At 39.5% G+C, this 144,179-nt stretch overlaps 1 protein-coding gene across 2 annotated transcripts; it reads right to left on the minus strand.

Moving 5' to 3' along the window:
* Positions 1-2,244: 2,244 nt before the first annotated feature.
* Positions 2,245-115,081, minus strand: Stk32a (serine/threonine kinase 32A). 2 transcript variants are annotated; one of them, XM_034518221.2, is made up of 13 exons: positions 114,865-115,081; positions 110,783-110,930; positions 78,581-78,636; positions 77,464-77,615; positions 58,852-59,025; positions 32,850-32,887; positions 24,707-24,796; positions 16,190-16,287; positions 10,182-10,298; positions 8,706-8,831; positions 7,174-7,302; positions 6,107-6,171; positions 2,245-5,579 (listed from the first exon to the last, which is right to left on the minus strand). In XM_034518221.2, the coding sequence occupies exons 2-13, from the start codon at positions 110,832-110,834 to the stop codon at positions 5,483-5,485; spliced, it is 1,194 nt and encodes a 397-aa protein (XP_034374112.1). In that variant the 5' UTR covers positions 110,835-110,930; positions 114,865-115,081; the 3' UTR covers positions 2,245-5,482. The 2 variants fall into 2 exon arrangements, with proteins under 2 accessions (XP_034374112.1, XP_076768836.1); XM_076912721.1 differs by lacking the exon at positions 114,865-115,081 and adding an exon at positions 114,325-114,536.
* Positions 115,082-144,179: the final 29,098 nt, after the last annotated feature.

A 144,179-nucleotide genomic window follows, 5' to 3' on the forward strand; every position in this document is an offset into this window, starting at 1 on the left:
GGAGGATAGCTGGGTTTACTGGCTTCAAGTTCAGGGAGAGACCTTGGTTCAATGGAAGAAAGTGTTAAATCAGGACATCTGATGTCCTTGCCTGGTCCCCAGGATCATGCACATGGATGTAAAGCCACATATAAATGTTCAACACACACACACACACACACACACACACACACACACATGCGCACACACATACACACACCATACAAGACAAAAGAAGAAACCTAAATAATGTGGTTAGTAGGTAAATAAATATCAGATCTGATAACAGCAGAGGTTTTAGACAGTTGCCCTTCACTGAGATTGAGCTGTGGGCTACTAACCCCACAATGGAAGTTGAAATCTTAGAGATCGTTTAAGATTTTCTAATAAATAATCACATTTATTATTAGTGTAAAGACATTTATTGGGGATAAGTCTAGCTGATTATGAGACAGAACTTTAAGAAGTTTTTGTTGTTGTTGTACTTTTGTGTGTTTGTGTCTTCTGCCAACCCTTGTTATCATGCCCTTCTGTAAACACCATCTACTTATTTCCAAAAGACACAGAGGGAAAGCCCTCACATAAATACACATCAAATGTTTACTTCAGCAATCTGATCTCAAAGAGTTAGTGAGTGTCTGACAAAAACTGCTCACTGTTTCCACTCCTCTGGGAGCTTCACTGTGCACATTAGAAAGTTGGACGTTCTGGTTTGTGTAATGAGTTTTTTATGTTGTCCAGCCTTGCGGATGTAGCTTGTAGGTACAGCATTTATTTATCTAGCAGGCAGAAGGCCCCAGGTTAAGAGCCCTAGCACTGTAAAAAAAAAAAAAAAAAAAAAAAAACAAAACAAAAAAAAAAAAAAAAAAAAAAAAAAAAAAAAAAAAACCAAACATAAAAATCCCCACAGACAAGGAGAAAACAGTTCAATTCAGGACTCTTGGATCATTTTGGCTATGAACCTCCATTATGTCTCTTTTTGTGTTGGGAAACATTCCTGAATCCAGTCCCCATTTGAGTAGGGCAGTCAATGGTGAAGTGTACACTGGTACATGGGCAGGTCTGGAAGTGGGGTCTTAGGATGTCTGAAGAGAGGGCCAATTTGACCTTGCTGAATGTTAGTGATGAACCCAGGCAGTTTCCATCTTTGTCCAGCCTTCCCAAGAAAGTGTTTCCACCCCACTAAAGCTCGTTCCTGGTCAAGGCAAAAACTAGTCATTGGCATTTCTAGGCTTTCATTTTTCATTTTATCTGCCTAGGGAACCCAGGAGGCAAGAGATTCCCTCAATATTCTCATCCAAAGAGATTACGTTTGGCCACCTTCAGGACTGGTGAACTGTATCTCTCATCTCATGACCAAAGAACAGCTATCTAAGCCTATTAAAGATTCGGGTGGCTTTAAAAGGGGCTGCGGGCATTTAAAATGATCTTCTTTGGGGTGGAGCATATGGGAAGGTTTAAACAGCTCTTTTAAATATTGATGCATTGGCTAATTTTCATACCTATGGAGCCTCAAGTATTTGACAGTCACACTTGACCAGGTCGGGAGTGAGAACACTGAACAGGGTTAAGAATAACAAAAGCATTTTGGCTCCAAAGAACTTTTGAGAATCTGCTCCTCTTATACCAAGCCATCATAGAGGAAACACATCTGAGAAGAAGATAGAGAATAAAGGGGCCAGTGTAGCCTGCAAAATAAGTGTATGACTAAGGCTGGTGCTCTTCAGAACCTAGAGTGCTGAACCCTGACCTTTGCACAGCTGGGTAATGGCAACTGCATTCAGGACACTTTATGTGGCTTGAGCTACAAGGCGCTACAAGACACTACAAGACACTACAAGGCACTACAAGGCAGTTGATAAGCAAGAGCCTACTAACTCCAGGACAAGCCTAGGAGCTTGCAGCTTGCTGGCTGTTGAGCTGTTGAAAGCCTACAAGTTAGTTGAAAGTTCCCAAAGTCTCTGTTGTCCTTCTATCTCAGATCATGGGCCCTGGAATATCCACCTTTGGCTATGGCATATGAAAAGAAACGGGACCCTAATGGGCAGAGAACAGCACAAAGGGGTCATATATGGAGTATCTATAAACCTGAGGTCACAGTGAAAAGCAGAAGCCAGGATGCTGGCTGCAATCCTTAAGTGCATCCACTAAAATGTGCAGCTACAGATCTCCAACACTATCCATGCTAAAGGGTCATTCTTAATGGACACGGAAGCAGGAATAGATGACCCAGGACAACCAGACACACAGTTGACAAAGGAAGTCTGAGGACATATTGTTACATTAGACATTTTAATCTATGCAGGCACATTTATATCACATACACTATGGCTCAACAGAAGCATATATATATATATATATATATATATATATATATATATAAAATTATTTTAGTCTCGGGGCTTTTAAGTCAGCCACCAGTTCAGAACAGCACATAGAATGAAACGTGGAGTCTCAGGGTTTCACATTGAGCAGGCACACTGAATTCACAGTGAGTAGCAATCACGGGTGAACAGAAATAGGAGACAGATATTGTTTGGACAGAACACAGGAGCACGGAGGAGCTGAGCAAAGCATTGGCCATGCCTAGTCACTGATCGTGAGAAAAGCTTCAGCCCAGTATCCCGTCAACTTCAAACAGCAACACGGGTGTCAACAGCCACAGCAACAATCTTTCTTCCTAGTTACTTATTCATGAATCACCAAGAAAGTCATAACAATAGGAAATCCAGTCATTTCTGGACTTCCCCTAATTAATTAGATCACTGGCATTGATCTAGAAATGCTCTGTGCTGCTCGAGACTCACGCCTGCCCTAGAGATGACCTCAGTCAACACCAGGGCTGCCGTAGGATGACCGGCTCTTAGCAAGACATATCCTTCTAGGGAGTGAGGATCTTAGCCAGGGTTGCCCCATAGGTAGCTGCCCCACCTCTCCACTCTGAGTCACTGGAAATGCCCTGGAGATTTTCAACTGCAGTGTACACAGTGGTATCATATCTGCGGCACTCTGGTTTTCAAACCCTGTTCAGGTCTTACAGATGCTCTGTAGAGTAAGGGAGGGAGGAAACTGCTTGGAGAGATTCAACGAGTAACAGGAGGAAGGATAAAACAGTCCCACTGTTTTCTGAAGTTCTTGGTCCTAATCCTTCTCATAAATATGGTTATTTCTTCTGATGGGTGCTTTTAGCCCAAATTAGGGAATAAAACCAAGAAGCAATTACCAGGAGCTCTTGGGAAAGTGTTGTTGTTTGTTTGTTTGTTTGTGTATTTGTTTTTTAAAACTGGCCACACACTGTGTGCCAGTCATTTACCCAACTCCCACCCTGCACTGTAACCAGGATATCCCCAGGTCTGAAAGCAACAGTACTCAGAAAGTTGCCCAATGGGAATAAAAACTAGAGTTTTGGACTTCTGAGATCGCAAAAGCTCCTACCCCCACCTTAATGTTCAAAGACACAGAACAGTCCGCATCCCGTGGAGACTTGCTGGCCCTGCTGGGCTTTAGAAAGTGTGTCTAAAAGCTGCTGTTTTGGAGGATGCAGATAAGGTCCAGGAGAAGGAGGAACCAAGTGAGGGAAGGTAAATCCATAACACATCTAACACACTGGGATTTCAATATAGAACAAAAGGTAGAAACTGGAGCATGTGTGTGGTCCCTGACACTTGTAGGCGTGCCAGCCTGGAGCAGAATCCAGTCATCTCTGGGTTGCTATGTTTGACCCATTTACCCCTCTGAAAGTCAGGGCAACTGCTTTGAGTTAAACAGTGATGGAATATAACCAAAATGTCACAAATAACATGTGAGAACTTCAGAGACAGGAGTTGAAGAAAAGAAGTGGTTTTTGATTCTTTATATGGGCATGTGTATATGTGTGTCTGTGTGTCTGTGTGTGTGTTTGCTCATAGTAGAGAGGTACTATGTCCCAGCCACACCAGAATCTGGAGAACTGTAAATGTCAGTCTCACCATCAGCTCTTATTTTTCTACACAAACTTTCTGGCCTACGTGTCTACCATCTACTTCTGCCTGTCTGCCTTTTCCAAATGACATCAATTAATCCCTAGGACCAGCTTGCTGTCACGGTGCATACACCTGTGCTCTCCCTAAGAAACACCATTAGATGGCCTCTGTTTCCCAAGAGTTGAAAACAAGGTTTGGATTCTATCCAGCGTCACAGCGGACACCCGAAGAAGCTCTTCAAAGATGTCTTATACAGGAGGACAGTGGACTTACAACACAGTGAGGTGAATGACACTTTGCACATGAGTGAAATACACAGACAGGAAAGAGTCAGACCTCATCAATATTTTAAGTAGCAAGGCAATTCTGCCAGCTGTCTCACAGTGCTTATATAATGTGGGGGCATCAGTCTCCCTGAATTTGACCTCTGGGATCTATAAGCCATCCTTCTGCTTTAAAAGTAATTCTAGACAGTAGACATGTAGGTGTGTGTAAACTTGTTTCATATTTTAGTTCATCTATATGAAAAAGGGCCAAGCAATACAAAAAAATGTGATGTTTCTTGACAGAAAAGCAAGTGACTTTTCCCCTTCACTTTGGAGAGTTAGGAATTTCTCAAGAGAAAGTTTGCAGGCTTCCAAATTTAACATGCAAAACTCTCCTGTAAGGTATAACTTCACTGAACAGTTCCAAGTAACCCTGCCTTTAGTTCAGCTGTAGTCTCTGATCCTCTGCAGAAGCAGGTCTCTGCTAATCTTGAGGAAAATTAGCCCTCTAGGGAGAAGCATACCAGAGTCTGATATTTTACAACTGCCATGCTGAAAAAAAAAAAAGTGTCCCAACTCACAGCATTTGCTAAACTTCTGTGTGTGACTCCTGTCATCGGAATCAAGTTCAATTGATCAAGGCCACCTCACAGACAGGTAAGAAGCTACAAGCACAGGAGACACTTGCAAATAGATTCCTTGCTGATGCCCCACTGCAAGGTCCCATGTGTCACTGCTACTTCTAATCTGACCTATGTATGTATTCCTGACAGAACATCTTTATTCCTACCCAATCAAGCTTTGGCATGCTGCCCCCTGTGTGATATTCTCTAGCCTCAAAGAGGCTCACTGTATACAGTGTCCATGTTTCACAGTGTCATCAAAAAGAATAAAAAATAAATCTACATTCAAATATTCATTTAAAAATAAGAATAAAGGCTGTTTAGAGCGATCTTAGCATTAACAGAGAAAAGGCTAGCTCTTCTGAAATAACCCTCTACCTTTCGAGCGGTGAACTAAAACAGAGGAAGCAGTTAAATGGTTTGCTTAAGGTCACAGAGTCAGTGAGTGCTGAAGCTGGAACTGAGGACTCAGAACCAGGCTCTCCTTCTCGACTGTGGCTGCAGAGTGTGGCCACTTCTGAAGATTATCAATCACATTCTCTAAGTCAGGAGGTGTGGGAGCGGCAAAGACTGCTGTCAGCTCTTCTGTGTGTGGTGATCAGGAGTTTCAGGCCAGGTGCCAAGCACTGTCCCCAGAAGGCTCAGAAGCATGTTATAGGTTGTTATTCTGGCCATCCTCCTCTTCTGTGTTGTTTTTGGTTTGTTCCAAGGCTAGATTTGCTTGTCTTTGATTAAAGTCTCTTTTTACTCTTAATGGAAGAAGGATGGAGAGAGCAAAGGAGGGAGAGAAGGGAGGAGAGAGGGAGGGAGGGAGAGAATGTCATTCATTAAAAGAAAAATGAATTTAAACTTTTGAAATGATAACATGTAATTCAATATTTTTCATTTCTTTAAAACCTAATTAAAATATAATTACATCATTTCTCCTTCCCTTTCCTCCCTTTCACCCTTCTCATGTCTGACCCAGCCCCTTCCAAATCCACTGCCTTCTCCTCTTTAAACATTGTTATTACAAAAACAAATGAATAAATCTATGAATACACCATGTTTACATTCCAATTCACAAAACATACAGCACTGGGGTAATTTATCAATTAAAACCACCAACCCCCCCCCCAAAAAAAAAAGGCTCCTGAAATTTCAAAATCTTTATCCTGGATTTGGATCTTTTTTATCATCAGAAAAATACAAACTTAAAAATATATAAAGTCTCTGCAAATAAAATCTGCTTAAATGATATCACTTTAAGCCGATGGTCTCCACCTGAGTTACTTACTTTTCTCTGTTGAAAATTATAAATTCCTTCTGAACAGCGTCAAGATGCTCTTGAAGAAGGCACGTCTTCAGCGGGAACATAACAAAGAAACAGAAGTATACTTAGCTGGCACATGGGGACCATGAACAGCCAATAACCCATAGCGTATTCAGTGAGTAACATGGATTGAGGAAGTCCTGTTTCCAGATGCACAAAGATACTGAGAGGATGACAGGAGAGGAATCCCGCTCCTTAGCCCCTGTGATGGTTTGTATATGCTCGGACCAGGGAGTGGCACTACTAGAAGGTGTGGCCCTGTTGGAGTAGGTGTGTCACTGTGGGTGTGGGCTATAAGACCCTCATCCTAGCTGCCTGGAAGCAGTATTCTGCTAGCTGCCTTCAGATGAAGATGCAGAACTCTCAGCTCCTCCTGCACCATGCCTGCCTGAACAGTGCCATGTTTCCACCTTGATGATAATGGGCTGAACCTCTGAACCTGTAAGCCAGCCCCAATTAAATGCTGTTCTTATAAGAGTTGCCTTGGTCATGGTGTCTGTTCACAGCAGTAAAACCCTAACTAAGACAGCCCCCAACTCTGGACCATTGCTCTATCATAATTAGGTACAACGCTTTTGGAACTCTGGAAAAAATATATATGCATAAACACACACACACAGAGAGAGAGAGAGAGAGAGAGAGAGAGAGAGAGAGAGAGAGAGAGAGAGAACACTCTCAGCTTCCATAAGAAAGTGCAAGTTAATTATAATTTCACTGCTAACACAGTAGAGGGTAACCTACCCCTGAGTCTCTGACAGGAGTCCTGCACATGCTCCTTTAGCAACCTGTACCACACCTTGTAGAAGACCAGATGGGAAATTATGACAATATCTTTCAAATCCTGGGAACCTGTGGCTTCTTGCTGCTATATCACAGGCATGAAGCCAAAGAACACAATAGCCATTGTAGCCGTGCCTCCCTTATTATTATAAGCCCCCAGCAGCAGGCAGAGGCAGGCTTCTGAGATGTCCTCCCTCCAGCAGCTCTGAAATGCACTGTACTCCCCTGAACTTGGTGGGCAGTCTACCTACCTGAGAGGAGTCACTTTTCCTCATTTCCTTCTCCTTTTTAGCCAGGCGCTTCTTTTTCTTGTGAAGAGGTTTGGACTCCAAAATCATTTCTTCGAGTTCAAAAGTGGGGTCACAATTGAGCCTGCCTTTCTGTAAAGACAAAAGCAGGGCTCAGCCCTCAGATCCCCATATCATTCCTAAGACATAGAAGCCTAACACAGACTACTCAATAGTCCTGCCCAAGAACAATAACTTGGGCTCCCTCTGAGGATTTATAGCATTTAATGCCAACATTATCTTTTATAGTCTTTGATTGTTTAGTTTAGTTATTCTTACAAACCTTTAACTATCCTTCAATGAGTAATGAAGTAGACCATATTAAAATAATATTTCTAAGGTTTGGAATTCTGGGTTTCTCGGTAGATCGGAAACATGGCCATTGCTTGGTCATCTTCTAAGGTCAACAACCAGATTTCAATATTAGGGTTTCTGAATGTGAGGCCAAGAATTTTCTGCTTGATAAATTTTACAAATGAATCAGATTTACAGAAAGACCCAAGATGTATCAAGTGAAGCTTCTTATAGGGAGTCATGAGTAGCTAAAAGAAGGAAGGTGGTGTCTGTAGCAGGTGGTATCCAGCCCCCCACCCCCCCATAGTCATGCATCAGGGATACATCCAATTACAAACCTCACCTAACTTTCCTGTTACTCACTAAAGTAGACACTGGCGCACCTGCATGCCACCACACTGTTCTACCTTCTACCAAGCGTTCACCTGACACACTAACTGGGTACCTTATCCAGCTGTTCATTGAAACAGCCATATTCCCATGTCCCCAGAACAAGTGCCTCACTTGGACCTGAACAGAAATCCCAGATTTCTTTCTACCAGCCTCTGCAGGAGCATATCACTCTTGCCAATGTTCCTATATCCTGTAGCATAATTCAAATACCAGGAAAGAGAAGGAGAGAGGAACTCCAGCCTAAGGTTTATCTAGCAATATGCCGTGGGATACAATATCTCTTGTTTAAGTAGTCAACCAATGGAAACTATTTCTCTGTAACTATTAGTTCTTTTATTTATTTATTTATTTATTTATTTATTTATTTATTTTACTATTAGTTCTGAAAACTATAGATCAGTACAATAAAACTAACAAAATAAGAGGAGTGGTCCTAGAATTTTCCCATTAGCCAACTCATAGATCTCAATGGACATGGAAGATTACCTCTTTGCAAGAAGAAAGAAAGTTCTTTTCAATGAGCATATTTCAGAAAATGACTATTAGGAAGGCTAGAACCACTTACAGAACAATGTGTGCTTAAAACCTAGAAGCCCAGATGTTGACATCCTGCTTAGCTCCTTGCCAGTCATGTGACTATGGGTGTTCAACTTACCCCATCTATGCCTCCATTTTCTCCTCTGTAAAGTTAGTATCAGGGTGCTTTTATGTTACTGGTGTGATTATCAAGTGAGACCTTGGGTGGATACGTACACAGAGCATTGTGAACAGAGTGTGGGAACTATTAGGGCTTGTGAAGCTTGACTCACGGTTGGAACGAAACCTGGAATGAGCCTCTTCTGCAGGACTGCGTCCCAGTTCATGTCACTCATGTAAGGGAAATTCTGAATGTCAGTCAAGTGAGAAAAGCGTTGGTCTGGATTAGGTTCAAGCAGCTGCCAATGAAATACAAACACCTTTATTACTAGGAAGGCCAGACAGGTGGACCAAGAAAAAAAAATCCCCACTAAGTGTTCTAAACTGAGTATCTGATGGGAGTCCCTTGTAGCAGAAATTGAGCCAGTGGTTTGCCAAGACTATGATCCCTTTTCCTACCCACATGCAAATCAGGTAGAGAATGTATGATTTGCAATAACACTAGAATGTTTGCAATATGATGAGTACAAATGGCTTGTACCAGGAATTAAAAAGAACGGCCCGACTGGGCGAGCCTGGTTTCTAAACCTCCACTTACCAAGCTCAAATCATGAAGAAACAGTTTGAAGTGAACATTGCCTTGTATAGCTAAGACCTGAAGCTGTGCTTTTCAAATGACATAAAATGGTCAGTGATTCTTTTTTCTTTCTATTTTTCTTCCATTTATGACCCGTTCAAGCCAATATGTGGTCTTGCCTGTCTCACATGCAGCTCCAGACCCTGTACAACACACCACTTCAGTTTAACAGCAGCCAAACAAACACATTCCCTACCCAAGGAGACACATCCGTTAACCATGTGGCAATGTAGTATTGACAGAGCAGTGTCAAATTCCCATTTGTTTCAAAGTGCTTTTCTCAATTTCTATACTTACAATGAAACTGCACAAAATACTGTATGGACCACAGACATTGAATCACATTAAGTTGTGCTGACCTCTGGGAAGGTGCTAGAAGTACATAAAGCAGGAAGCAGTGATCCAAGAGGAGAGAGTAGCATGTGCAAAGCCTCGTGGTTATATGGTGGTGAGGAATGGGAGGAAAAGGTAAAACAGAACCAAACCAGCAAAAGGGTGACCAAAATTCACAAGGCTCCAAGGGCAGCTTATAGCCATTATAACACACAATTTAGTTTGATCTTTATTCGGAGACCAATGAGAAGATGCTGACATATGGAGAGATGTGAGGCAGATGCATGCAACAAACCAGAAAAGGCGTGATGGCAGCTGGATCAGGGCGACAGCAAGGGGGATGACTAACAGTGACAGAGGCAATGGCTACTGAAAGTGTAAATCTAAGACCTGGTAATGAACTAGATACAGAAATGACAAGTGAACCCTGGTCTCTGGCTTGCATTGGTAGGTGAAGAGACTAGTCATTGGCAGAGAAACCAGTGGAAGAAGCCCAAGAAATACAAAGAAATTGAGAATTACAATCTGGACACAATGAGTTTGAGAAGGCCTTGAGACATCCAAGAGATTTTTTTTTTTTTTTTTTGGTTGAGTTAAGAAAGCCATGTATTTGAGTTTGAATGGGGGTGGGTTATCAGGTTTTCTGAACTTCCTCCTAGCCTGCTTTCTTCTGTCTCACCTTTTTAAGAAGGGATACCATCTCTTGTGACCAGGCAGAAGGGTAAGTTACAATTGCTGTCTCAAACATGTTCACAATTTCCTTGCTGGAAGTACTGGAGCGGATGTGATATGGTCTCTTAAGGGAGAAAAAGAGAAAGAGCCTTTATTTTTACAGGTCAAAGTGGGAAAAAAATGCAGGTATTTACAAGGTTAACTTTAAAACAACAAAACCTCAATAAGGACCCCTTCAAACTGATTGACAGGAAGCCATGTGGACCACTACAGAATTTTAAAGAAATGTCTCGGACCTATAGTTTTTCATCAAAATATCCTAGGTTTTAAGAACTTGTTATTTTACAGATCCAAACAAAAATATTTCAGTGGATTGAGCCAGTTTCTGACACACTGATTTCAAACTGTTTTGTATATAACTTTAGGTGTGTCTATATAAAAAGTAAATAATGAATAGAACCTTAAATTATTATATAAAGTTGATTATAAATTACAGATTTACAAATTTTACAAATTACAAAATTACAGATCCGTAATTGAAAGCTAGGTGTTGTGGCACGTGCTTGTAATTCCAGCACTCAGGAGGGGGATGTAGGAAGACCAGGAGTTTAAGACTTGCCTCAGCTACATAACAAAGTTCAAAATCAGCCTGGGATACCCAAGAGCTATGCTTTAAAACACACACACACACACACACACACCAAAATCAAAAAACCATAAAACAAAACAAAAACACATAAAAACTAAAAACATAATGAGAAACTTAAGGATAGAAAATTGCTCAGAAAATATCAACTCCAGTGTTTAATACTCTAATCCAATAAAGTATGTAGTGGAGAATTTTAAAAATCAACAATACTTTTCTAGAATAATCAGGGCCATCTAGGGCTGCCAAGGGCCAATCTTGGCTTAGAGAGGGCTTCTGAGAGAAGAGGTGTCTGGGGAGCGACGACTTGAAGTCCAATTATGGGTCCAAGCTGAGGACCTGTTTTGTTCCAGGCAGCTTTCTAGATTGCTGTTTTTAAGTTTTGCACTCTCTGGAGATCTAAGATAGCTCTTCTTCTTCTTCTTCTTCTTCTTCTTCTTCTTCTTCTTCTTCTTCTTCTTCTTCTTCTTCTTCTTCTTCTTCTTCTTCTTCTCCTTCTCCTTCTCCTTCTCCTTCTCCTTCTCCTTCTTCTTCTTCTTCTACTACTACTACTATTTAAAAAAAAAAATGGGTAGCTCATTTCTTGCAAATCATGAGCCCAGTCTTTTATTTTACATGTCAGTTCAGTCACCAACTCCAGGTTTCCTTTTGATTATCCTATGAATAAGCATCTGGTGACCTTAATTCTTAGAAGACAGCAAACACTCATTTCCTTTTGACATGGCAAACAGACTTAGAGATCTGCCTGCCTCTGTTCAGTACAGATGATGAACAAGTTGTTGGGACCCCATCCTGCAATTACCATTTCCACCACACCTGCATCTAACTTGGCTCCATCCCAGGCCAACCCTGAACTCAGGAATCTGTCTGCCTTTGTAAGCATTAACGAAAAACTTATCTCGGTGGGATCTCCTATGACCTCCACTCTCTAAAGCTCTCAATCTCCTTGCTTAGTATCTTTCTGACAAGTTGGCTCCCAGCGTAGCTGCTTTTGTTCCTTTAGATTCGTGGAGCCTCTCGTAGAATTAATATTGCGTCCTTATTTTTTGAGAAATTAGATATTTTTGAATTCATGCTTTTAGACTTATTTTCCACAGTCTGAAGGGCTGTCCTGAGGGTCTCAGCCAGTGTTTACCATTTTGCTAAGACATTAGCTACCTTCGCATCCCAGACTCATATAGTTTCTTACTATCATAGAGTCATTAATGTTAACATTCCTTAAAGGATATTCCTTGAAAGAGGAACATAAAATATGTACATTATTATACAAATAAGCCTTAAGCCCGCAGCAGCCATCAACACTTTTAGAGGCCCATACCTGTTTGCCCTGTTCCAGGGACAGAAACCATGTCATTCTGTCCCTAACAAGGCCATGAGGCATATGGCTGTAGTTTGAATAGTAAAAAGGAAAAAGAAAAAGAATTAAAAGCTAAAATGAAATACATATGAAAATCTCATTTGGAAACTTGTTACTTTTTACCCTACTCCAAAAATTTAAAAAAAAATAAAATAAAATGTGTGTGTGTGTGTGTTTTGTTGTTGATTTTGTTTGTTTATTTGTTTTTTTATAAAAAGCAAGCTAGTGATGATGTTACATCTGTCCACTGGAGGGCAGCCATTATAAATAGTAATTTCTCTACTGGGATTTCCTGTGTTCTAGGGAAACTGTGAGCAACTTAAAGCCAGAGTAGATACTATATGCAAAGGGACAGACTTCCACATTAGATTAATCACAGGACTGTTAATGTGTGTGTACACATTTATCACATGACTGCCCTTTTCCAGATGTTTAAGTAATGGATGATGGATGAACTAAACTGGAGGAAGGGGAAGTGTTTGTTTTTCCCAGTGGTCAGTTAAAAGGTTTTACTGTGCTAGAGCTCTGAGGTCAGAAGGATTTGGATGCTAACCCAGCTCATTCATTCTCTGACCTTCAGTTCCTTCATGTGCAAGATGAAGCTAGTTCCTCAGCACAAAGAACCACTGCCAAAGGTTGCTGGAAAAACAAGTGAAGATGATCATAATCCAGGGAGAATTCTCTATTGTGTGGCTTGTGGCTAGACAACATGATGGTGTCTATCAAAGAACCTTAAAATGTGCTGCCAATCAAGAGGGGGAATATACCAGGAATGAGTGTGTGAAAGGTAAAGTGTGAGATGGGAGTAAATGGGGCCTCGAAATGGTGTTGCAAGAACAGAATGAAATGGTGGGTATTTGGCACAAGCCTGCCATCACATCCCAGAGCTGAGAAAGCAGAGGCAGGAGGATGATGGGCTTGAGGTTAACCTGGGCTACACAGAGCCTCCATCTCCCTAATTGAACAAAAAGAATTGCAGCATTGCTGCAGGACTGCATGAGGTCAATACAGAATGGAAGGGAAAGAGCAGCTGACTTTGCCTTTCAGTAGAGGAGACAAAGATGACACACAGGTTAGTGTTTAAGGTCAGAGCCATCCAGAGGACAGCTAAGCTCAGAGGACTTGTCAGGCACAGTTTCACTAATGCATCGATGATACTTGTAACGAAATGTTGCTGTTTCCTTTTCTTCTGATTAACTGTGTTTTGCAACTCGAGCCTGTTCCATCTTTTAGTGATTCCTTCCTAAAATGTGTCAAAACTGATGTATTGCTCCTCCAAAGATTTAATGTTGTGAATTAGTATTGATCAAAAGTTACAGAATGGATGATATTAAACTATGTGATAGATATATCCTATTTTTTCCATTTTTAATGAATCAGTAATCTGATCCATGGGATAGAAACCAAAAATTGATATGCCTGAAAATATTTGTAAGGTGTGGTATTTACAAAATGGATTTAATTACAAAAGTAAAATGCACTTAAGTGTTATCATATAGAAAGTTATTTATTTGTATATATATCATATATTATATATAACAAATGTATATATAATTAATATATACATATATTTATAAACACACATAGATATATGTAATTGTCTCAATAGGAAGCTAAAGCATCAGTTATGTTTTGAAATTGCTAACTATTTCTACATGTAAATTTCTGAAGATGCTTTACCCTTATGAAAATAGAAAGATTTGGGAGGTAGTACAACAAACTGCCAGGGGTTTTTTGTTTTTGTTTTGTCTGTTTGCTGGTGCAGATTTTATTTTTGTTTGTTTTAATTTTCTATTTTTCAATTCTTCTGAGTTACATGATTTCCCCCTTCCCTTTCACCCTCTAAGCCCACCCATACACACCCCACTGCCAGCACAGTCCCATAAATATTTATTTTCATACCTACAGCTAAGTATAATTTTCTCATCCCTCATTAAGGACATTTTTCTCTGCAAGAGATGGAGACCATTACAGAAAACCACAACCAATCAGAATGCAGAGTTGTGGAGCCAGGTTCCAACTGATGTATCTACCATACAAATTCTGTACCCAAGGACAAGGGGTCACTATGCAAGAAGTGTGGCTGCTCCTGGCTACTTATAGGAAAATGACAAAGAAGAGAGATGGAGTACAGTTAAAAATTACTGAGCAACAAAGAAACAGAAAAGTTGCAAGTTTAGATTCTATTCATAAAGGCCAAGAAGACAAAACAACAACAACAAAAAAACAGAAGTAAAAAAATTTTTAAAGGACAAAATACAAGCTCACAGAGGTATCTTATTTTGAAAAGAACATGAAAGATAAGGCTGGACAAGCCATTGATAAGGAAATGCTGCTTGTGAGCCATGAATTTACAAGAAGAATCAGAGATGGAGGTGGGATTGCACCAGCAGAGTCTGAGCTAAAGGTTACAGACAGTGGGCTGCAATGAAGAAAAGGTGTCACCCAGTTAAATGTTTTCTGTTCCATCTTTATGGCCAAAGAGAACTAGTTGGACTTTGTTGTTTTGAACTTAGTGCCCCTTCCTGCTTTCTTATTTGTCTCCTCTTGGGTGGCACCTTCTAACCTATGTCTGTGCCCATCATTTTGGAAGCACATGATTTGTCTGGCTTTACAGGGTCCCTGCTGGATGGGAGTGCTGCCTCTGCCTTGGGAAGAATCATGGTCTGAGTCCCATCCATACCGAGGTTGTATAATATTCAGATGACTCTTGAGACTCTAGAGATGATGTTGGAAGGAAAAAATGTTATTGCTACTGTAATATAGTGAGTATTTTATATGTGTTTTTTTTTTTTTTTTTTTTTTTTTTTTGGAGAACCAAGAAAGAAAAGCTATGGTCTGAATGTGTCTCTCACACAGAGTCCTCTGTTGGAGCTCTAATGCTGAGTGAGACAGGAACTTGGGCAGACAGTTTAAGACAGATTATCTCCTAGTGGTACATTCTGACCAACTAAAAAGATTAGATAATCTCTTTCCCCTTTGCCTTCGTGTCCTCTCTCCCTCCTTACCTTCTTCTCCCCCCTACTCCCCTCCCCTTTCTTTCTCTGTCTTCTGAGGACACAAGAACCCAACATCTGACTTGGCCTTCCAGACTCTACAGCTATGAGAAAATAAATATTGCTAATAAATTTATTGCTAAATAAATAAGTTACCCACTTACAGTATGCTATTTTGGTAGGCTGGGCTAAGATTAAAACCCTGGGTATGGGAGAGGGATGGTATCTGAATTCTGTATTAGTTTGTAAAATTTGTATACAATATAATTGTTATTATATTTCTTTGATATTCTTTTTTTCTAGAGAAGAGATTCTTGTTTGAGAAATGCTTCTATTGACAAGGACACTATTCCAGTTTCCAGAAAACTCATACACAGCAGACACATAAGACAAGAGGCCATCAAGACAGAGCACAAGTTGTCTGGTGCCTACGATTCACACTTATTTGAATACATGTATCTGAAATGGGGCTCCATCCAGTGACTGCAAAATGATTTTCTTTAAACAGACAGGTTTATTTACCCAAGATAGTGAGGTATATTGATTTTCCTTCACCAGGAGTTTTTTATATCCATATCATTAACTTACTTATGTAATTAATATTAAGTGACAGATTTGGTGACACATATGGATTAACTTGTGCAGAGATCTCAAGGGGGTATTATTAACACCAGACAGTGTAAGTGTTTTCTGATTTCAAACTGGTTTTAGCAAACAATGCATTCTTTCATTCTGAATAGAACATGAAGGGGCTGCAGAGATAGATGGCTTAGTCATTAAAAGCACTTGCTGTACTTACAGAGGGCCTGGGTATGGTTCCCAGCATCTGCTCACAGACACCTGTCAGTCCAGTTTCAGGGGATCTAGTGCCCTCTCCTGGCCGCAGTGGGTTCTGCATGCATGCATGTGGGGTTCATTCATATACTTAGGGCACACATACATACACACAAACAAGCAGATTTTAAAAATACTTTTCCTAGAATAATAAGAGATGAGAGGGTGTGATTGTACTGTACCCGGCCTCTCAGCAGTTCATAAGCCGTCACCCCGAGGGACCACCAGTCCACAGCAAAGGAGTAACCTGTTTCCTTCCTGGAGCTGAACATCTCCGGTGCTGCAGCGAGACACAGAAAAGGTCAGTTCCACTCCCCATGATTCCAATCAATCTATTTTCCCAACACATTCCTCCAAAGGAGAATTAGCAGCCTGAAAGGTGTAAACACTTTCCTGGATGTTTATTATCCTTTAGTAGATTGCGCACAGCAGGCAGCATTTTCTAATTTTTTTCTCTCTCAGCAGCACCATTCATCAGTTAACATAAACAGCCACACACAGGCCTTAGTGGACAAATTCGTCTCTTATTTAGATCGTGAGCCTCTTACATTGTAGGTCCTCTTGGGCCTCAAATGAGCCACTAACTCTGAAACAAAGAGAGCTGAGGGGGGCTTGCTGTCTTTCTCTGGGAAGTCGACACTAAAGGAGCTGAATGTATTGAACAATCTCAAACAATGTTCATATTTGTATGAGACACATAATAGCTTGGCTCTCTGTTTTGGGGATACCGGGACACATTGAAGGGGACAAATGTAGCTTCCTGTTATGTGTGAGGGCAGGAGAAACGGGCGCAAAGGCAGGAAGTTTAACGCTTTGACTATCCATGGGACATTTATACTTTGTGAGTATAGCCTCTGAATTGACTCTCCTAGAAAGTACAGCCACCATCAACTGAACCTTCAGAGATGACCCCCCTCAGGCCTCCTCTAAGCACTTTGCCATACCTTTCTAAACACTTAGGTCCTAAATGTTAGAACAGGGGAAACAAAAGCCCGATCAAGGATGGGTTTGGGGCTGTTGCTCACTGGGGCACACATAGTGTCTAGTTCAAAGCCTAACACTCAGAGTCAGTAGACAAATGTTTATCGCACAGATGAATGGACACTGAGCCAGGCTTGTGGTCATTATCTCTGCAGCTGTGCTGGGTTCAAATGTTGCCTCCACCACCTGCTCTGCCTATGCACAAATAAGTTGGCACAAGCAGGATCAGAATACGAGAACAAGAAAACCTCCTCATCAGGTTAGAAATGAAATAAATGAATGCATGCCCAAATGGCAACATAGTGCCTGCCATTTGCAAAGTACTAAAAAACAAAAAACAAAACAAACAAACAACAAAAAAAACAGAAGTGAATGTTCATAGTAACAGAAGAATTGGCCTAGTTCAAAGGTACACAGGGTTGATGCCAAGCCTCCTGTGGTAAGGTACTGATCCTGGGCCAAGGAAATGTTGAGGATATGAAATCTGTATACTCTAGCCTGCTTGCCTGAGCATTTGAATTCTGACTAAATTTCTGTGGACAGCTTCCGTTACAAGTGTAGACCATGGACATCCTTATTCTCAGGACTGACTCTGAGAGCTTCATGCTGAAGGACTAAGTGGGTCTCACACCCTGGTGAATTCATGTTTCACACATCACTGTGTTCTTTCGTCCAGTCCCAAGTCCTAGTGCAACTGGGGAGATAAGGGCCCTGACCCCACTCTGCTCCCACTCCCAGCTAGAAATTCCCAGGTAGAACTGACTGCATGTTTGTGTTCCTTTTTTCAGTATTGTACCTCAAATCATCTCCAAGGAGACAGGTGCCAAGCATTGCACTTAGGAGACATCCAGACAATTTGGAGGCATGGCAGAGGCATTGCTCTTATAAAAATGCCAAATGAAATAAGCATTACTCTATAAAAATAGCATACTCAGTCATATCAGGTCATCCTGGGAAGAGATGTGACTATTTGTTGTTATGGTTGTTGTTGTTATTTTCCACTGCAAGTGGGTATCTATCTTTTTGTCTCCTATTTGCTCTGTTTTCAAACATGGAGGCATTTGTATATGCATTCCCTTACTAAGTAAATATTCATGGTGTGCTAGGCACTGAGCAAATTATGTTGGGAGTTTAAGAGCAAAAACTGCAAGGCCACACAAAAGTACCACGACACATTAAACCCTCAAAGATGCAGAGGGAGATACTGAAGGGTTTTCTCTGATTCTTTGAGAGCATACTCTGCTCCTGAGAGGAGCCAACCAGAACTGGACAGACACTCTTTTTCCTCCAAATAGACTGGGAGGCTTTTGTGTGAAACTTTTTTCTTTTTCTTTTTTTAAGAGTCTTTCAACATATACATTCAGAAAGTATCTGAAACATATGAGAATTGGGAAAGGATTCAGAAGCCAGCATCCCTGTAACTATCACACCCATTGAGAAGCACAATCTTGTGCCCACCACCTCACTCTGTCCTGTCCACCCTGCCTGGAACTCACCATCTGGAATTATAATTGAGTAATTGCTTACAATAATATATGAATTTCTAAATAGCAGTTTAATTTTGCCTATATTATATATACCTTCCTGGGACCCATAAATTAGTGGGCAGAGGAAGTGGCTAGCCGCATAGCTATTTACAAAAGTTGTTTCAAGCAAGAGGGAAACAGTAATAAAGCAAAATGGGGGAAAAAGGAAGGAAAACATCCTTGAGTTCTATCAAGTCAAATGCTTGGCTCTGTAGTCATTGCTGTCTTGCTTTTATTTGTGCAGTATTTGTTTGTGATTTATCCAAATTGCCAGGCATGTTTAGTTTGAATTTAATGCTACATAAATACCAGGTAACATACATACCTGTTCCATTGTAGATAGCTGTTGGGGTTATTTTCAATTTGGGATTGTTACAAACAGTGCTGTCTTGACCATTCCTGGGCCAGAATGATCTTGTATCTTTGCTGATGTTATCAGCATGAGGTATGCTGAGTGTGCATTTCACACACCCAGACAAGGCCAAGCTACTCACCAAAGCGCTGAGTGTTCACACCAAGACCAGGGGCCAAAGTTCCTTTTGTTTGACAAACTTTTCCACACTTGCACTGATTTGTTGCAGGTGCCATTTTCTTTCATTACAATTTAAAAATGAATCTCCACTAATTGCTAATATGCTTGAGATATTTTAGATGTTTCATTGGGTGTATTTTATATGTGTTATATATAAAATATGAGATATTTTATATGTTTCATTGATCATCATTATCTGATGTCTTCAGAGTTTAAAAAAAATGTAGACATTGGGTTTTTGCCAGGATATAAGGAAAGACCCCCACCTCGATAATTCTATAATATAATGAAAACAACTCACAAGATTTTACAGAAATGATCTAAAATCTCATCCATGAGAAAAATGTGCAAATGATCAGTTTTGGGGGAAAAAAACAGAAAACAAAATCTCTTATATCCCACATGTTAACTTAACATTATAAAGATATGGTAAACCAGTAGCTAACTGAGACAGAAACAGATACTTACACCAAACCATTGGACTGAAGTCGGGGGCCCCTATGATTAAATTAGGGGAAGGACTGAAGAAGCTGAAGGGAAGAGTGACCAATTCCACAGGAAGACCAGCAGTCTCAATTAACTCAGACCCTTGGAAGCTCTCAGAGACTGAGCCACCAACCAGGAGCATACACAGGCTGGTCCAAGGCCCCTGGCACATATGTAGTAGAGTTCTACCATTCAATGGGATGCACTTAATCCCCAAGAAAGACCTGAGGCCCCAGGGAAGGGGGAGGTTTGGGGAGGACCCTATCAGAGGCAAGGGGGAAGAAAATGGGATGAAGAACTGTAGGAGGGGGCACTGAGGTGGGGGGCAAAGACTGGAATGTAAATTAATATAATTAATTAATTAAAATAACCTATGGTAATTAATACTGAAAGCCCCAGAGTACAAATGCTAGTATAAGACGTTATTTAAATGATGATAAATAATTTTTAAATCAGCTCAGGAGGAGTGTGAGTTTTACATAGAATTTCCAAATAATTACTTAATAACCTAACAAAAATTAAGGTCCTTAGTTAAATATATGTTCAGAGTAGTGTAGAATTGGTATTAAGTAAAAATGAATAGAATAATATCTAGGATCTAGGAATAAGTGAATCTAGGTAGAAATAATAGCATCCATAACAGAAACCCTGAAGCAAATCCACAGGCATACCTGAGAGACAGGGCATAGACTACATGTGCCAGGCCTTGGGCAAGAGTTCTAGCCCTCTACACAAATGTGAACAATTTGATGATATTATCAAGAAGTTCAAAGTTCATGCTGGCAAACCAGCAGTCAGCGGACAAAAATAAGGAGATTGCTGCATGCTCAAAGTCTGAGCTACATAGTACGTTCCAGGCCAGTCAGAGCAACATGGAGGGACTCTGCCTCAAAACAATAAATTTCAAAACTAACAAATCAAGGAGACAGGGCACTTCTGTACCAATAAAACAACTGCCACCTGCTAGGATCTAGGCTTTAATATCCCAAATACATAAAGGTGGGAATTACTCCCATAATCACTAAGAAGCACAAGACAAAGGAAGAAAAGCAAGCCCAACAAGAACACGAGCAGATTCTGTGAGCAGGAAATTTATGAAAGGTCACAGAGATGGATTCCAATATCGCAATGTGTCCTCACTTCTACTGATCATTTTTGGAAACGTTAAGGTCCTGTTGATCAGGCGGGGGTAAAGATGCAGGGAAGCTTGTGTGTTAAGTAAGTTCTTCCAGTGCAAGTAGAAATCAATATGGATCTTCTGGGAGAGGCACTGACAAGTCCTGTGACTAGGAACTTTTTCCTCGCAATATAAATTTTAGTTAATAAATATATATATATATAAATAAATATATATATGTGTGTATATATATGTATATATACACATATATGTATATATACATGTATATATATATTTTAAAATATGAATATAGTGTGAATGAATAAATTGGGGCCACTATAAATTACAACACATATTTACCATTAATCTTTTTGATATTGTGTGTGTGTGTGCACTTGCACATGTACACATGTAAATACATATGCCATGATGTGAATGTGAAGGTCAGAGGACAGCTTGTAGGAGTCCCTTCTCTCTTTCTACTGTGTTGGCTCTAAGGATCTAACTTAAATCTTCATGCTTGGCAAGAAGCACCTTTATCTGCTCAGCCATCTTGTTGGCTGCTGACTGCTTCTTACATAGAAAAATACCAAAGTTACTCTGAAGGATCCTCAAGAGTAGAAGACCATTATTTTATGACAGAATTTATCACAAGAAATAATGAAGTTGATGGAAATGATCCAGCTAACACGATTTCTATTGTGAAATTATATTTTAGAATGAGAAGCGACCTAGTATTCAACAATGGAGGAAGTGACACACGTTGTTGTCGCACACTCTGATTACAACCCATGCCAAGAACATTAATTCTATTCACTGACATGGGAAAATGAACAGCATTAGTTGTCAGACAAGACTCAGGCTCTGTGGGCAGAGGGAAGAAGGCATCATTTTCAGTAGAGGTGTGTTGACTGACTTGAACCGAGGACATCAGATGGCTTAAACCAGTGCTTCTCAGCCTTCCTAATGTTGTGACTCTTTATACAGCTCCTCGGGTTGTATGGACCCCAACCAAAAAAAATTATTATCATTGCCATTTCATAATTGTCATTTTAGGCTGTTTTGAACCATAATGTAAATATCTGATATGCAGGATACCTGATATATGAAAAGGTCATTTCACTCCTAAAGGGGTCTCAACCCACAGGTGGAGAGCCACTGGATTAGGCCATGTCCCTAGTTCCTCGTTGGACCTGTTTCCTAACTGATGAGACTGGCAACCTCTGAAGTGGGAAGAGCAACAGTTACTGACATACAGAATTGTTTTTCGAGTCAGTGACCCAAGCCTTGTTCCCAGAATGTACCCAGCTTGCTAGTGAATGTCAGTCATTATACCATTATCACTGCCATCCCCCCAAATGTTTCAGGCTAAATGTTTCTAGATTCAGGTTTAATTTCATGCTCTGTCAATCACTTGCTCTCTGGTTATCATCAAATCATTTTTCTCTCTGGGTTGGATGTTTTTAATGTATGAATAAAAATAATAGTAATATCTACCTCACAGGATTGTTTTCATGATGCAATAAATATTAAAGACTTAAGGCATCTGGGACATTGTAAGTGCTCACTACATGATAGCAATTGTTGTAACCTTTATTTATATTAAAGAAGCTTAGTCTAATCTAGCTTCTAAAAAATGTAAAGATAAATATGTTTGTCCACAGAAAGTGTTTGATAAATATCACAATTGCCCATTAAAAACGTGAAACTGGGGCAGTGCCTGACCTCTCGCCTAGATTCCAATTTACCAGTTTTACTCTATGAAATGCTAGAAATGATAACTGTGAAAAAATTAATACAGATACACACTTAAAAATGACTGGGGAGAAGAGAGAAAAGTGTCCCCCCTGTTACTTCTATCACCATGGAAATCATCCCTAGAAACCCCAGATGCACTCTTTTCTGATTTGGCACCAAGAAAATAGCCTATAATGTAGAAACCCAGAAATCCTTGGAACAAACTGGACAGACCAGCGGGCCTGGCTATTCCCTTTTATCACTAGATTGCCGTGAGTTTTAGGAAGAAAAATGGTCTGAATTCTATGTGCCGAGTATTTTAGAAGTGACAAAAGAGATTTATTCCCCCCACCGATCATTGAAAGCCATGAAATCTGCAGTTGTTCAAATGTTACATAAAATAAGGCTCACTTTTATTTTTCTGGAGACAATCTTGTGGTGGCCTTTTATGTAAGAGTCCCCCTCCCCCTTTCTCTCATCACAGGGAGAAAAGAGACTAAACTGAAAGGGGAATTGAAAGTAGCATTGTTCTTCTCCATTTTTCAACTTCAGACATTTTTCTATGAAATTCTCTGAGCAAATCTAGCTTGTACCATTCATTCTACCCTTTACAGAACCCCTTCTATTTCAGCAGCTTTGAGATCATAACTAATTAAGAGAGATGCAAGAGTAGAAGGTGGATTTCCTTCTTCTATCATCTGGTAGCAATCCTGCATTGTTTAATATCTTGTTTCATCTGGTTGGTATCCCACCCACACCCCACTGATAGCTTGTCAGCCATCAAGACCTAATACATTTTAATCCCTTTGACTATTATTATGTTTCAAATATCTTAAAACCCAGTACGGTCAATTTTGAAAATGGTCTCTGAGAGTTCACTCACCCACCTCACCAGGCTGGATATTTTTATACCCCAATGTGGAGATCTTGGATTGTGCTGGTTTATACATTTCTCCATCTCTTGTTTCCTGGCAAGCACTTATGTTTCTACATGTAAAAGGGACCATGGAATCCTCCCACAAGTATGGCAGGTCTGTCCCATGGCTGGCAGAGCTTGCCAATTCAGCTTACACAGTAGTACCCTAATGACTTTCTAAGTCTGATGACTTCAGAGGACTCACCTTGAGAAAGTCTGATGCAGTTAGTCTGTACTGCAGCTGTTGGCATCTCCAGTAAGCCATACAGATGTGAGTCTCTCTTTTAAACTCTAACCCCTGCAGTGGAGGTACATCATGAAGCTAGACCACTGGTTCAACCTAGTTTCACCAAACACAGTTGAGTTCCATCTCCACTGCTAAGGCTTGACTCTACAGTCAACAAACCCTCAGGAACAACTAGGGTCTGTTAACTCAGGAATCAGCTTGCCCAGCGTACACACAGACATCTAACCCAAATCCTAATCTTAGGATCCTGCTATTGCTGCCAACCCAATAATTGATGGGTAATTATGAGTATTAAGTCACGTCTTTAGGAACAATATGGGACAGAGATGCATACCATGACTGTGAGAACCACATGCCTCCTGATAAATAGTCCTATATATTTTCCAGAGTTGAGACAGGGTTCAGCAAGTTCTACTGACATAGTGTCTCTCTCTCTGCAGACAAAAGCACTAGCATCTGAAGCCGGAATTTGTAGCTTATTTGTTGCTACAATTACATGTGGATTATGTGGGCTGTTTGACTCCTAGCCCTACATTGTTAATCACCCCTTTGTGGGTTCTTAATCACCCAGGGAAAAAACCAGTTCCATAAATCACTGTTAAAAAAAAAAAAAAGAAAAGAAAAGAAAACTTTACTGCATTGCGCATGTGTCTAGTATTTAAAAAACACTGAAGGTAATAATCTTGTCATATGTTATGACTCTACTTACTTCTGATTCTTTCTGTTCAATTTGTTTTGTACCCTCTCCCACTGACATGTAAGTTGCATGAGGCACGAGGTAGAGACATTATGCGTGTTGCTAGTTAATGGGTCACTGTCATCTCAAAACCCTTCCACAGGTAATTAGTCATTGACTAAATTCATACTGTTTCTCAGAAACAGATGTACAAGGTCATATAATAGCATTTGCAGAATGTGACTGGTGTCCCTGGTAAATCAAGATTGCCCCCATGTAGCTTGCTAATGCAGAAGCTTCAGCCTCACTTCAGACCCATTAAATCAATAGTCCCCACGTAAAGCCAACCAGAAAGGAGCTTGTCAGCTCCAGGTCCACATCCTTATGAATTTAACCAGCAGTGTGTGGTATCTAGAAGAATCAGAAACGAGAGGTCTGTTCTTACAAAGAGAAAAACACTTGTGAAGCTGCTCGTACCTACCCATGTAAGGCTTGGTGCCAGCTACTGTGGTGATCCGAGTCTCCTTGGGCAGCATAGCAGCAATGTTGAAGTCTGTGATGTGCACATGCCCTATGGGAAGAGGAAGACCAGGAGAATGTTAAATCCCTTCAACCAAGAAGAACAGCCATACATCTAATTGAAAAGATCTGGATGCTTACTTAGCCTGTTAGTTCTGGTATGCTAACCTCCACCAAGTACAGGCAATAAAAACTCTCTTATTCCAGCCTCAAGGCCAATGAAGTCTTAAACCAGTGGGTCTGCAGCAGCCAGAACATGATATGCAGCCATTAGTCTCTGACTATAAACTTGTAGTTCAACCTGAGACTATTTGAAATTTGGTGGCTGAGTTCATGTTCCAGGAACTCTTCTGCGTATTACTGTCTGCTGGCACTGGTCTAGACTGTTCATTCTGTGCATACCACACAGGATATAGCCTTAATCTTGTTCACAAAGCATCCTAATTCTCATGATCTCTTATGGAATATTTTTAGAAATACAAGTAAGATTACTATATGCTAGCCCGGTACAGATATACATTTTTCTGTTTTTGCTTTTCTTGGTTTCTTGAGGCACCATCTGCATGGAGGAGCCAGACATGGCAGGTTGCAGTCAGTGACCTCTAACAAAATAAATTCTATCAAGGGTCAACAGGCAAAATTCGGACTGTTCTTTAAAAGGATTGGGGTCTAGGAGACATGGTCTGTATCCAGACCTCTGTCCCTCTGTGACAGGTAGTAGACATGTTTTTTTTTTTTTTTTTTCTACATTAAGCCTAAAGTTTTCTATAATAAAAAAAAATAAAGAATGGAAGCTGGAGGAAGGATTGAAGGAGCCTGAAGTATCAAGGACACCACAAGGAGACCTACAAAGACAATTAACTTAGGCCCATGAGTGCTCACAGAGACTGAACCACTAGCCAAAGAGCATGCATGGCTGGACCTAGGACACTAACACATTTGTAGCAGATGTGCAGCTTGGTCTTCATGTGGGTCCCCTAACAATTGGAATGGGGCTGTCTCTGACTCCATTGACTGCCTTTGGATCCCTTTCCCCTAGCTAGGCTGTTTTTTCTGACCTTGCTGAGAGAGGATGCATCTAGTCCTGGTTAGACTTTATATGCCAGGGTGGGTTGGAGCCCAGGGGTGGGTCTCCCCTTCTCTAAGGAGAGTCTCTAAAGAGAAGGGGAGGAGTGAATGGGAGAGGGGTGTGTGGGAGGTTGGAATTGGGAGGAAAGGAAGGAGAGGGCCTGTGATCAGAAAGTAAAATGAATAAACAGACTAATAAAAAATTAAAAATGGGAAGGTTAGATGATATCTAGGACCTCTGTAAGTTATGACACACAGCACTAAAATGGGTCTTTTGAGGTTGTAACACGCAGCAATAAAATATAAGTGTAGCACTTAAGTTTTGTAGGAAATACACCTTACATAAATAGTGTTCCAGGGTTCCTCCATTTATATCTGGAAAGAAGAAAAAGGCAGCGTAGGAAACTCAGGCCAACAAACCTGAGATGTTAGCTGTTGGCACAACAGTTATCTGCCTTCCTAGGAGTGTGAAGTGTTGGCGTTTCCATTTACATGTGGCTGCCGTTTTGATGAGATGGCATCACAAAGGGAATAGCACCTGATTCTCCTTCCAGAGTTGCTAGTCCAAACTCCTCTCAACAAACCCCATGGTCTGCTTCTGGTAGCATCTAGCCTATGGCTAAGGAAAACTCTATCTCCATGAATATGGTTCTGTTTTGTGCAGAAAACACTTCCTTTTGTTTGGATAATATTTTCGTAAGGTAAAATCAGCATTAGTCAAATTGAAAGTTTAAAGTATTCTTGCCCAAGTGGTACCAGTGAATGACATCAGTACCTCGCCTTAACATAGTGGAGGTTGTCTCAGTTTCTTTTACATTTACTTCTCTATAGTTTATGTTCCAAATATTGGACACTTTTGGAACTCTATACAAATTAAGTGGCCCTGAAATTGTCACTATCATGAGCCTCTTCTCTGCAGTCAGAATGCATGGCATTAAGTCTAGTCTCCTCCCTTAACAAGCTATGTCACCTTGGACAAGCCCACTGTGCTCTATGACTATAGTTTTCTTATTTCATAAGATTATAGGAACCTAAAAGCTAGCAGTGACCTTGGAAGACTTAGCCCAGTACTCATCAGGGCACCAGAGTTGTTGAAATTCACTATCAGAAACCAAGGTATACTTTTTACAGAACACATATGCCTGTGTCTCATTCCCCTGAAACTACAACTGGATTGACAGGAAAGCCTGGCGCCTGCATTAGAAACAGCAAACTCCAGAAGGATGATCAGGAGCATCCAGGCATTGGTCCCTTTCCTGAAACCTGAAGCTGTTTTCCATTCTCAGTTCAAAGGTTACCTAAATTTGTGTTGAAGTGGAATGTAAAGGATGCTTTGGATATGCCCAGTTCCCGGAGTCTGTTCTTGAATGAGAATCATCAGTGTCACTCAGGAACTTGGAAGAAATGCAAAACTAAATGTCTCTCCTAATTTATGGATCAGAAACACTAAGGTGCATGGCCCAGCACTTATGCACACCCTTTAGATGACTCTGATAACAGAGGGAATTTGACATCATTGCTTTGAAAGAGGTCCTGGTTCAGTGGAATAGTGAGATTGATTGTTTCAGGCAAACAAGCAAACCAACAAAAACAAACATACAAACAAAACCACCTAGTCATCACTGATAATTTTCTGTAGCTTGGCTGAATGAATGCTACTTATTTTTTCCCATTAATATTTGCATGTATCCTTCAGGATTTAAAATGCTGACCCAGTTTGTCCAAGAGAAGTGGTCCTGTTGTATAGGTGACTGACTGACTGGCTTATGGCAAAGTTCCTAGGATCCTAGAAGTGGTAGAATTGTAGTTAAGATCTAGAGGATTGAGACCTTGCTCTAGTGACACTTTGGCTCCAATTTTGAATCTCCCAAAATGCTGTGTGTTCTGTCACAAAACCATAGGACTAAGTAACTTGGAGCAAGTTCCTTTTGATTAACTTAGACATTTCCCTCTTCATGAATTGATAAAGAATGGGAAAGAATTATCTGAGGCCTAGGATTTATGAGAGCTCTGCGAGATTTCCATTAACAACTTTCCGGTGCTATCCACAATGCTGAGCCTCTGTTCTCAAGGTTGCTTCTCTGCTGAGCTCTTGCTTTCCCTGCCAGGCTCTCTCTTGTGCTAGGAGGGTGACATCTAAGGGTGAGCTCACTGTGATAGGATTGAAGGAACGAGGACTTTCCTTGAGACGGAGGGGATTGTATGCCTTCTTCTACAATCCAGGCCTCCAAGCAACTCCTGGAATAAAGTTTAACACCAGGGCTATAGAGATACTAGAGTTATTAATGCTTTGCTATGGGGCTGACCTTGGCATTGTAAGATGTTTGGTATAAGGTTCTCTGGTAAAGGACTAAGAATTTCCTGATCTAGATACCTGGGGGGAGGGTTCTGCCTGAGGGCTGCTGAGGTCAACAACCACTGTTGTCTCTAGCTATATTCTTCCCCACTGTGGCTTTGCTTTGTCTGAGGTACTTTCCACCAACACATTTCTCTAGGACATCATATTTAATTAGCTGATACTGGCCATAACTATTAAAATACTCCTGTATGTGGGTGCTTACAGGATGTCCAATGCACTTTCCTATGGTGTTATTTACAACATTAGCTAAGACATGGTCATCATTATTTAGGGTCACATTTATTTATCTTCAATAAAGTATCTTCTTGACTTTTTTAGCACCTGTTGGACTCCTCGTGGAGGAAGTTGATAAGATATAAAGCTCTTTTCTTTCTCACTCTCAGGACTGAACTGTAACCACCTCTTTTATGACTACAGATGATATTAAGACACTAAATTGTGGCTAAGTTCATACCTACCAAAGTCTTTGATATGCCAGGCAGGCATTATTATTCCTCTGGATGTTACATTTATTTCCTGAATAACTTAAGAAAACCATAAATTTTTTCGATATTATATTGCAGAAGTAATAGAATTGGATTGGCCACATCAACTGGCAGGAAATAAAAAAAATATGTTTCAAGACAGTGAGCTGTGATTCATCCGAGACCTGCTGCCATATTGGTTCTGAAGTAGTATAAGTGAGGTATCTGTGGGGAGCAGTAACTTCCATGTTCAAAATGAAAAACATTTTTTATATCAAATGCTGCACTGTAGAAAGAATCTCCATCTTGGGTGATCTCACATAAATGCCACTATTAGCTGGTGAATATGAACAATATGAATCATCAGAATAAAACAAAGGTTCAGCTTGTTACTGAGCTCAGGTAAATTAAGATAGCTGCTGAATGATATCAACAACACCCGTTTGAAAGGAGACGCACAGGGGATGTATGTAAGAAAAATTACACAGCTGCCCTTCACAGCTGCTAAACTCTCTAGGCCAGGGGTGAAATACTGAAAATGTGGTGGTAGGGATGATTGAAGTGTCATCTCTAAGAGGTACGTGGAAAATCAGAGCAGCTGCTGCTCCAAAGGGCAGACATCCATTCCACTGGTTCTCATAGAAACGAGCACATCAGGAGCTGGGGAATTCAATCACTTATGAACAATGAACTTTGGTTCAGGAACAATGTTGCAGTCCTGGGTTTTTTTGTAACCTAAATGAAATTTACTTCAAAACAATTATTTTCTCTAGAAAAAAAGATCCTGGGGATAGAGTTTACAGAATGTATCCCAGGTTTTCTCTTTGTCTGCTCCTGTTTTACTCATTTTCAGATAACTTTTTTTTTTCTTTTATTAAAGCAACAATTTTGAAGGGGTGTTGAGAGTGGGAATATGACATAGTTGTTGTTGTTCACGCTTAAATCTTGAAGCCATGAGATTGAAAAGGAGCATTGGAGTTTACCCATCATCTGAGATACTGGAACTTCCCCCCAGGAAGACTGGGAAGATGTGGGGCAGTGGGCTGTGAGAGGCAGCTGGGTACCAGGTTGAGCACAGGCCTTGAACCCTGGAGACCCTTAAGGGACAGTAGATATTCAGCCTTGCTCCTGGTTGCTCTCACTTAGCTTCAGCCCTCCACAGCCCCTCCCAAAGAGAGGTTTGTGGTCATCGGTCACATAGCACAGGTAGACGACATGACTACAGACCACAGAGCCTCAAGAGATCTCCATATTAATGAGATACCTAAAGGCCAGAGGGCATAGCCAATTAAACATTCCTGCCCAGACCCTCCTCCTACTTGCAAAAGGCATTTAACCTCAGGCCTGCCCTGAGAACATGGGGTACAGCTTCATCTACTTTCTGCCATGACAATAAATGTTTTGAGACCATCGACCACCTCTCATCTTTGGGGCCCGCCATGAAGAACCGTGGAGAAGGCCTTCAACTACCGAGCGCCTAACCTCCCGCCAAAGACCTCTCTACATTCTAGCCATGGAAGCTGCCAACCCCAGAGAGCTAGCCAAGCCAGCCATGACCCAGCCAAGCTAACCGGCCTGACCAAGAACCCCCTTCCCTTCTGGGAACTGCTGGAGCTTGTCTTCATCCCCTCCCGTCTTCTGCTGCGGATCAATCCAGCAATCCAGCCTGTATGCCCCATCTCGGTCCTTCTGCAGCCTCAGTGGTGCCTGAGAGCCCAAGGGCTTGAGACTAGTCAGTCCCTGGCTGACTCCTGGCTCTCTGTGGGTTTAAACTAGATTAATGGGCTCACTCACTTTCTTCCTCATCTATAATCACCAATTTCCAAGGAAAAATAATGAAAAGGAGGAAGTAAAATGAAGGACAACAGGATGAATCGTATTCTAACAACCAAGATTAAAACCGGCATACAGAATGCCTCTCTGGGTAAGGTCTACAAGTCTCAGAGCCTTTACAAATGATGAAGTGACAGGAATTCTTGCCTAAGGGCAGCTGTCTGTCAAGAAAGGTAAGAAATAACCAACACCTGGTTCTGCTTGGCCAGCCATGTTTTCCAGAAAACTTGCTTTTTGTTAAAATTACCAAAAAAAAAAAAAAAAAAAAAAAAAAAGTGGCCTCTATAAGCTGCCTTTCTCCTCAGGTATGAAGGTGCACAGAGTGTATTTAAAGCAAACATGGGAGGATCATGTCTCCCATAGAAGGCTGGAAGAGCTGGTGCTCTCATGAAGGTCACCTTCATGCTAAGTCTCAACATTGCTCACATTTCTGAGGCTCAGAAATGTGTTCCAAAATGTCAGAAGCTATAAAGTTAAAGAAATAAGACATTGGAAGGAAGTGGGGGGGAAAAATCCCTTCAGACAGACCATAAATAAGTAATGACTTTGTCCTTGAAGATCAGGGGCCATGCACAAAGGTGTTTCTTAGTTCTCTGAGCTAGGATGGGTCTGGGAAAAAATCAAGTTTCAATTCAAGTAGGCAAATAAACGATAAGGAATAAATAATACTTGGAGTTTTGTTTCCTAATTGTGAATCCTGCTTATTGGATAAGTGAAATAAATAAGGATCTTCACAAGTTTAGCTTTGCTTTGCAGAAGATTTCCGACAAAGAACAAGGATAAAGCCGCCGCTGTTGAATCAGGTGAGGGGGATGAGCAACCTGGGACTCTACATGGTTTGAGCCACACAGACTACATCTCTAACAGTGCACCTAGTAACTCAGGACCCCACCTGCATCCCTGCATCCGTCTGCATGTACACCTGCTTCAAACAATAAAGTGGGTTGCTCCTTGATGGTCATGTAGCAATACTCACTTCTATTTGAATATGTTTTAAGATATAGTAAGAAATGAAGAAGGCAGAAACATTGGCTATCTACCCCAAACTGGTTTGGAATTCACCTACATTATGGTAAATATATCCTCCGAGTGAGCTTTTAGATAAAATCTTCTATTTACTATCTTATGCTTTGCAAAATTGGGCCTGCATGTTATTAAAATCAGATGCATTGTAGGAAAGGACATTCACAACAAACAAGGTCTTACATCACTCAAGCCTATCAAACAAAACAGAAAGATCCTACTCCTAGCAACCCACTCTTTCTCCTGGGGCCCATAACAAAAAGACACAAACAATAGGTGGGGCTCTTGAACATTCTAACTCCAAATGATCATTTCTCCTTTGCAGTGTATCCTCTACTGTTTTGAAATAAAGATGCTTTACCATCTGTGCACACTTCTTCAATTATCTTAATAAGTTGCCCAGGACCTGGAAACACTTATGCTAAAGGTGCCCGTCAGAAGCGCTCTCCCATTGACACCATGAAAGCCATACACCATACAGTATTCCTTGATGTAGTACAAATAAATTCAAACAGACATTGTAAAGCATTGGAAAGTGAGCTGGGGAGATGTATCCATAATTAAGAGCAATTGCTGCTCGTCCGGAGGACCCAGGTTTAACCAGCAACACCCACAAAAGGATCATAGCAATCTGCAACTCCAGTCCCAGCCAATTCTACACCTTCTTATGACCTGGCAGTATACATACATGGTACACAGACATAACATGTAGGCAAAACACTAATACATATAAAATAAACATGTTTTAAACATGCTATGTTGATAAAAGCTTGATCTAACGCAGCTCTTGAACTCTAGGTGTCCTCAACCCCCTTCGTGATTATTGCCACTTTTCTTCTATCATTTTATATCTGGGTCCCACAATACCATTTTTGCATAATTACACTATATCTTTTCTTTAAGCTCATTTATCTTCATAACTGGAAAAAATTGAATGTAAGACTCGATAGCTCTTAAGTAAATGCAGAAGGGATTTGCCATCATAAAGTGCAAAGCATAAAAGGATACACTGACAAAATCATCTCAGTCACCATTACCTGGCAAATGCTCTATGTTTGGACAGACAATATCTTTCCATGAAATATTTTTAAGAAAAACTAGTAAACACTTTTTCTAGAAGAAATGTAATACTGGAAGGAAATGACTTTCTCATTGTGTCAATTCAATGTTATTCAAGAGTCTCTTATCAGATTAGTCCATTGTCATAAAGTTTCCCTGTCTCATCTCTCTACACACAGATGGAAGTCTGTATACAGAAATATGTGTGCATATACATATATATGTCAAATGAATCAAGCTAGGATAATCATGTGTATATACCTGTCATAGAGATGATTATAGGCAAATAATTTACTTACCATGTTCATCAAGTAAAATATTGTCAGGTTTCATATCCCTGGGGGAAGAAATAAGGAAAAGAGAAAGTTGTTCATAATAAGACAAACAGAGACAAATGAATATGGTAAAAGCAAAAATGCTCAATGCATCCTATTTTGGGTCAACATTGCTACATTGTGCTAGCATCACTTCTCATTATCATAGAGTCTATGAGACAGTTAACATTAACCGTGGAGGGTAGAAACTAAGGACTCAACCATCAATAAAGAGGAAAACTGGGCTCTGAACCTGGGCTTATCTCATTCACAAAGACTCTTAGTTGCTATAGCATGAAAGTATTGGTCCACAGGGATTTATGAAACATTTACATCGACATAAAGTAGCATGAGTAATAGTAGACATTGTCTTCCTGGGAAATCCCTGCTACACCTGGTTTAATGCCTTTAATTGCATAATTATTGTACTCGGGGTAGTAAAAGGGACCAATCACCTATGTGTTAGTGTTTAACATGATGGCTGATTAATATGCATTACATTGTGCATTGGAAATTTGCTAAGATGGTCAATTTCTGACTTTATCAACTCAAAGCTAAAACGGTAACTGCATGAGAAGGTAATGATAATTCGCTTGATAGTAATACTCACTTCATTATGCATATTTATTTCAATTTGCATATTTATTTCAATTTCAATTCATTTCCACATGTATATTTATCAAAGCCTCATATTGTGTACCTTTAAAATATATATACCTTTAAATTTGCTTTGTTTTTAGAATAAAATATAAAACAAAAAAGACAGGAAGGGTAAGTTAAAAACCACTCTCTTCCAATAAAAGGTGTTTTCTAATAACAAATATGAAGACTGATGGTCAGCAGTGTGTTCAATGTGCTCATGAAATGATTGCACTGGGCAGTCCTCCCCAGTCAGTGACTAGCTCTGTAATTTATAAGAACCCACAATTCTCTATGCTCAGACTTTCACTACCCTTCCCTAATGTGCCATTAAAATGCTTCAGTCTAGATTCACAAAAGCCATTAGGAAAGAAATTCAGAAACAGGTTTGGGAACACATTATGAGCTTGGTCAAGTGGCTTTTATGTTGTCAGAATAAAAAGTGACCTTAGCTTTTGACAAACCAAGGCTGGACATTTTTTCTTGTCGAAATTAATAAGCTTAAGAAAACTTACTTATAAACAGAGGTCAGGACATGCTATATCCAGCATTCAGGTGGCATGGCTTAACTTGTGAATCTTGAAATTTTCCTTATATGCATTAGGCTGTTAAATTTATTCTGTGTCATAGAGGGATTACCTGTCTCTGTGGCAGGATTTTCTATACTACAGGGTACAATTTACCAAAAAGATAGTGTAGCTGGACCTCAAATTGCAGGTTTCTGTGGCTAAGCACTCTTGTAATATCAAAGACCTGCCTCCAAATTCTTTGTTTGAAGAATTAGCAAGTCCAAACTCACACACGTTATAGAAGCCATTGCATTATCTGATTCTCTGTTCCAGCCATGTGCACACATGTAGGAAGGACCCTCTAACATATTCCCTGCCAACTCTTGCCTGCTCATTACTACATTTGTTGCTCTTTCATGGCAGATTCACCCTGGGAATCAAGACAGTTCATGTTCTGCAAAAAACCTTCAGTGACTTTCCAATGATATACAAAATGTATATGACTTTGACTCCCCTGTAATATGTGCCACACTTATGTGCAACTCCTCATTACGCTTAGGCTCAAGACCTCCTTGATGCCTGATATCGTTTCTTGGATAGCACATAGAGTCACGATTTGTGGTGGTCACTACAGGAGACTCAGGAAAATTCTAGCTCCTAGGGAAGTGTATCCAACAGCACAGGCCAGGCACTACTGCACACAATCAAAACTCTGTGTAGTGGGAAGCTGGAGGTAAACCAGGCATCAGGTGCTTTCCAACTGTTTTCAGATTGTATCCAGTTGACATCAGTGTTTTCCAGAAAAGTAGGAGGCCAGGAAGGAAAAAGTTGGGTGTGACAAGACCAGTATCAATGTCTCATTGCCTGTATTTATGAGGGTTTGTGGTAGAAATGAATCCCACAGATTTCACATTTCGTTTATTTACTATTAAGTCCTGGAGTATCTTAGTTGATTCTCTTTGGAGTTTCTCATCTTTTTGTCCACCAAATTTCCAGAACCTATCTTGAAACTCAGAAAATAATAGAGAAAAATCTGAGATGAACAATTGGGTGGACATTTTTATCTTAATTTTATGTTTATTTCCTCTCTAGGTATTTACTCAGAGTGAGCCACTGTGCTCAGAAAACAGGGAGAAAATGAAATCTTTTTCCCTCAGGGAGGATGAAAAAAACACCCAAAGGAACTGGACCAGAAAGGTGTGAAATGGTGTAGGGGCATGTTCATCACAGCATCAAAGATGGACTATGAGGAAATCTAATAAAATGTGGAATTTTAAACATTAAAATGAATTACATAAGCTTAGAATTTAACTACACAGTTTTTCAAACTCTAATGAGGTAACTTCTAAGTCAGAACTGGGAAAATTGCAGTATGATAAAATGGTTTATTTGTGTATGAGAAGAAACTTGGAGAGTTATATTAAAATTCCAGCTAGAACAAGTTGAGTCTTCCAGTTCTGAATTTCAACTCTATTTCCTTTCTTTAGCAACACTTTGGTACCCTAAAGTAAATCAGAATAAGAAACCACTTTTCCTAAGGTGATTGTTTCACTATAGCTGTCTGTAAGGTGCTTTAACTTAGTAGTTAACAGACCTGGATATGTTTGAGGTTCCCTTCAAAAAACGTTTTTAGTACTGAGGACTCTCTGCCACAACATTCTGAAGAATGACCATATTTAGAAGGCTCTTCAAAAAACCCAACAGCCACCAATGGGCACTGTGGAGATGTGAAGGAACCTTGCACACTATTGAGAGAACCTATGTGAAGTCTGGCCACTGTAGAGACCAGCAGTGAGGTTATTCAAAAGACTTGAGACTAAAACGATACAGTTATGCTCTCCTGAAGGAACCTAGCTCAGGATGAAAATAATACTGAGCTCATTTCCAACTAAGTGTCAGTGTGCCAGGAAATGCTGCCACTCTTGCCTACTCTAAGGTCACTTCACATTTTGATTATTCCTCAAAACCCTCACATCCCAGCCTCTTGCTCCCTCTCAGTAGGTGACTGTAGCTTGTCACTCAGAAACACATGATAACCCTCTGGACTGGCTTGTCTTTTGATTTGCCATTGTCTTCCCTCTGGCTTTGGCACAGCAGCTCTTCTGTGGGACTTAGAGTCCCGTCTTCTGCCCTTTTATGCTTTCCCTCGGAAAATATCCCTGCATTGCTCACGGACTCCTCCTTCTACTCTATAGAAATATGTTACCAGACAAGCCGTCACCCCCCATTTTTTGATGACACTTCTGGATTGAATGGTGGCAGGTGGAATTGGGAACAGCAGCTGCTACTTTAGTCTCAGATCACTAACCAGACTTCCATCTCCTCAGGTCCTTGAAATTACTCTTGTCAGGTACATCGATTCCCCTCACTGTGCCAAATGCAATCATCACACAGTTGCTACATTACGCTCCTTGGGGAAGTAACCACTCCTTCCCACACAACACACTTGGTTTTCATGTCTTAGAAAAACCCATAGTTTACTGGGTTTCTTATACTAGAGTTCCTGCCTCATTCTCCTTTGCTAGAACCTTCTTGGTCAGATCTCTAAATGTTGGGCTCTATGCAGAACTACATCCCACTAAATGACTGCATTTAGTCTTATGATTTTAAATATTATTTACATGCCAAATGATAATGCACAAGAAGCACATTTCTAGTCCTTACCCTGGAATTACAGATAAGTGCATAAAATTGCTTGTCTGATGATATCATCTGTTTAGGAGCCATGAAAAATACAGAATTCTTTGAACAGAACCTTCACTATTTCTCCATAATCCTCACCCACACAACATCAAAGTGCTTCCAGGATTCCTTAGCCCAGTAAATGGCCCCATAGTTCTCCCATTTCCAGTGAAATTTTTGAAGCAACTCTTCAGCTTTCTTTTTGAACTACTAACATCGAATGCTTAGCAAGTCCTGATGAGTCTACCTTTAGAACAGAATTGCTGGAAATAGCATGGGAATCTCCCAGAACATAACATATGAAAACACCACATGATACGGCAACTTCAGTTCTTAAGTATTTATTCCAAAGCTTCTAATGAGAATTCGCACAAGGATTTGTGTGCCCATGTGCACAGCAATGCTGTTATTCACAATAGCTAAAAAGCGAAAGCAACCCAGGTAACCATTGATACATAAATGAAAACCAGAATATAGACTATCCTTTCAATGGACTGCAGTTCTTTTAGAAAACAACGGAATTCTTATAAACGCTACAGCATTAACGAACACATTAATGTCTAGAAGACATTGTGTTAAGTGAAACAAACCAGGCACAAAAGGGCCATCATTGCCTGGTTCTAATTATATGGGATATGTGTATCAGTCCAATGCATATAAATGAAGGACATGAGAGAGGTCCCTGTAAACTGAGTAGGCAGGGAATGATGGTTTATCTCTTAAGGGTACAGAGCTCCATTTCAAGTCAATGGGAAAGTTCTGAAGCTGTTAGGTGGCTGTGGTGTCAACATGTTCAAGTATTCACTGTCTTGCCACTTAAGGTAATGAAGCTTCATGTCTAGTACATTTTCTACATCAGTAGATAAACTAGTTAACAGAATTTAACAATCTGAGGCTCACAGAAGTTTCCAGAACACAGTAAAGCGTTTATGTAGGTGTTCATCATAAAAATTATGTGTGAGTCCTGGTACTACACTCTGTATCACCAAACAGAAACACAAAAGCTCCCAATAGGTTTTTGATGCCAGCTACACTGCATTCACTGTCTGCCAACTGCAAAGCTGACCCCTTTTAGTAATTGTATGAGCATGTATCAGAGAGAAGATATGCTGGGCTCTGTGCACTGAGAGGGTGTGAGGACTTTAGACAGGGGCTCTCAATTTGACAAGTAGTAAAGCACAAGTCTAGGGATATATATATTCTATGGAATCCATTATATTTCTGTTTGACAAAACAAGCAAAGAAACAAACAAAAGCTGGGTCTTGCTGAGCCAGCTGCTCCTACCTTCAGGGTCTATAAATAGCAGGGAAGAAACACAATGCTCCCTGTAGCAGGGTCCAAGTGGAACTGATATATCTGCCCTTCTCACTTGAGTGACTTTACAAGACATTAGCAGAGTTTAATAGGCTAATTACATCCCTTCACTGCACCTACTCTGGAGTCAAGTTGCTCACCCTGCAATCCCACACAGGGTGTGTGAAAAGTGGGAACAAGAAACTCATTGTAGCCAAACCCAATCAACATTTTCAGCACCCCACAATTTCTAGGCAACAGGTTTGGTTTGGATTCATTTTTTGTTTGTTTGTTTGTTTGTTTTTAAATGTTGTTTAGCACACATTTCAGCTGAGGTTACCTCCAAAGTCTAGAAATGTAGTAATAATAATAATAATAATAATAATAATAATAATAATAATAATTTAATTGATATGTCATATATAATACACATGTATGTATAATTTGTAAGATTTAGGGAGTGACACAAAGGCTAGTGGTCCCCAAATAAGACCTATACTAGAAGCATGAGGTAGGAGAATGAGAGAAGAACTTATAAACACACTTTATGTTGAAATAGGAAGTAGAGTATAAAGTTTCCTGGACCAGACTGTGTCCCAGACCACATACTCTGCTCTAAGATTTCCCTTAGTAAGCTTTACTTCCAATCCCAGCTCTCTTTCTTGCTTCTTGCATACTCTCAGTCCTACAATGTAAGCTCTCTAAGATACCTTTCCCTTCATTATCTGCACACATGGCCTAATCTCTGTAACAGAGCCTTGGGAAGGAATAACGGTGGAGTTCTGCTAAGTACTAAACTCTACCCTGCCTGGCAAGTGCCTGCACTTCATCTTTATCTTACCAACTGTCTGCTGCATCTGCTCACCTCCAGTATCTCCTATTGTTTGCTCCAGGGAAGATGAGTTACAAAAATTATCAGCAGAGTATTGGATGAGGGAATTGTGAGCTTTCAGCACCACAGCAAATATTTCCAATTTTCAGTAAGTGTGTTGGACATATTTAATATTCCTTTAAGGTACAGTGAATGTGTTGAACATATTTAATATTTCTTTTAGGTACAAATGACTATTTGAGGTTCACAATACTTTGTAATTTTCATCCCAGCATTCCAACAAACACATTCATGCTATGCTAAGAAAACAGTATCTATTCATTGCAAGGATCCATGCAAGTGCCAGTCTGCATGCCTGAAGCAACTTGAGCTTCTTTTCCCATCATGTCACCCATCCTCCCAAACCTTCCCTTTCTCACATGGCTTCTCCTATAGTCTCTGAATGTGCGATTCAGTAGGCTATACTGCTCAATTGCTCCTAGCAATTTAACTTACATACCCTCAATAGCAAACAAAGCCTACATCAGTAGCCACCTACCCCAGAAACCCTGCTTCTCCAGGTCCCCACCACCTAAGCTGTCTTCACCGAAGAAAGATATATTTCCTCAGTAGAGTGGGAGGAGGGCAGGAGGGAGCAGATGCTAAAGGACCCTCTGTGGAAAACAGATTAAACTTCAGTGGAGATTGTTTGGGAAATTAGTGAAAGCATTAAGTCAAGGAAAAGAGAAGAGCCACTTCACTCTCACATTTCCAGTGACAGTGAGAGGCACGATGAAAGTGTAGGCTGTGACACAGCTGTCACAAAGGCTTGAAAGGACCTGGCTCAAAGCTACATTTAAGTGCAGAGCAGAGCAAAGAGGCCGGCCTGACCTCCAAAGTCTTTGCATCCTGATCTTTCCTGATTCACCCAGTCTTGCTCCCAACAGTTAGTTCTTATTCCTGACTCATCCCTTAAATAAATCAGCAAAGCAAAGATGATCACCAATCAATAATCTATAAATATTCTCACAACCACCCACTCTATAAATGTCAGAAGAAGGGCTTAAATCATACCCCAACCCCCCAATGACTACCTTAGCTATTTTAAGAAGGATAGTAGCTAGGCTTCCTTGAGATTAGCTGAGTTGGTAGTTTCTGCCTGTGTTAATGAGGTAGGCTTCCATGGACAAAGAGAATAAGGGTCATGATAAATTAGCAGTTTCTGATATAAACACAGAAGGGATGCTTGGAGGCAATCACCAAAACTTTCTGGAGCTGTCCTACCTTCCAAGCAATGACACGGCTTCCAGCTGTTGTCCTTACTGTCTCTGCCAGGGCAGCTGTGTAACAAACACCTGATAAACACATACCTTGCATGCTTCCGAACAGCTCTGTGCTATAGGTGCCATTTGAAAAGCAATATCGTTCAGAGAACGATATTGCTTATCCAAGATTACCAGAAGAGACTGGACAGAGCTGGAACCACCACCACAAGGTGAAGCAAATCTGATTTACATTTGTGATCTTTATTCTTTACTCTCAATAAGGTAAGAGAGGGGTGGGGTGCCATTCAAGTTGGCCTACCCTAAGTATAATTGTTATCGCATTTTCCTACTGTACACTTGTAGGTCATACATATTACTTTTTATGATGCATTGCTAAAGACCTGATGTGTGAATGCAGTTTAAGCTATGTTGATCTTGAAAAGACAGAGCCTAGTGAAAAGCTAACTGTGCTTAGCTCCAGTCTCCCATGTCACCATGTGATTTCTCCCACTCTGTGCATTCTTGCCATGAGATATCTGCCCTAAGCCTCAGGGCTATGGTGTTTGGACTTTCAGTCCCTACGAGTATAAAATAAATAAAACCCATTTCTTTATTTTATTTAAGTACACAGCTACAAATATTTTGTTATAGCAATGAAAAAAATAGACCAATATATACATCTGGGTCTATTTTATTTTTCTAAAACATTTTCAATTTCTTCTGTAGAGAAAACTCTGTTCTCCATGAAGATAAGATACATTCATCGTATCTTATGATGACCCAGGTTGGCAGCAGTGGGGAGGGCAGTCACCCCAGCTTGAGATGTTTGTTATCACACAGTGATACCAATGATGAGACTTTTAAGAATTACAATCTCTGGAAATACTTGCCCAGGGAAGCTTCTCCTGTAGGGCTTAGCATGGGTCAACACCCACTTGTTACCGTTAGCACCTTCAATTCAGATCCACTCTGATAGAAACCCATAATCATCAGCCAACAGATCATCAGGAACCTGGCCAACTCACATAGCCACTGAGACCACAATGGACTCTCAACTCCATAGGGTTAAAAAAATGCCCAGCCTGGGGGAAGGAACTATGCCTAGAAGTAAAGGGAAATCAAAGGGAACAAGGCCTATTAATAATAGAGAAACCAGTCTAAAACAATCAGGTATTGGAGAAGGGCATTCAGTTAGAAAGAAAAAGTAATTTGCTATACTGCAAACTCCAGAACCGAAGGCACCCTCTCCAGCAGAAGGAAGAATAAACTTGTCGTTTGAAAAAGGAAGCAAATTAACTCTCCAGATGCCAAGAGAATTAAGAAGAAGACAAAGCTTGAAAAACATCTGTCTTTCCAGAGCAGACTGACTCCACCAGCCTGGGGACTGCAGGATTTGTATGTCAAGCACATGCCTTGTTTGGGAAACAAGTCACAGAATACAGCCAGCTGGTCCATGCCCTAAGCTGTTTTGTTTTACTGTCCTATAAAGCATACAAGGTTATAATGAAATGTCTGTATCAATTATGTATCATTTGCCTGAAATCATGCTAAGTGTTTTATGCATATTATTTCAATTACTTCCTCCCCTGTTCCACCAAATACCTGATGGTAAACAGCATTTTCATTTTGACCTTTAAAGACAGTGATATTGAATTCAGGAAAGACAGGGAAATGCTCTAGGTCCCATCGCTACTGAAGGGTGGAGTAGAGCCAGGGTTCACACACCGGCTGTGGAAACCCAGACTCCCGTCTTGAGTGGATGCAATGTTAGAACTGCATACAGGTAAATGATGTGGCCACAGGAGGAAAGAACCAGACATAGGAACTCCACTGGGGTGATAGATAGAAGTGCTTGTAGGATAGTAAGCATCAGAGGCTGAGGCCAACTGTCTGGGCAGATGCTGTGTCAAGGAGAAGCACACTGATGGGAATTGCTTAAACAGGCAAAACTGCAGTTCAGGCTGGGTTGTCAGGTCCTGCATTAATGGCTGCCTTGGTGTGGGGTTTTGTTTGTTTGTTTGTTTGTTTGTTTGTTTGTTTTTTGCATGTTTTTGATGCAACTGACAATACACTTACCTCTCTGGCTTATGCAGGGAATGTGAGGGTGCACACAGGAGCTTCCAGAGGTGTGCTCTGTGCAATGAGCTGGGTTTTGTGCTCTGCTTTTGATCACTGACCTGAAAGGCTGCTCTCTGACCACAGCAAAGCAAGGAAGACAGCCCTGTAACCATGCCATCATGTCTGAGCATGAAAGAAAGGTACCAGACAAACCACAAAGCTGACCAACTGTGGAATGATGGCTGTGTCTTTACCTGGACCACTCTTCCCCCCGCCCCCTACTTCCTAGATAAAAACTCTCAGTCCATGCACTATTTTCTGACAAGACCCAATTCTAAGAAATACAATGCTTACTCAGAACTCACAAAAGCACTCTGAACAGCCCCAACCCTCCCGAAGCCCTTCCTCACACTTTCTGAGATTCTCCAGTCCCCAGCATCCACAGCTTTTTCTTTTGGAACAAATACCTACAAACATAATGGGTTTTAGACTACAGATGTGCTTGATGTGTCCTGCTGATCTGAGCAGGTAAGAGTATCAGTGAGAAACAGTTAGGAAGGAATGATGTGTCTGGGCTTTTGTGTTGACCCCACACTGTCTACAAAAACACAACTCCCAAGTCTGTCTTCCCATTCTGTCCCAGTAGCAATTTGATTTGCTGCTTTCTAATCTCGGGATGTTTGCTCCAGCATTAGATATCACTTATAGCTCCAGGATAGAAAGAAGCTGAATCCAGTCAGCAGCACTAACTGGCTTTCTCCTCTTTTATTAGGGACACCTAATGAGTGGAGATGAGGACATCATCGTTGTGACTGACTCAAACCAAGCATTGAACACTCACCTGCTTCCTTGCTACTGAGTTGGAATTATCTTGCCAAGGAAGAAGGGAGGTGTTTCTATATAGCCAGGCAGTTTGGAATGCCACTGATGACAAACGGCATGAGGGTTAACACAATACCAGCCTGGTTATAGATGATTCTACAAAATTAACAACTCTCCCTTTGTCTGTTTTCTCATCTGCCATACAGGGATGATTACAGAACTATTCGCCTCAGAAGGTTTCTATGATGATGAAATATGTTGGTTCTGTTAAGTCTTTACAAAAGAGCCTGGTATACAGAAACCACTGAATGAGCTATGGAGAGTTCTAGAAACATTAAGTTGTACATAAGAACAGTGAAATAGATTGTAAGTGAGTAGGTATATAAGTGTTCTATGTAAGTAGATGAATTTGCAAATATTTAATGATTACAATGAGACGAGTTGTGGGGAAGGCTCAGATCTAGAACTCTGACAGATCTCTTCTGGGACAGGTGTTGGCCCTAGATTGCTGCATCTAGGAGTTTTAGGCAAGCACGCTGCAGCTCTTTTAAAACTAGTGTAAGACAAAGAAAACTCCACCCTAAATGTTCTTGACTGATGTCACTAGGTGATATTAGACAGAGTTCCTTGAGAAAGACATCAAATCTTTGCTGTAAACACTCTGTAATGTTTTCCTTTAAGTTATCAAAGTTGTTACCAACACACTGCTTGATGGACAGCTCTCACACCTGTCTCTTGTGCCCAGCTGCTTTGAGTGAGGAGCTGTCAACCATGATGGCCCTTGTATGACAATCAGCAGGCTTATGATCATGGCAGCTTGGTTCCTTTGTACACACCCTGGAGCTTCTGAGCAAATTCCACTCCAGCTGTAAGGACCACAGCAACTGTGAACATCCACACTGCCCATCACACACACGCACACGCACAAACTCAAGAAATGAAATGAATCTGTGCTTTATTCAGAGAGCTGCAATCTGGGAGTCAGAATGAAATCTGCCTTCCCCCAATCTTTCTCTCATTAGCATTTTCATACAGAACCAGAACAAAGGCAGCAAAAAATCAATTCAAAATCACTCCTGCCCAGGTGGGTCTTGTCTCTGAAACTGCCTCCACTCTGAGTTGCAGGGGGAAGGGTTGACATATAGCAAGCCACTGACTCTTGCACCCATACTGAGCCATCTGGATGGCATCTAGTTTTAAGATAACTCACAGAAAACAGATCGCTGGCTGTATGAATGTGCCGACTCTGTCCTTCTTCACACTAAAGCACAAGTGCGCTGATTACAGAGTGACCCACTGCAACCAAACGACAGCAAATACACTAACTTCCACTCTTTTCTCCAGTCACAACTGCCTCAGACAGCTGGCCGTAGCTCTGGGAGATGTCACTCAGTGACCCTCAGTGACCTCTAGATGAACCTGCCTGCAGTCATTCCCAATGGTCCTTCCAGTCTTGCTATTTCCACCCAAGCCAGGTAGGGAGCACTTCCCAGACTAACTCACCATAAAGCCTCTGATGGATAAGCTGTTGACTGTGCTGCAGAACTAGGATCTGTGCTCGTCTGTCCCTCCCCTGTTCTGACTACATAAGCATCCTATGTCAGCCTTCCTGAGTCAGACAGGAAAGCTTGCCAGTGCATCAATGGCCTCCTTGTGCTGTGACACTAGGCCCCAATAAAACCTCTCTAGAGTGATCATTCTGTTCTTTTTATTTTGAATTTTTTATGATCTTTATATGGATAAAGTGGGCTGAACTGGTTACACTAAGAACAGATAAAATCTTCAGGCTTCCAGTGTCTATATGATAGCAACGGCTATAAGGCATCTTGAGAAGGACTTATGGGATCATAAGCCCTGGAAACTGATTGGGCAGAAAGCTTTCAGACCATTCGGCAGCTAAGATACAGCTGAGGAATTTTAGACAGCTGCCAAAAGCAAAGACTTTAGGGACTATGAAGCCACTGACAGTGGGGCCTGTCAGGGTGAAAGGGTATGAAGAACTGGATAAAAGAACTGCAGATCCAGCCTCTAGAAGAGTCCCAGATGTATCAAAGGCTAAGAGCTTAGGGCCAGACACTGACAGCTTGAAAGCTATAATGGTATTGGCTGTTACGGGGCCACTGTAAGTCAATGCATGGAGCAATAAGCCTTTACTTGGGTACCTACAGCCACTTGCTGGCTTTGAAAGCAGGGAGCCCTAAGCCTTCTTTCTGGGGGCACAGAGCCATAACCTTCTGGTTTTGAAAGCACAATTGACTTTTGAGTTGTGTATCTACAGCTTTAAGTGTCTGGCATTGAAAGCTGTAGCTATAGGCCTGTACGTCTCAGGATTTGAGGCTCCGAGATGAAATGCCATTCTGTAAGCCCCAGGTTCTGAAAAGTGCTGGGCTTCCAATGCTGGCAGAAGCTGTTTTTTGCTTGTTCATTGTTTCCACCTGACTGGAGTAAAAGTACACTTTTGCATTAGGGACAGGATGCTGAAGCACTATGTGCAGACTAAGCCCAAGCCTTATATAGGCTTTACATTATTTCATAGTGTTTGAATACATATATATACATATATTTTATGAAAATAAAAGCATGTGCAACAATATAACAGTCTTTACATCATAGACATATATTTTAGTAATATACTCATGCAATCTAAAATTAAATACACAGATATGTTAATACATAAAGGCACATAATGGCAACAGTCTCAGTTACAAATGGTTAAGTCTAGACCCAAGGGTTGCCAGTTTCACTTGAGGTAGATGTTAGGAATATGGGCTTTGTAGTCAGATGACCCACGTTCAAATCTCAAATTTACAATGTCCTAGTTCTGGAACTGTGGGTAAATGTGATCACTTTCCTAATAATATGCATTCTTAATAATATATGTATCTCTTAATAGTTATTGTGATTTCCAGTTGGCTATTTAAATAGATACGATCCCATGTTCTTTGAGGGTACCTGCTCTACATTGACTCTTAAGCATAAGCTAAGAAATGTCTTGCCCCATAATTCCAGTTGCTGGATCTGGGATGGATTGATGATCCAGTTTGAGCCAAGAGTGGGAGGGAAGGTGATGGAAGGCTGAAAATGAAGCTCCCTTGGTGTCTCCGAGGAAGCTTTTAGAAGGACTGATTCCTTGGGTTCAGAAGAGTTAGCATAGAGTGTGAAAGCATCCTTAGTATTACATGGAAGAGCAAGCTAGGGATGGAAACTCCACAGAAATAGCAGACAAGAGACTAAAAGAAGCTGGCTGGTTGATACTGCTCGTATACTGTTATATAAGTAACCTACAGATAGGTTTACATCTGGATTTTTTAGTTTTATAGGATAATTAATTCATTTTATTATGGGAACCAATGCAAGTTTAGGGTTTCTATTATTTGATCACTAAGCTTATGTAATAGAATTCTTAGACTCTACATGTATAATGAAAGACAGTGGTCTCTACTTCATAAAGCTGTGGTGATTTAATTAAAATGATGCAAATAAATTGCTGACTACAGGACCTGGCATGAAGTACCTGCTCATTTAAATTTCATTAAGAAAATGAACAAATAATTGTCCCAGTATAGGAACAGCTAGGTCATGAAACACTGAAGATAAACTGAGAACATGGAGATGAACAAGTGTTTTCAATGTTCATTCAACCATTGTGGCATCACAATGGTGATAGGTTTCAATTGTTACACCTGGCAACTCAGGCTACGCTCTTTTATATACGGAAGTCTAACCAGTCAGTAGAGGCACACATCCTTAATGGCTGGCACTCAGAAGGCAGAGGCAGGCAGATCTTTGATTTTTGAGGCCACCCTGGTCTACAGAGCTAGTTACAGGACATCCAGGGCTACACAGGGAAACCCTGTTTTGAAAAACCAAAATAAATGAATCAATACAATATACTTAAATCTATATCATCCTCCAGAACTCATATAGTATCCATGACAAAGTTTGGTGGTATACAGTCATGCTCATTTTTTTACAAGCTGCCTGTGACTTCTGTCACTCAACGTGACAGAGGTGATGTGTTGTGGAATTGCTAAGGTCCTTAAAGTTTAACGCATTTGCTAGTTGGACTCTGTAGAAAGTATGTCTGTCTTGTGTCTTCAGGGTGAGAAGGTGAGTGGGTCAGCCCAAACATTCTTTTTCCCTATGCTACAGCAGCTAGTGCAGACCTTACTAATCAAATCCCATTCTTACTTACTGACCACACACTACAAAAAGAAAGAACAAGTTTAATTGCATGCCTTTACCTGCTTGCTCTGCCATTTCCTGAAGCACAAATAGGGTGTCTGGCTATGTCAAGCACACTTGTTTGAATGTGGTCGTGGTCATGATCTAGACTCTGCTCACAGTTGTTGCCCCACTCATAATTCCACATCCCCTCTGCTCTGCACCAAACACTCCTCAGACCTGTTTGCCTTTCTATTCCTGCCACCAACTCGGCCAACTTATTCAGGTCACCTGTGATCACAGTGTTCCAGAAGTCTGCCTCCTCAAATCTTTATTGCTATAAAGCACTAAACACAACTCTTTAAGTGTTTTATGCCCTTGTTGCTTGTATTATCTTATTAGCTCTTACGTAAGAAGATCAAAGAAGAAGAAAGAGAGAGGGAAGAAGCCTCCTCCACCCCCAAAAGTCTACTTAGAGCCACGAGCCTGACATGTTCATAAGTAAGCAATATTATTTAGCATTAAACAACTAAACCTAAAAGGGTGAAGCCTGTGCTTCATATTGCAAAGTATGCTAGACCAAGGAAAGCTTTATTTAATACATCTTACAGGTTACATATTATGGAAACTTTTAAAAATGCAGCTCAGCACAGTTAAATGCTAACGTGTAAACAAGCATTTCCTTGCCCTTTCCATGGTGGTTCTACCCAGGTAGGTGGTACATTTGAAAGGGTCTTTGTAGCCGTGTGACACACACCAAGAGGGCAGGTCCTCCTGTTTTCACAGTGTGTTACTCATCTTCATTCATTATTTGCTAGCATGGGACCAGGTGCTGAGCAGAGCAGAGCAGAGCAGAGCAACATAATACCCTTATTACTGCTCTGCGTTTGGTTCCTAGGGCTCAAGTAGCCCCTTTGCTACAGCAGTTAGGAAAAGGGAGCATTTGCAAGGCCTCCTGATCTATTTAAGATAAGATTTAATAAGACAAAAAGGAGGGGCCTTTTCTTAAGCACTCCACAGAAGATATTAGCCTGAAACCCAAATCTAATATTTCAATGCAATAAACAACAGATGCTGTCAATGTACTAAAAGCAAGAAAGACAAACCTCAAGCAGAATGCACATCCTGGGAGTAATAACTAATAACATCATCTATGATTACTTTTAGGCATATCATTTTCTCAGACTAAACATACACTATGGTAAATGACGAAAAACAAGCAAACAAAAAACCCCATAACCTCCTTTACAGATACATGAAAGCCAAAGGAGACGCTCCCAATCAGAGAAACCAGATAATAATGCTATAGATAATAAACATATTTCACCAAACTTAGAAGATAATAGCAGGCCCTGCACGTCTTCCGGGCAGCACAATAGAGCTGGCACTGGGGACAGAGGGTTAGATGAGCTGGTCTGAAGAAATGTGAGCAAGAGAGCTGACCCTGCTTTTGTTGGCTGCTGCATTGGATGAGCTAGCCAGGGCAGTGCTGGAGAGCTTGCCCTGTTAGGGTGCAGGTAAGCTGGCAGGCTGACCAACTCAACTACCTCCCAGGCCCAGATTCAAGGCTTTGGGTTGGCTCACCCCAACATCTACCCTATCTACGATCTGCTGGGGTACATAAAAGGGCCAATCCCCCAGATCCAAAGCAGCAAGATCCCCATGACATAGGGCAACAACATCCTGAAAGGATACCGCCATAAGGATCTCCATGAGGATCCAGTATAGATAGTGTAGCAGAAGCCAGAGGCCCTGAAACAGAGCAATGCCTCCTTGCAATGAATATTTGCAAGTAAAGAGGTATGAACAAACGGTATACAGTGTAACACACTGTGATACACTATAGCTCTCAGGGCAAGTGGAGATAACAAAAGAAAAAAAAAAAAAAAAAAAAAACAGGTTGAACAAGCCAGAAGGAGCCAACCACTAAGCAACACTTCCTCCATGGGCTCAGCTTTAGTGCCTGTCTCTAGGTTCCTGCCTTGGCTTTCTGTCTTAACTTTTGTTGACCTGAATGTTGCTAGATGAAATAAACCTCATCCTCCTTTAGTTTGATTTGGTCATGGAGTTTATCATAACAATAGAAATCAAACCAGGGCAGGGAGAATACAAAGTAACACAGAATACATACCAAGCAAAATTGTCCTGCAATTGGCTAAGTAACACTACACAGCTCATGGAACTTTGAGCATGTATGTCAGTTATTTTCATGGGGATGCAACTAAGGAAGCCAATATTTAGAACAGTAATATTTTGGTAATTTAGTCTTGTTTGTTCATTTCAATACTGGGGGTTAAAGACAGCTTCTCATGAGTAGAGCAAGATCCCTGCTAGTCTTTGCTCAGTCAGGACCTTTAGTTAGATAATCTTCATTTGACCTTAGTCTCCGTACACTAGCTGCACATGACCAAGTTAGTCAACACTGCCATGGTATTGTTGATCATCAAATGGGGCACTGTGCACAGCATGCTTAGTACTGTAGGGCAAGGTCTTGTTATATGTATAATAAGTAACACTTGTTAAGTCAATTAAGCAATGAAATGTGTATTTTGTGGTATAAATTAATTGGATAAAAGGGCTGGTGAGATAAAAGAAGTAAATACATTCAGGAATGATAAGAACATCTCGCCAGGTGACTCATTCCTAAAAGCTTCAAAGCTGAGCTGTCACTGGGTTAACATATTCATTCATTGAACTCATGTGCCACTTGAATGATTAGTACCAAAAATATCTCATTTTTGCCTATGAATTATCACCTTAAGAACATAAACAATGTCTGCTAAGATATTACAGGGTGTGTTAATTAGATGTGAAGGTGACCTCAAGCCTAGATCTCTGCTGCAATACACTAAAGACCTCGATGAAAACAAGTATGGTTTTGGTTCACAGTTGGATTGCAAACAAGAGCTTGTCTAGTAAATGTGCTAGCAGCTGTTTGGTACATTTTAGTGCCACATGTTCTTCAGGCAGTTCATTTCAGTCACATAGTCTTCTCGGAGGGAAAGGTATGTGTGGTAGAGAGCAGAGAGATGACATGCTCTCTCACTTAAAGACCATCCAGCTGAGGCAAAGAGGAAGCCATCTTAGAGTCTTGGGTATGAGGGAATCACTTCTGATCCCCAATCAACTCTTTCTCTTCTTCCTCCACAGAAAAGTGCAGGACTATGTTTCAGGTTATAGAGGAAACTGGTATTTAAATGAGACATATTTTAATGACACTTTTCTTCAGGAGAAAAGTGGCAAACAGACATTATGGGGACACACCCCCATGGATTTCCACCTCTTGTGTATGTCCTTGAGTAACTCACAGTCTCTTGCTGTAAACAAGTCCTATCTTTTGCTTCTTACAAACATTGTATTGGATTACTGGGACTACTGGGGTTAGGTTATAGAATACTATATATTGTTATTTAAATGCTATCCTGCTAGTCAGCTCACTCTAGAGCAGTGGTTCTCAACCTGTGGGTCTCAACTTCTTTGGTGCTTGAATGACCCTTTCACAGAGGTCACCTGAGCCTATAGGAAAACACAGATATTTATACTATGATTCTTAACAGTAGCAAAATTACAATTCTGAAGCAGCAACAAAAATAATTTTGTGGTTGGGGGTCATCACAACATGAGGACTGTATTAAAGGGTCTCAGAATTGGGAAGATTGAGAACCATTGGTCTAAGGCTTTGGTGTTTTGCTCTTGTTAAATTTGGCAAAGCAAACTGTCATGAATCCTGAAGCTTCAAGGGGAAATGAATTCTCCTAATTTCCTGTCTGAACTTGTTGGACCTAATCTTAAAAGAGAATCCAATTCTTTGCCAATGAGATGGCAGCTTTGAAGAAACTTCAGTCATGCTATACCCACATTTCAAGCCAAAGTGGGAGCTAATAGATGTAGGTTAAATCAACGGTTCATTTCTTACACAGGATATCAAACAAAAGTATATCACAGAATGTCTTCTTCCATAGCCAAACAATGGGAATTTGTGGAGCCAATTAAGATTTGGGTCAGACAACACCATCCATTGTAGATTTACCGAAGAGAGAGATAACCATCCAATGAGATAGCACACACTCTTCTCATTCATATGTTTACGTTAAATTATCTAGTGACCATCTACCTTAATTACTGTGCTGAGTGTTGGTGACTAAACACAGGTAAAACACTCTCTATCCATAAGGAGGTTGCATTTAGGAGCAAGCGAAAGCAATCTATGAATAGCATCATGGTTCTGAAGGCACCATTAAAAGCATAACCATGACCACTGGGAAGATGTAACTGAGTGTGAGTGATGGTGGCCATTTGTGTGTGCCTAGTCCACGAGAGAGTCACAACAGCTTATAGTCTTTATAATGTATGCTCCCAAATTTAAAAGCCTTTCTTATTTATGTTGATGTGCCCTCTGAACCATTTTTTTATGATCAACTATTATCAATGCTGCAACAACAGAGTTCATCTTGCTGACCACTGGAGACTCAGTTCTGCATCATTTTCTGGTAACCACATACTTTAAGTGAATATTTACATGAATAGATACATTATTCCCAGGGTGGTTTTTTGTTTTGTTTTGTTTGGGTTTTTGGCCATTGTCAAGGAATGCCTTTGAAAAAGGATGAAGGATGATAGATACTTTTTAAAACTTGCTACACTAGGCTGAAAGGTTGATAAGTAAAGATTAATTCTTTATTTTTTAATGTATCAATATATAGGAAGAATACCTTTATTAGGTTTGTCTATCATCATTCTTGCTTTCTAATGGAGGTATGTATTTTAAGGTTTTATTTTCAGTGTATCAAGAACCAATAAATTTGTTGCAGAATTAACCTGTGCATGGCAAAATACATAAAATACACATATCTTTGCTTCATAATAAATAAACCTGAAGCACAATAAAAAATAGTGCAAACTACTTTTGGAAAAATTGCATAAATAAAACAACTAGTAATATGTCAGGAATACCTTGTTCTAACAGGTTTTTACAGGACATAATTTATCCCACCAAAGTTCATACATTATCTTTTCTATTTGAAAGGACTTTGAAAGTGAATACCAGGAAAAAAAACGCAAAGAAATCTTTTAAAATATATGATTATTTTATATTCAAGCTGTGGGTCTTTTTGTAAAGAATGGTCTGTATGTTTCATATTTACTGTAACAATCTAAAGACAACATTGAAGGTGTCTATGTAACAGCACCATGCATGCACTATACTAGTAATATATGTATAAACTACACAATTTCATCAACACAAGGCAAAAAGATGTGCAGGAAGAGTCTCGAGTTTTTATATTACCTAGTCTACTTAAGTAAGCTTAAAGCTGAGGCAGACAACTGGAAAACTGTGCTCTTTTATAAACTAGAAGTAATTCAAGTGCTTTCTTTTTTCCTCTGCTGGGTCATGTTGCTTTGATTTTAAATTGGGAATTTCAGATGCTACATCCTTGCTGTGTCCAAACTTGTTGGGTAATAAAAAGTTATGTTTTTTCCCATAAGTTCTTTGGGATGCCAACACGCACAGTGAAATCTGAGGAAGTATTAGGATTGAATCCTATCCATTTTTAAAGCTTTAGAAAAAAAAGAATAAATTCCTCTTTTATATTACTATATCAACCTTTTTTTTTAAAAAAAAAAAAAAAGAAAGTCTTTATTTTTAATGTATTTTCTTTCATCTGTACCATGAGGACTGAATTTTCTTCCATTTGCAATGACAGTGTGAAGTGTATGGCTTATACCACCAAACACTGATGAATATGTGACCTTTGCCAGAGCTGTCAAGCCAGGATACAAAGGGACAGGGACCTAGGCCAATAACTTAATCAGTTTATGTTCACTTGGTACAATGCATCTTCAGTGCAAACTGTAGCCCACTGAAAACATGGTATCCCTATACTCAAGGTAATAATTTATTCTCAGAGACTCTGAAGACAAACTCCTTCCCTGTGATTTTAGAAATTTGTTTTGTGTGCTGTGAGCAGTTGATGTAGTCTTGTCATTGTTAATAGCTTGTCTGTGATTATTTTTATTTGTACAGTTTTTAATTAATTTAATTATTAATTTAGATTAATTTAGATCAAAATTAATTTAATTAATTAATTTAGAGATCCTTTTCTTCTTCTGGAGGAGTTCAAAGCACACCTAAGGAATACATTATACATTTTGGTGAAAGACTGTCATTTATTTATTTATTTATTCATGGTTTACTTAAGAAAAAAAGAAAAGCAAAGAAAGTGGGAAATTACTATATCTCCAATCTTAAGGATTAATTCTTATTTTCATCTTGCTTCAAAATGAATCTGGCTGACCTTGTGGGTCCCTCTGCCCCTCTCACCGTAACAAAGTAGACAAGGGTAGTAAATGAAAACACAATATCCCATGTTCTTCTTGATAATGAATACCCTGTTATTATTCCCTTTTTAATATTTTCACTATCAATAGGAGGTAAAATTTTGCAACTGTTTCTGTTGTGCTCTGATTATTTACATGAATTGCCTAATAGGGCTTTGTCTCCTTACGATAGGGATTTGGAAAACTATGAGTTATAACTTCATTACTGAGAGTTTATTTTTTATTAGATGAAAAATACAATCAAATGTCTACTGTAATCTAAGATGACTTACTGTTAACTGTCTTAAACAGTTCATCTCCATGGCCTAAATTCATAATTGAGTCTTCTACATCTGACAGGAGAATGAGGACCAAGTCGTTTTTGAACTACAATAACTAGTCTCCATCTGATTATTAGCTGGAGAGACTGTGGCATTCTAATCAAGCTCTGCTCTCCTCACGGGAATTATAATGAATTTGGGCTTTCTTTTTCTTTTCTTTTTTTTTTTTTAATAAAAGCAAACAATCACTTTGTCCATAATTTAAAGCCTACCTTCCTGGTTTAATGTAAATAAGGGAGTACTCAAATAGGGTCTGCCACACTTTGAAAACTAAAGCCAGTTTGTTTTCAATCTGAGGGCACCAGGAAATGTTTGAATTTCTTGACTAATAAAAACTTGTTTAGCTATAGAAATCAAAATTAAAGTCACTGTGCAACTCTGTAACATGATCAACTGTATGGAAGTAAGCTCCCGAAACGAGCTCAATATTTTGCTTATAAAAAAGTTTAAAAATTCAAGTCTATAGATAAAATATTTCTATCAATAAAGAAATACAGAGCCCCCTTTATATCTGACATGGAGTTTATGGCAGAAACAAGACATGCAGTGTTTTAGAAAAATAAGGTGCATATTGCTGGCAGGGATGTCAATGTAAGAAAAAAAAATTAAAGCAGAGCCCATTCTGTATTTCTTCAGGGAACAGATTCTCTCTCTCTCTCTCTCTCTGTGTGTGTGTGTGTGTGGTGTGTGTGTGTGTGTGTGTGTGTGTGTGTGTGTGTATGGTGTGTGTGTTCATGTAGGGGAAAGTAGGGGAAAGATTATGCACTCGTGTACATGCATGTACTTGTTGAGGCAATAGGTGAGAATTAAACATCCTCAATCATTCTTTTCTGATGTTTTGAGACAAGGTCTCCCACTGAACCTGGAGTTGAACAATTCAGTTAGAATGGCTGGTCAATGATTTCCAGAGATCACCCAGCACTGAGATTCTAGTGTGCACTTTTTGTGTGAATCCTGTTGATCCAGCCTTAGGTCATCATTCTTGTTCAGTAAGTATCCTACTGACTGAGCCATCTCTCCAGCCCCTGAGTAAAGACTCCCACTTACGCTTTCACTTACGTGGTCTAGGTTCAATTGCGGCTTTGGTTGTTCAAACTTCTTGTAAAACCTGAGTTGTTACAAAACTGTTTCCTTACCTAATGTCTCTTCTTCTCTAATGTATGCCAGTCCTTTTCATAACAGGTTAGCGTCTGGTTTTAGAGTATCTTCTTACCAGGTGGTTTCAATGTATTATTTTTGTCTGTGCAGTTGGAGTCTGAATGCTTGCAGGCTTAAGATGGCCATTCTTACCTTATCCCTGCTTTCCTCAGACTCCAGCAGCGCTCAGCCTCATAGAACATACTGTGGTCCAGAGCTCTGCATTTTCTCTAGCTGATGCTTTGCTTACATTCTGACAATGTAATTTGGAGTGAGATCCTGAATTCTCAAAATTGGAGTTTCAACTGTGAATTGGGGATGGTAATGCCATAATTCTTCTGGAACTGGGGGAAGTCTGAGTGAAGTAATTTACAAGTACTTAGAAGAGTCCCCTGGACTGGAAGCTAGTGGTAAATGGTGGGTTGATGCTACTCTTGTTCCATGCATATTCACTGGGTACTTAAGTTCATTTTGAATCATCTACCATGTCTGGAGGCGAAACGAGGTTTGACTCTGAACATAGAAGTTCTGTATTTCATATTTCATATTTCATATTTCATATTTCATATTTCATCTGCTGTTCTGTGTAATTGGTTCTTCTCACGTGGGCAAATCTATAATGATGCAAGGATTCTTTTTCATTCACATATTTTATGTCTTGGAATTCAGAATATGAGTTTTCAGTCTAGTAGTCTAAGTAGCAGAAAGATGATTTATTCTGTCATCTTCACATCAGTCAAATCGAGCATTTAGTTTGCTGATTCTTTTGAAGGAAGATTTATATTTTTAATTTAAATTTATTCCATGAAAAACCCCAGGCTATATATCACTGAACATCCTGGGAAATAACTGAACCACCAAGATGAATAAGAATTTGTTGGGATAAATGAAGAAAGAGGTTTTACAAAAAGATTCCTAGCACTCAGAAGCCCATAATGTTTCTGAATTGATTTCTCAGCTTCACGCCCCACATGAACTCCAGTTTCAGAACATTATTGCTCTCATTTAAATTCCTTAGACAGAGAAATACCCCTTAGTTCACCAGTTTTTAAAGCCATTTGACACCATTTCGAGATGATAACACATTGAATTGATGTCTAGCATTTTAATAGTAAAAATCCCAGTTGTTAGACAATTAAAGTGTCTATTTGGTCCACTGTCATGGAAGAATCTCAATGCTGGTGATATGCCTTTAATTTACCAGAACACGTAAGAGTTTGGACTTATCATCTCAGCATTATTATTTATATTTTGAAATTAAAAAATAATTGCATTATTTTCCCTTCTTTTTTTCTCCCTCCTACCTTTCTCATATACCCCAACTTGCTACCCCATTCATGGCTTCCTTTTGTTTAATTGCTGGTACATATGTATCTAGTTATATCTGTGAATATTTCTAAATACACAGATAAGGCCTGCTGTGTGTGCATGATATTACTTCTATGTATATGACTTAAAGACTGGCCACTTGGTTTTGGATAACCAAAACCAAGAGTTTGGGAACTCTTCTGTGGGCAAGCCTATTTCTCCTCCTCTTAGCATTTCTTAGCAGTTCTTTGCCTAGGGTTGAAGCCCTATGGGATTTCCCTTCTTCCATGCTGGCATGTCAGTTGGTGCCATCTGTTCAGGGCCTGTGTAGAAAACTATGTTATATTATTATTATTGATAATACCCTACTAGCTCTCAGAAGTATGCTGTTCTAATGTTAAATTATGTTACTCAACATAAGGGCCATGAAATGTTAAAATATTTGGCTTTATATGTGCCATATATATTTTTAACATTTATTTTGTTAATCATGTGTATGTGCATGTTTGTGTGAAGGTACATGTGAGAGAGTACAGTGTTTTTGAAGTCAAAGGTACCAAACCTTCCTGGAGCTATAGCTAAATGCCGTTGTGAGATTTCTGACTTGGGTTCAGGGAATCAATCTCAGGGTCTCTGCTGAGTGCACTTACACACAAAGGAACTTCTCCAGCTCTAAAGTTTCATATTTTAAATTTGCAATTATTATTCGCTCCCAGTCAGTCATTGACACGGCTCAGCCTGCATTTATTACTTCATCTTTTTGACAAATAATGGGGAAGCAAAGGGAAGCTAGGCAGTCATGGCTTTACTCCTGGAATAGAGGACACAAATGAAATAAGCAATTGGATATCAAAACGTGTCAGAGCTTTGCAGAAGTGCAAAATTCTCTGACAGCTTATAAAGTTCAATACACAGGAGGTGAGTGGGCCCTACAGGCAGCAGAAACACAGTCGAATTGCTCTTTGACCCCAGAAGAATGGCATCTCAGTTTGTTTCAATGCCTCCTTTGGGATTTCTATCTGTCCTCAGAATGTCATTGCTGGCTTTCTTTCATTCTATGTGAGAAGACCTTTCCCCACCACATTTGCTGAGGCTTCTTTTGTGCTGGATACTGGGAGGCACTTTATAGATATTGCTGTCTTCAATGCTTCAGCATCAACAAGAACTCTTCATTTGATCGGTACAGTGTGCCCGCTGTACTGTATGAAAGTAGACAAGGAGTAAAGACTATGGGAGTATAAAAAGCTAGAACCAGGAAGTTCACCCCTCATGTGCCCCATGATTTGATGAGAAGAGTGAGGAGGGAGAGAGGGAAAGATAGAACAATTGTCATGAGGTACAAGTGAGATCCTTCTAGGTTCAGGGTGAATTTCCTTCTGAATTCCTCTCAGAATAAAGCTCTTCCCAGAAAGAGCTGTCAAGAGCCAGAAAGGCTGGTCTTCAAAACAAGATCTCCAATTACCCGCAAAACAGCAGGTGTGTAAATTCCCTTCTGAAGTCCTGTGTGATTAACTGGTCAACTTTCCATTTCACTACTACTTAAAGAGCACTTTCCAATGCAAACAGATGGTGCAAAGATGGAAAATTAAACAGTCACTGAAGTCTACCTGCTTAGAACCAGAAAGAAAAAAGAGGATTGGTTCATAGTACCTACAAATTGTGCCTACTAAATATGTCAAAACTATACTAAAATCTTAGCCAGTTCTTCAAAGATTAGAGAGGATGGCATCGAGATGATCCATTGTAATTGATGCATGTATTTTATGTATATAATCTGCAGTCAGTATAACATAGCTCTTTCCCACTTAGGTTGGAGTGATTCAGTTTTAGATCCCAACAGGACCAACTGTTAGCAAATCTTTGACCCACTTTCTTCTTCAGTACAATAAGGACACTAAAATAAAATGGGAAGTCCTTGTTGGTGCCTCCCAGTGCCTAGCAGAGGAAACCTCAGTGAAAGTAGTGAATTCGATGGTGATTTGCTTACTAATAAACCTAGGTGATAAGTTCATATTTACAAATCATGGGTTCCTCATATTTACTCCTGGTCTAACAGTATCTCCTCTGATCTTTTATCACAGGCTGTTTTAAAGATACTGTTTTAGAATAAGTGAGATATAGTATATGAGAAAATCATTAAAGCTAGTCATTTGGTTACAATTGTAACATATCCCTTTCTGTCTACTGCCTTTATAATTTTGTATTTATTTTCTTAAAGCAAGTTTGCTAAGTTCAGGAGAGACTTTAATTTCATTGTTCCCATTAGCAGTGAACAGTTGACAGAACAGGATCACATTATACCAAGTTTTCTTTCTCATCTTGCCCTCTTGTGTGCTTGTACTTCTATTTGAATTAATTAATTTAATATTCAAGTTCTTAGCCATTACCATTCATTCTCTTTATATAGGCAGGGTCATTAACTAAGGACAAATAGTTATTGACAGTGACTTTCAGTCTTGTCATTTACTGTGACCTTGGGAAAATTAACTTTATATGCCAACCACCTACATGAATAACCTCAAATGGCTGCTGTAATGACTAAATGAACATTAAATCCCATGATGAACAAGAACTTGTTCCACGCAGTAGGTTACAGGTTTCTTTCTAACCCATGAGTTGTCTCCTTGGGCATGACTGACCTGTGAATGATGCGCTGGCTCTGCAGGTAATCCAGGGCCATGGCCAGCTCACAGATGAAGAGCTTCACTGTGTCCTCCTGGAAGTGAACATTCTGCTGCAGATGATAACGCAGGTCCCCACCAAGGAGCAGGTCCACCACCATGAACATGTCTTCCTCATCTTGGAAGGAATACCTAGAACAGCATTAGAAAATACATATCAGGGCTGAAGAGATGGCTCAATGGACAGAGTGCTTGCGTGTAAGTACCAGGACCTGAGTCCAGATCCTCAGCACCCAGAGAAAATGGTGGTTAGTGTGATATAAGCCCTGTGTTGGGGACCAGGCATAGGCAGATCCAGGAACCTCTCTGGCCAGCCTAGCTAGCCAAAATAGGAGCTTAAGATTTGTTAAAAACAACCTGAAGAGAAGTAATTGGAAAAGATATTTGGATGTCAACATTTCCACAAAGTAAAAATCCTAACAAATGCTTGAGCCAAGGGTTCTTCAGGGACAAAATGAAATGTGAAAGAAAACACTATCACATCCTTAAGTACAGACAAGAGGGAGAGCCCCATGAATGGGTTACAGTTTAGACTGTTGGAACATAAGGTATGACATGGAAGCCCAAGTTTGGAAGAAAATGCATGGGCCAATTTTATGATAGAAACTTAATCACAAATTTATAGGCATTGGAGAGTCCCTGACAGGTGTGATGTCAGCTGTAGGACCAGATACTAGCTCTTCACTTGAAAGATCAGGAAGCTGAGGAGTGGGAGATGAAACAGAACACAGACAGCCCCAGGTGAGCCCCTGTTGTATACACAGACCCTCCAGCAAAGATGTGGTGGATGTGTTTATACATACAACACCTTGGTAAAGACATTCTTCTCCTGTGAGGACTTGTTTTGTTGTGCCCATGGCTCAGACATGATTTCTTGTCACAACAAAGTCATCTAAATCAATACTGCTTTAATGTGTTTTTGTTTTCCTAATGTTGCTGAAATCATATTTTGAAGTTTCATTTGCATTAAAGAAGTAAGTGTCGATAAGGCATACCCAAGGAAGCATGTAATTCTGTGATGAATTCTCTGCTCAGAAGGAACTGTAAGAACACCAGTGATGGAGCAAGTACTAAAGTTGTGGGAGGACTGATTTTTGATAAGGAATGAGAATATCAACAAAGCATTATTAATCTGAGGGAGGTGATGGGCTAATGAAGACCCACAGTTCCTGCTGTTCATTGGTTCAACAGGCAAAATTTCAGATCCACACAGAAGATGTTAGAAATTATGCTCTTAGCGAAATTAAAACAAAGTGTATAAAATGCTTTTGAAAACTTTCAGATACACGTGCTTGGTATTATCTGTTAGGAATTATGTTCTTGGCCTCAGTGGAATGACTGGCTGGCTAGCATTACTCCCAGTTTAATAGACATTAGGACAGCTGCTGGGTCTAGATGCTTCCATTTGAAACCCTTCCAAATTATCTTCACTGTGTTCTGGAGATCTTTTAGTGAGCCACCCTGGAATAGTTAATATGATATCATGTCCGAGGTCTGTTGCACCTCAGGATGTTCTCAGCAGTGGAACAGAAAGCATACTTGCTCATGGACTGAGTTGCAGATGGGGTGAGTGAGGATGGAGAGAATGGAGACTGGGTACAAAAAGAAGAGGGAAAAATAATCAGTGCCGATCATACATGTAACCAGACACTAATAGAAAGTTAACCTGTGGAGCAGAGAAGCACATTACACTCTTCTGCTAACAACCTTTTTTTTTTTTTGGTTTTTCGAGACAGGGTTTCTCTGTGTAGCCCTGGCTATCCTGGAACTCACTCTGTAGACCAGGCTGGCCTATGAACTCAGAAATCCGCCTACCTCTGCCTCCCAAGTGCTGGGATTAAAGGCATGCGCCACCACCGCCCGGCACTAAAAACCCTCTCAAGTGTAAGACACCTGCTGACACACCAGGATGCTTCACACTTACTATTGCACTAAAAAGTATAAATATTTCTTACACTAAATTCAGCCTCAACAAGCAAACATTTTTTTTTTAAACTAAGGCTTAAGTTAAGCAGTTTTGATTCAAAGAACAAACTGAAACACATGCCAGTTGTGACAAGTTAGCTACACGTTCCAACATGCAGGGGATTATTAATCAAAGAGAAAAGTGTCCAAGGCAAGAGGTAACATGCTACTCTTGCCAGCAGAAGTACAAATTCAGTAAGCTGTGAAGTAAGTCTGACTCTTAAAAATCATCTTCCTTCCTTAGCTCATCAGATCCCAATCCTACTTCAGGTTCTTAACTCTCAGAGGGAAAAGATGAGCATTTTATTTTTTGAAACAACTTAATTAAAAATATGTACCCATAACATAACTTAGTGATACACAGAATGCTCAGCTCTTATCACAATCTGATGTTTTTCTAATAAAAAGGCCTTTCTTGTAACTCAACAGCTTGTCCCAGAGGCTCACTGCTGGGCTTCTGTTTCCTGTGTTGCTTATGTGACAGCATGGAATAGTTCTTAGCTGGCTGTACTAATATTAACAAGTCTATCCCTGATGTTTGTGAAATTCACTAGGAAGTGTGATCATTAATTCTCCCACAGGCCAATCTGATATAGGCTATTTATAAAGCTCCCCCTTCACATGTGGCTCTAGTTTTTGTCAATTTTACAAAACGTAACCAACACAGTGATATTACACACACACACACACCCCACAAAACAAAACATGTGCATTTACATGTTTGTGTATACAGAGTGCACATATAATAGATATATTTTAAAGATGTAACAATAAAGAATGAAAAGGAATAATGAATGTTTATATGTGTATAAAATTTTCTGCCAAAAGTTTACTTAATCTAAATGATGAAATGTATAAGTCATTTTCAATTTTCTAGTTTTTATTTTTTGTGTTTTATTTTACTTTGAAATGCAAATAGATATTAGAAAATGTTTTCTTTTACTTGTATCCAATATTGGTTGCCTCAATGGAAAGAAGACACAACACTGTCAGCTTCCGATCTGTATTAATTAAGTTAGTAGCATTCACCAAATACAAACTCAATGTCCATATAATACATACATACACACAATATATATATATATGTATATATATATATATATATTTGTATAATATATATTACATATATTATACAAACATTCCTTTCTTTAATTAGAACTTTTATACAACCTTAGGAGGTCAGGGTAGTGGAGAGAACATGAGAGGGATAACTAACACTAAAGATCTTTGAAAAGGTCAAATGGAAACCTACCACTATAGAAACTTTCTAAAATATACATATATACATGCATGTACACATATGCATACATATACACATACACATATACAAAGGGATTTTAAATGAAGTCACTCTATATTAGGGGGAAATGCTTTTTGCAAACAACATAGTAATAACATCCAGTGGCATGTATGGGCTATCTATTTTCAAGTCACTGGTAAATGAGGTTCCATAGATTGCACCTCCAATGTATTACAGGTTATTGCCATTACCTCCAAAACTTGATGGAAAGTTCTTATTAGTAAAGACACCAGGGATTTGAGCCATAGGGCATAGAGAAAATGAACTGGTACTAACCTAGAAGCTTCTTCATTCCTAGGTAGCCTCCATGATGCTGCAAGGGTGTAAAAATTCTACTAGGAAGGAAAAGGTAATCAGCAGTCTTACTTCACTATGAAACCTGAAAGCTATGAGAGTGCGTATTCTAACAAGAAAGGCCCAGCAGTGTACTGTTGGCATTAACGTTATGTGAGTAACCAATCACTTTATGATTGGATTTAAGGCCCATTTCACAAGACAGAATACATTCCAAGTACAATTAATTTTAATTTGGCCCAAACCTACATGGCTGGCTAGGCCCTAGGCCTGATGGGAGATCCAGTAATATTATTCTGCTAATTGAACACAGTGTTAAACTGTCCCCTATGTTCTTGTTTTAATACACATACATCAATGCATCTTTCAAGCCTCATCAATGAACTGCCTTTTTAGCATTTGGTGATTAAAACAGAAGTCAGGGTGCATAAAAGAAGAAATGTGGAGTGCTCAGTTCTAAATGGGACATCTACACCACATCCCCTTCTACAAGGCTCAAGGATCATCAGGAAAGAGGATACAGAAAAAGTGTGAAAGATGAGGGTAGTAAATTGCTGCAGAAAAGCAATGTTTTTTTTTAGACATTCAGGGCAGTTAACACATGATTCACCACCACTATGACTATGTGCACAAGACCTGTATAAGATCAAGCCAGACAAAATCTAATCATGGAAGGAGAGTTTGGAAATCCCCACCCATATCTGGGGAGCCATTTGCAATTGATGGGTACTAGGGGAGGGCAACTTGTAGTTAACATTTAAGACTCTGCCTGTGCTCCAGTAGAGGTCCCACACCCATGCACATACCATCAGCACCAAGCGAATTCAGTAAAGTTTGGAAAAAAAGAATGGAAAGGTAGTAGAGGAATCGGAGAGAATGGAATGAAGGGTGAACATGACAAAAACACACAATATTATGTATGAAGTACTCAAACAACAAACTGTTTCTACAAAAAACCTTTATAGAGCCTGGGGGTCTTGTATTCTATAGCTTCTCTATAGCTTCCCTGACCATCATCTTTTATATCTAGCAAAAGTTTTATTGAAGAAATCAAATCATTTCTGCCACAGAATGTCAACAGTCTGGGATTCTGCAAATTATATGCATGTGCTGTATCTGATATGCTTCACAAGTCTGTATTTTGTGAAAATTGGTAGATTGATCTAGGGGCTTACAAAAAATTCAAGTTAGATAGATTGTTTATATGGGGGAATGCAAAGGTACTTTACAAATAAGTCTATGCACTTTAATAAACACATGTATAATTAATAGATCTATTTTGTGGTGTTATCTGCCATTATGCATCACTGTCTAGAGCCTGAGGTTCCTTCAGAGTAATAAGATTGAACTCTTATTTCTCCTTTATGTTTTAAAGGGAATACATTAAAAGGAAAAATAATTTAATAAACTATGTAGCTATGGTGGGATGCATTTCATATAGAAAAAATTAAAACAGATGTTTGAAAGTGACCTCTCCTTTAGCAATGATTTTCAAAATGACTTGTTTCCTAATACTTTCCAAAAGCAACCAACACATTTTTAAAAATGTATCCCAATGAGCTCATGGGCTTGATGCTATAATGCCTATTTTTATTTATTTATTTTTAATGTCTATACTTGAACCAGGAAGCCATAATCAAGCACTAACACATACATTAATTTGATATAATAGGCTTCCATACTTTTATGATATAAAAACATATTACTAGCTACCTTGTATTGTTTCTATTCCAGACGAATGTAGTTGTTGGAAGTTTCCCTCTCCCTCTCCCTCTCCCTCTCCCTCTCCCTCTCCCTCTCCCTCTCCCTCTCCCTCTCCCTCTCCCTCTCCCTCTCCCTCTCCCTCTCCCTCTCCCTCTCCCTCCCCCTCCCCCTCCCCTCCCCCTCCCCCTCCCCCTCCCCCTCTCTTCCTCTTTTTCTCTCCCTCTTTTTCTCCCTCTCTCTCCTTCCCTCTCTCTTTCCCTCCTTTCTTATTCCAGTCATTCTCTCACATACATGAAGATATAAGTAGATATGCAGACTCAAGTGTTATCTTCAATAAACACATATTAACTTTTACAATGAAAGTATGTCCTTTCCCCATCACTGAAGGTGTTGGTGTGTATGTGCTAACTACTCCATCGGATACACATAATGCTGCCAGAATGGCAGTACTGGCACTGACCAAAGCATCACTGAAAACTCTGTGTGTTGCTTTTACTCTTCTTGTTATTAGGATATTTCCAGCGGATTAAGCACCTTAAAGCTGCTGTCAGTGACTCTTGCCACAAACTGGATACAACATGCATACTATGTGTAAGAGCTTAGCATTCTTGATGAATTCTCACAGGGTTTTATGCAATGGGTACATCATTTTACATCTTCATAAACAAGGGTACTGACTCCAGTTTTCCCACATCCTTTCTAGCATTCACTACCCTTTGCTTTTAAAAACGTAGTCATTGCAATGCACAAGAGGCACAATGATTTTGATATCCAATTTCCTAATGTTTACTCTTGTTCTATGACTTCCTGAGTATCTATTGAGTGCTTATAGTTTTGGAAAAAAGTCTCTATTTACAGATTCTTTACCAGTTTTTAAAATAAGCTTTTTTGCCCTCTTTTTGTTTTTGAATTAAAAGTGTCTTCTGTAGACACTCTTCTGTATGTAAGGCTCTTATTATGTATATTATTTATAATTATGTCTCTTTTTTTATCATTTTACATGATGTCATTTTACTTCTTGACCACAACTTTAAAGAACATGTTTTAAAATTACTAGTGTCCGATGTGTCTTTTACACAGTAGAATACAATAAAATATGTATTTTAGTACACATTCTATTAAGTCATACCTAAGAAGCAGCTGTCTAATGTATGGGCTTGAAGAACTACTACTTTGTTTTTGTGAATATTCTTCAATTTATCTCATGTTTATATCTATCATCCATTTGGGTTAACTTTTGGATATGACGTATGCTAGAGAGTGGTCCCACTCTCTTGCTTTTGGGTGCCCAGTCATCTCATTGCCATTTGCTGAAATATCTCTTTTTTCACTACTGGAATTTCTTGGCACTTTGGTGAAAAGTCAGGAAACAATGTGAGAATTTCCTTTTAGATTCTCAGTACTACTCTCTGTCTGCCTTTAGTGCCTGGTACTCTGTCTTAATTCTGTATCTTGGTAGTAAATTGTGAGATGGGGAAGTAAGAACCCTTCAGCTTTGTTCTTTCTGGTCAAGACTGTTTCAGTTAGTTCTTGAATTTCTATATGATGTTTTTTTGAGTCAAGGTCTCACTATGTAGTCTTGGCTGGCCTAGAACTCATTATGAAGACCAAGTTGGCCTTAAACTCATACAAATCTATGTGCTTGACTTCCTGGTTCCTGGGATAGCTGGTTTACTTTCTTCCACAATAATAATGGTGTCCTCCTTACTCACTTCATAGTTATTAGACAACCATGTAGGTAAGCCTTCATGGATGCAGCTTCTGACAATTCCAGTGGTCATAATCCCACAGCAAACTCTATGCTTTTCTAGCTCTTATCCTCTCTATGCCCTGTCTTCTTCAGTGATCCCTGGACCTGAAGGATTTCACACTCTACATTTCCACTGGTTATGGTTTTCTGCAATCATCTCTATTGCAATGAGAAGTTTCAAAATACAAACTGAGCAGGTTGTATTTATGCATTTAGAAATGCACCACACACACACACACACACACACACACACAAATCAATCAATCAACCAATCAATTAAAGAAAAAAGAGGCCATAGATTTTAAAGAGAGCAAGGGACATACTAGGGTTTGGAAGAAGAAAAGAAAAGGGTGAGATGGTGTAATATTATAATCTTAAAAACATTGTTTTCAATTTCTTCTAAAGTATGCACCACCACACCCAGATCTTTGTGAATGTTAAGAGCTATTTATGGATTTCTATTTTTTCTCTATGTTTGGCTTTTTGTTCTCTGTCTCTGTCTCTCTGTCTCTCTCTTTCTTTCCCCCCCCCACCCCCACCTCTGTCTCTTCTGGAACTCACTTTGCAGACTAGGCTGGCCTTGAACTCACAGAGATCAACCTATCTCTGCTTCCTCAATGCTCAGATTGAAGGCATGCTCCACCAATGTCCAGCTTGGATTCCTCTTTTCTTAAGCCACAGGATTTTCACAGGCACTGGGTAAAGCCTGCAGACCTATCTGATCTCGGTTGACTTTTTTTTCACTTAACAGTACAAGCTGGAGAACACATAATAAAGGGTTACCTGTCATTCCTTTTTTCAGCTGAGACCTGCTACAATGTAAATCTGTCACCTGTTTGGACATCCTCTGTGGGAGAACACATGGGCTACTTCCATGCTTTTACGATTAGATAGATACTCAGCTATCACAATAATACACTCATAGCGAATATGTCTTTTTCTATTCTGGCTGGTCTAGCATTAATGTCTATGCCCAAGAGTAGGTTTGTTCCAATCAGGACTTACTGTAACAGAGAGCAAAGGCATACATAGTTATATAAGGTATTTCCAAATTTGGCTTCTAGGCTCTATGCCATTTGTGAATCCCACCAGCATTATATAACAGTATAGACGTTGCCACATTCATTGTCTAGGGAATATTGTCAAATTTCCAGGGTTTTTCAACTTCAGAAAAATCCACCAGTCCACCATGCTTTGAAACTTACAAAGCTTTATCCTGGTAGTGTCTTGAAATGTTTATTGAGGAAAAATGGAGCTTAAACACCTTCATTAAAGCAAGTGGCCAAATGACATTACCCACTCTCATGTGTGTAACTGAAGAGCCACATAACTGAAAGTCATGAACCTGACCCCCAGTCTCTTGGCAGATCCTTTAGACAGAACGGAATTGAAAAAATAAAAAAAAAAAAAAAAAAAAACCTACTATAGAGTCAAATTTCCTATTTTGAAAGAACAATTTTCATGTACATCTCAAAGACATAAAAGCTTGGTCTGAGTTTATCTCGGCTCTCCTTCAGTCTCTCCTGGATAACCTTTCTATTTCCCTCCTGTTCAGTTCCACAGTACTCAGACTCTTGCCTGTGATGGAACATTTCAGAAACATAGCAGTGGATGCTGTTTTGAATCACACTGTATTTTCATAATTTATTCATTTAGCTGGAACTTCTTGCTTGAGTGAGAACTTTGAAGATCCTATGCCTTGTTCCTCTTTGTATGCACAAGGACCTCCTGGCATGTATCCTGCTTCACAATGTGTATTTGTTTTCAATGGATTAGTCAAATATTTATTGCATATCTATATCCCTGCACAATGCATTGTAGTTAAAGGAAGGACCCAAAGAATATGGGTTTTCTTCTCTTAAACCTACCATTAGAAAATTGAACTAAAATATGACAGAAATGAACAAGTCTCTAAATTAATTATAGGGATCGTAAAACTCTCAAAGAAATGCAACTTGGGAAATTAACTAAAGCCTTATCTAAAATGCATAAGTATGTGTAATTTTCACAGTGAAAAACATGGTATGTAGTTTCTGTCTTTGTTTTGAATCATAGAACAGGCTACAGATTATTTTCCCCCGTGTCCTAATGTCATAGTTGGTGGCTCAAATGCTGGCCTTTCTCTGGACAGAGCTCTACATATTTCATGATCTGTCAACTCATCATACTGGCTGTGGAGATGTTGTTTATGAAATCTCTCCAAGGGGAAGTTTGGCTACTGTTATTTTGTACAGAATCTCTTGGGATCATTTCCTTAGAGAGTAATCTACTCAGTAAACAGGCAAAGGGGAATACCATCATTTTGTTCCCCATATAAAAGGAAAGGCCAAGACATATGTTCAGATGTTAATGAGGAGCAATTAAATCAGAACATTACACCAAGGGCTTGGAGAAAAAAAAAAAAAAACAAGTGTTAAAAATTGATAATTTCAGGAATCAGTGACAATCACAGACTACTGCAGATGGGCCAATACAACTTAGAGATTCTGGGTCCTTGTTGGGAAATAGCCACTTGTTGTTGGGAACGGATGGGAATGCCTTGGCTAGCATGACAGGGTTCAGAAGGTGTTGAATCAGAGTTGCTGACCTATCATTCCTGAGTAAAGGGGCAGACCATTCATCTGGCACACTTGAACTGTCCATCTCTCTGTCTCTCTAGCCAAAAAGACAATTTGTTTCTATGCTGAACAGGGTGTACAACTCCATGAATTCCAGGGCAATGGGAGGCCTTCCCAGAACTGCTGCTACAAAGGTTCTTACTTTGTCCTTCACATCCTTCACTCTGATGCTCCATGTTAAATGCATCCAACTTCTTTCAACAAGGTAGTGCCTACAGTCTAACTGGACCAAGGGAATCTTCAGCAGAATTACTATTTAGTAGAAGTGATCCCACCTTAAAGAAGAGGTTACTTGATATCCTATAGTACCCATTCAATTTAAAATCAATATAATCTAGAACAAATGAGGGAATTTTCTTATCATGATCGTGTGTATAGATACCCTAGAGAATATATCAAATGGCATCTTAAATTACTAAAATCTTGCTTCTAGGAACTCAGGAAAGACCAACTTGCCCAGAACCACTGTTTGTGTTCAGTGTTGCTCCCATTGCACCTGATCAAAGGAAGAAGACCAGAGAGGGAGAAATGAAACGGCGACCATTATCTACATGATATGGTTGTAAATAAATGAAAACCCACTGGGGAGGGGGCAATGACATTCAGCACAGTTAGCTCTCCTTGAATTAAGCTATGGATTCAATAATACCCCAAATAAATACCAGTAGTTTTAAAATACGAATTGTGAGTCTCTTAAAAAAAATTTATATAAAATTGGTAAGATCCAGTTAAAGCCAGCATGATGCCAAGATTACATTGTTGCAAGTGAAGTATGAAGCCACAGAGTGCAGCTGTGCCAGGGTAGGAAATTAATCCACAGAGCTGAGAGGAGACACCCATGTGTGTAGTGACTGGGAAGATCAACCGAGCTGTGGTGTGGCTCACTCTCCATTTAGTTTCCTGAAGCTCCTGCTTCTATGAGAACAGTGTAGCACTCAGAGCCTTTAATCCCCAGCTCTATTTCCCACCTGCATTCTCTGCAAAGATGCTCCCTTCCAGTACCTGAAATGCAGCCAACGATCTGTACATTCATGGTTTGTCTCACTATTCCCTGGCATCCAAGCTTCTCCAATAAAGACCATGCATGTGCTACGAAGACCCAGCTAGTTTATGAGAATAATGTCTCATTAGCTCATGAGGCAGCCTATCATCAAGTATATATGGTACAATTACTGCACGTGGGCCAGCCAATAATACTGTGTCTCTGCTACAGTCTTCAGAGACTGCTCTCCTGTGTCATTCACATGCATCAGGGTCATGCCCAAGCACGGTCATTTCAATGAGGCCAAGTTGGGGTTTAGAATATTTTAATAGACTTACTCCCTGCCTAATAACTGTAGTTAGATAATTGAGCAGAAGCCCTAAATTGAATTTGTCCCTCCTCTGATCTCCTATCTCAGTAAGTGACATCCAGGTTGCTCTGGCCAACAAATCTGGAGTCATTCCTCTGTCTTTTAGCCAAGGGGCAGGCCTGTTTTTCTAAGCAGAGTCAATTAGACTTTCCCTTAGGACTTTGATTCTTGAGTGGTTGACACAAGGTTAGGAAATCAGTTGGAGCTGACTCATCTGGGCCAGACAGCCTCAAGGGTTTGTGCATTAGGCCCTGTACCTGGATTCCCGGAATGGCCTTTGTTCCTGCCCTTCACCTCTATTTCTTCATCTAAGTTATCTCTCAAGGCCCTGGTGAGTTTTCTTTTAGCGGAGTATTTTTTAATATCTGTGTGCTGTTTTCTAAAAAAAAAAAAAAAAAAAAAAAAAAAAAAAAAAAAAAAAAAAAAGAAGAAGAAGAAGAAGAAGAACTTTCCTGATAGAACAAGAAAATGGAGAGTTGATGCATGTGCTATGAAGACCCAGCTAGTCTATGAGACTAATGTCTCATTAGCTCAGGAGGCAGCCCATCATCAAGTATATATGATATAATTACTGCACATGGGCCACCCAATAATACTGTGTCTCTGCTACATTCTTCAGAGACTGCTCTCCTGTGTCATCCACATGCATGAGGGTCATGCCCAAGCATAGCCATTTCAATGAGGCCAAGTTGGGGTTTAGAATATTCTAATATAGGCTTACAAACAAGGGCTCAGAGAAAGAGAGTGCTCAGAAGGAAAGTCAGGTACATTCAAGAGCATGGGTGTGGGCTTCTAAGAAGAATCACATACAAAGATCTGAGTCTCCTCAAAGAGATCTGAGTCTCCTCAACAGAGAGTTAAAGCAATGACAAATTCTTTCTCAAAGACTTACCTGGCTAGCAGCACTTGGTTACCTCTTGTAGTTTCCAGTCCTACCATGGATAAGACTCTCTACCATTTGTGTGATCATTTACTCTGGTCAACTCCTTAAGAATATCCCAGCTGTATACGTAGGGGAGGATGACATTGTCAGGCATAGGTGGGTGAGGAAGTCCTTGGTCCAGTGAAGGCTGGATGCCCCAGTGTGTGGGAAATAGTGGGTGAGGAGGTAGGAGTGGGAGGGTGGCTGGGGGCATATCCTCATAGAAGCAAGAGGAGGGGGGATGGGATAGGGGGTTCCTGGGTGGGTGGGAGGGAAATGGGGAAAGAGGATTACATCTGAAACCTAAATAAAATAGCCAATAAAAACTGTTTTAAAACACAAAAAAAACTTTTTTAAAAAAAGGAATATTCCATGTATTGTGGTGAACTGTTTCTAAGTTATAATGGTTTCTCTACCTGACCTTCCTTTCCCATGACCCTCATCAAAGTAGAACCTGCTTCAATTTGATCATGACCTCCTGATTCACTTTGGCCAATTAGAGAGTAGAAGACATGAGGTAGGCAGAGGCTAGAAACATGAAGTGCTGGAGTTTCTCTAGAAGCTGGAGTGTGTGTGATTACAAAAGAGTGTGTTTGGGAGAGCACAGTGGTTGTATTGCTGTGGTAGGGACAAGATCAATCAACCAGGCGCCAATAACCTGGTCTCACTGCTAACTTATTTATTCATTCGCTCACTGAGCAGGTATTTCTTGATCCCTTGCTGTGTGCTTGGCACTGTTAGAAGACTTGCAGAAGGAGACAGAGAAGAGCATGCAAGCACATCTGCCTGCCTTGTTATACTCCGGTGGGTATGAAAGATAATGAACAAAATTAATTCTGCTGCCTCACATATTTTGCTAGAGAGAAATCTGCAGGGAATGGTGTGAGATAGAAGGCAGACCCGAGGTCAGGTTATCAGGTGTGAGCCCAAGCCCTTCAGCTGTGCTGTATAACTCTTGGGGAAACCCCTCAGGTTCTCCCGGTGTATACTGGAACTACCAATCCCTCTCAACTGAGTTCGTTAGGATAAATAAAGACTCTAACATACATCAAAACTAAAATGATAGGATGTCATTCAGAGGAACATTGTCAGTTACTGAGGTCTCAGTCTGTGATGCCACAAAACTGAGCAAAGATCATGGGAGAAGTTTCCAGGCAGCCATTGGCAGGGCTGTGAGCTCAAGGGACCTCGTGCCACGCTCCAGGTACAGGTGGTCTCCACTTAAAACAGACGAGTTTTTTCTATAATTTATTGAAACCACACGTGAGCCTGTTCTGTTCACAGGGCCCAGGGACCCAAGCAAGGAGAGAGAGAGGCCCCAGAGTGCCTTGCAGCTGCAGGCTTAATCTCAATTAACAAAAGCCACCTGGGGAAGCTACGGCGGGTCTATTTGTTTTCTAACTATGGGTTGCCAGGGCTTGGGTAACAGCCCTCAGGGAAGGACTCACAGGAAGATTGTATTTACTTTTCCTGGATGCCAGCCCTGTCTGGCAGCTTTCATTTGATAACGTGCCCTATATCTCAAGATTCTTCCTGAATGGATCCAGGTAAGGCTGACAAGGTTAAATGTTAATTCAAATATTTTCCCTCCCTGACACCTTGAGTAAACTTCTCTCCTTGTAAAACGGGTACCCACAAGTAGGGCATTCTACCAAATCCTTTCCTGCCCTCCTCATAGTTTATATTTCAGTCTGTGTTTGCGGATTGATAGTGATAATGTGCAGATAAGAGCGCTGTCCGATCTAGCTCATCACCACATCCTCTCACTGTGGGCCTGTGTTAAAAGTAGGGTTGCCAGAGCTAATAAATAAGAGTACTCTCTAGCCACTTAGATTTGAAATTCAGATAAACTCAATAATGAATACTTTTAAAATATGCCTGTGTGGCACTTGAGACATAGGCTAAAATTATTGGTTGTTTGAGATTCAAAAAAACCGTTCCTCCCACATTTATATGGCTGCTTGAACTATAGCTTGGTTCTGGTTCTCAAGAGATATACATTCTAATGAAGGAAAGAATGTGGCTGATGCATGACAAAACCCATAAAACTATATGCAAAGATTTTTGCTAAAAAGCACATAACGACATATTAAATATGGTTACTTCAAGGGGTTAAGATTTTAAGGATTTTTCATTTGTCTATGTGTTTCTTTTTCTGTTTTTCAAATTGATGGCAATAAGCAGAAAAATTCAAGATTATATATGCACGTATATATGTATGCAAGCATATATTTATGCATTATCTATATGCATACACATAAAAGAGACACATGTGCACACACATATGTATCTGTATATTCATACTTTTTAACATTAAAGCAAAGAATGCTTAAGAGAAATTTAGTTATTTCTTTATCTGCTTAATAAGTGAAGTTTTATGAGTACAATCCCTGGAGCTAGATGCATCTTTAGAAGATTACTTAATGGGATTTAGACAGAAAAAGCATAATGGCAAAGCAGAGTTCAAAAAAATGGGCAAGAGTTTTGAACTGGTTACATCTCCAAAGCTTGGGAGATGTCAGAGTAAATCTGATAGTTAAGCCAGAACATAAACCTAAGTTATATATAATATTTTGTAAATATTTAATTAACTTGTGTTTGATTTGCAGAATGAAGGGGGGAAATCAAAACCAAGTCTAACAAAGAATGAATTGAAGACACTTCCCATGATGCTTTGGAACCAAGCATCCACACCAGACTGTTAGTGACTGGTGTGTTTAAAATATTGTACCTGCATGGAACAAGGAACAAAAATTACTAACAAACTGTTGCAAGAGCCTATAGGCTGGGGAATCCTTTTCATCTTCTGAAACAACCTAAGTTATTCGTTGTAACTATGTCTTCTGACAATGTGACTTTAAAATGACAGCTCATTCATCATTAAGATCCAGAAGTTTTATAACATTCTTATTTCTTGTGAAAATTCACTTAAAACCACTGTACCTTGTTAGGGCAGAAAGCACTGCAGAGAGAAACAATAAATAAGCTGGCTTCTGCTATGGGCCTGTGGGGAGTAAAACAGAAGAACTCAACGGAGACAGGGTGACACAAAGGTAGAAAGGACAGTACTAGGAGTGGAGAAGTTTGAGTGGGGAAGACATTAGGAAGATGTGACAAAGAAGATTTGTAGAGGAATAACCAAGGCTGGGGCATGTGCAAAAGCCATATGTAAACCTATCTTATAAGCTTATTAAAAATACAGCTTCAAAAAATGACTTTAAATGAAGGCATGCTGCACAGGGTGATAATGCTTTTTCTAGAAGCCATGGAATAGTAAACAAAACTCCCAGTTCTTGGTGTAGGTGTGGGATTTCTCCTTATATGTTGCTGATTAGGGAGGTGCCATAAGTACCCCCAAACAATACAGTCTACTGCCATTGTCCTGGGTTAAGACTCTACCGCTGAAGACAGCATATATTTTGGTTACGGATGTGGACAAAATGAAGCTGAAATTGATTCAGTAGCTTCATCTTTGGTAGTTAGTGTCCATAGTGCTGGAAGTTGTTAGGAAGGCCACTGAAGAAGAAAATTCACCTACAGTCTTACCCAGCTGAAACAATTTGAACTACAATAACAATCTACCTGGCAGGATACACCCATCAGCTCAATGTGATTAGGATAGCCAAGAACTGAACTCTAAGCCTGCTCTGCCAGAGAGACACTATGCCTGGTCCAAGAGCTGGTGACACACTGCTATTGTTTTGCTAAGGAGACAAGTAGTCTAGCTGCCTTCTGGGTACTCTTGTTTATATCCATGGATTAGTGCTTTTCTCAGTTCTTAGCACACAGGATGCTTGCTACACTCCCCAGTGGTTAATGTAGAGACTAGAGCTGATCAAAATGCCAAGGATAAGGGACTGTAGAGAGCTCAGCCCTAAGGGAGCTGTAGATGACGGAGTGTGAAGAATGGGAGAGTCAGAGAATGGGAGGAATGTTACAAAAAACAACTTGTCTAGAGGGATGTAAATGCTATAGTCATGGATTCATTTTAGCTGTGTTTATCTGGACAAGCCCTGTCAATATTTCATCATGAGTCACCACTTATTCCAAAGAACTATAGAACAGTTCATGGTAGCTTGGGAAAGTGATTCCTCCCCCCCCCCCCCCCGGGGTAGACACTAGTAAGTTGCCTAGGCCCTGTTAAATAATGCCCCCCACCTATGCTCATGCAAGCAATCCTAACTAAGCTCCATGGGGTCCAAACATACAGAGGGAACATGAAAGAGAAGGGGTACTAACTGGGAAAAAGAAAGTCCCAGGGAGAGAAAAGAATGGGAGACAAAATGATGAAAATTTACACACACACACACACACACACACACACACACACACAGAGTGTTGCCAATGGTTTCTTCTTTACTTTTAGGAATGTCCCACCTCTAGGTGTGCTCTGCACTGTGAATGGTAGAGGTGGGGCTTCCTTTTCTTTCTTTTCCATCAATGGAGAGTGCCCAATATTTCACTGTGAGCTTCAGTGAGAATAACAAAGGAACAGGAAACATATGCTACAGAACAGTAGTTCTCAACTTATGGGTCGTGACCCTTTTGGGGCTCAAATGACCCTTTTATAGGGGTCACATATGAGATATCTTGCATGTCAAATATTTACAGTATGATTTGTAACAGTTGGAAAATTATAGTTATAAGTAACAACAAAATAATCTTATGCTCGGGAGTCACCACAATATGAGGAACTGCATTAGGGTGTCACATCATTAAGAAGGTTGAGAACCAGAGTTAAAGCATGTCTGTCATGCTATGGCCAGCTCTGCACACACAGTGAACAGGCTGTGGTCTCGAATGACAGAATTTCTGAATACTTTATATTTCTTACATCCCTGCACCCAGGTTTCCTTGCCTGTGCCCACATAGCAAGAAGAGACAAAGCACAGAAGAGGAAAACTCTAGGTGTGTCCTTATGAAGAGTTCTTGGCTCTAAAAAGGGAAAATGAGTTGGCTGAGCTTTTTAAGGAGGAAAAATATGACTTTGAACAAAGGGAGGCCTTGAAGTGACAGCACCTTGTCATTTTCAGGGTGGGGAGAGAAGAGAGAATATGATGATTGCTAAGCAAGAGAGAGAGAGCTGCTGCATCTTTTTAGCATCTTCCATGGCAGCATTTTGAATAGGCCACTCTAAAATACTGATTAACAAATACACCGAGGCTGTACCAAAATTAGACTCTTAGGGGGTCTGAGTAGTGAACAGATTATAATAGATCTATTTCTAAGTCACACAGAACCACCTTCTTTTCAACTGAGAAGCATCTAACACACTGCCAGTTGAGTGGACTGTTAGGTAAAGACGGATGGAGGGAGGCTTTGTGCATAGATGCCTCCAAAAGGATGTGCTCAAACACATAGCAAAATCTCAATTATTTTTCCATTAGCATTCTCTGGATAAAGGCTTTCATTTTCTTTGCTCCTGCTGGCAAGTTAGAACTACTTGGCATGCATATTTAAATAATAGTCATACTGAGTTAACTTTACGATCCAGCTCTTAACATAATAGATGCGTTAAATGTGCAGTAAAAATGAGAGAGAAACATAAAGCTCCCAATGCACCAAAAAGTGCTGGAGGTAATAAACACTATAAGCTTCTCATGTGTTCTAAGCTTTGGATTGTGGTAATGGCTTTGAGACCTGATCCCAGAGAACTGATGTGTATACTAATGTGTTAATTCCATTTAAACCTATTGGCTAAGGAAGACAGCACATGACTTTACCAAATCACTGGTAATATAAAATATAATAATAAAACATACACCTATTTCCAAAGAGGTCCCAAAGAAATCAGCCTGTTACTGTTTATCTTAAAGAGAAAGTATTTTCTACAAGCCCAGAAGATAAACATCATGTTAACCAGGGAGTCCATATTTGACACCCAAAGTTTCTGTCCTTCAATTTATTAGAAAAATCTATCTGATTAAAGATAACAGATCTGAGCACATTTCTTATTGGTCCATGTAATTAAAATTCTTGAACAACTACTAACCTCAAGGGGAAGGGGAGTATTTATTCCTGACAAATCTGAACAAAAAAACCTTTTGAGCTGAGATGATTTAGTAGATAAAGTGTTTGCTTTATAAGTGTGCATGAGAGTGGAAATTTGGATTCTTATAACCCATGTAAAGCTTGATGCAGTTGCACACATCTGTAATCTCAGCATGTCAGATGGGAGATGGAGAGAGGAGAATCCCTAGAAATTTGTAGGCCAGCTAGGCTGCTGTATATAGCAATAAACAAGAGACCTTATTTCAAATAAGATGAAAAAGGCAGACAACCCAAGGTTGTCCTATGACCTTCACACTAGTACAATTGCACACATGCCTGTATGCACACTCACAGGCACATATAAACTTAACACCATGCATGTATGCATGCACATGCACACATATACTACACTCATACATTACACATACACACGTTAAAAAATATTTTGATGGAGTGCTTGACTAGGGGGTCTTGAATTTGATTCCCAGCAGAGCAACTAAATAAAACAAACTTTTTCTCTCTCATTTTAATACCAAAATTCATATACAATCCATTAAGGAAAACCATAATGAGGACTGGCCAATGCTCGTCAAGCACCCGTGATGTAATTGGTGTAACTGTGTTTGCAGATGGATGTAGGAGCATTGACTCAGATATGCAGCCAAAGCACGTACCACAGATTCACCAGAAAAGGGTGTTCCAGGCCCTGCATGATCTGGAGTTCCTTGAAGACATTCCTCACTTCATTCCGCTCCACACACTTCTGTTTATTCATGTACTTCATGGCATACATCTTCTTGGTATCATTCTTCTGTACAATGCAGACCTGATGATGTAAACCCAGACAAGCAAGGTGAATAGGGAGGAGGAAGACTGTGGCTGAGAGACACAAGGCAAGACTTGTTCTTTAGCATGGCAGAGAGGCATTAATGTTCTTATTCCACTCGGAGTAAAGACTTCATTTTATTTCTCCATGTATTTAGTACATTAAAAATGATATTTCTATTTTCCCATATTAGGTTGCCTGTTTCTGTTCCTGGGATCTTCAAGACAACATTTAAATCTGCTTCCATGTTAAGACTCTCCTGATAACAAATAACATCCTCCATCCTCCTTTCAGTGGTTACAATGAATGTGACCCAAAAGGTAAGATGGAAAACACTAGGCAAAGAGCCTCTTTTCCCAGCATGGGTGATGTAATGGGAAAGACTAAGCATGGGGAAACAGCTACACACTTTTCCATGTCCTGTAATTCTTTTAGAATTCTATATAATAGTCATCAAAATCACATGCAAATTTAATACAAAATCATTATTTTATCTTAAAGTATGTCTCCACAAAGAAACTAATGAAGTGAGCACAAAATATTCTTACTGGAAGCTGGACAGTGTATATTTTTCATGATAGAATTTTGGAAATGGCAAATTGGAGAAACTATAGAAATTAAATGGCTTTTTCCCCCCATGAAAACATTCAGCCTCATGTTAATAAGATAACTCTTACTAGAGAATTTGCAAAAGAAACTGTAATCTTAACCTTCTTTAGGGTAAAGAGAAACGCCCCCACTTTTCTGACAGTAGAAGATTTGACTTGAACAAGATAGTCCTAAAACCACACTTGGTTCAACTTGCATCTGACTTTCATTGTATGGTGATGATAGTTTTGTAAAAGTACATTCTAAAATATTTCCAAGTTATATTTCTTTGTAACCCCAGCACCTCGGGAATTCCCCCATTCTCCAACCTTCTGTGACCCACATCTCTGCCGGAAGCTGAACAATTCAGTTCTTACCTTCCCAAAACTGCCCTTCCCAATGGCTCGCAAAATTTCGAAGTGGTCAAAGTTGACTGTAAAGCAGAAGAATGAAGAATATCCAGAGTTATTATAAACCACTTTTTAACAGTAAATTGAAGAAACAACCATTAGGCTAAATTGAAGTATCTTGTCTAAACTGACATACCAAACTATGTTAAAGTACCAATTTATTCATAGAAAAATGGTTTATTAGCTGCTAATCCCATATAATAATAGAGCTTAGATAGTATTAAGAATGTAAAAATACGAAGTTGACCTTTGGGAAGTCTGTAGTCTGGTGATATCGTTTAAAGAAAGAGGTGCTTTGAGATAAATGCTTATAGTGAATAATACATGGAAACACAGGCACTGAGTCCTGGGAAGGACAGGGCAGTGGGGCTGTCTCTAAGAACACTGAACATGGATTTGCCTATAGACATTGAGGGACCAGATGACTTCCTGTGAAGCTGCTGTGCTTTCAACTTTTATTTCTGCTTGCTTATTTTGTCCCAAGTTTGCTTTCTTGTACCTAAATAATTTCAGTTTCCCCAAGTCGTAAAATCATACATCCATAAGTTCACAGAATTAACTCATCTCCAACCTACAAGCAGGGGTGTGAACAAGAGTCCACTGAAGTGGGCTTTGCAGCCGGGATGATCTGCGCATGCTCCTTTGCACCTACAGTGTCTCATGATGAAAAGAGATACCCAGTATAAGCACACATGGTCTTTTGCGTTTAAGCTCATAAAATAATTCCCGATAAGAAGAAAATGCAGAAACTCTCTGGCTGGTGGCAACCTTTGGTTTCTTGCCTGGATGACCTTAAGAAAAGATGTTTCCTGGTTTTGAAATAAGGGTTTTTGACATACAAATTCTAAATGAGAGATTTAAAGAACTTCCAAAGGAAGCAGCATGAAACAATAGTAAGTATCTCTTGAAAAAAATTGTATTCAGTTATATATGGGGAAAGTATCAGGGTAGAGTAGATACATTCAGATGAGGGGAAAGATTTAAGGATTCATTTCTCTTTCTAAAATGTGCACTCCAGGTATCCAACTCAGTTGGTCAGTCTTCCTTACCCACTGAGCATCCTGTCCAGCTTTCTCTCACCCTTAAAGACTGATTTACTGTCTTTGTCAGCAACAATTAACTCATCTTCCCATGAAGGGGGAAAAGAGATCGCCAGGGCCTCTTTAAGGTCTCTGGGGCTTCTGAAGTTCATATATTTTTATAATAGCTTCCTTTGTTCTTAGCACAATATCCATTTAATCACACGACATCATTTGCATTTTACAAATGGTCAGTTCCAGATTTAGACCCCAAATACTAACACGATGTGATAGGAAAAACAGCCTCAGTTTCTCCAGATGCCCTCCTGTAAAACTGACTAGATGAGAAAAGATCTTTCCCTAGAAGGTGCTCCTAAAGCTACTGTGTTCTTCAGGCTGATGGCTCGTCTGTCTACCAGAGCACGTGCTCCAGGACAGACTGCATGTCATTCCACTCACACTGCTAGAATTTTACTCAAGGAGGCAGGTGAAGCTGTAACGTTCTATATTCCCTGTGGAGTTCAGCATAGTGATTTACACAAGTCTGGCTCCCAGCAAATAAATCAAACTAAGCTATAAGAACACTCAAGAACCCCCAAACAATTGAGTCTTATAAATATGAATAAAGTGAACATTGGGCCATTTCAGGGAACAGTTTGCTGATAGTGAAATCCCATTAATAAGTTAAAAAAAAATGGGTTTGGCACCCATAAGAAACATTATATTTCTTTTTAAAAATGGAATAGAATAGAAAGTAGCAGAAACTACTCAAATGGGATATGAGTATAATACTATCACTTCTGAAATATTTATTTTACACATTTGGATAGACATGCAATTTTTGATATATGCCTTACCTTGAGCTGTCATGAAAATAATCAGCAGAATGCCAATTTCCCCTCAAATTACAAATTGGCGTAAGCAAACCAATGATATGCTCAGTACACAAATCTCAGGGATACATTATTTACCGTGGCTACGTTAAAAGAAATTAACCAGGATTTACTTGCAAATCCAAGATTTTCTATTGAGCAAATCCAGCAACTCACTGTGACGTTTTCCTCTGGCAGCCTTGCCTAGGAGACTTGCAGCATCTCTAATCTCTAAGCACACAGCAAGTTCCTAGGAAGCCTGATGTCTCATTGTGACATTAATCTATTTCAGGAGCCATGTCTTTTTTTCTAAATCATTTTAAGCATTAAGCAAAAATAATAAATGATTACATGTCAAGGTTTTTGATAACTTCATATTGGCAAAACTGCCTAATTTACTGTGCCTTTCCAAATGTCAGTTCTCAGAAGAGTCTAAGGGAAAAAAAATCTTAGAGGGAGAAAACACATCTTCTGTCTCACCAGTGAAAAGGAGAACAAACTCTAGTGCTAGGCCACCTGAAGTCCCTGCTTCCTGGAATACAGCTTGTGGAGCAAAATGGTGGCTAATTAAAAGTGACTGGGGTGGCTGCAGAGATAGTTCAGTGGTTAAGAGCACTTGCTGCTCTTCCAGAGGACTCAGGTTCAGTTCCCAGCACCCACATGGTGGCTCACAACCTTCTATAACTCCAGTTGCAGAAGATCTGATGTCCTCTTGGGTACCTTTATGGGTCTCAGGCGTGCACGTGGTACACAGATGTACAACCAGGAAGACATCCGTACACATTTTTAAATTATTTTAAGTGACTACAAAACAAGCTCTAACTCCACTACTCCAGCACTTCCTGTAAATGCTGAACAGCACAATCACCAGTTAGTAGGAAAGCTAACATGAAAGTACAACCAAGCCAATGCAACAAATGGTACATGACACACTACCATAAAGAGACAAATTCAGAATTGTAGTTTTCCAATAGAAATCTCATGGTATTTGATAGACATATAGTGTTTGTCTTTCTGATTCTGGACCCAGGCTCTTAATATCTGTCTTCTCGGCTGGCATAATGTTGTTTTTACACATCTACTCACTCCAACTGGAGTACCAGGAAGAGCAATGTGGAACTTTTCCTCTCTTTTAGAATTAGTTTTGAATCAAATTACGCTCCCCAAGTTTTTCTCTAAACAGACCCTTGCTGGCTTTAAGACACATTGCTGAGAGTCTTTTATTCAAACCCGTAATCTCAACACTTTGTGAAACTAACACTGTTGAAGGAAGAAAAGGGACCACCCCCTTCCAGAATGTGAAAGAATGCCTTGACATCAGGGCTTGGCAGAAGGACATTCTAGAAAGTGAAGCAGTGCATCTTCTTCACTCTATTTTGAGATAACAATATTTGAAAACCTTGATTCCAGCCTTCGGAAGTAGCAAATCGTGAACATATGTGAGTCTATTGAGAACCAAGTCCCACAAACTGCTTATGTAAATCTTCCTATTGATGGTGGAACAAGGACACCAGCTGTGTGACCCTGGACAAGTTACTCAGTCTTTCCAAATCACAATGTCCCATCTGTAAAATGGAGCTAATTAAACCCAGCAGGCACGAAGCTTCCAAGATGAGACACTGTAAGCCAGAAGTGGAGTGTCTGGCTCACTGAAATCCGAAAATGACAATCGCTTTTAAAACTGCAATTATTCAATGGAAAGTGGCCCTTCCAAAGTTTCCATTCTGTTCCCACAAGACAACCACTGTTACACATGCTAGGGTGTCCTTGAAGGGTTTTTCTCGGCATGTGTGGTGCCCTTTCTGGCAGCGGGACACCACACTATCACTGAGACAGGAGCAGATTCTCTAGTAACTCCATGTCTGTCCATTCATACAACACCCTACTCATTTGCCTTTCACTGTTTCAAACTACTGAAATCATTGATGAGTATTGGAAGGTGTATTAATTACCTACCAACAATAAGACTACCCCAGACATCCTTAATGCGCTTGCTTTTGTGTATGTTAGTAGGCTTAATTTATGGGAAGAGAAATGTTGGCCAAATGTACGCTAACTTTCTAACGTAAAGATATTGATAATGTCAGTAGCCTTCCAAAGGTATTACACTAACTCCCCTTCATATCAGTAACATAAAGGAGAGTCTTAGCTAAGGTTACTATTATACCTATGATGAAAGACCATGACCAGAAGTAACTTGGGGAGGGAAGGGTTTATTTCACTTATACTTCCACAACACTGCTCATCATTAAAGGATGTCAGAACAGGAAGTCAAACAGGCAGGAACCTGAAGTGGAAGCTGATGCAAAGGCCATGGAGGAGTGCTGCCCACTGCTTTTCTCTCCTTGCCTTGTTCAGCCTGGCTTCTTATCGAAGCAGAACCACCATCACAGGGATGGACACACCCACAATGGGCTGGGCTGTCTCATATCAATCACTGATTTAAAAAAGTACCCTATAGGCTTGCCCACAGACCAGTCTTATGTAGGGTTTTTCTCAGTTGAAGCTCCCTTTTTTCCGATGTCTTTTCTGGGTCAAGTTGACATAAAACTAGTCAGCGTGATGAGGTAATTTTTAACTTGCCAATACTACTACATATAATTGCCTTGACTTGACAAGATAAAAAGATGGGTATATTGATTCACTTTATCACTGTAAGGAGTGAGGCTGGATAGATTATATATATATCAAAGTGCCTATTTATATATTTTGTCAATTTGAATTATTTGTTGGTCATTTTGACTTGCATGTGCTCTTACATTTATATAAATTAATTTACTATAAAATACCAGGTCAAATTTTCTTGGTTATCCATTTGAATGTATTTAAATAAAGAAAGTCTTAAGTTTTTATATTGTCAAATGCATCAATCTTTTTCTTTGGTTTTTCTGAGTTTGTTTTATTTCAAAGTTTTAAAAACATGCCCTTGTATTTTAAATTAAAAGCTTCTCTTTTTAAACATAGAGTAATGCCTATAAATAATCATTTTTAAAAGAATTCACTTATTCTGATTGGGAGGGTATAAGACTGTCACCATGTACATGTGGAGGTCAGAAGTCAAATGTGCTGGTGTCAGCTCTATCCTTCCAGTCCGTAGGTCCAGGGTATTGACGTCAAGCTCCTTTGCCTGCTGAGCCATCTCAGTGGCTCATTATAGCCTTTGACACGAATTTGTAATTCAAATGGCTTAGTTTTTAAAAATCTTTTTCTATGGCATAAACATAATGTGTAACTTGTGTTGTAGACTCTAAAACACAGAACCCAACAAACCCCAAAGTTTTTAACCTCAAAGTTTCTTAAACCCCAAAGTTTTCAAGAACCTCACACAAACCCTTGCATCTGGATCCCCATGTCACGTCACAAGCTGATGCTCTGACATTCTTTGGACAGCTATCAGCTTCAAGTGAGTCCTCTCAATCACGCTTATGCAGGTAACTTATTGGTAAATAATTATCTATAAAGTAGAATGCTAAATTCTCATAGCCCTTAGTTCCAGTTACCAGCAAATTAAGTTGGAAAAAGTCTGGTTCATGTCAAGAGCACCAAAATAAGACACATTTCTCAGAGAATGGGAAAAAATGAAACAAATGTCCTGCTAGTCTCTTCTCTGCTCAGTTTTTCTATAAGCCCTTTACTTCAATGTGGTGTTAGCTAGTTCTGTGCTTGCTAAAGACAAAGTCAGTTCAACATGAAATCATAATTGCTCAGCTGCTCACGTCATCTCTCCAGCCTGCTAACTCCTTCATTTTACTTCCCAGGAGAGCAAAAGGCCAAAGTGTGGTAGAGGTCAGCAAAGACAACGTTCATTAAACTTTGCTTACGTTCACTGAAGATACAGTTATTACTGGCAGCAGCTGTGAGTACTGCACTAGTCCCTGAGAAGAGTATCTGCTGCAACTTTCAGTCTAATGGGATGAGGAAGTCATTAATCATAGTCAATATCCAGCTTTATGCAAAGGATACCCATCACTATTCCAAGCATGTGCCATAGTTATCCCAACGTTCCACCACTTCTACAGAACAGCGCTACTATAATTACTATTCGTTTTTAAAAATGGGCCAACTGCAGCAGAGAAATTAAGTAATTTTCCCCAGGCCAGGGTGGCAGAGTACTAGAGTAAGCATTCAAGTGGACTCAACAGCTACCCATCGGCCACATTCTCTACTGCTTTCCATTAATTATGTATCTATATTTCTTTTGCATATGAAATTGAATAAGCCATAGAGTCTGCAAGGGCTTGACTCCCTATATCATTTATATCTGTTTCCACTTTTCTTGAGTATTTGTAATTTTGATGGGTGCCGTCACGGAAGCTAAGTTGCATAAACTTTCAGTCACTCAAGACTGTCAATCATTCCATTCCACCTCCCTAGCTAGAAGCCTGGTCTAGATGTTAGATGGCAACTCAAGTCATTCTATTCTATATCCTTACACTGAGTTTCCAGACCTGGAAATGTATGTTTTTCCTCTCTCTGTCATTGATGTTCGGAAAATAAAAACAGCTGGCTATGCAAAAGGAAAGGGGTTCTTAGTTCAACAAAATAAAACTAGTATATGTCATGTATTAAAATTATAGTATAAAGACATAACCCCATAGCATTGAAATATTGGACAACATATTTAGAAAGGTCAGATTTTGATTTCCATTCGGGTACTTCCAATATTTTTTCACTAATTCTATACAGAGTCTCATGTAAAATAAGATGGCATCAATCTCAGTGTGGTCTTGAATCTTGATCTTTTCAAGTACTGGGATTACAGGAATTTGCCACACCTGCCTAGATGTTAACTTTTAAACTTAATACTAAGATTCAAAGAAATGTGCATGTGATTGTTCTAGGAAGGTCAGAGTGAGGCAAAGAACTTGAGCTTCTCCAGGGAAATCCACTGAAGTACTCAAGTAGCTGCTCTAAGTGTCCAGGTCCTTCTTAGAGTTTTCGCTTGTTTTATTACTGTACTACTATAACAAAATTTCTGAGACTGGAGATGTATTAAGGGGAAAAAAGTTTTATTCAACTCATGGTTCAGAGGCTGGTACTCTCAAGAGCAAGCTACTGGCCCATGGTTAGGCTTCTGTTGCATTATAACGTGGCAGACATTATCATATGGTAAGACAAAGCAACCATGTGCCAGCTTTTAGTGCCTCCTCTTCTTGATCACATATCTCTTGAGCATGTCTTCTCTTCATTTTCTTATAAAGCCACTAGTCCTGTCATATTGTCATCTCGATGACTTTATCCAATCCCAAATACATCCTAAAATCTCCACTCCAAATATGATTAACATGCTGATCTTGGTATTTGTTTCTAACACATGAAAATTAGAGACCCATTTAAACCACAACAACTGAAATATCAGAAAGGATACTTCCCAGGCAAAAGGATGCAAACCTTTGTGTCCCTTTTTCTATAGGGACATGAACAGACATTTGTCAAATCTCAACAGGACACAAATGACAACCAAAGAAACAATTCTAGGCAAGTCTAGTTTGACGAGCCAATGGATAGATTGGGGTTATGTCAAGAAGCAGCTGCCACTCAAAGGAAGTTAGATCATTGCACAGAGGACCAAGGAATACTCAGTTTCTGGAGCTCCCTGCACAGGCTGAGGGCAACAACTAGTGTATGGGGAAACTCTCTTTTTCCAGTAATTATAATTGCTCTTATCTCCTTAGAGATGAGCCAGAGAATCCGGGGTTTCTGATAGAACCCACCTAGCACAAGTCTGCATAGATTTATTTAGGAACATATGTTCCTATACAGTAACATACACAAGATTTCTAAAGTGGGAAAAAGTTCTTAGTTGAGAAGGTAAAAGCCTTCTAAGAAAGGCAACATTTCATCTGGGCTTTCCAAAACAAGGAGAAAATTTAACAGTGGACAAAGCAAGGAAGAGCAGGAAGAATCCACTTACAAAATGACCCAAATCCCTAGGAGAAGTCATTAAGGGACAAGTGATTAAACGGGTTGTCTTAGATCTCCATTTCCACACTTATCCTATCCTTGAGTCTCAAGCAAATTTATGGCTTTGCACATGACAGATTGACAAAATATCTATTCTGCCTCCAGCATGCCACGACTTGAGTTATATCCATTATATTTGTACCTTTAAAATATGCATGCATACAGCTCCTCGTTAGTATAGTGGTTAGTATCCCTGCCTGTCATGCGAGAGACCGGGGTTCAGTTCCTTGACGGGGAGGTTGTGATCCTTTGCCGGGCTGTGGTGGCGCACGCCTTTAATCCCAGCACTTGGGAGGCAGAGGCAGGCAGATTTCTGAGTTCGAGGCCAGCCTGGTCTACAGAGTGAGTTCCAGGACAGCCAGGACTACACAGAGAAATCCTGTCTCAAAAAACCAATATATGTATATATATATATATATATATATATATATATATATATATATATATATGCATGCTATCATCCATACATCATAAGAAATACTATTTTATATAATCCTTACCCAAATACTGTGAGGTAATAAAATTATTAGTGTTTCGTAGACGTATATGTCATATACACCTGTGATGGTTTGTAAATGCTTGGCCCAGGAAGTAGCACTGTTAGGAGGTGTGGCTTTGTTGGAGTAGGTGAGGCCTTGTTGGAGGAAGTGTGTCATTATGGGCGTAGGCTTTAAGACCCTCACCCTAACTTTATGGAAGCCAGTCTTCTCTTGTTTGCCTTCAGAACAAGATGTAGAACTCTCAGCTTCTGGACTGAACCTCTGAACCTGTAAGTGAGCCCCAGTTAAATGTTGTGCTTCTAAGAATTGCCTTGGTCATGACGTCTCTTCACAGCAAGGAAACCCTAACTAAGGCAACACCCAAAAAACCAAAATCTTCCAATACTGGGGCTCAGACTTCAGTCTGGTTTTTTATGGACCCAAGTTCCATGATTTCAACATTGCAATGAGCCTGAGGTCCAGGACACAGTGGCACAGCTCTGGGTCTCCGAGTTTTGATTTGGGCTGTGCTACTGTTTAGAGCTACCAATATTAAGAACAGTATTTAATTTCTCTACCTTTCACTTTCTTCCTCGGTAAGATTCTGATCACACGTAGTCCAGCTTCTAAAATTATTATAAAGCCCAGGGAACATAAGCTATAGCAATGACGTGGACCAAGTGGCTTGTAGCAGAGTAGGATCTCACTATATGAATTGGTACTGTTACTGCTTGAGAATTTGACAGAGGACTTTTAGTACCTAAAATATAGGCTGAGTCATTGGGAAGACATGCTTAATAGACACTTGTTAACTAAGATCAAGAAATGAAGTACCAGCACTAAGGTACTTGGATGGCTTTGGAAGAAAATGAAACATTTTTTTTTTTTTTTTTTTTTTTTTTGCTGTTTATCACTTTTTAGCACATCATTGTTAATACTGTGCACCTTCTAAGAGGTCACACCAACAGTCCGTTATTAAAAGACCTCTTGGGAACAGTAAGATGTCTCAGCAGGTAAATGTACATGCTACCAAGCCTAACAACCTGAGTTTAATCTCTAGGACTCAGATGGTGGAAGGAGAGAACCCACTCCGGTAAGTTGTCCTCTGGCCTTGTGTGATACTCGTGCATATGCTTGCATGAGTGAACACACACACACACAAATAAATACATAAATAAAATGAGAACATGTTATGATGTTTTGTGGGGTGGATAGTAACAGAAGTCTCCATGTGGATGTTTTCCTAATACTGTTCTGATCTTTTTGCAGATACTGGATTTTTATCTTAAAGCCGCAAGCTTTGCATTATTTTTTCAAATGAGGCAGAAGTGTTGAGAGCTGCCATTTTTTTCACCATCTACTTCATAAACACAAACTCTCCTAAGCAAGAGCCTGAGTGGAAGCTCTACAGCAACTGAGGATAATTAACAGGAGAGTCAGACGATATTTGCTTTGTCAGAGCTGTGTGATCTTTGAACAGGAGTAAGTGTATTTCACTATGGCAACAGAAAAGCACCAAAATTAAATCACAGCGTGCCAAACAGAGATAGAATCAGCCCCTGCTCTAACCCTGTTTGCTTGTAAGAATGGACACTGCATGGCTGGCCAAGGAAAGAAGAAAAGGGCCAGACAGGTTTGAGATAGCACTTAAGAAAATAATTCTTCAGGTCCACTGTACAGTTCTGCATGAATCTAGTGAGTGTCTCATCTGCTGCGTGGCATTTCAAATGGAATCACTTAGCAAGAAGTGCTTGCTTACTGCCTTTTAGGACAGTCACGGAAAGACAGGAAAGAAGCTGAAATCACGCCCCCAGAAGCCACAGCTGTGCTGGAGAGTCAAATCAGCAAACCTTCAGTGAGCATCTGGGTGCCTGGGACTCTGTAAGCACTGATAGGGAAAGGAAAGTCAAGATGGACTCAGTCATGTCCTCAGGAAACCTGTGTTCCCCAAGGGGAAGGAGACGAAGACACACAAGAGCAGATTTAGCTGTCTGAAAAGCCCTTGTTCATTTTCATGATTTCATTTTTTTCTATAGCACATGTGTCACTGAAATTCACTAACCTTTCTGGAAGGAGAAGATAGATAATTGATAGATGTATAAATAGATAGGCAAAAATATATATGATAGATAGATAAATGGATGGGTGGATGGTTGGATGGATGGATGGATGGATGGATGGATGGATGGATGGATGGATGATAGGAGTGAATGATGAAAGGGCAATATGAGAAACAGATGATAGATTGCTAGGTAATATATGAAGAAAGATGATAGTGTCCTAGTTATCATTAACTGTCAACTTGACATCATTTAGAATCACCTGAAAAGACAGTCTCAACTGAGTAATTGTCTTTATCAAAGCATGGCTGTTAGGGATTATCTTCATGGCTAATTGGTGTAGGAGGGTTCTGCCCATTGTTGGAGGTACTGGACAGAAGGTACTGACCTGTACAAGCAAGTTACTGAAGTACAAGCCTGTGAGCAAGGCAGCAGGCAGCATCCCTCCATGGTTTCTGCTTTAAATTGTGCCTTAACCTCCTTCAGTGATAAACTATATAATCTGTAAGCTAAAATAAGCCCTTTCCTTACCTACATTGCTTTTTTGTCATAGCAACAGAATGAAATTAGAGCAGATAGATGATAGACAGACAGATGGACGGATGGACGGGAGGATGGATGGACTGATAGATGTATAGTTGGACAGATCAAAAAAACCAGCAAATATATAGCTTCAGTTTACTATTAGTTCAGTTTGAGTGGTATTGTAGGCCTTCAGAAATGTAAGAGAGCAGTAAAGCACGGTTGTTGTATTTCTTAGCTTTTCGTGAGGATTGACTGCTTTGATAAAAGATAAAAAAAAAATGATTTGATTCAGCAAGGGTTGAATTAGATTTCTATAACCCCTCCACTTAGAACATATTGTAAAAATATATCTGGATCTTCTGAGCTTCCAATTTATTGTTTATAGTAAAGGTTAATATTTATTTAAAATATTTTAAGTTATAAAAGTACAATACAGCAGAGACAAGAAAAAATTAAACTACCTAAAGATAACCATCACTCACGTTTTGATCTATTTCTTTCTTTCAAACTGTTTTATTTTTCTTTGTTAAGTTTTTATACTCACTTGAGCTTATAGATAACTTGAAAACTCAAATATTTCTAAAGGGTTTCTTATGAAAAATATAAGAGTCGTGCTCCCCATTGTTCTCTCTCCCACAGAAACAGCTATTCTACATGGGTAGTTCCCTTTGTATCTTAAAACACTATACTTTTATTGCCCATTTCCTTTTCAGTGTTACGAATTAGTTATTGGATTTCAAAGAGGGCAGGAGGAGATAGCCTCATTTATTCACTCTTTCGGATTAAACACAGCACGTTCCCATCTTTCCAATATGATTGTATCTGCCCTCCTCATTTCAGCTACCTCATAATCCTTACTTCCCTTCTTCCTACTGCATAAAGGCATGCCAAATCAGTGTCAGGCAATAAACCAGAATTCCCCTGTTGTGATGGATGGTGTATGTCATAACTGCATGCTTCTCATTTTCCCTGGGAGGCTAATTGTCTTGTCTACACATGTCCTTACTTGCCTGTGTTTTTTCCCCCCTCTTCCCATTTCTAAACTTAGTGGTCTAATACCTATGTTTGAATTCAGAGGCATGAGTCATGATGACATCTCTATAGAAATTTCCCAAGTGTTCTCTGACCTGTTCCAGTCAGCTCATTTCCTTTGCTGGGCAGGTGTCCTCCTGAGCTGTCCTTCACCTGCACCTTAGGGCTGTTCTGCTTTTTGAATAAACATATTTCATAGCAGCTTTATTAGAAATGTATACAGATACAACTTTAAAATATTGTAAAGACTCATTTTATTTGCTCACTGGTAATTTGCCTCTGAGCTGAGCATCACTATTGGGTACTGAGATTTTCCCTCAGAACTTGAAAGCACTGCTCTCCTTTGGTAACTTTTAATGTTGTTACTAAGAAGCCAAACACTATTTTCATGGCTATTTCATTAGACTCAAACTTTCTCTAATACCTAACCACATATTTATGTTGACTGTTTCAAATTTCATGATGACATAGGCATATGATACCAATTCCAGGATCATTTTTGTCAATTACGGTGTTGGTTCCGCTTCCCTCTGTTCTACCTTTTCCCTCTCTGTACTTGGTAGCTCTGTTGTTCTCTATTATTTCAAACTTTGGTCTCACTCAGGCCCAGGTTGGTTTTGAACTCAGGATCCTCCTGCCTTAGCCCTTCATGCTCTGGGATTACACACTTGTACACTATTTCCTCACCTCGTATGGTTTAGAAACAACAATTCTTATTACATTGCCCTGCCCTTAAATGTTCTTAGATTTACTTTTTGCTTTCTATTTCTGTTTTCTTGTTATTCTAACAAACTTCCCTAAATTTAACAGCTAAATCATCTTTGAATTTTTCACTTATACTTAAAGATGTTTTCCCAAAACTATTTTCTGCTTTCGGTTATTACTCTACCCCCTTCTTCTCCTTGTTGCTTTTAGATCTTTTTTTTTTTTTTTTTTTTCTGTCTCACTAATAGAGTTTTGCCTAAGTTGTTTTTCCTCTCTCTCCATGTAAATTTGCTTGAGTTTCTACAGGTCGTGTTAGAACCTTTTACAAGGGTTTGAAATCCTCATATTTAAATGTGTATCTCTAATGCTGTTAGGCCATTATAAGTATATGAGTCTGGTGTGGAGTAAGTGTCTCTGTATAACTTCTATAAAGACATGGCTAGTAGGATACTGACTTACAAAAACAAACAAACAAACAAGAAAAAAAAAACAAAGCAAAATAAAAAACCCTGAACAACAACAACAATAAAGCCCAAACCTCTAAAAATACTCTGGAGGGTACTAAAGCTGAGTTGCCACTTTGAGAAGTGGGGATGCTGGGAATTGAGGAATGTGGCTGCAGTAGGAGACATCCCTCTGCCCAGGCCCTCTGCCATCTCCAGTCTTTTCACTAAGGATGCTTCCTTTACAAAGGAAAAGCTACACAACAGCATGGACAATCAACTGTTTCCTATGGCTTTGGCTTGTTTACTTATTTGTTTTGTTTTGCTTTAGTTTTGTTTCTTTTTCTCTGGCCGGCTCTTAGAAGGAGATGAATTTCTGGACAGGTGCTCAAATACTCTCAAGTTTAGGTCTCCCGTTTCACCTCTGCCTCTAGTGGCTCATGACACTGTTGTTCCTAATGACTGGGAGCTTTAGTTGGTGAATCTACTCAGGACCAAGCTCTCTCTACTGTGTTTAAAACGTGGTTCTCCTGATTACATTCTATCTGCTTTCTAGTTTCTGGTCTAATAGTGAAATCTCCCCTGCCCTGATTTTTATACTTCTGGGCCAAGATTCTTAAACCAGATAATGATAGAGAAAATTTCAAGCAGTATATGGTAGTGAATAATGGTAATCCCAGAATTTACAAGACTGAGCCATGAGATTATATCTTTAAAGCTAGCCTGGGCCACAAAAGGAGACTCCCCCTCAAAAAAAGAGAAAAATGAAAATACAAGAATATGTTCTGTTCATGCTCTCCTGATGGTGTTTTCTGTTACCTATGCCATGGAATTATGGTGCACCTACCTTCCAAGAAAGTTGGAGGGAGTAAGTGAAATGTGTAGTAAATATATAGAGGGTATAACATACTCAGTAAACAAGAGCTAACTTTGTTTTAGAAAGAATTATATGTAAGAATAAAAAGTAACCATTTATTTACCATTCCCTGGCTTCGTGATTGTGGCTAGTGGATCTTTGGAAATCATTTTAGACTTGTCTCACTGAATCAAGGAAGTAAAACAGATGATAATTGTTTTCTTATTTATATCCCAAAATTATTTTATGAGCCAAATTAGTTTAAAAAAAAAAAAGGATAAGTGAATGTGAGACGCACAGTGTTCTTCTTGGACTTGAAGGCAAACAGTAGAGGGCAGGCATATCATTACTACTTCTTTCTAATTGTCTGGGCGTGGACATGTTCTTCTCTCAGAGTTTTAGTTCCCGGCTCTGCACATCAGTGCAGCTGATCATTTCCTCATACTGACCAATATGATTAAGAAGAGACTGCTTGAAAAGATACCTATATTATGAGATCTTCTGTTACAAGCACTGATCCCTCTCCCTTCTGATGACAATCTTTCTCTCCAAGTTAGCCCTAAATCATATTGAAGGTTCCCTACACAACTTCTCTTCCAAGAGAACCATGAAATTCTGCATATGAGTGCAAACTCATTCTTGAATTTGGCAATACAACATGGATGCCTTTGATGAATCCTTGAATTGTTTCTCCAGAATTTTTTTTTTAAAGCGAGAATTGACAGAAGAAACTTAGCTTTGTGTAACTTACTGAGTTCCTTGAAAAAGAATTATGGATCCTGTGCTACAAATCAGAACTCCTGTAAATGGATGATGCTCTTCTCTAAGGCAAAATCCTAAATTAAAACAGTAAACACGGGTCTGTTTGCAGAGCTAATAATGATCTAATCTACTACCACATTGGAATCTTTAGTTTGTGGAACAATATATCATTCCATCTTGTATTATTTTATGTAATCTTATTATATTTTATGTAATCTGCATTAATCTTTACTCAAAAAATCAGATAAAATAGTCTTGAAAACAGTGGGTAACATACTCAAGGTCTTAGAGCTTGTGAGAGTTGAAATTTATAATCAAACCAAGAATGTCTACTATAATTTGAGTTTCTCCTAAAGAGTTATGTCCTAACCTATGACACATGGATAATATGATCTTATTTGGCAATGATTTTTATAACAAATATGCTTAGTTCAATTTAGATGGTGTCATAATGCAATAGAGATGACCCCAATCCAGTATTAGTATCCTTCCCTGCAGAGAGAAAGTTCCATATAGATATAGACACAGTGTGAAGATAGTTGTATAAGGACACAGACATATTTGTAGTTATCCTGCCTCAAGACACAGAACCCTGGGCTACCAGACCTTCAGTGAGTCTAGGTGAAGCAAAGTCAGAGAATGGAAAGGGAGTTTGAAAGGGAGTTTGACCTTGTCAACACTTTGATGTCACACCTCTGACTTATATGGTCCTGAGACAATGGACCATAACCATCAGCTTATAAACCATCAGCTCTGTGATAGAGCAGTGTTAAGAAAATTTATGTGAAAAGTGGCTCCAAAATCCAAGCTCTTTACTTTTAGATAAGAGCATGTACTTCCTGTAACTATCTCAAAATACAGGTAGAATGGCTTATCCAGTTATCATAACTTAAATGTAATAAAATGCTATGTGGCAGAAAGATATTGACTAACAATACCTCCAGTAACAAATTCCTAGAGCATGCAGAAGCTGGAGTTATACATTTACTATCAGAAGCAGAAAGCAGTAGAGAGCTACTCAGCCATGCTAAGATCCTTGACAGGAGCACCCTCTAGAATTCCAAGGGATGTCGCTGGCGCCAATATTAGCCCTAAGAGGAGACGGTCTTTCTATTATGTACTGTATCTCTCAGAATCTATTGACCATTAGAGTTTCCTGCGTACAAGACATGCTGAATAAAATTTGTTGGGAGCCGACTTTTAGCAGAAAGTGACTATCAGCTTTGCAGCCATCTTGAGCCATATACCCTGACATGAGACTTGGATTACAATAACCTACAACAGCTGAGCACACTCTGATAACATCTTGCTTTAGATACCCAGGACTTTCCTTGGGTGTGTAGATTAAAGGTGTGTGAAATTAAAGGTGTGTGACTTAAAGGTGTGACTTAGAGATCAGATTTAGAGACAAGACCTAAGGGCATGATTAAAGGCGTGACCAAAAGGCATGGCTTAGAAGTGAGATATATAAAGGCGAGAGGCAGACAGAAGAGGTATCAGAGAATCAGACACTTTAGAAAGTACAACTTGGAGAACAATTTGGAGTAGCAGAGATTCAGACACTAGGAGTAGGAGTAGGAGTAGGAGTAGACATTAGACACTTGGAAGAGAACAGATTGAGTACAACTAGGAACTAGGAGGAGTACAACTAGGAACTAGGAACTCAAGACTTGGGACTTGGACTAGGAAGAGAGACTGAAGAATAAACGGGATTGAAACACACTCTGTCTGGCGGCAGCTTGAGCTGGGAAACAGTGGCTGCCAAGCGCGGAGTGGAGAGGGCCTCAATATTTTAGGATGCCCAAAGTGGGGGAGCCTAGGCCCCAACATTTTTGGCTCCCAAACGTGGGGCTAGTGCGGTTCCCAACAAAAATTAATATGGTATATCCTTGTAAATATCTTATCTTTAGAGCACCCACTCCTTCTGTATGAATAGACAAATGTCATGATGTCCAGTCTACAAGACTCAGGCATGGTCCTTACTCCAGCTATTAGCTTACTACAGGATTCTTTCACGGACAATATCTTGAAGGGATACAAGCATCATTTTTCATCCTCATGTATGGGCACATGCAGTCCCCAAGTTAATTGCCTTGCACGGCTGAACGTAAGAGGTTTTTTTTTTTTTTTTTTTTTTTTTTTTTTTTTTTTTTTTTGAGCAACATTGCTCCTAGAAATATACACCAAAGTTTAAAATCAGAAACCCAAACAAATACGTGTATACTAATATCTACAGCAGTATGATATCAATAGTTTGAATAAAAGATCAAGACTCTACAGCACAAAAAAGTAGGCAAAGATGAGTAATATCTCTGTATAAAAAATATTATTTGACAACTAAAAATAGTGAGATTCTGATGCACACTGTAGTAATGAACCTGAGCAAAGTGAAAGAAGCTAGACAAAAAGAGACAGTCTTAAAGGATTTGCCTTATAGGAAGAAGTGCTTAGAATATCCTCGGTCATGGGGACAGAGGTAAGAAGACTCAGGAGGGGCAGAAGGACCTGAGTTGTTGTTTAATGGATATCCTGTTTCTCATTAGAAAGATAGAAAGTTCTAGAGTTGAATGAATGATGGTAGCAATTATATAACATTGTAACTGTGCTTAATGCTTCTGAATTGTACACTTAAACTGTTTCAAATGCTCAATTAAATATAATATATATTTTCCACAATGAAAATGCTAAAATAACTCACTTTTTAACAAATGGTTTAAAAGTATCCATAAATTTTTGAAAGTTTGTTAATTATATTTACTAAAATACAGACTATATTTATTTTTTAAATATTACACATATTTATAATTAACATACATAAATAAGCCAACCAAACTTCTTTAAATACTATTGTATTATATATAAATGATTTAAATTCTCAACTATAGAGGATATTCATTCTTTCCTCCTGCAACAATTTTTTCAGCGTTAAAGATTTATTGAATTACAGCATTTCAATGTAAAAGGTCTTACTTAGTTTTAGCACTTACATTTAAAAGTATGTATATTTTTGGTATATTGAATTATATTTATGTTGTAGAATTTCATAGCCACTAAATTATAGTTTCAGCAAGTCAAATTTTAAGTAATTGCAATAAACTACACACAATATTTGTGGAGATAGGGTTCTAGAAGTATATAGTATCACTGCAAATATATCATATGCCTCTTATAAATGTATCCAGTCTTTACAAAGACTTGAATGAACTAATTTAGTCAACAACACAGAGACTGATTCTTGAAAGGTGAATACAATAGAGAGTTTTGAAGTGAACTTTACACTTCAGTAAGAGAACAGAAGTAAAAAACAAGTAAATAAAACAATAAATTAAAAAAATTAGGATAGTCAAGATGAATGATACTGAGATAGAGAAGATACTTGTGTGGGGGGGAGACTCAAAAAATTAGCCATGATGGTCTATAGGCCAAAACTAAGTTTTCCTCTGGGATTATGTTTTCTGAGCAGTCTATAATCTATACACATTGCTTTCATAACCATCAACCTTCCTCTTAAGCCCATAGTTATACATTCCTAATAGCCACCAAGAAGCCCATATGCCTTTCAAGTTTCCCACCATCATAGCGCATAAGGCATATGATGATGTCTACAGTTTTCAGTGAGGTTTCCGGGAGAGCAGGCAGGCTAACTGCAGTACACAGGAATTCAAGACTTAAGCAGAAATCCCTTTTAATACTGCACTCGGGCATTAATTTTAAAACAGTCATCCTTCTGTTTTATACTCTAGGCCGAAAATGAAGTTATCAAAGCAGCATTTATGCAGGCTATATCACAGGCACCATAAGCATTACATTGGTCTAAAGCAGTTTAAAGAAAATAATGATGATGTATGAAATACATGAAAACAACCACTGAAATAATGCTTAGACTCAATGTGAGAAAAAAAAAAAAAAAAAAAAAAAGCCGGCCCCAAGAGTAGCTCCATGATTGGTTTGAGTGAAGACCCTCCAATCTTCAGTAATCTAGTCCATGAGGTCTGGCTGTGACTCACTGCAGAACTGAAGATGAACACCACTCAGAAATGAACTGCTCACAGCAATTTGTGAGCAGGAGTCAGAGCAAGTTGAAGAGTGATCCCCAAGTCAGTTCATTTAATTTTGTCACTTTTCTCTGGCTATGCATCCCAGGAGAATATTTCTGTAACTGAAATAACTAGGGTTCATTTTATATGGGGGCTCAGGCTCTGCTGAAGACATCTGATTCCAGGCCAGTAGTTGAAACTTCCTGGGCCACAATGGATCCAGACTGTGCGTGTTTAAATTGTGCTGTTCTGATGATAATATACATTATGATTGTTGTCTGTCTCTACCAATTTGTTTCAAATAGATTTTTTTTATGTTTCTTCTATGAACTCTTCTTAGAAGAAACAGGTTGTAGAAACAGGACTGGGTAAGAACACAAGGTAAAGGAAGCCACCAGATAAACTGCCATCTTGGAGTAATGAACCACTACTATACCCTTTTTAGGGATGTCTTGGTGGCTCTCACACACCAATCACCTTTGAATCAGTACACAGACTCTTAGTATTGTAGAATCTGGTAGAAGGTTTGGTTCCCAATAAGCAGCCAACCCCTATCCCTAACAAAGAAAATAGAAAGATATGAGCCAAGGGGTCCATTCCCAGGAAAAACTGGTTTTCCCGTTTTCTCTTCTCTTCTACTCTTATACACACAGTTCAAGAATGAACTTGGAAGACCTTACAAAAAATCAAAGTCCAAGGGTCATACTCAAAAATAATTATAATATGTTGAGTGGCAGACCACGTATGACTACCAAGATCCTACATTCTTGAAGCCAGCCCTGGTTCCTCGTCTTCTGATTTAACTCTTCCTTTCCTTTATATTTCCTTTGAATAGGTTTCTCTGTCTATCACTATACTCAGCTTTGGCTGTTGGTTCATCCTCTGCTTATTTGTAGATCAAATGCCTCCAAGAAGACATGTATATTTTCTGCATCCACTTCCTTACCTCCCATTCACCCCTAAATACTTGTCAGCTCATGCTTGCACAATCATGCTTGCACAATCGTATTGGCATGCTCTTGTCAAAAACAAAACAAAACAAAACAAAACAAAAAATAACAACAACAACAAAAAAAAACCAAACAGGTACCTCTATGTACCTTGCCTATAGACATGTCTGCTTGTTCATCCATACATGAGCATCCAACACGGACAACTCCTCCCTCTTTCTCTGAACGTTTTTATTTCTTAAATTTTAGGACAAACATTGTTCATTCTGATCTGCCTATTTCATCTCTTTCCTTAGTTAGATCTCTTCTGCGTGACTTCTCAGTTTGGGACTTCCTCCTTTTTTATCCCTGCCCTACCTTAAGACTCATCAGTCTGTGAAGAATAAAACCCTGTACCTCTATTTCTAGTCCAGATTTTGTGCTCATCCCTGAACACCCAGTTCTAGTCTTCTAGTTGGGTCCTAGTTTGCCTCCAGTTGCTGTAATAAAACAATGGCTAAACCCAGCTTGGGTGGAAAGGCTTTATTTCATCTTATATTTACAGGTAACTGACAATAATACAGAAAAGTCAGGACAGGAACTTAAGACAGAAACAGAACTGTTTCCTGGTTTACTCTCCTCAATTTGCTCAGCTTTATTTTTGTTTTAGATTGATTTATTTATTTTATATATATGAGTGCTCTACCTGCATGTATCACTTGCCTAATGGTGGCACCACCTACAGTGTATTGTAGCCATTGGCCAGGAAAATGACCCCACAGACTTGCTTATAAAGCCAAACTGATAAGGTTCCTCTTCATCGGTGACTCTAGTTTGTGTCAGGTTGATAAAAACTAACCCACACCACTTGACAATACCAGATTTGAAGAGAACACATGACTCTGCCTCTGTATGTGCTGAGCTCCTGTTGCCTACTCTTCTCAAGCAAAGACCAGGACACTGAGTCCCTTTGTCCTGTCCACCTTACTCCACATTCAAAACACAACTAGCTTCTTATTGCTTTATGAAGAAAACGGGTGTTTTCTTCATAAAAGTGCTTTTAAAAGTGCCCGTAATCTAAACCACCAGCCTAGGAGCACTTAGGGAAGGACCCATGACTCCAGCAGGATATGTAGAGGAGGATGACCTTGTAGGGCATAGGTGGGAGAGGAGTTTCTTGATCCCATAAAAAAAATGAACACAGAGTGTGTGGGGGAGAATCTGAGGGTGGGGAGGGGTAGTGGGGGGGGTAGGTGCAGGCACTGCCTCATAGAAACATGAGAAGGGGGGATGGGATAGGAGGTTTCTGGGTGGTGGGAGGAAGTGGGGTAAGGGGATAAAATCTGAAAGGTAAATATAATACCCAATTTTTTTAAAAAAGAGATGAAAAAGGGAAAAAAGGAGAAAAAAGAGAAAAAAAAGAAAGAAAAAATAGGAAATTTGATAACACAAAGGGAAGGATTTAGAAATTTAGGAGGCAATTTATGTTAATGGGAACAGCATCATAGAAACTGGAAAATCACACCCTCATAGAAGCACAAGGAGGGGGGATGTGATAAGGGGTTCCTGGGGGGGGGTGGGGGGAATGGGATAAGGGGATAAAATTTGAAATGTAAATATTACAACCAATTTTAAAAGGGGAAAAAAAAGAAAAGTTGCTAGAACCAACATCTTTAAAAAAATGTCAACCCTCTAGGAAAAAAAAATTTTTTTCTTGGTACTGAATCTTGTTCTGAGAATTGTATATTGCAGAATACACAACCTTGGTGTATCTACTCATCAAGCATACTGAGCAGACCTGCCCAAACCTCCGATGTCCTAGAATTCCATCTGGATGCAGTGAAGACACAGCATCAGAGGCTTATCAATTTACTCTTCCCCCCCCACTCCTCTTCTAATATCTCAATGCCCTTAATCAGCTTGAAGAAGTTAAAGAAGAATCAGCGCCCCTATTCCCTGGGCTTAGGGACTAAGGTGGTTAATATTGGTCTGTCATTCTAGGGAAAAGTAGTGGTTTTGTTGGAACAGAGAGGATTAGCTAGGACTTATTGCATAGCCATAACCTATTGGTAGAAATCTGTATAATTGATATCAAGATGAAGTTATAATTTCTTAAATGGTACAAAATTTACTTTGATTTCAAATTTAAGGTTTTCATTGGTATGAGCTTCTTATTGATATAAAAGTGAGATGAATATTGATACTCTCATGGGCATTGTGTCTGTATAACACATTTAGGAATACAAGGCTTAGACCCAGTCCTTCTTTAACTTTTTTAACTGATTTGGGAAGGCTAGCCTATGAATTAAGGGACTATAGCAAAGTCATGGCTTTGAGTTTATTGTTAGGGTGTTTTCCATATTTTATTTAGAAATAGCTGAGAGGAGTTAACAGACAACAGTCCAGGTTACCTTACATGGATAGTTGGTTTTCAAAGCATCAGAGGTCCGTAGAATTGACGTTACAAATATTTCTATATTAATGGTCATTTTGATTAGAGACCTGTCTGCTCCTGACAGCTTCCTGTCGTGGATTCTAAGAAGAAATTGAGCATCCTTGGAGTTACTCCAGTTGTGCGGTGACAGCCACTAGGCAAGAATTGCCTCTTTCCATCTACAGACAAATTACTGTCCAGAAAAGAACACACATGCAGAATAGTCGACTGATTATATCTGCCTAGACAGAATAATCAGCCCTTAATAATTCTACATCACTAAGGTCTGTCAGATGATTCTGGGCCAGAAGGCTGAAGATTTGATGCTCCAACGTTCGGTAGTATAGGGGCTTTCCAGGTGTTCAGCGGTCTCTATAAATTGGCTAAGTTTTAGAAGCTATGCTTAGTGCTTTCCATAATTTCAGTTAACTCAGTAATTCTGGATTTCTGACAGGGTTGAAGACCTATAGTCTCATAGCCAATCCTTGCTATTTACTTTGAGAGAAAAGATCTGAGTGGATGGTTTTCAGCTGACATTCATTCTAAAGCCAAGAAAAAAGCCAGGTTCGAAACTAAGTGTTTTAGTTAGGGGAGATGACAGAGGTTCTGGTTAGTCAACAAAATGATGGACTGGATATTAGGACTATCTTGTATCTCACTGGTACAATTAGGAATAATTATGCTCTAATTGTATTTTGAGAGAAAATTTTTATTTTAATAGGAAGGGTGATATGTAGGAGGAGCTAAGGGGAAAGGAGTACCAAGAGGAAGAGATGGAGTAAGGAGAGGAGAAGATGAAGGAGAGGAGAAGCTAGGTGATGAGAGAGAGAAAGAGAGAGAAAGAGAGGGAGGGCATGGAGGCAGATGTTCACGTGTCTCCACCAGTCAAAGATAGTTTATATATCTAGGTTGGGTATTGGGTTACACTTCTGATTGAGCATTACCAAACTTATAAAGCCTTTGATTAACATTTAAAAAATGTATAAAAGCAAAAAGGGAAAAGGGACATGGGATAGGGGTTTTCTAGGAAGGGAAAACGGGGAAAGGGGATGGCATCTGAACTGTAAATAAAATATCCAATAAAAAAAAAATAAAGGAAAAAAAGTATCCCTAAATTCCATCGCCAGTCACCATGGTGATCCAGGTAAAATCATATTGTACTTACATGATGACAATAGTCATCATAAAACAGATCATTTTATATTATCTCCAAGTCAGTTCCTTAAGTGAGTTCATAACAGTTATACATAGACTTCTGATATAACTTTGAATTTTATAAATTAGAAGTCCTTCTATTTTTCTTCCTCTCTCTCTCCAAATATATATGTGTGTGTATCCTGTATATACATGTATGTGTCTCCTATATATATGTCACACATACACACATATATATATACACACACATATATACATATATATACATACATGAAAGCCTAGCACTGGGTGACTTTTTCTTTACTTACCAAGAAAAAGCACTGAAAACTATAATTCTGATAATTACAATGAAAATGAGTAATATCTATTATTATGTACTTGACACCAGTCAAACACTTCACACTCTACAAAAAAACTACAGGAGGCAAACACTGTTATCTGCTTCCTTTTACTTATGAGAAAACAAGCCAGAGGCAAATCACTTACCTAAGTTCTCACTGCAAAAAAATAATTTCTATTTTCACAAGCTTCAAATGCTACAAACACAACTACATGGACCAAAAGAGAAGTAGTATTTTAATAGGGTTAGCTTGGTGAGAAACTTATTACCTTATTCTAATTTCCCATTTTCCCACAGAAAAATGAAACCTGGTCAGTTTGGCACTGATCCACAGGAAGCGTCTGAGAACTGTGGCTCCCTGACAGCTTGGTACTAGTTACAGGCAAAGGCAAGCTCTCAAGCTGGTTGCCTACGACCCATGAGTGGAAAATGACTCCAGTACATCATCGGTCCAGCAGCATTCCAGACAAAAGTGGCACCAAATAGTTAAGGCATTGGGACTCTAGCAAGATCTTTAAAAATATGGTGGAATTTCTCCAAAGACGTCTTCTCTGGAGCAAGTGACGGCTGCTGTGTGCACTGTCAGCCCTTCCTTTTATGAGACATAGTGCCCCAGGAAGTCTGGAATTTGCTGTGACCTATCACTGGTGCCAAGACCAAGCAAAAGACACTAAGTGTTTCATGTCCCGCTGCCTGGGCTCCAATTCATAAATTTATTCGGATGTCGGAAGTGCGTTGGTACTCTAGAAGAAACCACAAAACAGGACAGTGAGGCAAAGTGAAGGATTAATGTTTCCAACTTCTGGACACCATTCAACTGAGTCCACACGCCTGTCAGGGAGCAAATTCTCCTTTAGTCACATTTCAAGTTATAATCACTAACTTGAATTATTTATTGGAGTTACATACTCTATGTATGTACGTGTTATGTATGCATACAATATGTGTCTCTCTGTCTGTCTGTCTATCTATGCTTCCCAACTTGCATATATTATCTTTGCAAACTCTAGATTATTGTTCAAAGTAATCTCACTAGATCTCAGGAATTGACACAAAGGAAAGCTGTTAAAGACTGACTTATCAAAGAACAGATGTGGCTTCTTTGCCACATCTCTTAAATCCAGAGGGTTTGGTTATGAATCCAGAAAAGTTCCCAGGGTGTGTACTAAATGAAATGGACCAAACTTAGCCCACCACCAATTTTCATACGTTTCATGAACTAATAATCACTTTTGCATTTAATTGACCGGAAAAAAAAATCAAAGACCATCATCTGATGAGAACTGAGATTATCTGGGAATTCAAATATCACTGTCTGAAAAGTTGTTTTAGTAGGGAACTGTGTCTGTCGCACTACTGATTAATGACAGGGTTGACTGGCTATTATTGAGGCTGTCCATATTACCTATGGATCATAAAATATTTACTATCTGGTCATTACATAAAACCTTCCAACCCTTGTGCTAAATTAGTTTCACAAACAAATTTAAGAACATAAAGATGTGGAGTCCTCAAATAGGAAACAAGCTTAATTGTATTTATTGTACTGTGAACATGCCTCCAGGGAGGAGTCAAAAAATAGTTTTAAAAGGAATAGTAAAGGCTGTGCTTGATAGTTAAATTCCAAATCTATAACGCTGAGTTCCGAAGTCTTCATGTGCTATCTATTGTCACGTTCACTGTCATGTCTCATAAGTATGGTATTCCACCCCTGGCTTCTTACTGCTTATCTTTCTACATGAAACAGCCCCCAAATGATTTTATGGCTATTCACAGTTAATATTATTATGTAATCCATAAATTAAAGGCCAATAATAACTAAAGGCAAGCCAAACAGCAAGGCTTGGCTTTTCAGGATGGTCTTCTTTACACACTGTTATTGAAGACCATTTGCATACAGGCACAGGCTTACAGATTCAGTTTTTCCACGGACAGAGTTCTGAAGGAGGGACTGGTCACTGAGCCTGACCAGCTTCCACTGCCCCTCTCTAGCTCCATGGTAAGAGCAAAGACCACACCAATCAATACAAGCAATGTGACTAGAGACTGAGAATACCCTCAAGCAGTGGTAAACCTGAGAAGACAGGCCAGCTACCTAGTGAGGAATAGTATCTATGATGGAGAGGTGGTAACCTGGGGCAGATGTAATTAATTCACAGGGACCCAACTGCTCCTCTGAAGTTGTAACACAATTAGCAACTTCTGCTCACCCTCCAAAAGATCAACCAGGCATGTTAACCAACAGTACTTAATAATGCATACCTCAGGTACCTTCATCCCCACCCTCTCTCTTCTTATACCCAGAGCTCACATCAGTTCCCTAAAGACAAACCTGGCATCACTGGGCCCTGTTATTTGTTCCTTTCCCCCAACACACCTTGGTTAAATTTCTTTCTAGTTTGCATGCTAGTAATATCTTTGGTTGGTATCTTAGGACTGGGCACAGTTTTCTGGAATCCCTGGCGCTAAGGCTTTTTTCCTAAATCTTTAGTTAAAGTTACAAGTTGTTTGGACAAAAAGGGTTATCATCAGCAACTACTTTACTTGTTCATAAAAATACTCTTGATAATAAAATAAGCATAAAGATGATGTTTTTTAAAAACCCAGCTGTTACTTCAAACAAATACATCCAACACCCCAGAATTAAACCAAGCTCTCCTGTGTTTGCCTCATTAACCTTAACAGACATGAAACATGCTGCAATGAAGAATGTAGAAAGAGCACTTAGGAAATAATAATCACACTTCATATGCAATATGAAAATCCTATTATGCTTCTCCAAATTGTATTTTAAAAATTTCACATCAAGTCTGTTCCTATTTAACCAAAAAAGGGGAAATGGCCTGAAAGGATGCTTGCAAAACAACCTCTCATTTCCTAAACTGAAACCCACAGAATATTTTGTACCACAAATTATGTCAGTTTCCACAGAAGTAATAGTTTAATTTTGAAATATATCATTTCATCTCAAGAAGACCGAGATTTTAATATCCTAGGTCATTCCTGAACCTTTGATATACTAATAAGAGTGTGGATTACTAAAGAGAGAGGCGCTACCTTCCCAGATTTGAATAAATTCTCTTGAATGTGTTCCTGATTGCCTGCAACACTCAAGCACAAAGCCAAAGTGCTAGCTCCAACGTTGAGGTCTGTTTCCTTGGCTTTCTAATTTGTCTCTCTTTTACTTTTCCAGCACCTTTTCATGGAGAAATAAAGTACTTTCAAACTAAAAATGTTTCCACAAGCAGTAGGACTTAAGGTTATTAATAACAAAAGGAATTGACTGAGTATTAGGCTACCAAGATGGCAGAGATATTTAAATAAGACAATTCCATTGAGGTAAATTTCTCTTAACTTTTCTGACTACTCCAATCTAACATAATAACATAACATGAAGTAATATTGCTCTACTCTAATCTGCAATTCACTGTCCTACTCTCTTGAGTAGACACATGTAAATACCAAACTTTTTCCTAGCTGGAATCAATTCAGAGAACCTCCTCTTTTTTTGGATTGAAATCTCTGGCCAGTTTTCTTGGCCCAACATTTTGAAGAACCCCCATTGCCTCTGTCACTGAAGATGTTGGAAACTGGAAACAGCCACATATCCTAGGAGACAAGTGTTGCCAAATGAAAGAACATTGAGTTTCCACCGAATCCAAAGAAGAATGCAATAACTGAGCCCTCCCTCCCCCTCTCTCTTCCCCTGCAAACTCAGGGCATTGATGAACTCTTTAGAGAAACTTTTAACCTAAGGCCAATTTTCCTTAGCTTAGGTACAAAAGGCAGCTGACTCTTAGCCTAACTAAGCCAATTTTTCACCTCTCTGCTCTCTGTGTATGCCTGGAAACATATTACTACCCATCACCACTGCAAGACACCCTCTTTTTGTTGATTTTTTTTTACAACTTTTCAACTTTTAAAATACTAATTTAAGAAAACAAGCAGACCCAATTAGCAATTCTATCACAACCAAGAAAACCAGAACCACTGCATTCAGACAGATGAACTAAAGTAAATTTAACAACAATATTAACATTAAAAACAAAAGTGACTTGCATTCATGTTTTTGTGTGTGAATGACAAATTCATTTACAATAGTAACTTTTTCTCAGCATATGTATATAGTCATTAAGTGTGGGGGGAAAAACTTGTCTGCTGATCAAATTAAGTTACTTTAATAGTCACTTTGGGACTAAAAGAGAAAAGAAAAGGATGAAAGAAAATATCATCTTAGAGAGATAAAAGACAAGCCATGATTGGATTATATGCATTTCTATAGAACCTATAAACCTGTATTCTGTCAATTTCATTTAATTGATATTGTCATTAGTCAGCCACATTGACTGTGGTATCTGCTGTCACATTTAATCTATTTATTTCAGGGAGCTCAAGTACTTGAAAGAGCTCATGCTAAGAAAGTCTGGCACTAACTAGTAAATCCTACTACTAATTACCATTCGTTGGGTGGTTACTTTACATGGAACATCTTACTGCTTCACTTATATTCTTTTTCTTAAGTCTTACAAGTATCCAAGAATGTATACTAAGCATGTAAGATTTGCTTTATAAGAAAAAAAGTAATTTGGCTGGAGAGATGGCTCAGTGGTTAAGAGCACTGATTGCTCTTCAAGAAGACATAGGTTCGACTCCCAGCACCCACATGGCAGCTCACAACTGTCTGTGAGTCCAGTTCCAGGGATTCTGACTCCACTGTCACACAGACATACCTGCAGTCATATCAATCACCAAGGCACATAAAATAAAAATAAATAAATATTTTTTAAAATGGAAAAAAAAAGAACTAAATAAGCAAAACTTTATGCTCGTAGCTAGCAAATAAATCTCCCAGTTTGCATCATCAACCAAAGTACCAAACAGGATGACTCTTTCAAGGTCAGAGGTCAGATGAGCCGCCACAACCTTCAGGTATCAGGATGAACTCTAACAAGGAGAGTTCACCTCAAGGGACTTCTAGCAACAGTTCATCTTCATTCTTAATTATCTTCAAAATGAACAAACCACTCATATGAGAAATAACTTACATAACATTGTCAGAGAAAACTATTCAGTATTCTTCTCGACTCTATATACTGGGAATATTAAACCACTTAAAGGAAATGTTAAATACTTTTTTTCCATCACATTAAAGGGTTCTTCTCTGCAGCATTTTTAAAGTAATTAAATTGGCTCATTTAGTGCTCTAGATTCTGGCCCAGTTTGATTATTTATACAAAAATATAGATATAAAAATGAAATAGATATTTGATTGGCCAGGGATTTTTTTGTCCTTGTTAGTATCCATTGGGCAGAAACTTGAAAGCAGTCAAACACAGCCTTAGCTTGTGCTCAGTCCACAGCTGCACAAAGCGCCAAATGAAGCCCATAGGAATTACTGAACTGAAAAACAAACAGAGGCTGGGGGCTGGCTCAGTGAAGAAAATGAACATGAACACAAAGTTCAGAGCCCCAGAACCCAAGTAAAAGCTAAAGGTGATTGTTATCCCAGAATTATGTTAGGGGAAAGAGACAGGCAGATTCTGATGTCGGGAGTGGGGAGGGCAGATTTCTGGCCAGTCAATCCAGCAGAAACATCACAATGTCAACTGCTGCCCTCCACACAGGAGTACCTGCGCATGTGCGCAAGGGCTTGCACGCATGCGTGTGTACACACACACACACACACACACACAGTGACTTCATCAGAGTACTGTGCCTTTTCTCCTCAAAATGTAATGATCTTATGAAGGGATAAACTCATGTGGAAAGTCATCTTGGACAAACTCACATGCACCAATGATTGCCATGATGCAGGTGAGTGCATACTCCCCAAATTGTCATTCTCTGTGTTCTGGATTTGCTTTCCCCTCTGCTTGAACTATTTTTCTGAGGCCTCTGTAAAATAGCTCCTTCTAGTTCCAGCGATCACTGTCCTACTGCCCCCAAGATGACTCAGAGTCTTTTCCTTGGTGAACTTCCCAGGTTTGTGTTCTTGACACATGATTACCTTCAATCTTTAGGTGACAGCCTCCAAGTGAAAGAACAAAGGCCAGGCTCCCTTCTTCCTCAGTTCTCTGAGCCTAGCAGTGACAGGCTCACAGTAGACCAGTGCTTCTCAGCCTTCTTATTGTCATGACCCTTGAATACAGTTCTTTCTGTTGTGGTGACTCTCAATCATAAAATTATTTTCGTTGCTACTTCATAACTGTAATTTTGCTACTGATTGAATCATAATGTAAGTATCTGACATGCAGGATGGTCTTAGGCGACCCTTGTGAAAGGGTTGTTTGACATTCTCAGGGGTTATGACCCACAAGCTGGGAACCACTTTCAGTAGACTGGTAATGGCCTATGTAAATGAACTGGGAGCTTAACCCCTGTGAGAGGCAGAGAGGAAATGTTCTGTTTATTTTAGATTTTCTCTTTATGAAGGCTGTTTGTTGTATGTTCTTCCAGTGGGTTTAGGACAGGATAGCCAAAAAGGAACAATCTAAGGATGTCAAGACCTACCTAGTTTTAAAGGCTAACTCTTTTCTAATCTAACTTTATTGTTAAAATCATTTAAAGACAGACAACTATGAAGTTTATCAAACCACTAGATATATAGCTATCTCTGGTACTCCGTAAGAAAAATGTGCTTTCTCATCCTCACAATACCCTACCTCCAGGTGATGTAATGCCCCTCCCAACTTAAGAATGAATTTGATATCCATTTTCTGACTCTTTTTACTATGCAGATCTTTCTCATGCAACCACTGGTTCATTGTCCACAAAGAGCATAGTGAACCCCATGAAAAGCAAGTCTGACCATCTTTCTGCTTTAAGGATGGGAGAGTCACATAACATTGATAGTCTCTAGAACCTTCCTTACACTACTTGATAAAACAAAGGAAGACACCAAAAATAGCAATGAAAAGTTTAAGAGCTTCCCAGTGATGTAATTATTTCTATCCCCATGGAATTTTTTCTAGAGAGCAGAGTGATGCTATTCCTATGTTGATGACAAAAAGTTGTATATATAAAACAAGGTGTGTGGAACAGGCAAATACTCTGTATTTTAGTGCATCCAAACACTCAATGCCAGAATGTGTTCATCAGCCATAGCAAACATATCGGTATCAGTATCCTATCTGTGACAAACTTCAAACTGCCCCCCACCCACCCCCTTTTTGTAATAAGAACTTATTTTCAGAAGGTTTGTGGCTACCCAAATCAATAAAATGCATTTTGCAGGCTATCTTAGAAGTTGAGTATGTGCACGTGAATCAAAGTGCCAGACCAGATCAGATCCTTAAAGAAATGAGTACATTTTTCTGACTTTTCTTTCTTAACAGCTGGATGTTAGATATAAATGGACCATCCATCCATAAGGGTGAGGTCATGAGCACTCCTCTAGAGATGGAAGAAGACAGGGAAAGCAGGGTACTTGGAGCCAGCTCCCTAGCTCTGTGTTTTCCAGATAGCTAGAGAAGGAAGCATATATCCATTTTTCATGATCTGCTTCTGTTTTAAAGATCAAACCCACATTCTAACACAATGAAGTTGCCTGGAAGATCCAGAGGTAGCTGTGTTATTTAGCCAAACAATGTGTTCTGAGCTAGAAAGGATTTTCGGGTTTTTTTTTTTCTACCTCTTTATTGAAGTGAAGACCGAACTAGAAGACTAGACACATTTCTTGATCTGAACAGCTAGCTGATAGTAGAATTAGTTGAAGGTTCAATGGAATCCTGAAACTCCACTTCGCCCTTCTCCTTTCTGGTGTAATTAGAAGAACTCTTTAGAAGATATTCTGGACTCCCTCTCTGGGAAGCCTGGACAGCTTACTACTTAGAACCCGGTGTTCCTTTGTCTAAGAGTGTAGTCAACAGCGACCACCCAATACACTCCAACTAGAGTGCCTAGTCTACCATGGGAAGGAAACAAGACAGAGCAAGGCACTGGCCCTATCTCAATGTGCCACTGCTGGGACTTGATGGGGAGGAAGGAGGACTAATGCCTGTACTCCTTGCCTAATTAACCCTAGCCTTTAGTGTTTCCCTTTTCCTCAATGAAACTGATTATTTTCACAATGACCCCCAACTGTGAAATGTCTGGGATACAGAAATGTGGCACTTGGAAATTCAGAAGGCATTTACTTAATCTACTTTTTAAAACTCAATTCTATATTATGAGGAGAGAGAGAGAGAGAGAGAGAGAGAGAGAGAGAGAGAGAGAGAGAGACTGAGACTTGCCACAGGAGTGACTTCAACTGTCAAAGGAACAGCAAAGGAAACACATAATCATCTAAATATCTACCATGGGCTACAGCACTCTTTAAAGCAGGGAAGCCACTAGTAGAATGGTAGTGATTTATGAAAGTTGCCAAAGGCATCATAAAAAGTAAACAATACATTCTAGATATCAACACACAAGGTCCTTGAGATTCATCCTGCTGTGTTCACTCTCCCCCCATCCTTAGTTACCCTGTAGACCCTCCTACTTACTGTGAAGCCATGTGCTTATATTTTGATTTCACAACATTCCATTTTTTTACATGTCAGTATGGCACATTTCTTACCGTCTTCATTTTCATCAAACACTGGTGCTTTGCTCGAAGTGTTGGCTCCCATGGTCAAGTCTGAACTGACCTGGACACTCTAGTTACAGTATCCTGGAAGACACACTCATCTTTGTTCAATGTAGGTCCCAGAAGATTGGCTGGATATCTAGGAGAAAGGGGTGAGAGATTATCCTTATAATACAGTATGTGATAAATGCCCTGAATGCAGATTGTAGCAAAAACATTTATTGCTATCGCAAAAACTTTGTCCTTAAGAATAATAATAAAAATGACAGTGGGGCAACAGGAGAAGCCACACCGCACAGTGTCATCAAAAGCCAACCTCTACTTATAAAGTAGTAGGAAAGCAAAATACATTCCCAGGTATTAAGAAAATTTTAAAGCGAGGTCAGTTAAGTGATTTTAAAATTAAAATAATTTTAGCAAACCTCTCTCTATATTTTAAAAAATAGGGTAACTTTCCATTTCCATTTTTTGCTGTGTGACCAAGAACAATCTTAAAATCTTTACTCTTAAGCATGAAGTTGCCTTACTTTCCCCTCACCCTGGAAGAAACCACATTTGGTTGGACGTTAATAGGGAGTAGTTGGCTTCCTCCAAACACTTTCTCCTGAACTTGGAGTTGATAATGGTCTTTACCCAAAAGGAGAGTAAACATACATTTAACTCTCTGTAAATATACGGCACATACATTCATATGTTCATATTATGTGAGTATTCATATTCATGTTGTAACACCTGAATATGCATGTTATGTGACATTTATAAAATTTGTTTGTTTGAGGGCAGATTCTCTTATGTAGCTGAGGCTGTCCTTCAACTCTTGTTTACCTACCTCAACCTCAGTAGTTTGGAGAGTACCGATGTTCACCATTATCCCTGGCTTATACATCTGTCACACAAAGTCACTGTGTAGAAATACTGGCTAGCCTGGGATTTTTTAGAACTATGAAAACAGTCTGTGTACTGAATATACAAACATAGATACATATGTAACATAACACATAAAGTACTTTTATAATGTACATGATCAATTGCTGATCACATTGGGGCTCAAATTATACCATATAACTTAGCGATAAACTCTCCTTTAAAGTGGACATGTACTCACTGATCCCTTTAAAAACATAAATGTAAAGACTTGACATCCTGGCAATGTCTGGGTTCCAATCCTAAAAATTGTATGGGCATGGCCTTGAAAGAGTTACTTAGCCTCTGGCCACTAAAGTGGGGACATAACAGTGACTCCTTCAGGAATCACAAGCTCAAATGCCTTTAAATGCCAGGAAGCTCACACAAAAGACCAGATCAGACCAGACCAGGTATGGGACATTCAGGTGCTATAAGGGCAATGGTGGTGGAACCGACTTACTCTAGAAATGCATTTGTGATCAGATGCAGAAACTGCTGCAGTGTGGAAACACTGGCTGGGGAATTTTAGAGCTATGGGAAGAGGGGATGAGCCAGATTTTATAAAAGAACATTTTAAAATTCAGCTCAACTATACAGCTCAAAAATATTTTGCTTGGGAAAAACATGATTTATAGATGTAGATAGTAAAGTAATAGAATGAAAGTAACTAGCAAAGCACCTGGCATACACAGTATGGAAAGAGTGTTTATTTCCACTATTTTAATAGGTGTAATATTTCCTTGGCATTTCTTACTTTTTAACTGTTGACACTTGTTGATGTTTTGTTTAGTTCATTTTTCCCCTTGGACTTTTTACAGATGAAGAAATACTTATTTAGATGCAGAATTAGAGGAAGTATCCAAGGCAGCCTGGTTTATGAATAAGTTATTTTTTAAAAAAAAAAAAAAAGAACCTGGGGAGCCCCAAGGTGTAGAAGAGAAACTCATTTTCTCATTAGGAAAATTTAAGTCAAGCCTTCATTTGGAAGGAGGATCCATTAAGGAATTGCTACTTTTCCAACTAAATGCCAACCGCTGGCAAAACGCCTTATGGCCTTTAGAAAGAATCATTTAATGGGGAGCAAAGAAAGAGTCAGCAATTAGGAAGTGACCAATTAAGTGGACTAGGGTTGGGGAGAGGGTGGAGCAGTAGTAACTGGTGGCTGAAGCAAACTCGATGGGATCTCTGACGCCCAGGAAGAACTGGTGTCTATGTAAGTTAAAAACAAATCAAAAGGCCTTTAAACAAAAGAACAAAGAATTAAGGAAAAGCATGTAGGATGCTCAGTGCATTTGACAGAGGATTAAGAAATAGCACTGAGTATTCTTTGTGCTTCATTATTGCCTGCAGTCTAGAAAAGAAACACCAGTGTCTCTACCACCAACAAATTAGAAAAGGAAAATTGGTCCGATACATTTTAAGGAACAGTGACTTTTAACACTGCAGAGTTGGGCTATCCTCCCTTACATCCGGGAGCAGTCTCAGTGCATGGGTTCACACCCCATGGCAACTCGACCACTCTTGCATTTTTCTTCACACCTTATGTTTCTCTCGAGTAGCCCATCTTTCGGCCACCACGCAAGATGTGTCAAGCGTTGACCTCACATGCTGTCAAATCAGATGAAGAAAGAGGTGGGAATATTATCAACTTCTTTCACATTTTAGACCTCCATTCTGGTGTGCACATTTTATGAACTGCAGAGCCAGCAATTTAACTGGGAGAAAAGTCCATGGGAAGGGGACCATTGCCATATTTCTTAACATCTTCTTCTCCCATGATAGCTACCACACTTCATCTAGTTTCAAATTCTCTTTAACTTTCTCCCCCACCCATTATGTGCCTAACTAAATTAGATAAGTTTCTCTCATGACTAGAAAGAAATAGGCCCTTCTCGGGCAGAAAAAAATGGTGACTCATTCTTTCCAGTCTGTTGAATAGAGAACAGGAGAGATGTAGGACTATTTCCATAAAACCTCTACCCTTCCTGACCTCGTGTTCCAGACGTCCTCAGCATTAGCTGAGCTTCAAATACAGCAGCCATGCACAGATAGGGAATCCCTAAGCACAAAAAGAAGATAATTTGTCTTGCAGGGATGGACAAGAGTTCCCATTGTACTTTGACCCCATTATTACCAGATTGTTAAATGTGACCTAATTTTCTAATATCAGCATCTCAAGTGTGCCTTGGAGCCTTGGACTAGTCAGGAGGCTCTGAGCAGCTGCCTCCCTCGAGACTCCTTAGAGTTGGAGAACACCAGGTCTGATGCAAAGATGTTGCAACATCTGACAGCACCGTATAGATTTCATTATCACAACGCGTCCAGTCATAATTATTATTTTTTTGCATTTGAAAAACAACTAAATTGAAAACATTTAGAAACCCAGGAAAGAACAAAAGCAGGATTCATCAACGTCAGCAAACATTCTCTATTAACAATTGTTTGAATTTTTCAACTCTGTTTTCCTCAGTTTTAGGTATTGAACGTTACTGGTAAGAAAACATTTCCACATTAGCCCTCAAGCCAAGTAGACTGCCCGTTCCCACCTCCCAGAGACAGCTCACGGATCTGCACACACCTCCACACTTTTAAAACCCGAAAAGTGTTTTAAAGTAAGCCATCCAAACCTGGAGGAGGTGCGCCTATTGTCTTGCTGTGCTCCTTAGCCATCCTATTTCTGAGATCTAAGAATGAGCGTGCACGTCTTCACAGCTCCGATCCACGGTTTTTAAGTGCCGCTTAGCAATCCACAGAGTGAATACAGCACATTTACTTTTCTGTGAGAAACCGTTCAAAACTTCTCGGCTTCCGATGGGGCAGGGAACCTTGTGGAGACTAAGACAAACTGGGAAAACGATGCTCGCTTACTTTGAAGCTGGATGGAAGACGCTGGTGGGAAAACTTCCCTTCATCATTTCAACCCGGGGAATATTTCTTGAAGTCTTTGGGGCCAAGTGGAGGAGCACATGCCAGTAATAGCTAGGGTGGGTCCTTCCCTCCATTTGGCTGTGTGAGTTAACCTGAACGGTTGCCTCTGTATTCTTTCTTCATCCCCTATCCCTTGAACTTCTCAGCTACCCACCAGTGCCCCTCTTCACACAGGGCGATTTGCTATGTGCAATCACCACTCACCCAGTCTACACCCTTTCCCCAGCCTTTCCACTCACCTCTGGATGATGCTTCCATCCGAGGAGCAGGGGCTAACGGCACTCAGCAGGCCGGGAAAGACGGAAACAGAAGACACCTGCCGATCAGGACGCGGCTGGGGAAATGGCCCCGCAGGGCTGCGCGCTGGGCTCAGGCACCTGAGGCTGCAAAGGGGACCCAGCGCAGCCACGCAGCTCCCCAGCGAGGGGCGGGTCCCGGGTGAGGAGGAGAGCGCCGAGCAGCCCGCCAGGGGCGTCCCCAGACGGCGCCCTCCCCCGGAGGGAACTGCCAGTCGCCTGGATGAGCGCCAGTCGCCCGGGGATTGTGCTTCGCTGGCGGGGGCAGTACGAGCGCCCCAGGAGGGCGAGCCGGAAAGCAGGAGGGCGTGGCTGGGAGCCCGGGACTCTGGCTCCATCTCAAGCAGCCTTAAACTGAGCTTCCCCAGCTTCCCAGACCCAGGGGGAGATCTTTCCCAAAGTAATACTTGGCGGGAAGTCCTTCGACCTTGATCCCTGGCAACGGGGGTCTCTGAGAGGTGATGGGTGTCAAAGTGGCCTGAGGGGTGATGGATGTGAAAGTGGCCGGGTGTAAGATTAGTAAATTAATAGACGGTCCATGCATTGGCCCATTTTACTGCTGGTGGAATTGAGGCACAGGACATGGAATGGTTGCCCACTGTACCAGAACCACCCATCTGTGGGGAGACTCCTGGCCCCTAGCTTTTCCTCCATCTCTGTACACATACCTGCTGGTGTAAGTTAGAGTGGAGACCCCTACAAGTACAGAAGAGTCAGGTGGACTTCCATGGCAGCTCCCTCTGCTTCCTTGGCAATCATCATCACAGTTAAAGTGACTTATTGTTCCTCTCCAAGGGCAGGGTCACAAGCCAGCCAAGGGGAGAGTGGTGGTGCAGCACTTCCTTCTGACAGTGTGTGACAGCAGGGCAGCTGCCAGGCAGGAACAAATGGACAGTGGCGGTCTAGACTGAAACTGGCAACACATTCTGTCTATCTTCACATTTGCCTGCCATATAGGAATTCCAGATAAGCGCTGCCTCGGATCCATAAAGAGAAACTGTAAATGAGAACTCTGGGGCTAAAACTCCCATTACTTGCAAGCTTTAAAAATGTTTTCTAAGAAACTGTTAGTCAAACAGAATGTGTCTGTGACAAAAAAAAAAAAAAAAAAAAAAATGTCGTTTTTCGGACGCTGTCCTTGAATATAGCTAGCTGTGGTTTCACAAGAGTGAAAAGACAGAACTGTACTAAACTTCTCAGGGTGGCACCTGGTGTCTGAGAAATATATACTGAAATTGTTGAAGGCTCACCACTCACTTTAACCAAATGTTTCAGGACAAAACTCTGCGGTGCTAGAGGCACTTTCCTATTCTTTCTCTCCGTTAAACATGAATTCTGTTCTTCTCAAGTATTTTAAAACACTGTCTTTATCTTACCCACGTGCTTATTTTGCCTTGGGCATTTAAAAGGGCAGATGTGCTTAGTGTCCAGACATTTGTAGCTGAACTGGGGCTCATTGGGGTGGGGTGGGGCACTTGCTTCTCTGATGTTTTAGTTTTTGCAGCTTTGTGCTGATAGCTCCTTATGAAAAAAAAAATTGTTTAGACAGGAATTAGACACTACAAATTAACATTTAATATGGTAATTTGACATAGCTTGCACATAGGGATTAAAAGTAACCAACAGGGAAAGAAACTTTTTAAAGAATTTATTATAGTGGAGAGTTTTATTTTTTAAGCAAAACATAGGCACCTAGAATAATATTATTTTGTATAGCCTATATTATTTAACAATACCCTTGATTACCAAGAAATTTGACACACACTACAAATTGATGTAATCCATATTAATATCACTAACACCCATCCAATCTCCCAAGATATAATGAGTTCTATTTTATTATTAAATAAACTAAGACAGCAAGAAAGTGGATGGAGACTAGACCAAAGTCTCTTAAAACCTCATTGGTTGACAGGGAGAGCTGTAGAATCAGACAGACTTTCAGTAAAATGCCCAAACTGCCATTTCTGAGGTGTTGGCTAAGTCACCTAAAGGCTCCAAGCTTCAGTTTCTCAATGTCAGTAAAGACAGGCGAGGATTGAGTGAGATACATAACAGTAAACTTAACGTGGACAGCAGAGAGCACACACTCAAATTAGCAAGTGTTAAAGCTACCAGTTCAGGGCTAGGGGCAGCTCTGTGGTTAAGAGTACTTGTTTCTCTTGAAGATCCAACTCCCAGAACCCACATAGTGGTTTACTACCATTTATTATTCCAGTCTCAGGGGGATCTGATGCCTTCTTCCAAATTCCATGGACACTAAACATGCATGTGGCATGCACATATCATACACAGAGAAAATGACACTCACACATAAGATAAAAATCAAAACTCTAATAAAAAAATTTAAGATTGTCATCTCAGTAAACAGGCTACTAGGTTGTAGCCCATCCTTCTCAGGCCTGCTCTGCAAACCACTCTTCTGCAGCTTCAGTCATGTTTGCATAAAACAAAGCTGGAGGTCAGCCAAGGTCATGTGATCCTTACAAGCTTGGCATGTAAGAGGTTTTATTTTAAAAAGTTATATTGCTCATGACACATGAATTGTTAAATGAAAATGTTAATGCAAGGCATGGGATATTTTCATAGGAGTTATTGGTCCAGGAGACCCCAGAGGTCTGCAAAACAACACAAATTATTGCCATTGCCCTAGGTAACTCACTGTAACTACTTGGTAAGAGCCTATCACCAAAGACCTAAAGAAATAAATCAATCTCAAACTGATAGGAGGACGTTTCCTCCCTGTGAGCTAGCTTCTATAGTGCTAGAAAGGGCTATTTGCCCAGGGGATGAGGGAGGGGGAGAAAAACCATCAATGGTCTTACCCAGCATAGGACTCTGTATGTTACATTACCCACCTATCCCACCAGCGCAACAGGTGCACAAGTGTTATAGGGTAATGACGTTATGATTGGATTCCAGGTCTGCTGCACTGGAGGGAATTCCAAGCCTGGTACTGTAATCTCTAACAAAGGTCCATGGCTTGGGATGTTCTAGGGTAGAACTTGCTATAGCTATTTTGTTCAATAGTCATGTTGCCAAATTGGTTCCAAATACTAATGTGTATACAAATAAACTCGGGCTTCTCCCAGCCTTGGTCAGAGAAGCTTCTTTTCTGCAGTGGACGGTGATCAATGTAGAAATGCATAATTAAGCAAGGTTCTGAGAACAGAAGATTTCTGAGCCCTCTTATCCAACCCCCCAGCCCCCAACACACACTGCCAAGACTCAGGGACCATCAAGGAAGAAAAAGTGCAAAGTATGTAAGAGCTGGAACAAGAGTTGTGAAATGCATTCTTCTGTGCATGACATAGTTTTGCCCTTATGAACTCTAGGAGACTGTGGTTGCCTGCATATGACCTACACAACATCAAGCCAGCCAAAATACCAGCATGAGTGGGGTAGATGATCTCAAGCATGCAGAGAATTGCAAGAGGAAGGAGAATCATTTCTTTTGAGAATATAAATGGTGGGGCTCCCATGTTCTATCAGATGCCCCCATGCTTACACACACATGAGTAGCACTAAACAGATTTAGTGCTTAGTCAGTTGGAAAGAGTGTGTCAGGAGGAGACATGATCATATTTTATTGTATACATGTCTGATAGTTTCTAAAGTAACAAAAAATTGTTATGACTGTATTCTGTCTGTCAAGAACACACTTGTTTCAATCAATAGTTGTGCAAGAAGATAGTTGTATTATTTTCTCTTCTTTACTTAGTTGCTCATACTGCCTACTGTTCCACACACATCTCTGTGGGGAAAGGGCAGCCTGCTATGGCCTAGGTACTTAGACAATTAGGCTATGTGCGTCTGACAATCTCTGGAGCCCCCCAGTGGAGAGGAACACAAAGTAACCAGTAAAACAGGAAGCAGGGATATTAAAAGTAAATCATGGTTTACACCATAAGTTTTAAGACTGGTCTTCAACCATGTATCTCTTGTCTTGAAATGGTCTGATACCAACTGCAGTTAAAATAAAGTGATGCTCTTTACCTGTCTTAGTTACTATCCTATTGCTGTGAAGAGACCCCATGACCAAGGCAACTCTTATAAAAGAAGGCATTTAATTGAAGACTTTCTGACAGTTTCAGGTTAGTCTATTATCGTCATGGTGGGGAGTGTGTTGCCACACATGGCAGGTATCATACTGCAGAAGTAGCTGAGAGGTACATCTTGACCACAGACAAACAGAGAAAGTGTGTGTGTGTGTGTGTGTGTGAGAGAGAGAGAGAGAGAGAGAGAGACAGAGAGAGAGAGAGAGAGAGAGAGAGAGAGAGACAGACAGACAGACAGACAGACAGACAAGGTCTGCTGTGGGCTTCACTCCAAACCCACTCCCAGTGACACACCTCTTCCAACAAGACCACGCCTCCTAATTCTTCCCAGACAGCTTGCCAGCTAAACATGCAGATATATGAGTCTTTGGGGACCAATCTCATTCAAGCTGCCACATTAACCTAGTAGCCATTGTCTTAAGCTGCATGTCCCTTGCCATTCTGTTCAATTAATTTATCTTGAGTCAGGTTTCTCTACAGCCAAACTGCCTTTCTGCAGACTGTGCTGAGTTTGCCTCTACCACAGGACATTTGGATAGATCTTTATAGACGGACTATAGAGATGCTTCTGGGTTTCATTTCATTCAGCTGTCACATCAGTTTCTCAACTCACATTTATTCTGATCTGAGATGCCAGCCCTCAATCTCTTATTTAAAATTCTATCTTGGTCTCTCATCCATATTCCAAAATATTCCTGGATTCCTCCTGCCCTTACCATGAGCTGTTGTAACTATTTCATTGCATGACTACTGGGCTTCATTCCCCTAACTGGATGCAAAGCTATAAAAGACAAGAACAACCTCTATGTGGCCAATCCCTGCATGTGCAGCACTTAACCTGGTAGACGTCATAAAAAACACATCCTGTAAAATAAATGTTTGTCCTGGAAGGAAATACAATAAAGTCATATTATACCTCAAAGCAGTAAGCATATGAAGGAAGTGGCCCTTTGTAAGACAATTTGTGAAGGAAACTAATACTTACAGGCACTGAATCTCAAACCTTAGGGTTTGAAAGTTTTGGAAGGAGCCTCCAAGTCTGGAAAATGGAGACATAAGGGTGTAATGTTTGGGGAAAATAATAAAAAGTTCAGTGTTATTGGATTAACAGAGTGAGGTGTGCAAAATGGATGAGAACACCTTGAGGAAAGAAAGATGGTGTGAAAAACACTGAATTTTTAAACAGGGCATCAGTGGGAAGCCTGTAGATGTGTTAGCAGAAAAACAGATCCACTAGCAATTCCATTTCAGTAAGACCAGTCTTCCCTTTTTGAATAGCAGGAAGCGTTCCTTTTTTTTTGTTTTGATATGTAAATTATACCCATCTGTTTAGAAGGTGTGTTCTCATAATAAGATTCTAACTCTTCACAGTTATAATCAGGTTTTAGCCCAGTGCCTCTAATTTAGTAAGTTGTATGATGTTTGCTGAGTCCAACACTGTATTGAGTTTTACCTGGTTTTTTCGCACGAACAAGCTAGCCACCTTGAGATATAACCTGTAATGATCTCTTATACCTATTTTTCTCTCAGTTACTATCCTGAATGAGATTCTTCCATTTGTTTTTTCCAACTTCACTAATTGACTGAACTGCACTGTTTCCAAATGCCTTTTACAAACTCTGTAATTCCTTCATTATCTGTTTAATTACCCATTTGGCTGTATTGATCATTTGCACACAAGTAAGGAGGAGCTCCTTGCCAGGAGCTGTAGATAGGAAGACAGATATCCTACTTCTGTTCTTCAGGACAAACTCTGCTGAACCCTAATACACAGCAGACTGTGGTTAGTGCTCACTCTGGGAGTCAGACACAACTTCACCGAGAGACACATACTTAAAAAGAAAGGGGGAGTCTTAGTCTGGTGTCTTAAACACAAGGTAAACATAGTATCTAAATACCTGACAATCTTCTTGAAAAATAGTAAAGGAAAGGAAAATTGGTGTAATTTAAAGCACACAAAAAATGAAAGCTTGTGGATCGTTATATACGTATAAATGAAGCATCAAAAAAAAGTATGAGCAGTGTAAATATTTACACCAGTGATTCTCACCCTCTTAATGCTGAGTTTCTGTAATACAGATACTCATGCTGTGTTCCTCTGAGTATATAAACGAAAGTACCCAGTGTAGTCTGGAGGTGTCACCAAAGCTGTTACAGAAGATTAGTATCTGTGCATGGTCCTTCAAGAAAGTGTTAACTAGTAATAGAGAGGGAATAAAGAACAAAGGGTCTATCCAGAGGAGCAGTGTGGACTTGGAGTTTCAGAGCAGCTGGTTAAGGAGGATACAGACTATCCACACAGAATGAACCTCATATGCAATGTAACAAAGCAATGTAAACTGCACATGAGACTTGAACTCTGTGGTGGTATCATCTGCTCTCAGAATAGAAAATGGGAAAAGTGACTTAGGGATGCTTCCCAAACTCTGAGGTCTGGTTTGCTGGCAAAGCCAGGGATGTTTACATTGCAGTACCCGTCTCTTTTCTGAACCACACAGGTACACATGTTGTACATTTTTAATCCTAAAAATAGCCTTCAATAACAAAAGATACAAACTTTAAAACAACACTCATAGGGAGGAGATTTAAATCATCCACTCTCTTCTCTTCACATACCTAATTTGTACTTGCTTTCAGGTCCACATCACATGCCACTCTTTGGTGACACAGTCTTAGTCACCTCTGTACTAGACATTGATATGTACATCAAAAGTCCTCCTGAAAACACAGACAATTTTATCTCTCTCTCTCTCTCTCTCTCTCTCTCTCTCTCTCTCTCTCTCTCTCTCTCATCATTGAACATTTTGAGATACAGTCTTAATATAGAGCTAGGCTAGCCTTGAACTCATGATGTGATACAGGTTGGCCTCAGATTTGCAGTTCTCCTGCCTCAGAACCTTGATTACTGAGATTATTGGCATTTGCCACTATGTTCTCTTTAATTTTTTAACTATATTCTATATTGTAGAGAATAATTTTTAATTTTTAGTTCAAAGAAATTTTGACTGAGGAAAAATATGTATATACTCTCATTTTAACACACATACAAAGTGCATCTGTGTAGGCATAATGTTTTTGTCCATTGTGTAAAGACTATCCTTGCATTTTACAAATGTTGATTTCTCTGCTCCCACATCTTGTTGCAATCCAGACATGACATTGCAATATTTATTCTAAATTTCTCCTGTTTCAAGTTTGTGTAAACAATGCTCACCATTTATTCTCCGACTTGTCAATAAAAGCTGATCAGCCAATGGCTGGGCAGAAGAGATAATAGAGTAGGACTTCCACTAGCCAGGGGAGGGAGAGAGATGGATTACGGGGATTTGCCATGAGAAAGGGGTCCCAGAGATATCCTGGTAGAACATACCTGAAGAGCAAGACCAACACTAAAATGCAAGTCTCTCTGGGATTTTAGCTGGAAGGTAGTCCAGATTAGCCTAGAGGATTAAAATAGATCAATGACTGCCCAGGTTGTATGCTGTAAAGTTAGATTAAATACATACAGTAGTTTCAGTCTCATTCATTTGAGGGCTAAGCAGGGGTATAGAAACAATACAGTTTTAAAAATACAATTACATATACACGTACCAAAATACCCCAAGATAGCCCACTAATGTGAATAATTCTTATATATTAGTTACATTTGTAATGAATAGTTTAAATAAGAAAGGAAGGAGACACGTGGCTTTGTTCTCCACATCACTGTTATTCCTCGTCTTTTGAGAGATGAAATAATTACTGTGACAGAAAGTGAAAAAAAGAATGAACCTTTTTTCTTATGAATAAATTAATTTCCATTCTTTGGCTGCTAGTTCTCTTTGGAAGCCTTTAATTCTAGCATACACATATCTCAGACACAGCCATACACCAGCATATGCATGTATTCATTCTCAAAATGCAGAAATATGCTAAACTTGGGTTTTGAAAAGTGTGTGTGTGTGTGTGTGTGTGTGTGTGTGTGTGTGTGTGTGTAGACACACATTGAAGTTAGAGTGCAAGTTTATGAGGTTAGATTTCTTCTTCTTTCTTACCAGGCTTTTGGAACAAGCTAAACTGTCTCACCAGCCCCTAAAACTTCATTGTAATCTATCATTTTACAGAATCTGGGGTGTGGAAGTATCTCATTTTAACAAGCGATAATGCTAAAATAAGGAAGAAGAATGGAGGAAATAGAATTTATTTTTTATACCCCAAGTTAGCATTCATTTTCTGAGTACTAGCTCTAGTGCCGAAGCACTATTTCTCAGTCTAGCTTTGGAAGTCCTATTTTTATGTCATACGTCTGTGTTTGTGGAATTACATCAGACATATTTCATCTTTACTTAAGAATAGTGAGTGCTCTTCACAGTTGGCTTTTATAGAGAATGGCTGAGAAAACGGGGTAGTGGTGGAGACCGAGCATTTTCTAAAGAGCATCCTTGAAGCCCCTTAATAGACTGTCTGGAAAGCAAATTACTAAAGCAATTTCCATGTATTTGTCAGACTCCAAAAGATATCTCTTCAAGGAAGGGTCTTACACTGCACAGATCATCATGACACAAGTTCTCTGTGACTTATGTCAAGAATATTTCAAGAGGGAAGCGCTGCTCTTTGATTTCCCCACAGTCTCCATAATTCAGTGAAACCATAAGAAAAGGTCTCTGTATCCATGGTTGTGTGTGTCTCCTCACACTGGGTAGCAAATCATAATTATGATGATGAGGGCTGTATGAATAATAGAGTGGAGGAGGAATAAGAGTTTCAAGTTAATAATAGTAATAGTAATAATAATAATAATATCTCTTTAGTGTCTTGTGTGCCAAGTTCTGCACTCAACATGTTTTTTTCACTATATTTAATGCAACCTCCCAAATACTTGTAAATACTGGGTTGAAAGAGACCAGCTAGGCGGCTTACCCAGGGATAGAGCCCAGGTGTTCTTTATCAGGATCCAGGCTTTTGGCCATGACAACATACAACCTTCTGTATACTGTTAATGAACTTAAAGTTAGATTAGAGCATCTAACCTGTCACCTGAAATATATTTTGAAACTTTCTCTGCCTTTGGAGATGTCACTGAGCATTCACTTATGATTTGACCTTCCATCTGAAAAACGAAACAGTGATGTTGAACTAGATACTTTCTATAGTCCATCTAAAATTACTTTTCTACTTCTAATACTGTTGTGATTATTTTTGGTGAAAGATAAGTTCATAAAATACAATCTGAAAGTGTAAAATTTACTGTGAAGTTCCATTCCAGACACCTCTTCTAACTGTATAGAAGTTCATTGAGTTGTAAAGACTTTGAGTCTCACTAAGTTAAGTCAGATTAATTTCGGTTTGTGATGTTTCTGTGTGCAACTCTTTTTTAAATAATAAAAGTTTGTAAAGTTAAAGTTATAAAGTTTATTATATATATATACATATATATATATATATAATTAAAAATTTATTACTTTTTTCAAGTTAACAAATGTTACCAAGACATAGAACTTTAACTTTAGGAAAAATGTAAGACTATTGCTACTCACAGAATAACTGTAAACATTCACTTTATTGCTACAGACAGACACAATCCTTAGAGGAAAACTCCTTTAGCTAAAAATTTTGGTTTCTTAAATAAATGTGTATGGAACTAGAAAACAGGGTAACAGGAATCTTACTTCTTAGAAAATTACTGAATGAGCCAAAAGCAAAGATTTGAAATGAGTTTTTCCTTCCTAGGGGGTCTGGGTAATACTCATCATCCCTTAGGAATAAAGGGCATGGAGAGTCAGAAGATACATAGTTTATACAGTTAAGGTTATCAACTAAGTCTAAATTGCCATCAGAATCATGGAAACTATTTTCCTCCCCCGTCATGTGAATGGTGACATATCTGGTTCAAACCAGTTGAAATCCCAACTTATCTGAATATGAATTAATGCTTCATTGGTCCTAAAGATCTAAGGAGGAACACAGATGTCTGACTCTTTGGTTGTACTACCTGCCTTTGTTCTCATACAAAGTAAAAGAATCATTTTATCAATATACAAGCACTAAACGAGGGAGGTAATTTTCTGTGGTATTGTTCCAGCTTTCAAAGTTTCTGACTGTAAAGGGAATTTTTCAATCAGTTTTTGGAGTAAATAAGAATTAATTTAAATATTTTTCACATTTGTGAAAAATAATCACATACAGTACATGTGATCACATATGCACATACATGTCAGAGGAAAGCTTATAAAGTCAGCTCTTCCTTCTACCACTTGGGCTCCAGGGATTGAACATAAATCTTCAGGCTGATCAGCACTGCCTTTTACCTGCTAAGCTGTCTTCTCAGCTGGTAATGGCAAATTGTACTAGATTAACAACACAATGATAATCAAGAATCTCCAGGGACCTGGGCTGTTCAAGACAGAACAATGAAGACAGAACAAGAGATAGCTCAATGAAGATCCATCAGGTAATTCCAATTTAGATTTAGTTGTTAATGTAACCATGAAAAATAGAGGCAAATCTCACTTTTCAACTTAATGATCAACTAGGATTGATACTATTTTGCATGAGTTAGCAGAAATAATTCTAGATTAGAATATTACAAACATTTAATGCCTTTTTTCTGTGAAATTAATTTTTACAGAAAGGTAAAGGGCAATAGGATTCATGGAGCAGGGAAGCAGAAAAGGGACTACTGGGGACGGAAGGAGACAAGAGACAGAAGAAAATAAGGGCAGGGTCAACAAAAGCGAACCTGGATGAAGATGTCATGTGAGACATATTGCTTTATGTGTGAGTTAAAATAAAGATAATAAAAACTCAACTTCTATTTCACTAGACCACAAAGACCAAGAAGTTGATTATGTCAAATGTTTAGGAAAGATGCTGAACCGTCGTCATGGGAGAAACAGTCTATTCATTCCAACCCTCTGAATACCCAGAGTAGCATGCTATACCAGAATCTTCACATTTTTAAAATTTCTTCTCTTTCTTTGATACCTATAAAAGACAGTATAAAGATTTATTAAGAGTACTTTATCTTTCTGACAGTTTCATTGGGTTATCAAGTCACTGTGTACCTGTGGATAATCAACTCTATGTACCACGTGTAACCCACTGCCAGTACCCTCCAGCAGTTGCATAAATGATTCTCAACTTCAAGAACACAAGCCTAAGGCTATGGACAAAGGTCAACGTCAGACCATGTCTACCCAGAACATCGCTGATCATAGTTTAAGGAGTCTTAAATTACATTAGCAGTGATGGCTGATATTTCCCACTTACAAGATCCAGAATCATGTAAGAGATAAACCTTTGGACATAGTTTTAAGGGAGTCTCCAGACTGGGTGAAATAAGATGGGAAGATCTGTCCTGAAGATGGTTATTCTATGGGCTGAGGGCCTGAGTGGGAGTTGGGGAAAAATATCATCATCCATTCCTTTCTGTTTCCCGACTGTGGATGCAGTGTAGACAGTTTCTCTTATTTCTGCCACCATGCCTCCTCTACTACAAAAGACTGTTGATTTAGTTAGGATTTTACTGCTGTGAACAGACACCATGACCAAGGCAATTCTTATAAAGACAACATTTAATTGGGGCTGGCTTACAGGTTTAGAGGTTCAGTCTATTATCAAGAAGGGAACATGGCAGCATTCAGGCAGGCATGGTGCAGAAGGAACTGAGAGTTCTACATCTTCACCTGAAGGCTGCTAGCAGAACACTGACTTCCAGGCAGCTAGGTTAAGATTAAGCCCAAGCCCACAGGGACACACCTACTCCAACAAGGCCACACCTCCTAAGACTGCCAGTCCCTGGGCCAAGTATATACAGACCTCAATCTGTATTCTAAAACTATAAACCAAAATACATTCTTCCTTCCTCCCTCCTTCTCTCCCTCCCTTCTTTCTTACCTTCCTCCCTCCCTCTGTCCCCATGTCCTTCCAGTTCTCTTTTCAGGTACGTTGTCATAGCAACAAGTAACCAATGCACCAGCCATTTCCCCACATTTAGCACTGCTCAGTCTTAGGTGAAGCTGTTCCCAGAGATGGAATACACAAGGCAGATAACAGTCCTAAGCACCATTCTTTTCTCATTTCCCTAAAGCCTTTAAAAACTGTGGAGGGAGTATATCTCAAACAAAATTTAACATACTGTCAAAGATAAAAGATACCTGGTTTCTGTTTCAGCCTGGCTTGTGTGCTTGTCACATTCAACACCTCTTTTATCTGTGACATAAAGAGAGCCTTGTAACTGTGTCTTGCCAGAGGAGATCTGAGGATAAATGGTGCACTGTGTCCCAGTGAAATTCCTTAGTTAATTGCAATACTTACATAAACACGATAATAAGCATTATTATTAGTGGTTTATGACAGATACACTCATTTGCCCCAATTAGTTTCAATTTAGCCACAGACACCCTTTCCTTCTTAAAGCCTGTAACTATCTACTAAGTATACCCTTCCAAATTATTGGTGGTATCCAAACAAAACTCCATTGCCGGTACTGTATATTAACTTAATAATACAGCACAAAAAAACCTCTGTGTTATAAATAGCTCCTTTTCATTCTGAGGAAATGGAGCCCACAGCCGTCCTGCTCTGAACACAGAGTTGCCAATGTTCTCATTCCCTTTGCCTTTCCCTGGCTTCCCCTAACACTACCCATTGTGTGCCCTCAGACTCCTCCCTAAAAGACTCACAAAGAACTGAAGGATGATATTTTCTTGTGGTTATGGGAAATAATGACCCTTTTACAACCTTAAAATTTAATAATTGTTAGTTGTAGGGTTTTTTTTTTTTTTTTGAAAAATTACTGCTATATTCCAAGGTAGAAGTCTTTCTCAAATGTTAGTTTAAAACTTACTACAATAGTGTGTTACTATTAGAGAATTTTTTTAGTGAATGTGTTACTGAAATATAATATACATGTAAGAAACTGAAACTGTAAATACAAACACTTATATTCTGTGATTTGGTTGTGGTTTTGAAACTCTTTCCTATATAATACATGATATAATCGATGTTATATTTTCTAATTTTTGCCATAAAGTTTCAACAAACTTTTCATTTGACACGTTTAAAATTATGAAAATTAAACAACAAATATTGACTTCATTTAAATACATGTACATAATTTATAATAATAATTTAATAATAAATTATTTTTATTATTTAAATTTATTTATTAAATTTATAATAATTTAGTAATATATGTAATAATCATTACTGTTTGTGAGATTGGTATAATTTTCTTTTTTTGAGAAACTCAGTACTTTCCAAACAATAATCATTGTAAAATTTTGTTAAAATTATAGTAAACACCATTCCCTCCCTGCTGTAATATCTTTCCCAGTCTTCAAGAACATCTGGCTTTTTATAAACCACACTCATTTTTCTTAGCATAGAAAACTTCCCTCTTCATGGTCAAATGACCATTGCTGAGTCTAGCCTACTTCCTATTAGAGTCATCTAGATCTGGCCACATAGCAACAGCTATTCATTTGATTAACTTTGTGGAAATAATTATTTCTCCATAGAGACAAATTGGGGCAGCATATTTGTATCCTAAAAGTTGTAGTTAACTCTCCTATCATGAAGCTTAACTTCCTTCTGAAAATGTCATGTGGCTTATTAGAATGAATCGAATTCACTTGTTTCTTAATTGTAAGCCTTTACTGCAGAAATATAAGATTATTTTATGTTCATATATTTTATATTAATAGAATATATTGTGTATGAATATATAATATATTATATAAATATATTAAATGTAGTCAATTGTAACAAATAAAATTAATATACAATATAATAATATATGTGCAGTTTTATTAAAGAATTCTGGGGCAGAATAATTGGAGAGTGTGTCTAGTCTTACAGTAATTAATTCTTATGCAGTTTTATTTCATATAATTTCTATTTTGTTTGAGACTTAGAACCCACCCAGCAGCTTCATTCCAATCTGTATATAAGTGAGAGGGTTATGCTGGCTTAGGAGACTTGTATGAGTTTCCTCGTCAGCTTACCTGGCCTGTCCCCATTAGTCAAGACCACTCTTGCCTTTGCTTAGAGTGTCTATAGAACAGCTCCTGAGGTTTAATAATTGATTTACTCTTTTTCATTCTAGATCAGTGTTTCTCAACCTTACTAATGCTGCAACCCCTTAACACAGTTCCTCATGTTGTGATTACTCCCAACCATAAAATTTTCATTGGTACTTCATAACTGTAATTTTGCTACTGCTATAAATCATAATGAAAAATATCTGATATTGCATATGATTTTAGGCAACCCCTGTGAAAGGGTCATTCATTCACAAAGGGGTCACAACCCATAGGTTGGGAACCACTGTTCTAGAGACTGGGAATTCAAAAGCCTGGAGTCCCATCTCTCTGCTTTCATAATACATATGGATTGCTGTGTTCTGTCATGACAGAAGAGCAAACAGACAGTTCTGCAACCTGATGCACAAGTGTGTGAATCCATTCATATGGGCTTTTACCCACCTGACCCAAATACCTGCCTTTGGTCCCAGTCTCCGAACACAGTTGTATTAGGAATTACATTTCCAATATGGGTACTTTGGAGGGGATACGACTCCTGGAACACACAAGTGGGGATGACTCAGAATTCTGGAGTAGCCAGGGACCCAGAGTCATGGATTTAACAGTTGGAGCTCTTTACTATTGGCCATTTCTAGTAGTTCAATATAGTCGTGGGATCCTGTCTAGGTTATGTACTGACTCCTTCATGAATATATGTAAGTGTCAGCACACTGGAAGTGCTTAGTAACTATTTGGTGACTAAAAGAATACAAGTTTCCAATACTGAAACCCAAGTTCTATTGTCTTTCTCACTGTGGTCTTTGAGCTTCCATATACTTCTCTGTCCGCTGGCTTGTTGTCTTGCTTTGTTTCATACTCAGTTGGCTTTTGGATTGTCTGCTCTCTTGCATTCCCTCTAGCTGTGTGTGGTGCCATAGAGCTCTGGCTGGAGTTCAGTGTACTGGATGCTTCCGATTGGGCTGTCTTCAGATTTTAGCACATGAAAACTAGCACTTTCAGTGTTGGGATTCTAGTCTGTTAAACTTTTAGTTTAGTTTTTGATGAAACAATGTGACAGATTGTTTGTATTTAGCTCTTTTACATGTGTCCTCCAGAATGTATGTGCTAGAAGATTTCCAGAGCTACTGGATTGAGAGGTAAGGTCCCACCCCCATGGGTTAATAACATTATAAGAAGGGCTTCCCTTGAAGGTTCCTCACTTTCTTGTCGTGATGCATTCCACCATGTGAGGACACATTAGAACAGCTTTACCAGCTGTTAGAGCCTTGACCTTAGACCCTGTACCCTTCAGAGCTTCAAGAAAATACCCAAGAAAAATATAAAATATGTTTTATATATTCTTCAAGAAAAATATAAAATATGTTTTATATTTTTTATTATTTGTCTACATTATATTACCTGTCTAACATTTCTGTAAGAGTTGCAAGAACTAAACTGAGACACTTTGTGGGCAAACTACTCTGAGTCCAAAAAAAGGATGTGTGTGTGTGTGTGTGTGTGTGTGTGTGTGTGTGTGTGTATGTGTGTGTGTGTGTGTGTGTGTGTGTGCATACACCTCTTATATCAATATTTTAAGACTTATTTATTGATTTTTATGTATATGAGTGCTCTATCTGCATGTACAGCTACATGCCAAAAGAGGGCATCAGATTATATTATAGATGGTTGTGGGTCACCATGTGGTTGCTGGGAATTGAACTCAGGACCTCTGGAAGAGCAGTCCTTAACTTAACAGTCCTTAACTGTTGAGCCATGTCTCAGCCCCCTTTCAATTGTTTTTCTTAAAGACTATATAAGAAAATAAGCATTGCTTCTAGCCACCAGGGTGCTAGTACCCGAACACATTTTTGATGGAGCACCATACATGGATTCTGGCTATATCTTTCTTCTAGGTATACCATATTGAGTTTCTTTTGAAGGGAAGTCTGGCCTGAAAAGTCCATATTTTTACAAAGAGAGAATTTATTTCAATTAGAGCAATTAATTTCCATTGGTACCACTTTAGGTATGAGGTACCTTTAAGACTTTAGGTATGAGGTACCTTTAAGACTTATTTTGGAGGACAAGCATCTCCTGAAATAAGACCGTGTAGATGGATAATTGTTTTATCTATTTCAGGCTTACCTTGTTTGTTCCACATCATAAAAGACTATTACCATTTAATGATGTGAAATTGCCCACGTGGTATCTTCCAGTATTAGCTGTCTCAGCAGTCAGATGGGGAAATTAGCTTAAATACAAAATACAGCATGGCATAGGTACATAGTGTGTGTTGGAACAATATAAGTGGCATGTCAAACCCAACATTTCATAGATAGTCTTTCTGATAGTAAGACCAAACAGGACAGAGTCATGTTCACCTGATAGTCATTTATCTTTCTAATGTACAATAAATAAATGTAATGTTCCATAGTTTGGGAAAACAGAGATTTTATTAGTAAGAGAATTGCTTATGGTAACCAAAACTAAACAGCAGTCTCAATACATGACCCTCAAATTATAAACAGGTCACATGAAATATGTCAGAAAATGTAAACTTTTGCCATTTCTTCATCATGATTGTGTGATTTGTGAGCCTCGGTCTTCACATGTGGCACTGGATCAAAGAACCTACAAAAACACAAATATACATTGTCAGGCTCGTGGCTGGTGTTCTCCACTTGCTATCTCTCATTCACAAGCTACATCATGGTGTCTGGATATTGCTAGTGAACAAGAAAGCTGGGCATGAGAGCGCATGCCAAGAACCACAGCACTCAGGAGCCGGGGACAGGAGTGCCACAAATGTGAGGTCAGTATGAATCACATAAAAAAAACTATAGCAGCCTAAGCATTGCAGTAAGAATCTGTCACCCAAACCAAGCCAAAACAAAACATTTTAAAAAAGAAAAGAAAGTCTGTCATAACTATCAAGATGCCCAGATAATCCATGTTCAGTAGAGGGTACAAGCTTTTAATCTATAGACAAATCAGATATCATTTTAAATGATCTTAAACTGGAATTTCAACATACCTTTTAGGAAGACTTAATCTTGTTGACAAGCATTACCAAAGATATGGGGCAACTAGAGACTTCAGAGTGTATTCATTTAACATGCCCTACAGGAGAGAGTATGCAGTAGTATGGCCACCCTGTGAGACAATTTACTTCTTATACAAAATGAAAAGCACAAGTCTCCCATACCATCCAGTCTTCTTTTAAGACTCTTCTGTTTGGTGACTCTCTTGTAATTGCCTGCAGCTTAGGTTCCAGCTAACACATCAGTCACTAATGCTAGTAGGAGGCTTGGAATTTCTGGCAAGCTCTTGAAACAACAGAAAAGAACACATAAAGAATATCTGAACTAAGACTTTTATCATTTACCATATAATTCCATATCCATTTGATCTGATTAGAGTCTTGCAGGATAGTGAGGTCAGAGGGAAGAGCTTCCTTTGAGCTACTGATGAGAGATTCCATGGAGGCCTCCAAAATAATGCATCCACCGCCATTGTCCTTGGTGTCCCACCACAGCCACGTGGTAAGACCTATTGCTGAAGACACCACACACTTCAGTTGCAGGACACAGAGACACCAGTCTCACACCTACCAGGAACCTGTGCTCTGCTGTGTAGCTTATATGGTACTGGAGGCAGGTGCTCAGGCTGCATTGTGATTTTCCATTAATTACCTATTTCTTCTGGGAGTAACATTGTCCACCCATGCAGGTGAATTCAATTTCAACTCCTTTTAAAGGTATAATATGAACTTAGCTTACCAACTAGTGAGTGAAGAAGGAGTCGGAAGCAAATTAGGGTCATTTTCTGTACCAGCCTTTTAGACCAGGTCTCCATCCCACCCCTTCCTCCCCAAGAGGAGACCATGAAAGCTCACTTGCAGGCAGTTCCCTTTAGAAGTCAGTCCATGGAAGAGGAATAGAGGGAAAGGAGAGTAAGGAATCTGAACCAGAGAAAAGGAAGAAAGGAAAAAAGAAAAAAATTAAGAAGAAAGTAGAGGGCTGTAGAGTTGGATCAGTGCTTAAGAGCACTTGCTCTTGCAGGAGACTGGGCTCAGTTCCCAGGATCCACACAGCACCTCTAATCATTTGTAACTCAGGCTCCAGAGGATCTGAAGCCCTTTTTGATCTCTGAGAGCACCAAGCACACACATGGAGCACATACATAATATAGGCAGAACATTCACATACATAAAATAAAGTAAATTAATCTGAGTTTGGTTTTATTGGTGGGGGGAGAGAGATAGGGTTTCTCTGCATAGCCCTGAGTGTTCTGGAACTCACTCTGTAGACCAAGCTGACCTGGAACTCACAGAGATTCGCCTGCATCTGCCTGCCAAGTGTTGGGATTAAAAGTGTGCACCACCACTACCCAGCAAGGTTGCTTTAAAAAAGAAGAAAGTAGAGTATGGGTCTGGTCATTTTTGTGGCCATCCGAGGCTAGACCTTGTAAAAATCCCTGCAGATTATTGATCAGAATGGTCCACCTGAGGGCAGACAAGGGGAGGCACTTACTCTGCATGCTGTCCCAGGTTGTCATAATCTATAGCAATTTAATGTCATCAGTCATCATTCTGAGGCATCGCTACTCAGCCATTTACATCTTGAAATATTAGTGAACAGAACAATGCTTTGAACAAAGAAAGTGCTTAGTACATACTTAGGAAATAATGAATTAACTGCATGCTATGCTATTATTCTGAGCAAAGTATAGGTGTAAAGACATCAATACTGAAGCTGTATATTAAACATTTCTTTTAGCAAAAATCTAAAAGTATCAACCTAAAGCCTTTTCCCCTTTTAAATAAAGATGGCTCCCTTTATTCCTTACCTCTCTATCAGGTCTAAACTGACAGAGAGGACAGTCCAACACACTGCACACTAATTTTCTGTATCACTTTAGGAGGGTTACTAAGCTGCTCTGTCTGTTTCTATACCTATAGAATGTAGATAGTCTTAGTGGCTGTCTTGTAGAACCTCTGTATTGTAGGTGATAACTCCTGTAAAGCATTGCCAAACACATGACTCCGAAGTGGTTCAAATTATTAGGAGGATACAGAATTAAAAGGAAATTAAGAGGAAAGATTATGTCACAGCTCCTGGCATCAGCTCCAGGACCTGTTATCAGAGGCATTATTGAAATATTGAACAACTATCTCACCTGTGTGTTGATCAAACAGAATCCTGTGCAGAACAGGGTCCTGTGGCCATGCTTCTGCAAAGGACTGAGTATAAACACGCAGTCTCCAGAATGTTTCTCAAATGCCAAACAACTCGGGTATCTTCCTGACTCCAGTTCCCATCAGGAGATTCTCTACCTCTTAGAGGTAGTCTGGGGGTTCATACAGCTCCAGGAAAGTGGGTGAAGTGGGAGTCAGGCTGTATAGGATTGACAACAGAAGAGAGACAACTGCCTCTGAGAAGCATTGATGATGGTGAGGGGAACTTTAGTTGTTACTCTTTAGGTATTCTTGTCATATCAGGGTATCAGTGTGCTCTGCTTTGGGGACAACCTAGTGTCTTTGCCATGCATAGCGCCAACCCCAGAGTCTTAATGTGAGTTTTGTACTCTTGGCCATCCATGTGGTACCAGAAGGCACGGGAATTTCTACCTCCCTGTGATGGTTTGTATATGCTCGGCATATACAAGGGCATATACAAAGGAAGTGGCACAATTAGAGGGTGTGGCCCTGTTGGAGTAGGTGTGGCCTTGTTCTTTGCCCTCTTTGACCCATGAAGGGAGGTACAAACAAAAGCCAACTGTCTGCCTATAAGACCATCCTCACATGCATTGCCTATAGTGTCCCTCGGGTCTCTGACTTGTAGTTGCCTGCAACTATGGTTACCGGGTTCTCCTGAGACAAAGCCTGGAAATTAACTGAAAGGAGGGCGAGAGAAACATGGGGCCAAGACAAAGTATTCTGATCAAGGCTCAAAGTTTAATAATTTGCTTTCACATATAAAGGGGAAACCCCACTCCCCAGAGTTTCTTCTCAGTTCAGCCCTGGGGCTGGGCAAGGAGACAGCAGTCTGGAAGGTGTCAAGGCTAGCTCAGCAGGCAGTCCATTCTTCTTAGCTTGGTAGCAAACTCCAAGGCGCCAAGACTGGTAATGCAATACATCTCAGGTCCTACTATTGCTTGGTCTATTGTGGTAAATTACTTTGCAGGCCTGCTCAGGCCTGGGGGAAGGGCACAGTTCCCCCCTTAATTTTTTAAGATGGCAGTGCCAATATCTGGACGGGGCACAATATTTCATCCCGTCTAGGGTCTAGAGTGGCTGGGTGACCATGTCTGGCTTAGGTTGGCATTTATATTACTCCTATATTACCCATCATTGAGGAAATCATACATAGCATATGATGTATGCCTCTGTCTTAGGTTTATAGGAGCTCAAAACACTCTTACCCATCATTGACTAACCAGCCATCATTGGCACACGCTTTAGACCCAGACCACATTCAAACCAAAGGACCTGTGGGCATGCACTCGATGCAATTCTTCACAGTGATGTGTAACTGCCAGGATGAATAGCTGAGCTTGCTGAGAGCGATCCTGTGTGAGGGCAATTAATCTGCTTAAAATACAAGGTTCAAAGGTTAGAAGCAATGTGATTACTCAAGCAATGTAGAAAATAAGGTTGGAAGTGGAAGTGTTTCAGTATCTAATCCAACTGCTAATTAGCAAGGATCAGACACAAAATCTGGCCACCAGGTATATAGTGGGTGGCTTTAAGTAATGATAAAAAAACACTCTCTAGTAAGAGTGGAGATTATATGTCAAGTTAAATAAGCTGGTTGATAAAGATTTTGAGCCATCTTTATCATTAGAATCATAATTATTAGGCTCAAGATCTGTGTCCACTTGAGGACCAGTCTTTTAGGCAGCCATCAGGCTCCAATTTCTTTTTCTGAAAAATATAGACTGACCCACGACCCCAAATTAGAACAGGATCAGGACCACACCAAGTATTGTTAAGGGGTCTCTCCACAAGACCCTGGCAAATGAGTTGGAAGTAACTGGATGCCAGTGGCAATCCACTGCAGACTGACCTTTAGTATCAGTTTGCAGAAAATTTAAAACAAATAAAACAAAAGCAAGGTGTGCTTTTGGTGACCTTGTGGGATATAATTCCCCCCTTTTAGTTTAAAAAAGCTAATTTTTTAGAATTACTTGTAAAACCAGGGAAGAAGCACCATTAGCTGCTTTTCCCACACTCAGAGAGTTATGAAGATATTATTTTAAAGTTTCATAATCTCTCTTTCACAATTTCTTGTCCTTGAGGATAATAAGGAAATATCAGTAATATTAAATTGTCATCAAAACATCTCAGATGTTTGACTGTAGCCAAATAACTGTAATAATTCCATTACCTATCATAGTCTGATATGGAACACCAAGCACAGGAAAATAATATAGGCAATAACTAATTATATATTTAGTTGCTTCTCTTGTTAAAGTAGTTGCAACTAGAAAGGTCTAAAAGGTGTCAAGTCACATGTATATATTTTAATTTTTTTAAATCAAAGATGAGTAACATCTATTTGTCAAAATTCATTAAGTATAAGTCCTCAAGGCTTAATACCATTATGAAAAAATTGAAGATATTGAGAACAAGTTTTTGTAATTTAACTTGTACACTTTTTAGAAATGTCAAATTTTTGTCTCAAGCTATTATTATAAAGAATAAGACTGTATGGCCAATTATCTTTGAAAGGCCTATAATATGTCTAGTATATAAGTCTGCATTGGCATTGTCCTGGGGTTCAGACAATCTAAAGAGATTTTAAATGTCTTATAAAGTTAAGAAACAGTACATGTTTTGTAAATTAAGCTGTACTTTTATAAATAACTATAAAATTTGAGAATCAGCAATATCTAAAAAAGAAACAATTTTAAGCAATTACAAATCATGAGCCATATACTGGCTGTGAGTATATAAATTGAAACCTTGATTTTTTAGCATTTCAAACAGTGGCTAAAACACATAATTTATTTATTTGTGTTGAAGCAGGGGAAACTCAAGAAAATAAATATGTGATTTAATTACATATACTGTCTTCTCAATAGATGAGGCATCTGTAAATACAGTAAATATAGCAAACATCTTTTTTTATGGGCTGCATGCATAGTAAATTTTAGGAAATATAAAAGCATGAATAGAGAAAAACTGTAACAAATGATTATCAAATTTGTCTAAAAATTTTGTCATGTAATAAGCCAAATATCACTATTTTCCAATAACCAATTTAATTGCTATTTGGAATAAGGAATAAACCTTTTATCCAAAATGCTTTCAGGATTCTATCATATAATCTTGTATTAACACAATTATAATTTTATAATAGGATGTTTAAACTTTACTTGTAGATAAAGAAAGATAAATCTACATTAATGCTTTCTTTTTTTCCAAAGGGCTGCTGTGGGCACATGAGTAGTAATAACACAAACAGCCAACAATTCATCATAGCCCATACAATCTATCTGTTGGTAACTAACAGCTTACTCTATTTTCAGCAAAGCTATCTCTCCTTTATAGTTAATTGTCAAGAGTCTCTTCTCAGTTCAGCCCGGGCTGGGCAAAGAGATAGCAATCCGGAAGGTATCAAGGCTAGCTCAGCAGGCAGTCCATTCTTCTCAGCTCGGTAGCAAACTCCAAGGCACTAAGGCTGGTAATGCAATGCATCTCAGGTCCTACTATTGCTTGGTCTATTGTGGTAAATGACTTTGCAGGCCTGCTTAGGCCTGGGGGAAAGGCACACTGACCCACATTCTCCAGAGCTTAATGAACTCTGATTTCCTAAACCATCAAGCACTGTGTTACAACAGATGAAGCCAAAGCATTAACTAACATAGTAACAACAGGAAGCAAACCTTGACCCAGAGCCTTGGTCTATAAATCCAGTAGCTAAAATGGAATTACTGCCCACTCAGTCACTGCAGCAAAAGGACAAATGTAAAAAAGACACTGACAGATGATTTTTGCGTAATCCTTTATATTCCTAACCATGTAAGTTTGCATTCTTTGGAATGCAAAAGCTAAAAGTGTGAGCCTATGAGCGGGACTCTCCAAAGACTACTCAGGGCTAGATTAAATTATCTTCCCATGAAGCTTTTTGTATCTAAAGAGGTAATAATATACAAAGAATGTATTGTACAATTAGAAAGAGTGGATTTCATCCCTGACTTGATACTTTCAATGGATGGCAGGGTCAGCAAAGTGCTTTAGCATTCTGACACCATCTGCTTTCACATCTGGACCAACAACTTTGTTGTGGATTGTATGCTGTAATATCCCCAGCATATATACCACTCTTAAACTCACCTATGAAAGGGTTTCAGGCATATATAGGCATATGCTTCTAAATATGAGGTACATTTTAACATTAAAGTTTTGCCTGGTATGTTTGGAGTTCTGGGTTTTATTCCTAGAAACAGAACAGGAAGAAGAGAAAAACAATAAGAAATGCAATGAAAAAGTCTATTCCGATCCCTGCCTTTAAAACTCAAGGCAAAGGAGTCATGTCTGTATTGACCAAAACCCGACAATGCATTGTCTTTGGCTGCCATATGTCTTCTGTAAGGAACTTCTGCTGATACCTGGAGAGGAATCAGTTAAAGTAGAATATTCCAGAATGCCCCACAGTAAGGAACAACTTGTGCCATGCAGGCACTGGGATGCTACTGCAGCAAATTGAGAGCAGCCAAGGAGACCTGCTACAATAGCCAGCTACAGAATAGCCAACCTCTCATTGGGGACAAACAAGGGAACTCCAAGAGGAGTTTATGTTCCAGGTGCCCGGCATGTTCATGTCACAGTGCCCAAATACGGACAATAGGGAGGAAGAACTGGACATCTGCATGGAGTCCTGCGAGATACAGTTACAAATGTGTTGCTATGCATGGGGTATTCCATCCCTTTCACTCCTGTCCCTGTGCCAATATTAACTAGCCTGATTTCCGAGCTTCTCTTAGTGATCATGTGAGCTCTGCAAATAACAATGCCATTACTCCTAGAAAACAATTCATATCCTAGCTTCACAAAATTAAAAATCTGCTTTCGTTATCTCAACATATGTCAAGAAAGCAGAGTGGGCTATTACAACCTTTCCCACAACCAATTGTTGCAAATATTTGAATGGTAAAAATTACGTTTTAACATTGTTGCCACACACCCTGGTAAATAGAATGGCTACCCTGATTTGAGACTTTCCCCAGCCAAAAAGTCTCCGGCAAGAATTGTGTGGCTTTCTACATAGCCAGGTGTCACGGGTAGGATGAATAGAGGCTAAGTAAAGACTGTGCCAGTGGCTTTATTGAAGAGCTAAGCCATTGAGCATTTAAAAAACTTCACAGCAAAACCAGAACAGAATGAGTTTTGAGAAGCTTTCCTATGTTAAGCACTTTCCATGAAAATCTATCCAAGGACATAAAAGCAGCAGAGTATTATGCACGAACACTGAACCCCCTTTATCACAGTGAAAGGGCTTATTCATGAGGTGCCTTTTTAAAAAAGGCAATGAAGCCATTTTTCAAACCACTTGAAATGCACATCCCTGGATCTAGTCCTTGGCACTGCTCTCAGGAAGAGGCTATATGGCTTTTTAAGTTCATAACCACAATTTCTTATGCCTCTGAATGTAAAGAGGCTGGCTTTGACTAGAGTCAGAACCTCATGCAGTCTCAGATAATGCATCCTCTCTGCCTTAAGGGAGGAAGGATGCTACTGCTTTAATGGAAAATGAAGAAAAAATAACACTCATGATTTTTCCAAATACACTGACCAGTGATGGAAAATGAATTGTGTCAAACACGGTGAAAATTTGTTATGGCTTATGGAAGGACTAGAACAGAATGAATTTATTACAGAAAAAGAAATTGGGACTGGAACAGTAGCTCAGGAGTTAAAAGCACTGAAATCTCTTTCAGGGGACCAGGAGTCAAGCATTTATACTGGGTGCCTTGCAAAGGGGTCTGAATCCGTCATCTGGCCTCTACAGACACTACATGCATGTAGTATACACACAGACAAACAGGAGCATGCACATATACGTTGTAGGAAAAAAACTCGCACGCAGCTGGGGAGTCCCGAGGCAGGCAGGTCCCACATACACGTAGCCACAGAGGTCCCAGAAGACAGATGGAGTCCAAGAGATCCAAAGCTTTTATTGTTCATGGTATGGTAGATGGGTCTGGATGGTGCACACCCTGCTTAAGCCAGGGAAGAGCTGACTTAAATAGGGAGGAGGAAGAAGGGAGGGAATAACTTAATTAGCTATGCCCCCCTGTCCTTTAGATAACTCATTAATATGTAAATCTCTCAAGGCAGAGGCCTGATAGTCATGCCCTCTACCTGTGTCCTACATGACTGAACTTGGAAGGTTAAATGGACTTTAGACTATGTGTCAGGGCCCTGAGTTCTGGGGGCATGGCTGAACACCTGCCATCTCGGGGTCCCATGTCAACCCAAGAACCAGGATACCCTTCCATGGCCCGACAATACATAATTAAGAATAATTTCTAAATAATTAAGAAATTATTTCAACATATAAAAAACCAAGGAAGTTATTTAAGACAAAACTCGTTGTGGATGGGGCAGATGATTTAGGAAGTGATGTTTTAAAAGCTGTCCATGGAACATCTCCCTTCCCCCTAACTGCCTTCACAACTTGCACACAAAAATCTAGATCTTACATAGGGGTGAAAACATTGATATTTGTCATTTTTATTTTGATTTGGTCCACTTAATATACTGATCTCCCATTCCATCTCTTTTCTTGAAAATATCAAGACATTATTTTTCTTTATAACGGAGTGCACATATCTGTTGATGGACATCTAGGCTGGCCCCCCGCCCCCATTGGGTTACTGTGAGTAATGCAACAATAAACATGGCAGCTATCTCTCTGTGTGTGATGAGTTAGAGTTCTTTGAGTAAGTGTCTAGGAATGGTACATCTGGGTCAGATGGTATTTCTAGCTTTGTTTCAGTTTTGTTTTTAGGAACCTGCATACTTATTTCTATAAAGGATTCATCCATTGATATTCTTACTAGTTAGGAGAGAAGAGACTTAAGTGAAGCAGGGTAAGAAAAGGTAGCAAACCACACACTGTGTGAAAGCACATTGGATGCCAGAGAGCATCCTGATAGTTTTTAATAATTGTTCATAATTGTTCCTACTGTGTGTTGTTTATTAAAGAGAAAGAGCTTTTTATTTAGACCAAAAAGGGGGGCAGGGAGTAATTGTTGAGATTTGGTCTGTTGCTATGTATTGTAATGCTAAATTCTGTACCAGGAGGTCTCAGCCTACTAGAGAATTCTCACATTCATCAGCTTTTATTGTGCAAACCTTGTTCCTTAATTTAAAGCTATTGGATAAATAAAAATGGCTACAGGTGATTACTGGAGGGATTAAAAGTAGGTGAGTTTTTGAGTTAGCTGGTTGAGTGGGTAGGAAAGAGAAAAAAAAAAAAAAAAAAAGGAGGAGGAAAGGTAGAGGCAAGAGAAGATGCCATGGAGTTAGTGAGTCATGAAAACATGGCCATGAGGGCTGGCCAGTAGAGTTAAGAGCTGCTCAGATGGAGCACAGCAGCTTATAACTTGGGCTTATTAAAGGGGATGTCGATTCTCATAGCTTAGAGGGTAGATACATGCCAAACTCTAGTGATTAAAGATTATTATAAATATAAAAGTTATATGTCATTTATCTGGGAACTGAATGATCAAAGGCAGGATAGAAACCCCTGCTTGAGAGTAAATAATTTCTACAACATCCCAACTCATATTGCAACTTAATCTAATCCTGATAATGGTGAGAGGGAGTTTTGAGAGAGGGGATTATCCCATGAGCGCTCTGCTCCTACCAAGAGGAGGGAACTTTTAGATCCCTTTTGCCTCTTGTGCTTATGCCCCAGTGAGGACCCTGTTCCTTCCTCATGGAAGAAGAAGGCTCCAAGGCATCATCGAGGAAGCTAAGACCCCACTCTTACCAGACTTGGTCTTATAGACGTCCATCCCTCCTACCCTATCATACATGAGTGTCCATGGTTTATAATTTCCCAAGTCTAAAGCATTTTGTTACAGCAGCAGGAAATGACTAAGACACTCCCTCTTCATACTTTATACTATATTTCCCATCTAGCAACCAGTTCGTGAAAATATAAATCTTATCATGTGACTCACTTGTTTACAGTCTTTTGGTGATTGTCTATTTTGGAATGCATCTGAAACTCACCGCAATGGTTCATGTGGCTTGATGTGGTCTAGCTCATTGAAATGTCTCCCAACTTCTTTGGTGTTTAATGCTCTTCAGCTACCCTAGTCTGCTTATGTGTCTTCAGGTCTTCCCAACTCCTTCATGGACCAATGCTTTTCACATGGCATCCTTCTGCCTAGGATTTCCTCCCCTGGCTACTCATACAGAAAGCTGCTTTTCTCTTTTCTTTCAACTCTCCAATAACAAGGAGCCTCTGAAAGACCCCCGAGAAGGGAGACCCTCACTCAAGTCTCGGGATATCACCCAATAACTCACAAGACACCAATCTTGATGCAAACAGCAAGAGGCTTTATTTTGGGGTCAGCCAGCTGAGGTTGAGACTCATAACCCATGCAGGGGTGGAGGAGTTTGACCCAGAGCCCAGGGGGAGAAGGGTATTTAAAGGAAAAAAACACAAACCAGGGGGTGAGGGGGAATACCAGTGGAAAGTACCAGCCCATCATTTAGTCAGTCATGTGGGGAACAACCTGTACATGCTTTTCTCAGGAATTTAATCTTGTTCAACCATCTACTTTGTGGTTAGCCAGGTTCCTGGAACCTAGAGCTCATGAACCAGATGACCTGCATTCTTGGTTCCACCTTATTGTGGTCAGCTAAGTTCCTGGAACATAGCTGGCCTGGCTTCACTTTATCTGCTAGGAGTCTCAAAAAGTTTCTATTCCTTTCACCTCCATGGCTGTCTCTATCAGTGAACAGTCCCAATCACTATGAAATAGCTTTATTTCCACCATAACCCAAAAGTTTAACTCATTCCAAATGGAAACTACACTCCTAAAACTTCCAAAGAAAGATAAACTCTCAAGAGCAGGCAAGGTCAAGATAGATCCAAATATCTGTCTATCGGCTTTAAGAGTCATACTGTTTCAGTGGAACAGCACTGGCCATAAGTAGGCAAATTTGTTTCAGTTAAGATAGACTCTCACAGTTGAGAGGCTGATATTATCCCGCAATTATTTAAATCTTCATTAAACCTCAGATAAATACTCACAGTATTTAAAAGACATGTACTTTCTTATAAATATATCTCTTTCTTCCTCAGAAAGTACTCCAAGTGACTTGACAGACCACAAGTCAATAGAATGCTCCATCCTTGGTGAAATAAAGCAGTCTCTGTAGTAGGTTTCCTTTGTTCTGGTCTACAGATATATGCAAAGAGAAGATGGGCCTGACAATAATGCATTTAGCTGGAAATAAGATGTGAATTCTGGGAAAGCAATCTAATTGCCCAGTTGGAAGCTATCCCAGATCTGTGAAGCTTACTCTTTAAAATGAAGGACCATGTTCTAAGAAATTGAAAGGCTGCCTGTAAGCCACAGTAATTTCCCCTCCCATCTCAAGAATGACAGGCTCTGTTATACAGGAAATTAATCATCTCCATCTTGTAAGTTCGTAGTGCAGAACCACAGGAGACAATGCCTGTAACAATCTACACGCAGATCCACTTACTCATTGCAGATGGACTATCTTCACATGCTCTATTACTCTGTGCTTAGTGACCTCAGTCTTGTCATGATAAGTAATGTATGCTCCTCATGTCTTTTGTTTTTTTTCCAGAAGCCCTGTGTCTTCCATCCAATAGATTATACTTAGCTTTGAGAATGGGGATGACTTGACCAATGCACACAATTAAGATGAATTAAAGTTGAGAGTCTGTCTCAAGCACTGTGCAACTTTAGAACCTCAAACACAAGCATTTCCATTACACTCACTGACTCAGAGAAACACTATAGCATAAAGCCACATTCTCACACTTGAGACAAACATCCTCTTTAGACAGAAAAAAAAGGAATACTACTGTAGCCTTGCTTTCTTTGTTTTTATTATAGTGTTGTTGACTATAAGTAGAAACATAAATCTAGGTAGGTTTTCATTTTTACAGCCCATATGAAACCGTAAAGCCAAAAT

Source organism: Arvicanthis niloticus, chromosome 14 (assembly GCF_011762505.2).
Source record: "Arvicanthis niloticus isolate mArvNil1 chromosome 14, mArvNil1.pat.X, whole genome shotgun sequence".
NCBI lineage: Eukaryota > Metazoa > Chordata > Mammalia > Rodentia > Muridae > Arvicanthis > Arvicanthis niloticus.

Bases quoted from the DNA above. Each gene is read 5' to 3' on its own strand.
- Stk32a (XM_034518221.2), bottom strand. From the start codon at position 110,834: ATGGGAGCCAACACTTCGAGCAAAGCACCAGTGTTTGATGAAAATGAA. The intron at 24,797-32,849 runs GTAAGTAAATTA...CTCTTCCCATAG, and splicing joins TATTTTACTTGATGAACATG to GGCATGTGCACATCACAGAC. The intron at 8,832-10,181 runs GTGAGACAGAAG...TTTCATTGGCAG, and splicing joins TGGTATCCCTTCTTAAAAAG to CTGCTTGAACCTAATCCAGA.